At 40.4% G+C, this 123542-nt stretch overlaps 5 protein-coding genes across 15 annotated transcripts; 1 reads left to right on the top strand and 4 right to left on the bottom strand.

The window, feature by feature from the left end:
- Window positions 1-1103: 1103 nt before the first annotated feature.
- Window positions 1104-21954, bottom strand: gspt1l (G1 to S phase transition 1, like). Of its 2 annotated transcripts, XM_030408237.1 has the most exons (14): window positions 21497-21953; window positions 20442-20486; window positions 15337-15579; window positions 14255-14288; window positions 14062-14139; window positions 13746-13926; window positions 12942-13096; window positions 9149-9289; window positions 8947-9040; window positions 8130-8210; window positions 7199-7372; window positions 6948-7037; window positions 6563-6731; window positions 1104-1791 (listed from the first exon to the last, which is right to left on the bottom strand). In XM_030408237.1, the coding sequence occupies exons 1-14, from the start codon at window positions 21687-21689 to the stop codon at window positions 1739-1741; spliced, it is 1731 nt and encodes a 576-aa protein (XP_030264097.1). In that variant the 5' UTR covers window positions 21690-21953; the 3' UTR covers window positions 1104-1738. The 2 variants fall into 2 exon arrangements, with proteins under 2 accessions (XP_030264097.1, XP_030264098.1); XM_030408238.1 differs by lacking the exon at window positions 20442-20486 and having other exon boundaries at window positions 21497-21954.
- Window positions 21955-24067: 2113 nt separating this feature from the next.
- Window positions 24068-58178, bottom strand: pdxdc1 (pyridoxal-dependent decarboxylase domain containing 1). 8 transcript variants are annotated; one of them, XM_030408038.1, is made up of 25 exons: window positions 57924-58178; window positions 55370-55518; window positions 55060-55128; window positions 52700-52783; window positions 52028-52174; window positions 50473-50662; window positions 49879-49947; window positions 49714-49792; window positions 48571-48655; window positions 48139-48187; window positions 46777-46878; window positions 46405-46530; window positions 44411-44461; window positions 42637-42711; window positions 42419-42448; window positions 38025-38085; window positions 36201-36271; window positions 34856-34961; window positions 34547-34721; window positions 32582-32700; window positions 32359-32480; window positions 31582-31674; window positions 31136-31232; window positions 30321-30419; window positions 24068-29092 (listed from the first exon to the last, which is right to left on the bottom strand). In XM_030408038.1, exons 2-25 carry the CDS (start codon window positions 55441-55443, stop codon window positions 28806-28808), a joined length of 2460 nt encoding a protein of 819 aa, XP_030263898.1. In that variant the 5' UTR covers window positions 55444-55518; window positions 57924-58178; the 3' UTR covers window positions 24068-28805. The 8 variants fall into 8 exon arrangements, with proteins under 8 accessions (XP_030263898.1, XP_030263897.1, XP_030263896.1 ...); XM_030408037.1 differs by having other exon boundaries at window positions 52028-52177; window positions 55370-55510; window positions 57924-58175; XM_030408036.1 differs by having other exon boundaries at window positions 52028-52177; window positions 55370-55514; window positions 57924-58175.
- A 4753-nt stretch (window positions 58179-62931) lies between these two features.
- LOC115575771 (calcium-binding mitochondrial carrier protein SCaMC-3-like) lies at window positions 62932-82350 on the bottom strand. Of its 3 annotated transcripts, XM_030408066.1 has the most exons (11): window positions 81535-81657; window positions 74007-74025; window positions 73643-73766; window positions 73337-73424; window positions 71451-71562; window positions 70994-71152; window positions 69099-69251; window positions 68792-68905; window positions 67891-68058; window positions 65661-65811; window positions 62932-65554 (listed from the first exon to the last, which is right to left on the bottom strand). In XM_030408066.1, the coding sequence occupies exons 3-11, from the start codon at window positions 73671-73673 to the stop codon at window positions 65370-65372; spliced, it is 1161 nt and encodes a 386-aa protein (XP_030263926.1). In that variant the 5' UTR covers window positions 73674-73766; window positions 74007-74025; window positions 81535-81657; the 3' UTR covers window positions 62932-65369. The 3 variants fall into 3 exon arrangements, with proteins under 3 accessions (XP_030263926.1, XP_030263924.1, XP_030263925.1); XM_030408064.1 differs by lacking the exon at window positions 74007-74025 and having other exon boundaries at window positions 81535-82350; XM_030408065.1 differs by having other exon boundaries at window positions 73643-74025; window positions 81535-81658.
- Window positions 82351-85662: 3312 nt separating this feature from the next.
- gps1 (G protein pathway suppressor 1) lies at window positions 85663-97265 on the top strand. The gene is made up of 14 exons (XM_030407617.1): window positions 85663-85885; window positions 87785-87877; window positions 90578-90759; window positions 91633-91797; window positions 92025-92160; window positions 92841-92918; window positions 93087-93147; window positions 93433-93518; window positions 93760-93854; window positions 93947-94052; window positions 94211-94291; window positions 95596-95733; window positions 95846-95980; window positions 96822-97265. Exons 1-14 carry the CDS (start codon window positions 85853-85855, stop codon window positions 96894-96896), a joined length of 1464 nt encoding a protein of 487 aa, XP_030263477.1. The 5' UTR covers window positions 85663-85852; the 3' UTR covers window positions 96897-97265.
- A 1967-nt stretch (window positions 97266-99232) lies between these two features.
- On the bottom strand, window positions 99233-107857 carry LOC115575490 (fructose-bisphosphate aldolase A-like). Its single transcript, XM_030407618.1, has 8 exons — window positions 107706-107857; window positions 106029-106145; window positions 104309-104575; window positions 102476-102636; window positions 102082-102165; window positions 100237-100411; window positions 99946-100145; window positions 99233-99773 (listed from the first exon to the last, which is right to left on the bottom strand). Exons 2-8 carry the CDS (start codon window positions 106138-106140, stop codon window positions 99678-99680), a joined length of 1095 nt encoding a protein of 364 aa, XP_030263478.1. The 5' UTR covers window positions 106141-106145; window positions 107706-107857; the 3' UTR covers window positions 99233-99677.
- Window positions 107858-123542: the final 15685 nt, after the last annotated feature.

The raw sequence follows: 123542 nt of genomic DNA on the forward strand, positions 1-123542 counted from the left end.
AAGTTAAGTATACTGTTAAGTATGTATTTTTTCAGTATACTGTGGCACTTCTTTGACTTTCAGCATGCGTTGGAAAATTACTATACTGGAAAGCAGCTTGTGAATTAATTAAGCATGAGTTGAATTAATTGGGAATAACAAGAGTGATAGTAACCAGTGAAACATGTTCACCTTGTGACAGCAGCGTTCTGAAGCTGGGGCCTGTTTCAGAAAGCAGGTTTAACAGTCAAGAATAGATTAGACACAGTGATACAAAGTAGTCAGTAACACTACTGTTAGTGATTTGCAGGTTAAAATACAGTACATGTAACATTTCTAGACATCCATTTGGATCTTGGCTCAACAGCATTTTGTGCCTTTATGTCACCTTTCTTCAACAAATGTGGTAGATTTAAACAGTGAAGTTAGTCTATGTTGAATACCCACTTTCCAAAACTCTGCAGCTGCACCATGATCCTGCTCACAAACACTGATAGTCGCTTACAGGAATCATGTTGAATCAGTGCAATCACAGAATGTCTGAGAAATTATTAATTGATCCTATGCAACTAAACCATCTCTAGTTTTTACAATTCAAACTTAGATTACACTTTATATGCAATAAAATGTTCACAGAACTGTTCCAACAAACTGCCAGCTGTCTCGTGTGCACACACAAGCAAATATTTGAAAGAAGGCAAATGACAAAAATGAACAATGGTGCAACAAGAGCTGACTTCCTAAGTAATAAACAAAGATTCCGCCAGGTTTTTGTGCAGTAAACCTGCTCAAATGCTGCAATGTCTGCTTTGATTAAGTCTGCATCAATGAGGAAATACAGCGGTGTGTCTGGATGTGTGAGAGGGAGGAGACAGATGGAGAGAAACTGTTTTTGAAGAGAACCTTCCCGTTAGCAGGTTAGGGAGAGGTAACTTAAATTCAGAGTTTGTCATCTGGTCAAATTTTCGTCTGAGTGAACCCGCTTTCTAAAACAAGACGCTGTTCACCATGATTTCCCTTAACAATGTTTAAATGGAAAACTGCATTTAAAAGCAACCACTTGTCAGAGTTTCATGTAACCCACTGGGACTCTGAAATATCAAACCAGACAGAGGAATGTGCTCTGAAAATGAACACACTTGTTTTCCCAATTTATTATTTTATTGTCATAGTTGTTTGCTTTAATAACATTTGAACACGCTCAAGCACAATGCCAGAACGCCACATGAGAAACCAAAAAGTGGGTAAAAGCAAAGGGAGACATGAACACCCAAGAAAACATTTTGGTTTCAACTGGTTAAGTTCTTTCAAACAATTTCTTTTGCAATTTACTTGTGAAAATCATTTTCTATATCCCAAGCAAAACCCTGGTCCACATCTGTTTACAGATATAACTTCTGCCATTTGTCATTGTCATTTATGAAAGCAACAACAAAAAAATATCTGGAAGAAAAAAATCATGTAATGATGAGTAGACCAGAGTAGGGAGGAGGGAGAGGTGGAGGGAGGGAGGGCTAACCCAGGAATGGCATAGCTGAGCTCTCAATATGAGAAAGCTGACTCGTGTGGACTTCTTGGTTTGTCATTTGCTTAAAAACAGGTTTTCTTTTTCACATGAGTTTTTTCTGAAGCTGATCTTCGGCACGCAGAAGGGGGGCGTGACAGGGAGGTGCCGTCGCCGCTGACAACAGTGTGGGCGGGTTATGACTGAACTCCGCCCGCTCCTTCTCACCAGGACTCTCAGGCAGCTTTGTGGTCTTCAGTCCCGCTCAGCAACCAGCTTCAGCACCTTACCGATGGCAATGGTCTTACCTGAGACAGGTAAACAAAAGAACAACCATTACATTTCTGTCTCAACCTCAGAACAACTGATGCTCAACTAGGGACGGCTTATGCTAGAATTAAATGGAATTCTAATCCGTGTAAAATCCATGTTTCCGATGAAAGTCTTTCAATTCTCTTATCAAGTATTTAAAATATCATTCCAACTTGAACCTTCAGTTTTGTTGGACGGGGGTTGAAACAATAGTTTTTTAAAACAACCATTTGTTTGGGAGTTCAAACTTGAAAAAATATTTGAAAAGCTAATTTAATGTATCAGCTGTAGCCTCCTGCAATTCACCAGCTGCTGACTGCTAATACTGATAAGAATAATATGAGCAAGCTAAATCTTCAGTGGGAAATTGAATATACTCAGATCAGACAGAAATGCCATCAGGATTTTGTCTTTATCTTATCCATCTCATCAGCCCAGTTGTTTTTTTAAATACTCTTCCAAGTTCATTTTCATTATTCAAATCCCGGGTTTACTTTAAAATCATTTTAGGAAAGAAATGCATTCACAACAGGATTTGAATTAATTAATATATTTGGAAATTTTACTGTTTACAGCAGCAACTGTAAAGTTGACAGCACGCACACAAGAATATCTCAGTGTTCATTTAAATTCACCTTTAATTTAACAAGCTGTGTTTGTGTAAACCAATTGTGGACCAAAGCAGGTTGAAATATAGCTGTTCTACTTTGGGAGGGCTCATTCAAACACACATAGGAGAGGACAGAGAGAGTAGCACAACCCTAAATGACAGCAAAACTTGGTAGAGAACTCTCACCATAGTTTGGTTTTGTCTCTCACTCTGTTACGGTGCTGTACCTACATGTAATAATGGTAGGGACAACCCTGAATAGTGCATGGAGTGAGTGGGACTGCTTACAGACGAACTTCCTGCTCCCATCAACCACGGTACAGAAAGTTAACAGTCACGTAACCTGTAATGTGAGGTTTTTGCAATGTCCTGACTGAGTGGACTTTTTAACTCTATGTGCTTCACTCATGCGTCAGTAAATTCAGTGCAGGAATCATTAAAGGGATAGTTCGTGTTTTTTGAAGTGGGGTCATATAAAGTACATATCTATAGTCGGTCTGTTTCCGACCGTAATCAGCGATCAGCGCAGCCTCAGTTTGGAGACGTAGAGAGCCGCTCCAGCCCAGACGCTCAGCTTTGTACTGCAGGACTCCAGATGCAAAGCGAATTCTAACCACCTAAAACAAGGCTCACCTAAAAAAATCTATATCAGTTCAAGTGTACGTTGTATAGGTAAAATTCACAATGCTTTACATCACCGTCAGACCGCGCTTTCTTTTGGCGCTACATTTTCTCAACCGCAGAACCCCCGTATCCCTACGCATGAGTGCTAATGCAGAAGGATACGGAGAGTTAATTTTCATTTTTATCAAAAGTAAACCTCTCGTCCAGCCACCGCTCGCAGATCAGCTGTTGCCCAGTTACGCTGATGCGTAGGGATACGAAGGTTCTGTGGTTGAGAAAATGTAGCGCCAAAAGAAAGCGCCGTCTGACAGTGATGTAAAGCGCTGTGAATTTTACCTATACAACGTACACTTGAACTGATGTAAAACATTTTACGTGAGCCTTGTTTTAGGTGGTTAATTTTGCTTTTTTGCTGGACCCCGTTCACTGCAGTACAAAGCTGAGCGTCTGGGCTGGAGCGGCTCTCTACTTCTCCAAACTGAGGCTGCGCTGATCGGTGATTACGGTCGGAAACAGATCAACTATAGATATGTACTTTATATGACCCCACTTCAAAAAACCCGAACTATCCCTTTAAGGAGAGAGGAAAAAAAGGGATAAAGACAAATAAGTGGGTTGTTTGCATCCTGTTATGTTTGACAGACACCAGCTTCAGAGAGAACCAGAGACTAGGGCTGTAACTAACGATTATTTTGGTTGTCGACTAATCTATCGATTATTTTTTCGACTAGTCACGATTATTTTGGCAGCATCTGTTCCGACTTTGGTTTTACCTTCATATTCTCAGAGCAAATTAAAAAGCCATGAAACATGCATTTGAAAACATAATATTTTGAAACACAACTGGATTTTTAATATATCAATTGAATTAATTAATACTAATTATTTTATTTGATTACATATCTTACAAATGAATTATCATGTTATAAATCATTGCATTAAGTGGAGGTTTACTATTCAGTGTTTTATCCAATTTATATCATTATTGTTTGGTACAGATTTAATATCCCACACAAGAATTGTTACTGATATCACTGCTGTCAGACAGAAACCTCTTATTTGCAAATTTGACTTATTTTTTTATAATTCATTTTACTGGCCACCCTTCACGTCTGTACACATTATCAATCAATGAATGTATTCAAAGAGCTCGTCTCCAGCCGGCATCTTGGCTGATGATACATGGGGGAGCATGAGTTCACAACAACCACACTTGTTGTCATTCGAGATCTGTTGCATTTTTAATAACTATGAATTTTAATAAATCACTTTTTGGTTGCACACTAATGGATGAATATTTCTAACAAAAAATGCAAATCTGTTTCAGTTTGATTTGCTTGTAGGTTTGTAGGCTGTTACAGACTAGAGTTTAGATTTAGCCTGTTTTTTTATTTTATTCTTTTAATAACTCAAAATAATAACTGAATTTCCAGCTACAAAATGCGCATCTCTCTCCTCCCTCCATTGTTGTTTGTGTCGCTGCATGGTTTTAAATGTGAGTGAGTTGTCCTCATGCCGAAACCGTGACTTGTCGCACACGTGACATCACTCCCCGAGACGCAAAGAGAAAGCAAAAATACATATTTCTATTAAGGAAAATGACAAAAATAACAGTGACTTGAATAAGTAACTTTAATCTGATTACTGGTTTGGAAATATTAACACGGTAGATTACTCGTTACTGAGAAAAGTGGTAAGCTCATAATTACAGCTAATGTGTCTGGCCGGGCCGTGCCGGGCTAGGACTCAACGTGCACGGGTCGGGCTGGATTTTTTTTGGGCCCGATGTAAGCTCCACTACAGAGTCACACGCAAATTTAATATCATATATTGAAGACAGGAGGTTACCGCCCGAAAATGTTCCCACACTTTGGACGTGTTTTGTCTCGCTTTCCTGCTCTCCTCAACATGTTCCGTCATCATTCATATTCTTCTGCTGCTGCTGCTGCTTCTACGCCGCACTGTGGTGTGCATTCTAGTAAGTAAGTAAGTAAGTAAGTAAGCTTTATTTCTACAGCGCCTTTCACAGACCAGGGTCACAAAGCGCTTTAACATTCTAGTAGCGGTGCTAAAGCGATTTGCTCCTGCTCAAATCTTTTTTTAAAAAATGATGATGATAATAGGCGCGCAGGTGGTGGAGTGGTTAGAGCGCATGCCATAGACGCAGTCGACCCCGGTTCGATTCCGGCCGGATGTCCTTTGCTGCATGTCACATCCCCCTCTCTCTCCCATATTTCCTATCTGTCTACTGCTTAATAAAAGGTGTCTATGCCAAAAAAATCTTTAAAAAAAAAAATTATGATAATAACAATAATAAATACGACGCGTCGACACAAACATTTCATGCCGACACATTTTTATTGTCGACGTAATCGATTATGTCGACTAATGGTTGCAGCCCTACCAGAGACCAGACATTAGAGTTTTTATTATTACAGTTAACCTTAATTATCTGCAGCCGAATTAATCTGCCAGCCAGTTAGTTCTAGCAGCAGTGCTGACCGTTACTGAAATCCTACACTAATCCAAGTTTACCAGGAGAGAGAAGCTCTCAACAGGAGGACAAAATGCTTTAGCCTATAACCTATAATCAGTGTTTCCTCCAGTATTTTCTGAGACTGTGGTGCTGGGGGGGGGGGGTACAGTTTGGGTCATCATAATGTAATATTTTTACTTATGTCATAGGCTACTTAGGGATTTTAGGGAATGCTCTCACACAGCCATCATGAACTCCCCTGCATGGGCTTGGAATGAAGATTCATGTTGTAAAGAAATATCTTTATTATTTGTTTTAAGAGAGGAGTTATCCAAGTCAGAGTCCTGCATAGGTGAAAAATAATGTACTGTGTCGGACACAGGTGCGGATCGGGTCGGCCGCCTGAAGAGGCAGGTCGGGTTTTACGATTGCCATTTTCAAGGCGTCACTTATCATCAGTCATTATTAGCGACACAAATGATAAGCATTTATATTTCATATGAGCTCATTAATGCGTGCTTGCGCCCTCCCAGAACTCCCATTCCCCACGCTGGCTTACTTTCACTTTTAAAAATTGCGTCCAATTTTCCTTCGGACGTCGGTATTAATTTATACCGGGTCGGCTCGGGTACGAATGTAATTTGTGCTACTGTCGGAAAAACGGGTCGGATGCGGTGGTAAGTATGGCGGGTTCGGGTGGGTTTGCAAAATAAGACCCGTGCAGGACTCTGCTCTAAGTGACCATTTTAATCCTCTAGCTAATTATCAAGCTAAATATCCAACATGCTAGTTAACGTCAAATACTGCGGTGGAAGACGACAGTAAAATATTTCCTTTCTCTAACACTAGATTTATTAATGCCTGAATTTTTAAGGTGTGGCGGCTTTTATTTTGCCGTGGCGGTGCGCCACAGTCAATTACATGTAGAGGAAACCCTGCTAATATCACATAGTTTGAGATTCCCATCCAACCAGATGAACATGTTATTTTAGCAGTGGTTCAATTTAACTCCACTCACTACATCAATAACCCCCCCACTGCAGAAGCCCTAGTGTACCTTCGTCCCGTAAGGTAAACCGTCCCATCTGAGGAAAGTCTTTGAAGGTTTCGAGGCAAATGGTTCCTGCCGTGCGCAGACGGGCGATGCAGACCTGGTCCTGTTTGACAAATCGTGGTCGTGTCTTACTCTTCTCTCCTGACTTCTTGTCTACTAGACAGATTAAGGCCTGCAGGTGGAGCACAGAGTAACAGAATATCAGCACATAAGCAGGTATAAAATGATCATCCACAACATCCATCTACAATCACGCTACAATTGGTCAAATGTCTTCCAGCAAACTTTTCTATTCTTTAACAAGACATTATCCCTGAACAGTTTCAATCTGTGTCTCTGTTTGAAGAAGCTTCAACGTAACAGGTGAGCAATTAAGTTAGAGTTTTACCGTAATTTGCACTTCTTCAATGCAGGTGTGAATGTGAAGGACTGCGTTGTAACCTGGACAGATGATGGATTTGTGTTCAATGATGACAATCTGTGAGGGAAAGATTTTCAGTTACAGATTGTGAGAACATCTAAAATTCAGCAGACATTTTATAATTTTAGCACATCACCCCAATGCATCAGATGATTTCCACTCTATTGTGTTGACCACCGAATTGGCAAGCACAATTGTGCTGCGTGTATTATACTGACCTGGGCGTCGAAAGTGCGCCCCGAGTGGCACAGGTTCTCAGCATTACAAAGGATAAAGCCAGGCAGGATCTCCTCCTCCTCAATGCCCTTCAGACGCAGCTTGAGGTTCTCGCCTGGCCCAGCATCGTCCGTCTCCGCTTCATCTGATAGGAGACTCAACACCTCCACCGTATGCTGAATTGGGAGAGACAAGCAGAGAAAAATGGAACAATGCAAGGACGGGGGGGGGGAGGATTTCCCAATGACTGTGAGAAGACTTTTGGTTTGCTTGTGCTCAAAAAAGGTGCACCAAATAATTGATCAATTGCCAACTATTCTGATCAATTAAAATTTTTACTGGTTCCAGCTTCTTGAATGTGAGGATTTACCACTTTTCTTTGTCATTTAATACAGTATATGAAGAAGAGTTCTGGACTGTTGGTTGGACAAATGAAGCAATCTGAAGACATTATTTTGGTCTCAGGGAAATTGTAATGAGTAGGTTTCGCAATTGTTTACATTGACAAATCATTTAATCTGAACAAATAATCAGAAGATTAAATGTACAGTGTAAATGATCATTAGTTTCAGTTTTACTTGTGCTATTTAAAAACAATAGTAAAAGTGATTGTAGGACAACAGAAATGCATCTTGGTGACAATAGTTGTGTTATGTAATTTACAGTTGTATGTATGTATTTTTTCATAAGACTCCTGGCAATGACTGTTGTCACCTATCATTTCTCTCTGTTGTACATTGTATATGTGATGAAAATAAAGATTTTTATTTTTCTTGTATCTTTACTTCATTACACTGACCAAGAGAAATGATTTTGCAGATTGACTAAATAACACAATGATGACATGACAGAACTTACATATTCTAAATAGTTTGTTTTAATTTAATATAAGGTAGCCAGTGGCATAAGGTTCCAGCTGATGGGATATCTTACCCTGTTTGGCATCATGACCAGCTGCTGTGCTTTACTGATTGAGCCTGACTCCAGTTTGCCCAGAATCACAGTCCCCATGTCCTGATGAGACAGATTAACAGAGTGTTACAGAGCAGGTGAGAGAAGAACAATGTGATTGCATCGGCCAATCACAAACAGGATTCATCCATGGTTTACTGTAGAGGGCAGTCATCTGGGACACCCAATTTATGTTTTGAGTGTATACGAAGTATTTTATCTTTGTGTTTGTCATTACAAAAGGTGACTCGGGCAACAACCCATAAACAACTCAGAAGGTGTATGTCAAATAAATGGTCAGTTCAGAAAGATGACTGATTTTTCACAAACATGCATGATTAAAGTTCTGGATAACAGCATTTACCAGACGTTAAACTACAATCCCTCAACTTGGAACACAGTTCACAATGTAGCATTAAAACCCCAACAGGGAGTCATTCTTTAACAACAGGGCAGTCAGTTAGCTAATTTTAGAAGCTAACCGTGCCTACTGATAACAGTAATTTGTTTCTGTGCAGATTCCAACAATGACTGACACACCTGTGGGTGCATTCAGCCTGTCACCATTAAGAAGACATTCTAAATCAATTTGAACCAACAGCCTCTTAGAAGATAACCATAATAGTTATCCGCATTTACCGCTCTATACTTTTTTTTAAAAGGCAAACTACACGATACTGCACCTGCGTTAAGTTTTTAATCTGTTCAGAAATGCTTGGTTGCAGGCAGCTGAAACAAAATCTTTTTATGGGCTGTAATGTCATTATGAATCATGCTGGAGGAAATCACAGTTTCTTACCTTGTATTTATCTACAATGGGCAATCTGACTGGACCATCACTTGATCTGTTGAAATGTGGCAAACTGTCCAGGTGTGGAATGAAAGGTAAACCTCTGGAATACCGTCAAGAAGGACAGCAGTTAGCAAAGAGTGATGAAATATAAAAATCATGTCAATCTATGCAGTAACTATTCTGATGTAAAAGTTGGTGAAGCACTTACGTATACCAGGAGCACATGTCAGTGGGCTCCTTCAGGTTGGCTCCTGTCAGTCCGGAGCACGGCATGAAGTGAATGTCTTTCTTGGGATTGAAGCCCACCTTCTTCAAAAATGGCACTAGTTTCTCCTTACACTCTTCATACCTGAGGGTTTAAAAACAGGAGAAATGTCAACAACTTCAGAGAAGAATAAATACAAGCATGGCAGCAGACATTTGATATATAAAGTTCATGGACCAAGATGGTTGGCCTGCCGAGGCAGATTAAGACCCGCTCCCAGAGATCAAATAAACATTCCAATTACAAAAAAAAAATACTACCTTGAGTAGTTATTAATTTAGTAAGCAAGGTCACTAAGGGTTGAAATTGCCTTGGGCAAGCTAGACATCATACACTAGTTGGATGGTGCATGACAGTATATCGACAGGACCTGCCGCTGAAGGTCAAAATGGAACTCCAACAAAACAATTACAACACAACATGACGGTTGATAGAGCGGTAACAGCCTGTGCTTTGTTGTAAGCGCATAGAGGTGCATGTGTGTTGGCTGTGTCATATTTAAAAACATGTCTTTGACAGTAATGAATGAACCTGTTGCCCTTTATCGGGTTTGTTAAGTGTATGTCTAATACTGTGAAATTTAAACATTTACGGGCTATATCCTTAACATTACACTAAGCTCTTACTCCAACGCCTTGCTAAAATGTGTATTACAAAATTTCTCCTCGAGAACTGGGATCACAATTTACTCACACGATTCTTATTTTCAACTAAAATATCTATTGCACTCTTTGATATATGTATGCTATATACTTGAGTGTCAGAGTGCTGGCCTTAAACATAAAATAAAAAGGGCAGCTGGACTGGGAACCTGAAGGATATGGCGATGCACTATCATAGGGGTGGGACAAAATATCGATATGGCAGTATATCGCTACCTTCCTTGTGCGATACATAGTGTCATATTTAGTTTCGATATATACATTTAAAAAAAAATAATGCACTCTAAAACAGATTTCCTTGTCAATTTGACTGCCCAGTGTCACTACTTCATGGCTCCTCGTGTGGCACATGAAACTCGGACTGAAGTTAACTGGCTGAAGAAGAAGTTTCCAGACGGATATTGGCGGACAGCAATGTGAAGAAAGTTGTCCTAAGAAAGTTATGTTAAGAGATGCCCCTGCCACATTGAAGTCCCAAGTCTGGACCCATTTCGGCTTTTACAACATTGGACGAAGAAAAATTGATAAAGACCATACGATATGCAAAAACTGTCTGGTAGAAGTAAAGTACACGGGCAACACCATGCACATGCAAAGCCACTCGCAACGCAACCATCCTGATCCCTGCCTTGGGAAAGCGGCTATTGTTAACATTTTAAGTCAACCTGCAGCAGTGGATGCAATGTTTAAAGCAAAGCTTCCTTTCATGTCCCTGAGGGCTGCCAGGATCACGAAGTAGGACCTCTGTCCATACAATGTGGTCAAAAATTAAGGTTTCTGCCAAATGCTACAAACACAGGAACCAAGGTATGCAATACCAAGCAGAGTGTATTTCACCGAAAAAAGCTATTCTAGCTCTTTATGATGAGACGAGAGGAAAGGTGAAGGATTCAATCCAGTCTGCACGACCACCAGAGCCTCCTTAGTGTCGGCTACTCCCATAGCTGAAAAGGAGATCAGACAATATAAAAAAAAATAAAAAATACTCCTCCACTACCACTGACAGATGATCCACTGGTATGGTGGAAATCTCAGGCACCATGCTACTCACACATCTTGCTTGGCTGGTACAAAGTATCTGTGTGTCCCGAGAACTAGTCTATCTGGACTCTCACTCACCGCCAAGCATACTGATAAGTTGCTGTTCCTGAATGAGAACATGTATTTTTGAGGTTACCAACATGTTACTATGTCATAAAAGAGACCATTTAGTGTGTAACAAACCATTTGTCAAGGAACACAAGTTTTGTTGGGGAGCCATTACATTTTTCTGGGACCGTCTCAAATGCCCAACTGTGGTTCCCAGGGAACTCACTGTAAACCATATCAACATTCCTTTGTATAATAGTATTTTTCTTTCATACGTTTCACAACGACAAAAAAATTCTAAGAATATTTCCATTCTTTAAATTTTGTTTAAGTTTTTTTTTTTTATTCACTAGGCTAAAAAAGGCTAAGAGAGCTTGTTTTATGTGGAGAACTCACTGCTCACATACGTCTCCCAGCTGATATTACAGGGCCTGAATTATCAGACTTTTACCTCTTGAAGTACGAAGTTGTATTATGAGACTGGGAGGGTTGAGGCTAGCTGGTTAGCATGCTAACTTCAGGACATCTCAGCAACATGGCATATAAAAAACGCAACATAGACACTAATTTTTTTCAAACTCTTCATTTTGGCCCCATCTTTAGTTTGCTTCTTTAAAATGGGGACTTTCAAGCATTCTTGTAAACAAATAATGTGACTCTGCATCTTTGAGGTTCAACTAACCCCATACATTTTGCTACATATCTCTGTGCATTACTTCTACCTGTTGATCAGTGAAATAATTTAGTGGCATTGGCAGGAATATCTAGCACGTTACTTGTGCACACACAAGAGATTAACAAAACAGGACTCATAGAAAAACAGCTCCATAGCACTACAAGGTCTCCTATATTTTCAAACTTTGCCAGAGGCATCATGCTTGCATAATAAAAACATAATTCTGATTAGAGCAGAAAACTATCGCCAACTACCAGTTTGCTATTTGTATTTGATATTTAGGGTGTTCTATTAATGTGATCATCAAAACCACAGGTGTCAGTTAGGCTTCTTAGATTCCAGCCACATTCAATTCCTTCTCTTCTGTTGATCCAATTACACTGCCCCCTTAAATCAACTCACTGCCTAGTCTATTCCTAACCATACGTCCTGTATTCAAATCAGACATTACATACATTTTATGTCATGTTGCCCTATTTAGCGGTATTAGACTATATATTTTTTCCATGACTTTTATTTCGGTTAATGAAACTAAATACGCATAATTGATATTACTCTTACGCCAAAACAATAACGCTTTACGTACAAAGGAAAACAGGTTAGCGGCAGACTTCTGGTTAAGCAGGAAGACAGACATAATGTGTACATACACTGTGGTAACCTTTGTACGGAAAAAGCCATGTATACATGTAACAAGTCAGTAATCGGATATTCTTCTTTCGATTGCATTTCAGTGATATAATCTAAGAAATGCTGCGTAGACCAACAGCTCATTTCTATATTTGAAATTTTTCAGATGGTGCGGTTGCATGTTTAGTCAATGGAGAGATGGGATTAGGTAAAAAAAAAAAAAAAGGTTCCAATTGTTTCAATTTCTGAGGTGATTTCTCAGCCTCCTTTTCAACCCCTCATTTTATTTCATGACATCACAACTCAGGGCCACAAAGTAGTTGATACGAAGAACAGGATTATCACACCTGTACTTGTGATTGTGCCACTCAGGACAGATGTGCGTATCAACTGTATACAGCCTCACAGTGACACTTTTCCCTGTCTAAAGAGCTTAATAGGACCATTAAAAAAAACTTTTTGGAACACTGAATGGACATTTAAAAAAAAAAAAAAAAATTGGGAATCCAGGTTTTCTCTGATCACTGAACAAAGGAAACAGGTTTTGTAATCAAGTTGGAGTTGTCAGTTTTTTTTACTTATTGAAATGTGATCCATGGGCTTAGTGTTAAAGTGTGAGAAGATTTATGAATTGTGTGCTGTTAAGCACCTGTTTGATCATCATTATCCATCTACCCACCTCTCCAGGCTCCAGCTGACTGTAGGATCATCCATTTTATTCACCAGAACTATCAGGTGCTTGACCCCAGCTGTCTTGGCCAACATGGCGTGCTCCCGCGTCTGTCCACCCTTCTCAAACCCAGTTTCAAACTCGCCTTTCCTAGCAGAGATCACCTGAGGGACAACACATTCTTTTAATAAATGGTTTTGTCTTCAAGTGCTGTGAAAACATAACAGGTTTTATAAAAGTTGATTCTTTGCAGCAAACTCACGTGTAACAAAAAGGATGAGATCTGAATAAACCACAAAAACCTTAACCTATAAAAAATGTCCTGGTTACATAAAAGAAAGTGGTTTGTGGCCCTGTGTCTACGTGTTGAAGGGTCCTTGGGCAAGATACTGAACTGAACTACTGAACTAGTCTCCCAGATGTGAGATCCACAGTTGGACCCTGTGGTCTAATCAGCATTTTGATCAACCTTAGAGTTACAGCTCTAAGGCTGCAGTACTGGCTGTGGAAAGTCACTACTGCCAATGGTTTTCGTAGTGTGAATGAGGAGTTGGCCATACTGACTCTGGCTGACAACACAACCCATGCAGTATCATGTATGCAAACTGTATCAATATCAGGGGATTTACTCTGGTATGTTTGATGTTTATGCAACAGTAATGTTGCTCATTTCTCGATACGTAAACTGAAACCCGAATAAAAATCGATCTCATTTTGCTTTGGTCTTCATGGTTCTTCAGATGCTGGGCAGATGCAACTAGGGTTGTATTAAAGATGAACAGTTCAACAACACTGTTTATTTTCAAGACTCACCAGAACAGCTAAATCTGCCTGCGATGCACCTCCGATCATGTTGGGCACAAAGCTTTTGTGGCCGGGAGCATCTAGGATGGTAAAGTGCTTTTTCTCTGTCTCAAAGTATGCTCGGCCCACCTCCACAGTCTTGCCTTTGTCCCTCTCCTCTTGGTTGGTGTCTAAAGCCCAAGAAAGATACCTGGGAGACAGATAAGTGATCATTAATTTTTGTTTATTTATACATATACACCAATACCGACAGATCTATAATATGTACACTAATATTGGTTCAGTTACACACACTGACCATATTAACACATTTGTGTTAACTCACCAGGTTTCCCTGTTCTTTTCCTTGGCTTCTCGCTCATACTTCTCTAAGGTTCTCTTGTCTACCATACCTGTAAGATACCTGTGGGAGAGGAAGGGAACAACAAGAAAATGTATAACTTGCAAAAGGTTGATCGTGAATTAAGTTTCCACTCATATGCAGGCAGTCAAACAAAACAGGGGAGACTGTTACTCACATGATTTGTCCACCAATGGTCGACTTGCCAGCATCTAGAGAAGAAGCAACACAGCAGATTTAGATTAGACAGTACTGTGACATTACTTTACTTTTGTGTGACTACGTTTTCGGTTGCATGGCAAAAATAAAACAACAAAAAAGTCCCAACTAACAATTACAAACACTGGAGCCAAATGCATACTAAAGCTGGCTCATAGGCTCCCTCCAATATTCTCTCCCACTCCCTTTATGGCTTTAATTCAGAAAAGAAAGGAACCCATCGCAACAGTGCGTAGAACCCGGACGAAAGGTAACGTACATCACTCAGATTAAGACTTTATTTGTATTATGACTTTTCTAAAAGTTTATATCCAAGCATGGAAGCCAAGCATTATCTCATTAAATTTGGTGGATTAGTTCTTTTGAGCATCACAACCCCCACAAAATTACTTGTTCCACTGTGAAAATGTTACCCATTTGGTCCAATTACCCTTGGGAAGTCTAGAAGAGCTACACTATTAAATCTTTTTATCCCCATTCAAGTTAGCTGGGCACCAAACCGGAAGTAAGCCGGCTCGGTCACCGATCCAGGTATTTTCAGAGCGAGGAAGTCAGGCTTTTTTGGCTTCACAACACCACCGAGCAGCTTTCACAGGAATGAACTGGGGCTCTGCTCCAACACTGTGTCCAAATTCCTTAATTATTGACCTAACCACCATTGAACGATGTTGATAACATCATGTCGCATGGCCGAATTTAGCGAGTTCACTCTGGTCTTACCTGTGTCTACTGCAGAGTCAATGGACACGGGTATAAATGCAGAATTTACACATTCCTATTGCACACAAAAGCCAGATCTTAGCGGGTTTAAGTGGGATTTCTGGCCAGTGGAAAAGTATGAAAAAAAATTTTATTCTGGCATTTCATTCCACTAGTCTGAAAGATGACAATAGAAGATGTTATGGAAGCAAAACAGCCTGTATCAAAATGTCAAAATGAAACTGTGCATGAAAAGGGTAGTTCACTTCGCCTCCCCTAATTCATATATTTTTACTGTATCACCTAATAAATGACCTACAGTAGACAGGTGCATGCACTGACCTACGTGTCCGATGAACACAACATTGATGTGTTCCTTCCTGGGGGCATCTGGCTGTGTAGGTGGAACCTTGGGTACCGGTGCTTCCTCTTCCTCCTCCATCGTCTCCTGAGCCGTCTCCTCTGTTGTTGCTTGCACCTCTGGCCCCCGGTCGCCACCTCCTGGCTCCTCCTCGTTTGGCTCCGCCTCTTTCTGGTCCCAAGGCTCCTCTGTGCTCATCTCTGTGTCGCCATTCTCCACCGGAGCTGCGCAGCCACAAACACAGCACACAACATTCAGGGACAAGCTACTTGATACAAGCCAACTTCGTGAAAAATATACAGAGCTCATTAGTATATTAACATAGCAGCCAACCATCAACACACAGGTGGATATCAGTAAGTATTTTTTCCAATTTTTCTTTATTGCATTTTCTGAGCCATCTTTGTCACAAAAGACCTTGATTACTATAAACTGCCATGATCAGTTCAAATAAAAGTTGGGGTTATTTGCTGTGACAATCAGTAAACACTAAAACCTTTGTCCCTACATACACTTGAAGAATTAAGTACAAATGAAAAGACTGTTCCTGTGCAGAAGACCCATGTAAACTACTGCAGAATAAGCAATGCCTTCATGTTTTACCAAAACACAACATTTCAAGAAACACTTGGCAGATAATTACACATTTTGTTCTGACATGTTGTCCTGTGATTGAATTGACATTCAAATTGTCATTTTCTACCACTGTCAGCTGGCTGCCGCAGGACCAGCAGGATTGGTACCATGTTGTTGATGATCAAACCAAAAGCACAACAGCCAAAAGTGGCTTTTGAGTAGTCACAGTTCACATAAGAATTCATTAGCACACAACTGTCTGTTGACCAACTCACACTGTACTGTAGTTGAAACCTCTGCTAGTGGAGCTTTTCTGTTTATGCCTTTTTTATTCAATCAGGAACTCATTTATGAATTTTTGGGTAACTCCATTCTAGAGTTTGACAACGGCCTGATAAACAGTAAATCTTCACATGGCCAATATAGAATGAAAACAGCATGACCAGCAGCTACCATGGTGTGCCTTGTTTTATTAAATGACATGCCAGAAAGACATAAACAGGGAATCAGGAGAAAAGCTACCACAGTGTTGGAAAAAGTTGTTGATACATTGTCTCTATGAAGTGCGGTGTTACAACAGCACAGCAATGAACACTTGGCACCCAAGGAGCACCGCAGAAAACAGATTTTGGTTGAGTGTGTGTCCAGTTCCAGTTGTTTTAACCTGATTTTAAAATTACATTTATGCATTTAGATGTGCAAACATAACTCCAGTAAATAAAAGGTCTACATGACGGCCAACTTCTTCCTCCATTTGTTTTGCTTTATTTTGAAATAACAGTTATCTAAGAATATACTTCTGTCTCCTGTTTGAGTCCAGCACGTTACATATTCACTCCTGGGAAACACACTACTTGGGAAGTTGGCACACCTCACTAATGAATACAAAACAATAAAAGAGGGGTGAGTCTTCTTAATTGAGCATCTTTGACTTCATTTATGAATGTGTGTGCACATGGCTGAGATGCTAACTAGTCTTTTTCAAGTCTAAAGTCTTTGAACCCGAGTCCAACTCAAGTATCAGTATTTGTACTGTGTTAATATCACTTATTTAACTATTTGCATACAGTTTAAGCACTAGTTAGTGGTATTAGTATATAAACTGACCATACACCTACAATACAGAGAAAGTATTGGGGTCCTCCTTACCAGCAGAGCATGGACTCTCAAATTACCTGACAATTTCTACAGTCATGGCAAAGCCAGCACTATGTGAAAAAGTGTGGCCGGCAAACATTCATCTTTTCAAATTATTCAGCCAACACCAAACTTATCAAGCAGGCTGAAATTAAATAGCTTATTATGCCGAGCTAAACCTGTTTGCGAACACACACAACAGATGCCAACGTTAACTTTTACGACTGACTTATGGTGGTGTGTTTTTTAGATGCCTGATAAAGTTTGACGTGGGTGATCCAGTGTCCTTTATTTTAATTCCGCAGACATTGCATTTGGCTCGTCTTTTGTTTGGGCATTGTTTGAAAGTCTTTACAGCCAAAGGTGATGACAAATGGCACAGCAGCTGCCAGGGTGCACTCCATGGTTTTTGTTTGAGCTGTGTTAGTTGCTGCAGCATACATCATCATCTGTTTGTGAAATGAGAGGAGGGAATGATTGGTAAGCCTGACAGACTTAAAAACAAAGACTGACCACAAGTCCCCGGTCGTGAGTCCGGGTCCAGTCTCATGTCTCTGTGTGCGGAGACTTGATCATAAGAGCAACCTTTGAGATTCTTTTCAATCATTATAGCAAGTAAGGGTTCACCTGAACCACTTGGCTGCAATAGTTTGCTATAGCTCCTCTGCTAACTTCATATTAAAGACCACAAATCAACAATTCAGATTGTTTGAATGAACTGCTTCACATTAAAGACCTTAAGCTGATCTGTTCAAGAGGTGACCACAACATGTAGTATGGCATGTGTGCTGGTGACTTATCACCTTCAAGAAAACAGTTGTTGGACAACAAAGCTGACAGAGGACAAAGAAGCAACAAATTGTAAAACATTGATGCACATCCAAATTATATCCAGATCGGGCAAATTTAAATGTTTTCAAAGTTAGTCTTTTTTTCCCCATCCGCTGTACAGTAACAAAAAGGATAGTAGATTAGGCTAGACTGAAGTAAAGGGGGCTGTTGGGCCGTGTCGGAGGATTGCGCTCTGCTGAGTGCCATTCCAGTTGTATTTTTCTAACTATATATTTTACAGTCCCAACTTTTGTGTAGCCCCTAATTACATTGGCACAATTGATCTTTAGTAAAGCTACCAGAAGTGCCTTTACTCCATCAACAAGAATGGCACTCCGTAGGGTGCATACCTTCGCCAAGGCCCAACAGTCCCGTTTAATTCACTCAAGCCACAACTATAAATATTAAAACCACTCATAGTGGCTTAACCATAATTCACGATCACCAAATCCTGGAACATATCAAAATGTCTCCTATCTCGCCATTTTAAAAGAAAGTGATACATCTATTTTGTGCAATCCTCCTGATAAACTAACAACCAAATCAGGAGCTCAGATGTTTTTTTTTTAAACCTCCCACAGTCACTATGATGGAACATTCTACCCCTTTAAATATTTCCTGGTTTGAGTAGATTATGTTATTGTTTATACAGCAGGAGGTTGTGACAGTTTACAATCTACCATAAGAAGGTTAAAGAGAAATACTTGCATGAAACACTGCAGATCCTAACCTTGGGTTTGGAAAAAAACATTTAAATGCTTCGATGCATTTGCTCTAAATTTTTCATTTACAATTTCGAGAAGAAAAAAAAAGCCTGCTGTGTGCAGACGACCCGGTTATAATGGGTACGCCTAAACTGTTAATGTCCAACCACATTTCAGTGCTTCCTCTTCCTTCCAACTATGAAGTTGTTTCTAAATATGAATACCACAGGATACCCAACTACATGAAGCAAAAACATTTCACTAGTTCATAACTTAACTGATTGTGCGAGTGCTCGCTTTAAGTCTCTCTAAAATGTTCCTGTACACCCAGACATTATCACCCATTAAAACAAGGCCATGTCTGTTTAAAGAGATAATGAAAACAGTCCCAGTGAATGTGATGGAGCAGACAGCCCGAGACAAAACAAAAGATGAACTGATGCTAGTAATTCACTATTCAGTTGGTTTGCGGTCAAACACAGAAAAAAGGCGTCATGTGGCAGATGTAGATACAAAAAGAAGGTGGGTGATAAAGCCACACTCTGGTGGTTAATGTGCAGTTTTATTATGGTGCAATTGGTAAAATTGGTGGTTGTGTCCGAGGTTTGTTAATTGGTGGGAACATTTCCTGAACATGCCATCCCTACATACAAACAAAGAAATGCCTCATGTGACAATTAAAACATTAAAAATGGAAGATTTATGGTTCCAAAAGTATTACAAGTTTTATGGTTGACAGGTGCAAACAGATACCAGCATGACACCAGTCCAAAATTATATTTGACCAAGTATACTGTCAAAAATACCTGCTGCCCAAATCACAATACTTTGTGAGGCAGCTGATTTGCAAGATCATGTGAGAACCGAGACCTGATTTGCAACATAGCCTGCCGCTAATATAGAAGAATTATGGGATAGCTCCAATGGTGGAAACAGTATTGCCAAATCTCGAAAGGTGGATTGTCACCACCAAATTGTCATGGTGCCAAGACTTAAAGCTAATAATGCTAAAAGACTGAAGAAATATTTCCTGACTCACTCGCTGCTGTCCAGTGAAGTGCAAAAGGCTAAGGGGGCACTGTGGCTCCTAAAAAGGCATGATGGTACACTGTTTTTTTTCCCAAGGTGTTTCCCCAGGTATCCTCCTGTCAATCTAAACATGAACCTGCTGACTGTTTATAATCATATGGATGATGTTACAGTGTGTAGTGATTGGATCCTGACCCACCAAACAGTTAGTTAGGTTATGTTTTTCGCTCTAAATTACATAATCACCGTCAGTAAGCTGGATGCAGTCTGACTTGGTCCCTGGCAGGGATGGAGGCTGTTTTCTGGGCAAACTTCACTTAAGTTTTGGTCAGGATAGCTGACCTTCGCTGTGATTTTTTACGCAAAACACATGGTGAGTTAAAGTTTTTTGCTGGTGACAGATGCTGTTTTTAAGGCAAAATGTGACACAGGGTTGGACAGGCGGTGGGACAGACATTTCTCCATGTGTAGTGCCCTCGATACATGCCGCCAGCTTATCCTTTCACACTGGTTCGGTTCGCCAATACTGCGCCTCTGATACTACCTCTAGAGGCGTATCAGCACCAGAGCTAAATCTCACCCCTTGCCACTTCTGAAACTTTCACACAGAGGCGGAGAAATTACACAGTATCCCTGCATCCAAACGGCAGTGTGAATGGGGCTAGTGAGCCATAATGTAAGAGTTGCTATAGGCTTGGTAAATCCCATCTGGTCAGCATGCACATGTCAGGACAATGAGGTGAGCCGTAACAGCATGTATGTGACACATGGCACAGAGGGAATCTTGCTTATACAGTCTCTATACATACCGGCACTTTCTGACACCTCCGTGTTGGATATCTTTTCAACAGCAACTGGGAAAGAAACAATGGGTTTAGTTAATGTTCAAGTTCATTTGAAATGACTTAACCCGTTTCCCTAGCTACAGGCCGAATTCAGTTAGAGGAAGGGTATGGGACTTTCTAAACCGAGTGTGCGCAGATAGGAAACTCACTCTATGAACATATTTCATTATGCCTTCAAGGCTGGAGAAAGACACAGTTTTCCATGTCAAGCACCAACAGTTGTAAACTTACACTTGGGGTACATGGGGATATGTTTTAACATCGCATGCGGAATTTAAGTGTGTTTCAGTGTGTCAAACTATTTGTAAGGAGTTCTATTGATGTTGGACATGCTGATTAAAACATTATTTTTTCCTATGAGGACAGTTGTGTTCCTGCGGCTAACCCTAAGCCTGGTCTCTAGTCTGCTTCCATGCGGTTTCCAATGACACATTTTGCTCAACTCTTGACCAGCAGTGCGTCAGAACATCCACGTCATACCAAACACTCACGTTCCCACTAATTTCTTTCCAATGACGAGCTAAGCTTTTATCGTAAAAGGTGAAAATGCGCTATTGCAAATATGACAGGACGTTTGTCAGCAGTACTTCTTGCGACCTTTCACTTACTGTTTTTGATTAAGCCGTTACTTTGTTAAAACGCATTACCGAGCGACACAGGCGCTCACTTGTGAAACCACACAAGCTAACCGAAATGCTAGCTAGCTACTGCCGGTTCGTTGTAACAAGCTAATGCCGGCTGGATTGATGACTTCAAAGACAGTTTTGACAGTGTCCAACAACCTAAAGCACCACTTTATAGCCGACTTCCTGGTTAATGCTAACCGGATAGATGTGCTGTAATCAAAGTTACACAGTATAGGGCAAACCAACAGCACAGCAGCAAGCTAGCTTGTCGCGCTTCAAGGAACGCGTGTCTGTGAAGTGGCTAGTTAGCAAGCTAGCAACTACCCAGCCCAGACTCCTAGCAACTAGCATTATGCAAGCTAACGTAGCCCCCCAACGTGCCTGTGAACTTACCAACGGAATCGACATTTTCCGAGTTTGCTTTCACGGCAAAAGATGGAACAAATTCGGCGGCGTTTACATTGGGCACAAACGGTTTAGCATTCACATTTAGAGATGTGAATGCTGAATCAAGTTGTCCGTCGATTGTGGCCTCCACATCGTCCTCTTGTTCCCAGGAATCAGGGGCAGTGTCTCTCGGGTCCATCGTGGGTCTTTGGATTTCCACTACTGTGAAATTTGAGCTACGCAGTTCTGGGTCTACGTAAGTGTCCGCCCAAAACCCGATGTTAAGGTCACCCCTTGGAGTAATGGATAGCGTCCCAACTTGAAGTGTAATGTTTTATCTCCGATTCAGGTGAAATACAGCAACCGGTTTCTGTCGGTGAGACGCCAGAGAGGATATTCGACTCAGCACTCACTGAGACAGTCCGCGTGAGCTAATGCGTGCCGTCAGTCGACGTGCAACCCCCGTTGAACTCTGGGATATGAAGTCTTATTCAAAAGCAGAGGACGTTTGTCTTGAAAGACTCATGAGGGCCGGAAAACTACATTCCCCGTCGACTAATCAGGGCAGTGTACGTCAGGAGTTTCACGAGCCGCAGATTCAACATTTAGTTTTGTGTAGCAAATGGAGACTTTTATATGCCGAGTTATACAATTTAATTCACTCGGTGTAAAGCTCATTATCCTTAGATACAATATTCCATGTCTCACACTGAGTCTCCAACATATTCTAGGGATTTCAGGTATCAAATTACCATGGCCATTAGATTAAAAAGTTTGTATTTGACTTGTAACAGTAATTATACCATGATTAAACATTGGCCTGGTTACTCAAAGTAATAGGGAAAATGATGACAGTACAACATCATCTTACTGGCTTCATTAATTAGTATTTATGTTAAATATGTTTGGTCTTTAAACAGTCACCGTTTATTATCTCAAGTCATTCACTTTACTTTTCATTTTATCCATAAATGCATCTCAGCCACTGTTGGAATTGACAGTATAAAAGTGTACTGTGTTTAATATCCTCTGTCAAAACCATATATGATGTTCCTTTTCCTTTAAAGCTCCCGTGGAACAGTCGTGTCTAATGTAATGAATAGGAACACTTCTTTTTAAACACAACATGAATGGATGAATCATCTCACACTATTTTGTTGCTCTGAATATGTCCTCAGGCAAGTAAAGCATTCCAAACATTAAATAACCAACTCAACCAGAGGAAAACCTAGTCAGAAAAAGCATCGCCTACAGGTTTACACCTCAAATTCAAAGCAAGACAGCTCTGATTTTGGATAAGGCATATGTAAAGTGACACTTTTAATTATCCTTAGTAGTTATAGTTATATGATCATGTTTATATAATATTCTATATAATGCAAACCAGGAGTTCTTTCCTGTGCATAAAAGATGTGGACAATAACAAGAACACCTTACAGTGTAAACACACACATTACCTGTGTTGCAATAACTGTGTCCAACAATTTATATTTTAACAAAAGTTCATTAATCATTAAAGCCATTGACATTTGCAAAGTTAGGACAAATCAGTGTTTTGCAAGTCTGGAGTAATTTTCAAATCAAGTCTTCAAATTTGTGTTTCGACTCCCCAAACATGTTTTTTAGACCCTTCAACAAACTGAATACCAATTAAACTACATTTATTAATTTAATTTTGAATAAACATTCAAATAATTTAAAGAAAGGCGTGTCTTGGTGTGCGTGTGTGTGTGTGTGTGTGCACGTGTGTGTGCGTGTGTGTCTTGATTATGCTTTGCACATTGCACTGACAAACACACATTACCCTCCTGCGTGTTCAACCTGACGGGCTGCTGTTAAATTGGTCCAAAGTATATTTGTTGTCAGGAAAGCTAACAGTTTGTTTCGAGTCATTCTAAGTCAAAAGGATCAGGTCCGAGTGAAGCTGAAGAGTAGCAGTCGCCTCACAAATATGTTCTGATTTTGTTGAGTCCAAAGTTATGTGATTCAAAACTCAATTCAGCCGCAAGTCCAAGTCATGTGACTCAAGTCCAGACCTCTGCTTATCAAGACTAACTTTCAGTAATTACATTTCTATCAGTATGACAGCTGTTTTATCTCATTTTGTAGTCTTATTAACTTAAAATTGTGACTGCAGGTAGCTAACATACATGGATTCAGTTTCAGTTTCATTCCAAAACTGCTGTCTCAAACTGCTTGTCTTTTAGTTTTAAAGCAAATCAATGTTTTACACATTACTCATTTGGGTCGGTTTCTAGCTACATGTACTGTCATACGAACCTTTTACCTTCACTTGGGAAATTCTGTTCAAGGTCCTCAAATGCATCAATACACACAGCACTTTCTCTATTGTGATTTTCAATTTGTTTGTAAATTACTTTGAGTTATTAATGCCTGGCATTGTTTTGTTTTTTTCTCGTTGTCTTTAATTTATTGCTCTGTCAGACGTCTTCGGCTCATGTATAATTACAGATGTCTTTAAGAATGTATATCAGATAGCTGAACCACAAACATGTCAGAAGAACTGAACGACTAACTTCCAGTAATAACTGAACCACAGAAAGTCACAGCCTGACATGAAGACTAGAAAACTTGGAATTTAATCTGTTGAGTGACAGGATTAACACAACATGTCAGTGTTTCTGTGCTGTAAACTAATGGCAGAAAACATTCAAGAGACAAGATTCTGCATATTAAATACAATCAATCAATCATTCAGTCAGTGACAGAGGCAGGATGGTCCAGGACAATTCATTTTATCAAATCAAAGTTCTTCATTAAAGGTTATAAAGTTATTGATTTAACTTTACATTATAATCACATAACAGAAATAATCATTAAAAAGATTCTGCTTCATTTACACCATATAAGAACTTAAATAAAGAACAGTAGTAAAGAAATTATCTACAAAACAAGTGCAATAAAGCTGTAATAGATTATAATCGTCATTCTTCCTGTGTTAATTCCTCATCAAACCAATGTATTTAATCCACATTTCACAACCCATTACACTAAATGTTTAATCAGTGCCTCGTTCAAACTACTCAAAGAAAACTCCAGCAAAATTTGTGTTCTGGGCTTTTTTCTTTTTTTTTTGTTTTTACATTCAGGCACCTTGAATGGAGCAAAGTCTAAACCATTCTGCCAAACCTATCGAGGCTCATTCACTCCCATTCAATTTCAAAAGGCATACAGAACAATGACAGTCCTTCCATTATGTTGTTAAGTTGTATAACATTCTAAATATCAGGCAACAGATGTTTGCACAGTTTCAAATCAAGTGTGAAATCGTGACACACTTTCATTTCCTGCCTTTCTCATTTTCTTACCAGTTCTGACACTTCTAACTAGCCCTGGGCCAACAGTTGACCCTTGGATAATTAGCCCCTTTTCACACACAGATTGTTAACCCAGTGTTAACTTAAGCCCAGGGCCATACGATACATACTGAACTAGACTGAGACTCTACTGCTCCAGAGCAGGGCCAGCAAGCCCTAGGCTTAAAGTGGCGTAAGCCCACTTTGTAATGTACCAGCACTGTGTCAGTGTAGTGCTTTTTGAAACCACACTTTAACCAGTGTTTAAACCATTCTGAGAACCTTCTAAGAGAGCTGTTAGCCACTGACTGAGTGCTGACACCGGGATAATAATGGCACATTTCAAAGTGGGCTCAGCCCGACTTCAGCTGAGCTTGATGGCCCTGCTCTAGCCCTGAGTTGGTGGGGTTATCCCCTGAAAATTGACTTAACATAAAAGGGCTAAAAGGTGTGAGTATTTGAACTGGGCTATAGTTAACATAGAGCATTCTAGAAAGTTAACATTAGTTACACGTTCCAATGCACATTTTACCCTTGGCTAATAGACATGGCTAATCCAGTATGGATTTTATAGTCCTGGGTTTAGGTTAAAAATGTCTGTGCAACAAGGGGCTAAGCTATCCCAGGGTCTGCTCTTAGACAAGGAATATCCTTAGCCTCAGAATATGTAAGCCTTTGCTTTTGAAAGCTTTCTTACCCTGGGGCTAACATTGGGGTGTCATTTTTACGTTGTGGTCTGCTTGGTTGGTTTATAGATGTACGTGGTGGTAAAATTCTCCTGTCAGAATCTTGAAGCAGGCAGTCTTTGGTCTTCAACTTTCTAAATAAGTTGTTGGTGGACATGTCTCACAGTTTGGATGGATGACCACAGATTTTGTCACAATACTCTAAAGATCAACTGACTTTCATCTGGAATGACCAAAACTACAGTGTATAGGGGTCTTTAGGATCTACCCTAAGAATGTCTGTGACATTATGTGTGTAGATACACGGTTAGAACTTTGTGAACTTCTACAAAAAGAAATCCTCTAAAGAAATATATATGAAGTGCACACAACATGCTGATAACTATCAGTCCTTGCTAATGGTGATTACTGATACCAAAAGACTTCAAAGTGATAATAGCAAAAACGTTAGCAAGTAAGTAGTGAGTGGATGAATTTTCAAGCCTTGTAGAATCAACTCATGTTCCCAAAAAAGACAAAAGAAAAAGAACAAATAAGTAGAAAAAAAATCCCAATTCCCATTTGGCCGTCTAATATGGCACTATTAATGTTTAAAGGGTGATCTAGGACAGGAAGGACTTTGACCAGGACTGGCAGGATGTTTGAGTGAAAAGAAAAGAAATACTCCTCATATAATTAAAACCTGTGAAGCAACAATCCTCTGTGACAGCAGGCCACTTTTTGCTCAGGTTTCATTATCGATCAAAATAAAAATACATTTACAAAGAAATGAAAACTTACCATTACTCTGGCCCCAGCTACATGCACAGTTATAAAGGGAATTTGATTTTGATTCCCAAAGCTGTGGCAGGAGTTTACATTGTACAATGGAGTACCAGGATTACTGTTCTAAAAGAACTTTAATGAAGAATGAAGTCTTGACATTTTGGAAAAATTGTCCCAATATTCCAAAAAAAGTCTTTTTTTTGCGTCAGCTGCTTATGTGTCAAAATAAGGAATGTAGAGGTTTCAAGGTTTCACCATTAAGCACCTCATTACGCTGAAATGACACCAATTACATGTCTAACTACCGATGCCCTGAGCTGAATGCCGTCTGACTGGGACCTATGGTGACTTACACATACATTTTTACCTGTGTCCGTTTGTTGGTGGATTGGTTAACTAAACTCACTTGACAAATTTGGGATTGAGAATGGTCTCAACCCAGAAAAGACCCCATTAACTTCTGGTGGAGATCCAGATCAATAGACGGATCCAGGAAATGATTCTCACTTTCTTTAACATTGTGAGATGAGGCGTTCTTCAACATATTTAATAATTCCTCAGGGGTGCATGAATGACAGTGCATGAATTTGGATGAAAAAAGTCAGATGCATTTAGGTGGCTGGTATCTATGAGTGAGAACAATTTGATTCTGATCCGAGATCTGGTGAGCTTTAATTATGGTAGCAGTAATGGGTTATGGTTATGGTTTAAACCATAAAGTGTGTTTACAGGACTGTCAAGTTGATATTTGATTAAGCTTGGCTAGGATTGAATTAAAAAGGACCGTCTGGCCATGGCAGGGGTATGCACTCTACAATTGCCATTCTAGTTCCGCATGGAATTACAACTTGATCTCAAATTAGTTCTTCATGTAAAAATATGATTTAAAAAAAAAAGAAAATCGCTATCATATATTCATAACACTGTGACTTTTTTCTCAAAATCTTCAGACTTCATTCTTTATGAAGACTTCCTTTCTCTAGCAGTGATTGTAGGGCAGTGCAAACATGAAGGGAGTGTTTGAAGCTCGTAAGCAGGTGACTATTATCAGTAGTTTTTTTATTAAATAGATTATAATACTCTACTCCTTCTATACAGACTCATTTCATTATAAATAATTGTAGTTAGTAATTGGGTGGGTTACAGTAGATATATATCATCTGTGACTATTTACAGTGAGAAATCTAGGCTTTTTAATTGCAGCGACACTCATGGCTTTAACATTGAGCTGCTTTATTTCCAGCTGAGTGCCAAAGTGAATGGAGTATTAAAAGGAGATTCTGCCTTTGGAGCAATCATCATTTTTCTCTTTAAAGCTAAAGAAATTATGTGTGAAACACAGCTGCTCTTCTGCCCTCTAATCCAAAAGGACAGCTGAAATTCATCAGCTGTAAAATGCAACACTCAACCGGGTTGGATGTCTCTTCTCCATCCTACCTTTCAAGATAAATCCCCCCTTAAACACATTCTATCGTTTAGTGCATTCTCCTAGTTATCCCTGTGACTACATGGCCAATTAGAGATGACACAATCATACAGGAGGACATTCAGCACAGAAGAGACTGGAATACCCATTTCACTCCTTACAGTGGCCTTAACAGACCACAGAGCCCTTCCCTCTTGACTGCAAAGATCATACATACATACATACATACATACGTACATACAAACTTTCATACATACAAAGTTGTATGTATGCCAATACATCTTTGAAAAGAAGCAACTCTTTTGTGTCCGTTATTGGAGTGGTTAAAAGGCATTCTGAAATCTGAACTGTGGAAAAATCAACCCAGTCACCAGAATAAATGTTGGAAATAAATGTTTCTGCAAATCAGAGATATGTTGGAACTATACACTTCTTTAAGATCATTTCTAACTTACTCTGTGACAACACTGTGCTTTTGCCCTGGATAGGTTTAGGCACAAAAACCACTTGGGTAGGGTAAGGAAAAGATCATGCTTTGGCATAAAATACTTGGTTTGATCTCCAAAAACAAACCAAGAGATTCTTTCGTCGTCTCAAACAGGTCTCCTTTAAGTATCTAGTGGTTTCACACTTTGGTTACTATCTGTGGTCACCTAGCTTTATCTCCACCAACGTCCACGCCACCTCCCGATGTGAAAGTTAGGTCGTAAGCATATAATGGCAACGTTATAAGACATGTATTGGTATGTATGATAAGTACAAACATGAACATATCTGCGGTAGAAATGTTAACATCCAACATCCATCATGGCAACTGGGCTGGGGTTAACTCATTTCTCAGAATGCTGCAGCAACATTGGGATAAGTATCATACCAGAACACTAAATAAGAAGAGGACACTGAACCTATCACAGAAGAATAGTTTCCAAGGGTGGATTTCTTTTATATTAACTTTGAAATCCCTATGTCCTGAAACAGAGGGACAGAGACAAAGAGCCAACATAGCTCCATTGGTTTTCCCTTCAAAACTGGAAGAGTTAGATTTACAACATAATAACATCTGTTAGTTAGGCTGGTACCATTTAGAGGACGGCTGGTGGACACCTGTAAAAAGTGTCCTTCTATCTCCCGCTCTGCTCCACCTCTTGGCCTTCAGGCTGCCTCTCCTCTGAGGCCACTTCAGGCTCCTCCTGTTTGTGCATCTGCTCAGAGGACTCTGAGATTTTCTCTGGGAAGACGTTACTAGCAGATTGCAAGTCCTCCTCAGGTGCAGGTTGAGAGATGGGTGGGTGGATGCTACTGCTTGGAGTGGTTCTCCCATCCCTGGTTATCTCCTCAGCTTGTCCGATGGAACTAGTTTCACTAAAGGAGTCGGAGCCTGCCCCTGAGCGCCGGAACAACCTCTGACCTTTAAGAAAAACATAAAGACAGAGGGGATGTCATCTCCCAGAATTAACTGGAATTCTATGAGTGTAATTGTGAACAAAAAGAAAAAGAGGTCATATACTGCAGAGAGACATTACAAATGCTAGGTAAAATGAAGAGGGGAAAAATTCATTCAAGAAAAAACATTCTTGAAGACAGAAATGGACAAGAGAAAAAATAGGATTGCTGTGCCTGCTTTGAAAAAGACTTCCCTTATTCCCCTTCCTCCAGGAACTGCTGAAGCAATTGCTACATTTTGTTAATTTTAAGGTGTAAGGTGCAAAATCAATAATTCAGAGTCTATGTACCAATAGGTCTTTTGCATAACAGTGTAAACTTCTTGTCCTCTAAGTGACAGTTAGCTTGCTTTCTTAATGAAATTTAGCAAGTTTGGGGAGGGTTTTTCCCCATTTCATTAACTCTTTATACAGGGTTCGTACACTTTTTTCAAGGTCAAATTCAAGCACTTTTCAAGCACTTCTAAGGGTCATTTTTAAGATTTTCCAGTACCTTATTGCTGGGGTGAAATACGTATCTAAGGGAATATATATACTTGTGATTTTTTTTCTTCACTTTTTATCACAGTTATGTACATTGTATCATGCTGTAAACATCTAAAATTATATTTTATAATAGCAAAAACTTCAGAAATTAATTATCCAGTCTGATTCCAATTTTGTGAAAGACAGAGTTATAATGTCAAGCACTTTCAAGCACTTAAACTAAAATCCAAGCACTTTTCAGACCTTGAAAACACAACATTGAAATTCAAGCACTTTCAAGGATTTCAAGCACCCTTACGAACCCTGTTTATAAACTGAGTTGATGTGCAGTTTGTATTGCTACTGTTTGGACATGACCACGGCCCTTGTGTTATGTGTTCATGTTTTTTGAGTAGTATCAATAAGAGTACCGCCCAGCAGTAAGCAGTGCCAGTATCAATAAAATCTGATACGATACCCATCCCTAAGGGGTAAACTATAAACGCTCGCTTAACAGTCAAATGAAAAGTAATGGTAAACAAATTAAGAGGCGAGTTATCTCTATGCTGCATTAGAGAAGATGGAAAACCGCATTTACCTTCCACTACATCTTGACAGGTTCAACTGAACCTACTGAAAGGATGATCCAAATATATGCGATTGCTTAATCATTGCTTTTATCATTGTTTATTTGAGAACTGGCAGTAGTCCGTGAAAGTGAAACTCTACCTGGCAGTCTCTTAGATGAGGAGGAAGGAGTGTCTTGCAGGGACGGCCTGCCTGTCTGGGCCTTGGTGGAGTATGTCACTTCTGTGGAATCCAGGGAACCTACAGACACACCATAACCATTATCATACTTTGATATGTACATCTTATGCGAGCTAATCAGTCTAATACGCACCTGTGTAGGGGCTTGTTATTAACATGGCAATGCTTTGAGTACAACACAAAGTTTATTTGTTACTTTCCAGGTGTCAAACATTTATTTATAGTTTAAGTAGCTGAGGATGGAAGATGAAAAACAATAGTAAACAACTGTGTGACACACAGCACTTGGGCTGACATTACCTGCAAATGGCTTAAGTAATCTTTAGTCAAGGCTTAAGTAAAAAAAAAAAAGATGGAGAGAAAAGAAAAAAAAAAGGGCATCTGTTGAGTTTGGGGCAGGTTCTCTTACTACCCTTCTTGGATTGGGTTTGGGCATTCAAATTTTACACTTAATCTGAGTGTCCCATGATCAGATCGGAATTTTGCCCTGATTTATAAGCCTTGTGAGCCAATGCCTAACTTATTCTGGAACTCCACACTGGTAACACAGCAGTCCTTCAGTGGAAAACACCCACTGTTTATCATTCCTTTTTTGACAAAGCTGTAGTTTTTGCATACCAAGGATCACCTGCAGACCCAGGATACGGGATAAGAGACAGAGATGGAACATTATCCTGCTGTGCTGCTTACAAAGTAATTAGCAAAAACAAAAAGTTGCTAATGCTTCACACATACTGCCACAGCACGGGAAACTCCGTCAGCCCTACACACAGTACCTGCAGCCAGGTTGAAGGTCCTGCCCTTTACGGAGCTCTGAACTGGAGAGAACCAGTTTAACACGGAGCCGACAAGAGGAAGCTGTCTGATCACTCCCTATGACAAACACATACAGAGGAAGTCAAACATTTGCATGGGGGGATTTGTAAATTCACATGGAGACATTCACACAAGCCCAAAGCCACACTCACGATCAATGAAGCAAAGCAAGACAGCAAACAAACAGGTTAGCCATCCATTCATTACACCTGTTCTCTAACCACAACATAGAACTCCATCCCAAAAACACCTTTAATCCTGATACTAATTTACACACTGATCCTAAACTAATTTAAGGAGTGAAGATCAGACATGTGCAAACACACTCACACATGCACACACGCATGCAAGCACACATGCACATACACACGCACACACGCACACACACACACACACACACACACACCTCTTCCATGAGTTTCTCCTCGTTGGCCTTTTGCAGCTGAATCTCGGCCTCCAGGATGCCTTTCCTCACCACCTCCGTCATGTTTTCCAAAAGCTACACAAAACAGAATCACCATGGTTTAGAAGTGTAATATATGAACACCTATAAGGCCACATGTAGTCATTAGATGAATCCTTTATCAGAAATACACACAGCTATGGAGTTTGGACGTGCGCGTCCAGTGGATGTTATCTGATCGGCCAGGTGCTGTAATGTTTTGGCCATTATAGTTAAAATGACATGTTTTTGGAAGTGAATTGTGTTTATTACCATCACCGTTAGTCAAGCCTCATTCATAGAGCTATTGTTCAATAAACCTGCGCTAACTGCTCAGTGTTTAGGTTTAAATATTGCAATGAGGGTCAGGGTAAACTATTGTACGTTGCTGTGCTTCTTTGGAAGGTGTTAAAAATGCTTAGGTCTACTGTAGGATGTACAAACACTAACAACTTGTGATCCAAATATTCCACACTGAGATCTTATCATGTATGAGCACAAATAAACAAAATGCAAAGTTTCAGATCAACAAAATATTTTTAACCAATGTTTTTTTTCTTATTATTATTTTTCATTATATAACCAGGGCTATTATTACACACTGACCCACAAAGTCAACCACTGTCAGAGCTGGAGGAGAAGCTGCTGACTGAATGAAACCTTCTCCTTTCATCTTCGAAAACTCTTTCCATGACTATCTAACAGCCTTCCAGTGTCCTATAAAGTGAATATAGCAGTTACCCTTCCGCTCTCCTCGATGTCCCTCCCGAGGGCAGCTATTGTATCCACCAGCTCTGAAACATCAACGTCCTCAGTCACCATGCCAACAAAGATACAGTCCTCTTCTGTCCCAAACTCAGGGCCTGGGGAGAGAGGACGAGGTGGAAACAACAGAACAGTGTAGTAAGATAAATACTGAGCGTTGCATTTGTCACAGTCCTCTCAGATGTGAAGAGCTACTAACCAGTGGAGAAGATGATGTCAGTGTCAAGGTCCTGGAGTTTCTTCAGCAGCTCAGTGTTGATTTTCTCCAACTCCTGCTTCCTCCTGCTCTCATCCATTCCTTCAGCCTGAGGCTCGTACCTGAACATCAAAACATCCCTCACTGGCACATGTTCCAGTCCCACTGAGCACCAAGCAAATCCTTTCATGGCACCTCCCAACATTTCAGAGAGGAAAGCATCTCTGGTTTCATATGTCTGTTAAAGTGATGGATTTTTGTCATCCAGAGCATAAATGCTTCTCATGGTGTTATTCAAACTGGGCAGGGCAGCTACCTAATGATCCATAATTCTTGACATTGTGTTTCTGGTGTGTGGAGGGAGCTGTGTGCAGTATGGAAGAATCAAAGCGTGTTCTCAGTTCTCTTACAGGCTGTAACAGTGACAGGTTTTGACAAACTAATTATGCTGCTAAAGCCTTAATTAATGACTAATGTGAGATCGAGACAGGCAAAACACTTCTCACACTGAATCTGCTGATTCACTTGTCTGCTTGATATCGTCTGACAGAGCCATGTATACAGTGACAAACTCGAATCTGACAGCATTCAGTTCAGACTTGCGCTTGTTAAAGGTGTAACTGTCATGAGGACTGTGTGGTTTGTTTTGCCTGGCCTTGCTATCAGTCCCTTTCTCCAGGTCCTGCTAATACACTTTTGAACTGTGTCTGTCTGCTCTGACTGTTGACTGAGTTTGGATCATCCTCTGTTGGCACTCTCCCTCTCCCATGTGACATCAACAGAAATGTTCCAACGTTTGACCTTGGCCTCTTTTTAAGTGACATATCACTCTTTCTGTGGCTCGTTCCAGTTTCCATGTGCAAGGCAACTTAACTTGCTCAAAATTTTTTTTTTTTAAATCCAGAAATTTTATTTACAATTATTGTGGACCAAAGAGTATTTCTTAAAGGAGTCATCACCTGGTTTTTTACATATCCAGTCCCTCTTGGATCGCTTTGGATCAATTCTTAAAACTTATTATAAAAAAAAAAAAAAAAAAAAAAATCAAACAGAGAGCTTGTTCTGACACTTTTTCATACCGCGACTTTCTCACGCGAGATTATGCGCGAGGTTTTGACTGGTCTGGATTTGCATTGTATTAATATGTAATGAGGTGCGCGTTGATTGGCCGCAGGAAGGACAGAGCCGGAATGGGGGGCGAGCCTGCATGCACACACAGACTCCACAACATAAACAGCCCCCTGTCATGGCGCACACACTAAATGACGAACCTTACGGAATTCAGGCATTTATGTACGAGCCGGAGTCGGAAACCGAACGGGAGGGTGAAGAGGCAGAGACGGTGAAGAGACACGTTTACAGCAGGATGTCTCTGAATGGTAAATTCTTTTTTTTTCCTTCTTACTTTTCACACTCGTGTTTTACATGTAAGACCTGAGTTTTAATGCTGGCAGTGACGATGTATGGCGTGAAAATGACAGAGAAATAAGCAGATTCGGCGTGCTCACTCTGGCTGAGGACGGCTGTGAGCCGATGCTTAATATGCAAGTAGCCTCCTGTGGTAACGTCACCACAGGAGCAGAGTCAAAATCTCGTGTTTTGGGAACGCTCACTACTGTGGGCTATTCCTGTTCGGAAAAAGAGCCAAAGCGAAAAAAATAAGCCACTTTCAAACTCCAGCTTTTCAGGCAAGTTTCAACAGAGGTCCAACACCAATATGCATGATTTAACAAGAGAAATTGCGATTTCCGGGTGATGACTCCTTTAAGTATTTTCTTAGTTTGAAATTGCACATATACCCTGCTCTGATGTCAGTAAATGCTTTTTCATTTTCTGGGTCAACAAGTCTTTTGTGAATATTGTATTGAGAATATTAAGGAACATTTAACCAAATATCAAGTAAAAATGGGCTGGAAGCAGTCAATACTTTCTAAAAAACAGTACCTTTTTAAGCCTATTCACACCTACCGGACGGCACCTAGGCCAGGCCAACTGGGGTCCTCCATGTATATGAGTGAGGGTGAGTGTCGGTGGGTTTCCTCTCTGAAGTCCTGTCTGAGGCACATTGTGGAGCTCATCACAGGCACCAGCTCTGATAGCTTCTCCACCAGGGCCTCAACATCATCCTGCTGGGTCCCCAGAACTGGACAGGAGGGAGAAGGTCATCGTCATCATCGCACTGTTTCCTTGTGATGTTTTGGGCCTTGCTGCCAGTATTTTACATATACTAAAACAAAACAGCAGAATGTTGTTTTCGTGTGTCTTTGCTCATGTTACCTGCAGCAGTCAGGAGGGGACTGAAGCGAACACATGTACCCTCGTCTTCAAGCTCCACCACATCTACCCCACTGGTGGGAACAAGCTGGACCAGCTGTTCACCGAGCTGCACTCAGGAAAAAATGTAAAATGAATGCCTCAACTGTGTGGTCAGACAAGATAAGTGTTGAGAGCGCTTACAACAAAGCTGTCTGTTTTATTTAGTGAAAAGAGGTTCAATTATGATGCTCTAACTTATAGTTACACAACAGGTTCTGAAAGGGTTGAGATGCTGTGTAAAATGTAAACAGAACCAGGATGCAATCATCTGCAAACTATTCCTGAGCCCATGTAGTAATGTCCATTTAACAATCATGTGTTTGACAAAGTGGTGAACCTCACCTCATTTTTTCTTTTGAACCACTGAGCTTTTTGAGGATGAACCTTTCACACTAGAAAATTGTCACATTTGGATTTTAAAGTTTTACACAGCATCCCAACTCTTTAAAGTCTAGTTTATGATACAAAGTAGTTTTGCCGAATTACAATATATCTTGCTACTTTACTGTTTCTTTGAGACTGTATCCATATGCTTGAGAAAAATGACAACTTGTATCAAATTGTATACCTAAATCCAGAAATCGTAGTATCAGGTCATGTAAATATTTCTGACAGGAATATAAACCTATATATAAGCACCTGAGCACCATAGGAGCTACTATGTTCATCAATTTTCCTCTACATAGTGAGATTAACAGATGTTAAAGCCTGAGGTTTTGTGATTCAGACAAACCACAAATCATTTTGATATACTGTATATCAACCATAGAGATTTCCTCCTGGTGATATCTTAGAGTTTGCAACAAAATTAAATGTAACTGTATATACTAAACAGTAATAGTCCATATAAATAGCTTAACTCGGTGAACTGAACCCACAGAATTTGAAATATGGGTGTTGCAAATTAGTTGTTATATATCTGAATATATGTATTAGTTAAATTTGTGAGATAACTTTGTTATTAGGGAAGCACACTGCATATTTAATGGGTATCCACCAACTCCTTTGAAGAACTCTGGCTCTTGAGCTGTTAAATGCTCCACTATGTTCCCCAGCTGGTCTCTAAATGTCTAATATTTGGTGAGAAGCAGATGCTGTGTACAGAGTCCATCATGTACAGAGGTTGGAAACGATTTTGATCTGAGTTGTGAGATCTGAGTTTGCAGATCTGAAACTAAAATAATAAGCTAGAAAAGGCTGAAAGGAGGAGCTTTTACTCATATAATAATGTTAATTATTGCATTTTCAACTAGCATAGGCACAAACATACAGGGGAGAGTGCATTTAAAGGAGGGAAAATACTCACCCATCTGTTGAAGGCATCCAGCACCTCTTTCTCCCCTGCACAGTAACCGTCTACTGAACCCCCACTGGATGCTTCCAAACAAAGGAGAAAGGAAAATGGATACATAAGTAAGAATAAAGAACATATTTAGAAACAGTATGTGTCAAATAAAAATGGTAGCAGCCCAACGTCACGTTGCAGTGGCCAATCACTTAAGCTGGCGATCAGACTGGCAGTATAATGACTACCACCACTGTGGATCGTAATGTGCATCATGTGTAATCACTCAGTTTAGCATTGCGCACCAGTTAAAACACATCTGTGGATGCCAACCATCACTGTAGGTGAAGTTAAAGTTAAAGTTCAAAACACACACTCCTACACAACCCTGCAGCAAATTGTTGCAATGCCGGATTTGGTCTCAATCCAGCCTTAGGGACTCGTGGGCTTGGCTCTTAGCATACCACTTCATATCTCTACAACAGAAATGTCTCTGTGTCTCTGGGTAACTCTACTTCCTCAATGGGCAAGTTAAGATGGGGTGTTCCTCATGGCTCCCTTCTCTGCCCCTTCTATTTTTTCATATAAATGCTGCCTTTTGGACAGCATATCTGCATTCATGATCTACATTTCTATGCCGACATCCAGCTTTCCGTGCCTTTAAAACACACAGATCCTAGCAACCTCGCACATCTCACTTCCTACCTCTTCAATTTGATAACAATTTCTGCTTTGAAGAGGCAAGAGTTTTGTTCAATGTTGTTTCTTCTAGCGCAAGATCTCAAAAAAAAATCTCAAAATCATTAGGTCATTTTTATCGTTTGCCGAGCAACAGAAGTTTGTACATGCCTTTTATGTATTCTGGGCTTGATAATCGCAATCATTTATAATTGGGTGATGCCAGGGCTCCCTCCCACGTTTGCAATGGGTTCAAAACACTGCTGCTCAACTCAATACCGGGACAAAGACAAAGAGGTATGATGACATCACCTCTGTGCTTGCCTCCCTCTACTGGCTCCCTGTAAAATTTCAACTGATTTAACTCGCAAAGTCCCAAGCATCTTTTAAATTCCTTCTCAAAACCTCTCCCTTTTTAACCTCCCTTCTTAAAACCTCTCTAAAAGCTCCCGTTATTGGACAGCTATTGGACATGATTATTCTGTGTTATCATTTATATTTAATTATCATTCCTATTTTACCTGCCTTGTCTGGTTTTAGTTCTCCTTGTTAAGCACTTTATAACATTGTTAGGAATACAATATATCATACCACTTTTAAACCAAATTAGTATGTATATCAGAGTTTTTTTAAATACAAGTAAGTAAGACATTTGACCTTTTCACATTCCCAAATGATGAATTTGCCTTTCTTTTGCTTTTTCCCCTTACGTGTCAGGTTCAGGTTCACAGATACCCCCGGAAAAGCATGGAACAGTAGAGAGCAGCAGATCACATATCTCATCAGAATACACCCAGAGGCTATTAAAACTTGTTTAAAAAATCTTTATCATTTAAATTCTGACTTAAACACATCACCATTTCTCCGCAGCTCATAATGGAATTTGTCAAGGAGTGAGACATTTAACATCTGTCGAGAGTTGCATATGCGCAGTACTGACTGTGCAGCTGACAAGCAAGGAAGGTCATCTGATGATAACCAAGCTAATAAATGGACCTTAGATTTTTTTTTATTGATTTTTTAAACATTTTTAACAGCTAGCATGACATTGAGTTCACCACGGAGATCTTGTAGTTCATTATTGTTCCATTACTGATACTGATTGACGAAGACCTTTCAATAAATTGGCTCAGTCTGTTTGCAGGATCCAGGAAGTGTAACCCTTACCAGCACTCATTTCCTGGGAAAACTTGAATAGCACCACAGGGGAACTGAGCTCATCCTCCACCTGTTGGACACACAAAGACACAGCTCAGGCATCTGAGACTGAGGATCATTATTATCACACTTAACATCTGCTGTATGACATGCAAAACAATTATCAGTTGGAGGGGTGCAATGTAAACATGGATTTAAGATTTTGCTTTGTCTCTATGACTACTTAAGTTACTGAAACCACTGAAAATGTTATGTCTGTTCTAAATGAAACTGTTGTTGCATACAGTTTCTGTTTGATTTGTGGTGCTCTGAGTCCTTGCCTCTCAGTGGTATGGAGCAGCCCAAACCAAAGCTTTGGCTCCAGTTTAGAAGATTCAGCTTGGCAGAATAATTGGCTCCCAGTGACTGAGCCGCCACTGGAATAAATACATTCTTTGAACATACTTTTTAGTACAAACTGGTCAATATGTGGCACCTGAGGTTTTCACTACTCCATTATCACTGTAAAAGATTTCAAGAGCAAGTGCTATGAACCATGCAACCAGGTTATTGGTGTAGGCAGCACCTGGACACATCTGTTGTTCAGTGTATCACCCAGGGTTGGTGTCTCCTGTTTAGCAGTACCTTATTATTGTCAAATTGCATTATGCCATTTAACCAGAGAACAACTATTCTCAGTGAAGCAACATGTGGTACATTTCTTCATTTTCTGAACCACTAAGACAGGAAAGAACACCCAAAGTGAAGCCCATCAGTGATGACATCCAGGTGAAACGTTAAGACAAGCATCATGCCTGGATGGGACTGAGATGATGGCTAGTGTTTCTAGGCTGTTGATGTGAGGGTCATGAATAATTTGCAAGCATGTGTGCTGTTGTCAAGTTAGAATACCAGAAAAATAACTGTACTATGTTTATCCATAACAGGAGACATAACAGCTATTTTTTTATGTAATCATAGTCTAGTGTCAAATGTCCTTGTGGGAACAACACAAAACAAATTGTTGATGGTTTGAAAGGGAAATACCTAACCACTCTGGTTTGATGTATGAATTTGGTTGCTCAAAAGTCTGTGGTCTCTGCTGTCATATTTTACACATCATTATCATTCAAATTCTGTCACTTGTTATCAATTGGCAAGCCTTTGTTTCCCCTGTCACAACTTTTTACAACTGTGCTGCAGGCATCAAACTTAGACTGAATGTATTTTTACAAAAACAACAAAGTTTATCAGTTTGAACGTTAAGAATCTCATCTTTGTTGGGTATTTCATTGAATACTGGTCAGAAAGGCACATGCAGCACACTGAACGGACCTGCAGCATTGAAAGAAATTCTGTAAGGCTATAATATTTTGCTAGCTAAAGTGTATTTAATATTTGTATGATATTTCATATTTTTGTGAGTTAATTCCTGGCACTTAACACTATTTGCCAAATACTTTAAACAAATAATTGAGTGTCAGATATAACTATCCCTGCTAATATTCATGCTGCTTGTCCATGTTAATATCAGTACTATCAATAATCCATGCTAGTGATGTTGATCTTGCCAGTACAGCAGCCTGGCTGCGATGGTAATAACTACATATGACTTTTAGGCACCCCAGTAGCTCAAGTGGAAGAGCGCACATCCCATGTGCAGAGGATTAGTCTTTGCTCCCCTTTGCTGCATGTCATCTCCCCATCTCATCCCATTTCCATTTTTTACTAAATAAGACTATTAACAATGCCCCCCCTTCTTTGTTTGAGAAAGACCATTAGACAGGAAGAAATCCCAACTGGAGGGGGGATTTAACTGTTACTGCAACTTTTTCTTCTTCTTTTTCTGTTGTATGGCAGTTGGCAACCATTGTTCAGGTACATTACCAACACCTACCATAATTAAGCAAGAACAGAAGAAAGCAGATTTAAGAGGCGCTACTGTCATCTATTATTAACACGATATCAAAATGTTTATTTTTTGAATATCATGATTATTGTCAGTACTGGTGACACCCTTAGTTTTAATGTTTCTATTGTAGGAAGACTGATACTGGGCTGAGGCACATACACCAGCCCTAGGGTTTCTGCGCTCAGTGGTGACCAGGCCAGCAGGCAAAGGTTAGTGAAGAGGGGTAATGTTAGTTCACTATTGTCATCAAAAGTATCTAACAACACGAGGAACCCAGTAGTAGAAGAAACTCAAAGAGGACCCAAGAGTAAACAATTTGCAAATTTAAAACAGAAAAATGAAGGTTTAAGAAGTCCACACCAGGAGCAAAGATGTTTTGAACCAAGTAGATAGAATAGACAAGGAAAAGTAAAGATCACTGGATGAGTCTTAACAAACTCTAGAACTTGCTGTTTAGAGGAAAGTCAGTTTAGAACAAAACTGGTAAAAACGTATTCCTAACACAACAGAGGTTAGTCTGAGACTAGATAGTACACATACAGAGAGATACAGAAGTATTCCATCCATGCCATAGACTTGGTCTATTGGATCGCAAATAAATGCACACCTCATTAACTATACTGATAACAGAGAATAAGTGGCAGTTATAATAGCTGCATTTAACATTATTTCAAGTTACATGAAACACAATATGGGTTGCTTTGGACTAAAAGATGTGTGGGGATATTCCAAGCACCTGCAAGTGGAAAAAGACCCAGTTGCAGAACCAGAACATGCTGTAGGGAGAGAGTATTTGGAGAGTATATCCCAGTAGGCCTGGGAATGTCACAATGAGCTGAAGGACATGGTTTAACAAGCTGATGTTTAGCAGATATAATGTTTACCACGTTCACCATTTAGTTGTTATTAACATAATCCGTCAACAGACAGACATTGTTAGCGCCCCAGCATTATCTTATGCCTTATTTATGAATGCTTCAATGAAAAGTTCATTAGTCTGCATAACTAAATCAGTGTCATTACTTTTATTATTCAAACTGCAATAAATGGGGTTCACTTTTGTCTTTTTGTCTTTACAATGATAAAATTGTTTTTCATGATGTCAAAAATACTTTTTTGTCATTATTTGCAAGGTGCCCAAGCTCACAAAGCTCCAACAGGCTCAGTTGACTTCCCAATCTTGCAAGGCAGCTTGATTTGTGTGATCATTTGATCCCAAACCCATGTCGTAAGGCATCAAGCTATGCTTTTATGGCAGCATCCTATAGGAATCTACTGGGTTCTGGGATAGTTTATGGTGTGACAACCAGAAAAGAAGTGACTGCTTATTTGGAAAAACAATTGCAGCTCCTCAAGAGCTTAGCGTAGCTGCTATAACCCAGTCATTCTCAATGCAGGTGTCCCCCAGGGTTGTGTACTTAGGCCCCTGCTATAACCTTAGCACACAACTTTGTGGTCAGAAACAACTCAATTGTCATGTTTGCTGATTACAGGAGTGGCACAAACAGTGATGAGGCCTAGCTGGAAGAAGTGGGGGACGATTACTGTGATGCAAGGACAACAACAATCAGCCTCACTGAATGTCAGCAAAACCTTTATTAGTGGAGGTCCACCACAATTTCATCATTGGCTGCCACATATTGATTTTCTATTTTTGGCACTGTTTTTGGTGCTATTTTTGACTCAACACAACGCACCCATCGGTGATGTTCTGTTACACATGATGTTATATACTCTGATACAGTGGATGGCAGTGTGGTTTTTAGGCGGCCGGTAAAGCCAACGAAGAAGAGGAGGGGGAGTATCTAATGCAGTTGGCTTGACCGTAACTTCCTCTGCAAAGAAGACGGCTAGCTTCACCGTCACCATCAAGCCCCCACAAAGAGCGTCAGGCCTTGAGCCAGTTTTTGTTGTGGCCAAGCCGTGTAATTACATTGTCATGTGATGCACTGGGGACTTGTCCCAAAAGCTAACAATGTGAGAGACACGTCTGTAAAAACGGTAATAAGAGCCACACAACCACCGCAAAATGGCTCCTTCTACTGTCAGAATTTGGGCAACACAATTTGATCACAAAATAAAATGTAAGTTTGATGACTCGGTTGGCGGATGTCTTGAGTGCGAATGCTCTATGGCTCCCCAGCTGGACAGCCACCGCCACAATTAAAGTCTGATTCTGTGGGAAACACTGAACACCACTGAGAATTGATGGTACTCTTGTGGAGAGGATGAGCACCTTAAGGTACAGAGAAATTTACATCTACACACACAAAGACTTTTTGGCAACTAAGGCAATGCCTTTACCATCTCAAACTGTTTAAGAATTTCAGTCTCTCTGGGAAGCTGAAGGACGCACTAACACGGCATCACAAAATGGTACTTGGATTTTTTCTCTAAAATAAATAATGAAATGCAACAGCACATGACACATTAATTTATTATTCATGACCCTTGTAGTTCTTCCAAAGGCAAAACAAACATAATGAGTGTGGAGAGGCATTCCCTGAAGTACCTCAAAGAACATGCCTGAGTGGTCCACATCCTAAACAGTTAGGAAGAAGTGAACAGTCCATCAGCCAATGGAGACCCAAATATCGCTGAGCTGATGTTAGTGAAGGGAAATGGTCAGGAGTGACAGGAGGAAAGAAAAGGAAGAGAAGGGAGGAAATATCAGGGAAGTGGAAGGGGAAGGGGGCTAATGGCGACAGGCAGCGGCTTAGTCCCACCTACAATAGAGAGCATGAGAGAGCCCAGAACGTCCCGCAGTGAGGCACCGGAGATGGGCGGAATCGGCGACACCACGCCCTGGAACCAAGGCAACCCACACTAACTACAGCTATACACACATACAGAAGACTCACACATCGACCTGCAGCCTTATACACATTCATATCTGACTAACACAGTGGTACTCAAACTGCAGCAACCCCACAGTGAATATGGCCAACTGTGTTGAAGCTGAATTTCATCATTCTTTCACCTTTACTGTCAGTTTGAGTACCACTGTGTGACGATTCTGCTCCCCAACACTCTGATTGTTCACTGCATCTGGATTACAGTAGCGTAAATGTATAATGCATCTAACCCCAGCCACTTTCCTGAGGTGAATTTACATCACATCTCAGTGCATTTAGTGGATGCCAGTGAACAAGCCTTTAAACCTGTAAGTCTGTACCCCAGAGACAGTTCCAGTATCATCGCAAGTCTGGTTTTACCATGGTCAATGCCTCGATGAGAGATATCTCTGTCTCAAGCGCATCCTATAAACACAAGCAGGGTTTGTCTTTGAACAGCTGGAGGTCAATTCTACATGTGTTCACATATGCTACTCCTGAGTTCATGTCATTAGAAAAGGTCTAAACAGAAATAAAGGCATCTGGTTTCATGATTGGGATTAACGTGGGTTGTCTTTAGCAGTCATCTCAGCTACTCATAGCATGAACCTCATCATAGTTGAGGGAGAATATCTAGCCAATTTCTGTTCACCACTGATATCCTTCAGCCTTTAGGTGAACTAATATTTACCCCCAACTGTTGACAGACGACTAATGAGGATGAATGAATGGTAAATGTAAACGTTAACTTTAATTCTAAAGTTGCATCTGATGTTTATAATACTTTGTACATGGTTAATAAATACTGTGTAGTTCATCTATAAAAAGTTAGCTATTAATTCTGGTTGGAATCTGAAACATATCTGGTAGGTTTAATAAGTTCACAGTGAGCTAAACATTCTTCAAATCCCTTTATGTGTTTTCTATTATCAATATCTGTAAATATTTCTCTAGTAACTTATGTTTATCTGTACAGTATCAGTATTGTATTCCAACTTTACCTTAGCTTTGAATGTTTCACCCAATAACATATGTTCAGTTGTAGCTGAGTTGATATTATAAAATGCTACTGCACATGTTCACACTGTAGGCACCCATAGTAGGATCGACTCACCCAGCATTGCCATTACCACCACTTTACAAAAATGAAGCTAGGAGCCAGAGTCAGATATCAGAATGAATTTGAGAATGATGTTTTCTATTATTGCTGTTATTTCATGACATCCTTTCTTCCATATTCATCAAAAGTATGTAGTTGGCCTATTAAAAAAGTTCTCTGTAGTGGGCAGTGCTGTGAATAGTTGACTGCAGCACTATGAAATATAACAATGTTAATGTTTTGGCTGATCGGTGTATACAATAGGACTCCATTTTAACTCAGGTGTGAGGCAAAATCAAACATTCACATCATGGGAGTACGATATGTTTTGATATCTTGTGTTTAGTTGCAAACTGTATATGCACACAATATACTATCAAAGTGTCATTTGTCAATTACTTTCCTCACAGAGATACCCTTCTGTATCTTTGACTTGGTGCTGTCTTCCTGCTACTGTGTGTGTTCTCCCCAAAACTGACAATATCTGAAGCCTGACCTGAAAGCCTGTTAACATTTAATTATGGTATACATTGTGTTATATTTTATGGCAGAACATGAAGAGATCACCTACCGATGTTTTAATGGAGGCCAGAGTTTTTAGCTTCTGCAGGAGTTGCTGGCTCTGGAGTGGAGAGAGATAAAGGTGAAATTCTTTATTTTCCCAAAAATACCTGGCACCAAACCTTGCAACCTCCCTGTAATGGAAAGTTTCCAGAAGGCTGAGAACCTTCACTGTACTGCTCTGGTGAACTACTAAGAAAATAGTTCGAGCAGATAACACACTCTATCTAATCTAAGTCTGTACACTAACAGAAATGAAAAAAAGACAGTTTGTGGTTTAGGAGAAGCTCAAGAGGATCCTGCATTTTTAAACCTGGTCAAAACGTTAAGATATTTTGGTGTGTAAATGACTAATAGGTACAAACATTTTTGGTATTGGCCCAGTAGATCACCACAGCTGGTGGTCTGTGTTTTTGTTTTTCCACTGACAGGTAAAGATTGCTATTCTAAGTGTCTAACAGCATTGTGGAAAGGACGCCCACAGAGATGAACCTTTTTGCTGAAGAGTAAGACTCTTTTGCTCAACCTGAAACATCCACCAAGTTGCTCTCACCAAGAGCCAAGGTGAATTAAGGGTGTATTGCGACTGGGGATGTACCGATCAGGTTTTTTTTACCTCGATCCCGATCCAAGTCCTTTAATATTTTGTATCTGCCAATACTGAGTCCCGATCCAATACTTGATGCCTGAACTTATATTTTCCTAGATAATACAGCTGCATAAAGAAACAAAGTACCTGAATCCAAGCTGTTCCTTATTAGGTTTTTTCATTTTGTTGAAACAAAGTATATATTTTCATATGGCTCTTTCTTGTTCTGCATATGCTATTGCAACATTGGCTTCTTTGTGTTAGCAGGTGAGTGTGTGACGCTGCACTGTGACAGCAGACCCTCGTGTACAGCCAGCTGAAGTGTGTGAGACGCAGCTCACGCTTGGTACCTCCATATCATCCACTGCTTTTTTCATATTCCTTATGTTGTCACGTAAAACGATGTGGACATGTTACTTGTCTATTTCACATGCGTTCAGCATCTCCTCGATTGCCTGTTTCACGAAAGTAGTGTGCATACTGGCACGTTGTAACTCGAAAGTGAAAGAGTAAATGTAATGTAATACCGAGATGGTAGGGCATACAGGGGATTTAAAAACTCCAGGTGATGAAGAAAACCCTGATCCTCTATCACGGAGATGAGCTGGTTATCCAGAGCAATGAATTCAGTTATCTTCTCTGTAATATCTTTGGCCATGTTGCTGTCTCGCAGATATTTCTCTTTCCTTTTGAAAGTATCCGCGAATGTTTGCTGCTTCGGTGTCTTTGCCTGTATTGCTTGACTCAACTCATTGTATTCTTTGAGTGTTTGTTTTTTATTTGCCATATCAAATGAGTAGTATTAAATGCACCTATTTTGTTGCCCTCTAATGAAACGAAATGAAAATATATATATGTATGTGTATATATATATCCAATCCTTGAACAGGATGTAATGCCTGATTTCGATCAAGTCTGAAACCACGTGATCGGCCCCGATTTCTGATCACGTGATTGAATTGGGACATCCGTAATTGCGACCAAAGGTGAGTTGAGTGAGGTGAGTTTTATTTTGTTTCTGTCGAGTTTGAATTCTGGAGTGCGTTTTTTACAATGATAAAATTGCAGTTTCTGTAAATGGAGTCTGGCGGATTTGGCAAGGGCAACATAGCTGCCGTTTCTGGTTAAACAAAAAGAGTCTTACTCTTCAACAAAAAAGTTTATTTCTTTGGGGATCTTTTCCTTAATGTTATCCGTTATATGCGATAACAATCTGAGCCTGTCAGTGGCAAAAACAAGGTGAATACTGTACTTACATGGTTGAAGTTGCCTACGAGGAATATGTGGCAGATGGATCAAATAGAGCAATTTCAATACTGTTTGGACCTATTAATCAATTATACACAATACCACACCTAAATACGTAAAAAAAAATTACAAATTAAAAATTGAAATCTTTTTTCAGTGGTGCTCACCAGAGTGGCAGCATGTTTGATCTTTTGGACGATTCCATTGTGACCAAGGTACTGCAGGGAGAGCCAGAGGGGCAGCGCACGCAGCTTCGCCACCGGCTGGCTGGAAGTCAAACCCGCTGCCAGAGACTGAGGCACAAAGCACAGAGACACAGCGAGTAGAGCAGTGAGTCATTTAGAATAAGACAAAAAACACTGGCCTGGACAGAAAACAGCTTACCTTAATAAAATGAAGTAATGGCTGTTAAACTAAAGAGTAAATCAGTCTGACTATAAGCACAAATTAACATTTCCCTTAGCTATCACTAGTTGACCAAAAGGACCAACAGATGACAAGAACCAGCAACACGTATTGAATCAATCATATGAGCGTACCAGTGCTGGGTCTTCATGTCTATAGAGGGTGACAGCGGTTACAGCAGGCAGTCCCAGCCACTGACCTGGTGTCAGTGTCATACTGTCGCTTCTGTTGGCTGCCTAGAGGTAAGAGAACCATGTAGACAGATACACACACGTCACACGAGAAAGTCAACATGAGATGGCATCTCCTGAGTGTCTACCTTCCACGATGAAAGCGTTGACAGTTACACTGGGACAGATGGCTCAGAGGATGGCAGGGGTGGAAAAGCGGAGACTCACATGCTTTAACATCTAACGCTTTCATCTCACCAAAATCCACAATTTTTCCCGGTTCATGTAACGGATTTTCTTGAAAAAAATCATGTGGAAACTTCTATTAAATTGCAAATTTCCAGAACACAATGAAAAACCATCTCAACGGGTATATATACGTATACAGTTGTGCTGATAAGTTTACATACCCTGGAGGAATTTGTGATTTTTTTGGCCATTTTTCAGAGAATATTCACTTGTGGTTAGTGGTTGGGTGAAGCCATTTATTATCAAACATTTTTTTTCTCTTTTTAAATCATAATGACAACAGAAACTACCCAAATGACCCTGATCAAACGTTTACACAACCTAGTTCTTAATACTGTGTAGTGCCCCCTTTAACATCAATGACAGCTTGAAATCTTTTGTGGTAGTTGTGGATGAGGCACTTTTTTTCTCAGATGGTAAAGCTGTCAATTCTTCTTGACCTTCAGTTCCTGTAAATTCTTGGGCTGTCTTGCATGTACTGAATGACTGAGATCTCCCCAGAGTGGCTCAATGACATTGAGGTCAGCCACTCCAGAACCTTCACTTTTTTCTGCTGTAGCCAGTGACAGGTCGACTTGGCCTTGGCTGTGGCCAAAAAGTTAAATTTTGGTCTCATCTATCCAAATAACTTTGTTCCAGAAGTTTTTAGGCTTGTCTCTGTGCTGTTTGGCATATTGTAAGGGGGCTGCTTTGTGGCATTGGCATAGTTATGGCATTCTACAAAGAATGACAAAAATGCTGACGCTTTCGCTCCGAGGGCAAAACAATAAAATAACTTCATAACTTCAAATGATTTGGAGTACACCTTGGAGTACACCTACAGGATTTTGCAGGATCCCATTAATTTTTTTTCAAGAATATCCATAACATGAACTAAAAGGCCCTAGCTGAGTTGGTATGGAATGACCCATAAATGAACACTGTGGATTTTGTCCCTCCTTACTTATACTGAATCTGCTTTAAGAAGAGATCACTTTGTGGCTAGTACGGACAATTACAACAAATAACCCATTCAATGTACATCTAGGTAGGTCAGTATTATTTTAAGATACACTTCTAGCTTTAACATTAGATTACCATGATAGCAGAGGTGACCTGACCCAGTGCCAGGGTTGCCAGGTTGACCCTACAGAAAAAAGCATAACACCATAATACATGTTAATGTGACAGAAAGCTGTGAGAACTATACTGGAGTCATGCCTGATAACATGAGGGTAATAATTTCCATCCAATAATTACATAGAAAGGTGATGCTGCCTGTTTATCAGAAGTACCATATTCATGTTAAGGCATCTACTGTGTCCTGAACTTAACTTTCTTCTGTCTGCCGTGTGGTTACATTTGCACTGCTTTGGCGCAAAAACAAAAACTACAGCTGATACAACAGTATCAGGAAGCAAGGCACATAGAAAAATATGTTTATGGTGTGAGCATTTCTTCTTTTTTTTTTTTTTTACAGTTTCATAAACATTTGCAGTATTTCATTTAAATTGAAAGCAGTTGACCCACCCTTCCACATGGAACCACATGCTGTACTGATCACACAGGTCTTTCAGACGAGCCAATTTGTCTGTATGTCCTGCCCCAGGGGTACCTTGGGAAAACAAATGAAAAATAAAAAATAAAAACTTACTTAAAAAAAAACAAAAAACTTTTTATTTAAAAACAGCAGAAAAAGTCTCATTAATAAACTAATTTATTTCATTTTCAACTCTTGAATGTACCAGATATTTATACAGTCCCCTCCAAAACTATTGGAACAGCGAGGCCAATTCCTTTATTTTGGCTGTTCACTAATAACATTTGGGTTTAACACCAAATGATGAAAATGGGACAAGAGATCAGCATTTCAGCTTTCATTTCCAGGTATTTACATCTAGATCTGTTACAAAACTTAGAAGATAGCATCATTTGTAACATATCACCAAATCGTTAGGTGAGCAAATGTATAGGAATATGTAAGGTTGTTGGTGATGTCACTGACAGCTGTTTTAGGGTTTTTCTTTACAGCTCTCACAATGTTTTGTCCAGTTTGACATCTGTTGCTGAAATCACCAATGGTTACTGTCTTTTTCAGGAAATTTCAAATAGCTGTACTGGCTATGGCCAATGTTTGTGTAATGGCTCTGATTGATTTTCCATTTTCCCTCAGCTTCAAAATTGCTTCCCTTATTCCCATTGACAGCTCTTGGTTACACCTTTTTAACTATAAATGCAGTTGGCAAAGGCAAAACCCAAAGCTGAAACTAAGAGTGCATTCAGTGCTATTTATTGTTTGAATACTCAATATAATAAGACACAACTGGCCAGCAAAAAAGGGCCAGTCACATGTTCCAATAATTTTGTTCACTTGAAAAATGGTTGGGTTCAAACAGAAGGTGCCATCTTCTAAGTTTTGGAACAGATCGAGATGTAAATACCTGGAATACCTGGATACCTGGAGCTTCAGACAGTGAATGGGGACCTTTTTATCCTCTGAGAATAGCTTGTTTATTCACTTACGGGAAAGATCAATATTTCTGAGTTTGTATTATCACCTCATTAATATTGTAGATATTAAATTCTGAATTTCTTCTCCAAAACTGCATAGTGCCCCTTTGAACTAAAATGTGTTTCTGAAGTAGCAAACTCCAAGAATAACGGCTGTGTTACCTGCGTTGGCAATCAACAACAAAGGAAGCTTCCCAGCTTCTATGTCCTCTTTGATTAGTTTGTCCAGCAGTGCAACATCCTGACAATGACAAACAAAATATGACTCAAAATTAATCATTTTAAACAATCTGAAAGTATGTTTTCAAAATGTTTGGATTCTCCTACCATTTGGTGTTGGGATCCAAAGATGGTATTACATGGGACTGTGCACAGACTAGAGAGAGGCAGGCCAAGCTAATGAGACAGAAACTGACATTAAAATCACTTTCTATTCTGTTTGCAATTGGATAACTTACAATGAAACATCTCTAACTAAGTAATGCTGAATACCTATATCAATCACATTTTATGTGGCCATATGCAGTAAGTCTATTAATGTCACAGATTTGCCAATATTATTAGTACTCTTAATTGAATAATCTTAAATTTTCCCAAGCATATTATTCTCAGCTCATGATCTTTTGTAAAACTATGATACCATAGGCAAATATTGGCCAGTATTATCGGGCAACTGATAAATCATGTTGGGCTGAAATTCTGGAGTAACTAACTCCAGGTAAATATGGAGGCCATAGATTGCATCATTCATTTCATTGAAACCTCTTCATGTTGAACATTTCACAGAGGTACTATGGACTAGATTTGGGGTTTAGTCATATTATTTATTTATCTGGGAACATTCAGACGAAATACTTACAGAGGGGCTTAAATCTTCATTATTAATGTGGTATGTGAGTTTGTGTGTCACACCCTTCCTACCTGGCTGCACAGATGCTGTCCCAGTCCAGGTCTGCCGGAGGCGCTCTGGTAGATAACTGGCTGTTTGAAGTTGAGGACAGCATAGCCCTCAGAGGCATATTCTTCATATCGGGCATTAATGACCAGCCGACACACTTTCACTAGGCCGTCCCTGTCATCCTCATGGAAGTAAGCTGAACCATTCTCATATCTGAGCAGCAGATTGAAAGCACAAAGTTATATTTAAGTATTAAGTTACATTAAACAAAAAAGTGTTGACAAGTGTTGCTCAGAGATAACACAAAGACAGCAAACAACAAGAATCTGACTAAGTACATTTTTCACTCAAATGCAGCATTTATTACTGATGTCTTTTATCTAGATTTCACCCACATTTTAACATTAAATCCAACAGAAGAAATGACTTTAACATATCATGTGGTTGCTGCATGATTAAAATCAAAACAGGTTGGTACCAGAACTCATAGGTTTTACAGTAACGCTGTAAAAAATAAAATGTCATTTAAGTTCAATCTCTCAGACTGATTTTATTTATTTTTTAATGAAAAGCCCTCAAAAAACACCTTGATCATTCTTTACTCTTTGAACACAGCCCAATACTCTATATTAGGGGTGTGCCAAAATACCGATACTACGATATATCGCGATATTTCGTCTTGAGGTACGTTATCGATACACTGGTGCCAAATATCGATATTCAAAAATGTCGGAGGACAGCTTTATCTTTATTCAAACATAGGTATACAACCAAATAAAATTAAAAAAAATGGTTTAAGTAGCTCTGAAACCCACACATATATATATTTAATGATAGTTGTAGTTAGTGTGTGTGTTAAGAAGAGACACTGTGCAATATACTCTTTGTTTACTTGGCTGTCATTCATGTGAAATTGATTGACAATGTTTTGTAATTCCTGTGAAATGGATTCAGTGCAGTCAATAAATTCTGAATTTCTTCAGTGACACAGATATCGTGATGTATCGTGGATGAAATTCCTTGCAATATATCGATTATCGCAGAATCGCTGTATTGTGATATTATCGTTATCGTGGGCAAAATATCGTGATAGTATCATATCGCGAGGTACCTGGTGATACCCAGCCCTACTCTATATATATATATATATATATATATATATATATATTAATCTACCACACATGCATACTGTATGCATATATGTACTGCATACATACAGATTGTATTAATACAATATATTAACATCATTAACAAACTGAAAGAGATTGATCTTGTACCCGACATATGGTGGAACAACAAATAATAATTATAAGATTTTGAAATCATTCCGGAAACTGTTCCAAATATTCACCTCTTTATTTCATTTGTCGCAACCCTTCCTCCTTTAAACCTCCTTTCAGATAACAATTGTTTATATGTTGTCTAATATGCAAAGTAACTACAACGTCACGTGATCTACACTCGCCCAAAAAGACTTCTTCCAATAAGTTTACTTTGTCAAAGACACGACAGGGTGGATGCATTTGTTTTTAGTATCACAATGCCCGTGAAATAACTTGTTTTACTCGCCAGACCTACCTGAACAGTCTGCAGAGCCAGAGTGTGGTGTCAGAAAGAATCCGAGTGGTCAGCTTCCGCAGTCGCTCTCTGTCCAAAACTGAGATGTAGGCTGCAAGGCTGTGACCTAGCAAAGCCATGTGACCCTGTTCTCCCACGTTCTGCATCCTACTGGAGACAGCATACAGCAGTCTCATCACACACTTTATACTGAGTTATTTCCTTCATCATTTATTGACATGAAGGAGTATCTCTTCTCTAATCAGTAAAACTACATTAGCTTTGTTGTACTGTTATATTGTTGCTTTCCTTTCCTCTAGCATCATGCCAGTTTGGGAGTTGTTTTTAAATGATCTGCTTCTCTATAAGAGTCTAAACATAGACTAGCACCATGCAGGTACTGTAAATGAATGTGGTTTCATGATCAAGAACAGTAAATAGATGATACACCTGACTCAGCTTTTTCAATGTCATGACTTGACACCTAGAGGTACTCTCCACAAACATTAGAAATTGCATCATCTTATGCAAAGTTACAATTCATTCTTTATGTTGTGGATTTTGATTCAATGTGACGCAGAAAGGGATATTCAAATAGTCTTAACATGAAATGGTTCACTTGTGACAGTGAAGTTACAACATGCTGACAGTACTATGTTTATGTGATGTTTCACAGGGATTAGTCCGACTTACTGTTGGCTGGGCTTGTCCTCTTCCTCCTCCTCTTCGTGTATGAGGTTATGAACGAGGTGCAGTATAGCGGCAACATCCTGACCACTGTGCAGGAAACACAGAGAAACACATGATCAGCTTCAGCTCTTCAGGTTTTCTAAAAATAACTTCAAACTCTGGCCAGAATTTCCACAATTCATACAAAATATGAGCATCCAAACAGCTCATCCTCTCTTACTAAATACACCTATCCAAGTAACCAGACTTACATATTGCTCATTGAGATTGGAACTGACAAGAGACCCATTCAGTCCCCACTGACTCTAATGTCAAAAATGTCATGAGGAGAACATTAAACTTAAACATTTGAATTGCTTTATCTCCATTTGTGACAGTACAAACACATACTGCATAATGATTTGTTCAGCAAAGTCAGCTAACTATGTACACACTTAAAATAATAATGATCAGATTGAGTGCTGTGTCTAATGTTAACTTTATTGACCTACAAGGGACTTAGATAAAGGAGTTTATTTTGGAGTGTCATTCCCAACCAGACCTGAGGACCCAGCAGCAGAGACGGGAACGAGACTCAAAAGTTAACTTTTCTTACAAATGTAACTGTGGTGCATTCGGCTGCGGTAAGAAAATGAAATGCAATTAAAAGTTTAGGAGAAGCTAGTAAGTGGGCCTTACACGTTGCCTCAAATACTAAAGATACTGTTCTTTGCTGTCAGAGTATAATTCATCAATCACAGTAACACATTTGGACTTGGTTTAATTAGTTTCTATGAACAGCTCAGAGTGGTGTCAGTGATCTCTACACAGCACTTTGCTGTAAAGATGCTGGGAAAACGTATTTTATTGGCCAACTTGAGTAGACTTTAAAGGTTCTCTGTGGAGTTTGTGACATCTCATACAGAGCAACGTTTTCCTGCTTTGTTTTTATCCTGTGCATTTGCATAAGCACACAACTGCACACACATAAACACGGAAAATTCACACCCATTCCTGCCATTGACAGTGCCAGGACAGTTTCATGCTTTCTCGCTGCTCAGCTGTCTAATAAAAGATGCTGTTGTGTTGAATAATGGATATTTAAAGAATCCAGTGTCTTTTGAGCTCAAAGTCAAGGTATCACAGACTCTGCTGCTTTGATTTCAAACATTCTTTCTTAATTAGGTCACTCATAAGTGTGCCCAAATCCTGGAAACGCCACATTAAACACAAAATCAAAAAGCAAATGTACTAAATCTCAGACTTCACTAAAAACTGAAGATTTGCAGGGTGATTAAAGAGACATTTCACACATTTTTGTGGTTTAAATAAATGACTATAGTAATTAAGTAGGTGAAACAAATAAAGGTCTTGGTGAGGGTCCTTTATGATACTTCAGAGTTAAGTCTGAATCTAAAGTCACATAAAAATAATCATCTGCACTCTTTAAAGCAGGTGTTGATTAGTTTGAAAATTCTAATGCTTACTACTACTACTTCTCTTGTTAGTTAGTGAGCCAAAAACAAGAAAATCCTCAGTCAGTGAATATTTGAATATATTATCGATATATTATCAAATTGTAATATATGACACATATATATATGATATAATATATATATATATATATATATATATATATATATATATATATATATATATATATATATATATATATATATATATATATATATATATATATATATATATATATATATATTATATATATATATATATATCTATATATATATATATATATATAAATAAATATAAATATCTATATATATATATATAAAAACTAAAAACGGTCACTGAATTGTGAAAATATAATATCTGAATATCTGACAACCTGCCACACACTACAGCATTTATAGCCCAAGCTAATCAAGCTAATTTGCATTGCCCGTCCTGAGACAGCCTTTTTAAATACATTAAACTCAACAAATACAGTACATAAAATACAGTGGAAAAACAATCTGAGCAAAAAATACAAACAAGAATAGCTTTCCATTAGTCTTCGATCAAGCAGTGCTTGAGCATGATACAGTCTGCCTTGACTTTGAAAGAATGTATAAAAAAGGTAGCCATTGTCATATTGTCACTGGCCTCCATTCTGCTTTCTATGGCTTTGATCTCCAGTGTCTTAGTTACATAGAAAGTGATACACCAGAAAAAGACAAAAAGAAAAAAAAAACACAGAAAGGCAAACTCATCTACTGGCAATGGGAAAAGTGGTCGACCACATATTTCAACAGGATCACCTACTTTTAAAAACCTGCTTGTGTGCTAGACTTAAACTTTATATTCTAACCCAATCTGATTATGTATATGTCTGTGTATGTGCACGTGTATGTGTATGTGTACGTGTACGTGTGTGTGTCTCTTACTCCCCCTGCAGAGGTCCAGGGATGCTGCTTCTGCTGAAGCGTTGCCTCTCTGTTCCCACCTCCAGCTCTCTAACAGATGCACAGCACAAACAGAGATGTCAAGATGATCTAATGTGGTTTATCATACAAAGTTGACTTCATTTGCTCCTTGGTTAAAAAAATTCTACCTAAAATGGACTTAAAGATGCTTTATTTGTTTTGCTAGATTGCCCCCAATTTCCCTGACATCCCAGAACCATCAGAGAGTCATTGTATTTCCAGCTGTCACATGAGATGCTTGTTGAAAAGGTACAATAGTCTCTGTTCTTACCTCTGTCCATCTCCCAAGATTCTCATGGCTTCACTCAGATTCTTGCCCACTTGAGTCAGCGTGGTGTCCACCATCGTCTATGGTGTTTGTGTTGTATGTGTGTGTGTGAGAGAGAGGTGTGTGTGTGTGTGTGTGTGTGTGTGTGTGTGCTGGGAGACAGTTAAAGAGAATATTAGGAAAAACATTTCAAAATCAGTCATTACAAACACTGCAACACAGGTGAGTGTGTGTGGACGCAATACAAAATGTTATGACACACACATTTAGATGCAATTATATTGCATTCACAGCATACACTTACATATATAAACATATACAATGTGTGTCTATCAGGGTCAAATACAGTCTTCATTGTTTGCTGCATGAGGCAAATCTACATGCAGACACTAGGAGGGAAAACTGAGCCATAAAAAGACCAAAGTATAGCTAGTTAGAAAGTTATCTATAAAGGCCACAACCCAAGGGTCTGTCCTGTCTGAACAGGCTGCATAGATCAACACTTAGAGTAAACACACCAATCCTGTGATACACACCCATTAAAGCCTCCACTATTTCAAGGCCTGAAATGAACACATTAAATTGGACTTTTCCGTTTTTGAGAGCAGAAATACAGCAGCACACTCAATGTCCCAAAGAAAAACAGGCTGAATATAGCTTTTTATGTCAAGTATTATTCTGTTAGTACAATGGTAATTACAGATATATTAACAGTCTCATAGATTACCAAAAAGACTGCCACATCAGCTATCATCTGATGTCAATTTAGACTTTGGGGGCAACCCTAGATGTACAGTATAATAGAACTGGTACAGGATCCAAAGATGGTGCCTCTTCAGTCAAATGAGAGTTGCCTGTATGGCACATACAACACTTACAGGTTTCTAACCTCCAGGTTTACTTCCTGGTTATACAGCCTGCTGAATATGTGCAGGAGTTTCCCCTGCTGGTTCCACTCTGCCTGTAGTCTTTACACTGTGATGATATCACATATTTTAAAATCACTTTTATCAACTTGAGGGAAGTTCAACAATTAAATGAGCTCAAAAAGTCCAAATCGACCTTGTTTGCAGTTGGAAGTGTCCCCACAACAATTTTACAGACCTCTGCTTTTAAATTGAAAATGCTTTTTTTGGCTGCAGAGCAACATGAGTGAAAAACATCAGGCATCCTACAGGCCTCTAACCTCAATTTGAACAAATAAATAAATAAATAAATAAATCAAGTAAACGTGTGAAATCAAAAGAGGGATAGATTCTGATGTTATGATTATAGTCTTAGGAAACAATCCCTGCATGGTCTCACAATTATTAGGGATGCTTCATATGTATTTTTTTTTTTTTTCAGATAACTACCTGCTTCTCCTGACCGAAACTGATAGGATAACCAATAACTTTACATTTTTGTATAAAAAAACAACACCACACTCTTAACTTGTAGGTGAGAAAGACTAACATGTACTGAGTGAAGAGGGATGATTTCATATTTCACAGCTCTTATAACATTTGTTGTGTTAAAACATGTACAATTCTCCCTCCCTAGTGGAACATGTGCTGCAATTTACAATCAAGTTGTCCTGTTCTGAAATTGTAAAATTGGCTTTTGTTTTGAATAATTGCTGCCTTTCAAAAAGAGAAATAATACAGTAACCAGATAATGAATATAAGTCATAAAAAGTCAGGTCTTTGTTCATACAAAAATAGTCACATTGGTCACATTATCACCTTGGTGTACTAGAGCCTTCACCGTTAATAAATACAGGATGCTTAACACCATGGTTAAAAGTGAGATGAGTTAATCACTGCATCCTTAAATCCAAGATGGCTGACCTCCTGTTGGGCAAAATATTCCTAATATTTTCTTTATGAACGATCCCTCTAAATTTAATAAAAATCAATGCAACTCTATCCTGGCGGTGGTGTTCAGGGGCCCAGTCACTGCACAACTTTGCAATTGATGCCAGTTTGGAAGTCTGTGCTGGTTTATATTCATTTTGGAGCATCCTAAGAGCTCAAATGTTTCCACTGAAGAAACATAATAATATCTACAAAAACAACAGGTTCAACGCATCCTCTTGGTGTTTTATCCTATGTGTCAACATACTGGCATTCTGTATGGTCTGATTGTTTGAACTCTTTCTGCTGTGAAAATTAAGATTTGCATTACCATACGATTCTCATTATTACCACAGTTATTGCAGTGCCTCTAATACCCTGTCACAGTTATCAGTATATTTACATTTTACATGGAGTCAGATCAAGTACGTGGCACAGTTTTGGCAGGTGCACTGCTGATGTCATTAATAGGAGGATCAACTGACAGCCCCTCGGACTGCTGCCTCCTCCTCGACACCCGCAATGTCAGCGGCTGTCTCTCAGCGGACACACTGAAGGCGAGAGCAGCGGCAATGTTACTCTGAAAACGGACGTTTCGTATACGTGTTCTCGCAGCCAGCGGGTCACACAGCACCGCAAAGGAAGTGTGTGTTCGCTGCCTGTCACAGGGCTGACACACAGGGTTAGCAACCAACACACAGCACAGACCGAGCTCTCCTTACCGTCACTGCACACAGCCGACAGCCCGGCCGCCTCTGCCCTGGAGGGGGATGCAGAAGGTCTGTGGGGAGAAAACGTCGCGGGATGCCTTCACGGGTCTTCTCGAAGCGTGTTGACACAGTGAATTTGACACGTCTGTCCTGCTCCGGCTTCCTTCTGCACTCCTCTGGCTAAACCGGACAGTTTACTTCCTGGATTGGCGACGTGCCTTCCACGCTGGCAGCGCCGACGTCACGCTCTGGCAGACTACTGGTCAGTCAGGTGACGACGGCCGAGGTTTCTTTTTCTTTTTTTTCTTTTTCCTTTTTACCATTCATTTAAAGTGTTCATGAGAATGACCAGCAGCACCGGTATATATTTATATATTTATATATTTATTCTTTCTTTCTTTCTTTCTTTCTTTCTTTCTTTCTTTCTTTATTTATAGTGCGTTATGGCCTGTTCATGGCTAGCAAAGAAGACCAATAACAAGGCAAGGGCAAGGCAAGTTTATTTGTATAGCACAATTCAGACACAAGGCAACTCAAAGTGCTTTACAGGCACACACAAATTACATTAAAAGACATAAACATTTCATTTAAAAGACATTAAAATTTGCATAAAAATAATAATAATAATAAAAATAATAATAATAATAATAATAATAATAATAATGAAAAATAAATAAAAATAGCATTTTAAGACCAGTAAAAACATTAAGAGACAAACATCAAAACAAGTAGGCTAAAATAGAAAAGCTTTAAAAGAAACAAGACTGTAGAGTCAGAGTCATAATGCAGTTCAAAGACTTGAATTGCTTCAGTTAAAAGCAATGGCAAAAAGAAATGTTACAAGCAAAATAGTAAACAAAAGGAGAAATAAGAACTGAAACAGTGAGTGAATTGAGTTTGAGCTTTAAAACAGTACATGCTGATAATAACTCGAACCTCTGTCAGTGTGCAGCAGTGAGACAGGAGCTACACAGACTGAAGTTACTCCTGCTGTCATCAGGCAGTGTCTTACACATTAAAGCATCTGTCATAATAATCAAAGTAACAATCATCGGGGCCAATTTACTAACTACTCATAGTTCTGATATTTTACTTTTATACAGTTTTTTGTTTAATATGTACTTTTATTTTAGAAGCAATTTCAATGCAGTACTTGTACTTGTTATGGAGTATTTTTATATTACAGTATTTTTTACTATAATAGAGATTCTGTACTTCATTCATTTGTTTGCAACCTCCATTAAAAAGCATACCTGCATAGTTATGGATGACTTGTTCTTTTTAAATGAGTTGTCAAGAAGTCGTTAAATTGTGTGCACACGAGGAACCACATGCAAATTCCAAAGAAAGGGCACTATACAAACATTAATGTGCCTGCCCGGGATCTGGTCCTAACACAAAGACAAACTCATAAATGTGTTCACTGTTAGACAGGCCAGGTGTCCCAGCCCAGCTGGTGACTTAATAAACAATTCAGTTCATAGTTCATTTTAGATTTTAAGGGTTAGAATGAGTGTGAGGTGTGAGGAGGGTTTTACTACCATTATAACAGTGATACACAGCTGGCTGAACGTTCTGTTTTAAGTCCATAACATTTTTAGGTGATGTACAAATAATACATGTGTTTCATTAACCATTACATGAGGTAATGACCTGACTTTCAATAAAAAAATGTTTTGCTCTTTTTAGTCACCACAAATATGGCTACTAATGGTCTCCTTTAAAATATCCTGTGGTGTCATATTTACAGATGCTGGCTTGCCAGTCCTGATGTAATGTTTTAATGTGAATGTGATGAGACATGTTTTTTAGACATGTCAATATGGTAGATAGCCTATGACACACACATTACTGCATGGTCTGCAGAATCCTTAACTTCTAAAATCTTACCCTGTGACTGCACTCCCAGACATCAAGAGAACATCATTATGAAGTGTGCAGTGTTAGCATCTGCTGTGCTTTGTCACTTTCCCCTTGTTTCTCCTGTGTTTTCTCCTCCCTTCTAGTTGCATATTTGTCTCCCTCTGTTGCCTCGTCAGAAACCCAGCCCTGGATGGTCCACTGTGGACTTTGTGGGAGCTGCTGCCTCATTTTGAACCCTTTTGTTTTTCTTACAAACTGCAGAACATCACTGCTGGTACCCATCTCCGCATTACATCAGCAGCATTGAAATATATCTGAATAAGCTATTGACCACTTCACAGGGAATACAAACTTCAAAAGAATAGACTGTATGTGGACACTCACAGGTTCAGAGAGCATCTCCAGTGGCTACCTCTTCAGACCACTGATCACATGACTTCAGATAAGGGATTAATTCAGTGCAAGCCCCAAATGTAACGTATACTAAAAGAAGGAGACAATGATGGCCAGGAAAACATAGACTTAAACATATCATTATTTTATTTAAAGAGTCTTTAAAACCATCTTAAAATATACAGCTCACCTCAGTTACACATCTTCCTACAGATTAAATATATTGTTGTTTGGGAACAAAGTTCACCTTGTAAAAAACATTGTGTTAAAAATATAACACCATGTTACCATTTTGTTTTTGAACACTCCATTGTGGTGATTAGAGGACCTGATGTATTACACATTTCAGATGCACATATGGCATTGTTGTACATAATTTCCGAGTAATAAAGCTCTCCAATAAGTTGCACAGTTAGCCCCAAACTGCTTAAGGTGTTTGATGTCTGTTGGGCTCTTTATTTTTTATTCTACATTTTACAAATTCAATATATTCTGTAAGTACTTGAATTTCGACACCAAACATCATGTGGTTACCATTTCTTCATACCTGTTACCATTCAAAGTCTGGGACATAATCAACCGCTCAATTGTATTATCTCTACATATTTTTCCTCTTTACTTTGCATGTGTGCAACATTTTTTGAACTTATCTCTTTACAAAAGTAGGCTATATAATTGTGGACAACCATAGATAGTTAAGATCTGTTTCAAATGTGCTCCTTTACAAACACGTGAATATTTTTATTTTATTTCAGTAAAGTATCGCTTTAAGATCACTAGTCAGAACTCATAAAATTAGAACACATAATTTTGTAGTTAACAATAACTAAGAAACTAAGTATGGAAACAATTTGTATGTACAGTGCACAAGCTCATTTTCTAGACTTTACATAAACAATGTACAATAACAACAAAAAAATAATATTTATTCATTCTAAGTGCTGTAGCGTAGGCAACTGGAGGTCAGTTTCTTGAAGACGCTTCACCTCTCATCCAAGAGGCTTCTTCAGTTCTAACTAACTGGAAGGGAGTTGCAGGCTTTTAAACTCTGTGTGGGAGTGTCCTTACAGAGTCGTTAATGACACTTGTGAGCTCTGAGTTTAAGAGTCTTTAGGGCCACTTGTGGGTCATTGACCAAACTGGCCTTCACGTGGGTTGCTAGAACAAGGTGAGCCCAGGTGTAAATGGTTGTAAAGCTGTCTGGGGAGGAAACTCAGTACTGCATTGTAGGACGGTGATAAGTCATGTTGTAGTCCACCTCCTCTGTTCAAAGACGGTCATTCCAGTTTGAGGTAGATGGACTTTTTGGACTGTGCAGTACACACTGAAGAAGACAACTGAGGTGCACAAAAAATGTACAAAAACAGATCAATACTTGCTGTTGGACTCTCATCACCCACTGGAGCACAAGCTGGGGTCATCAGAAGCCTAAACCATCAGGCTGAGACCATAACTAAAGACAGAGGGGAAGGAGAAGGAACAGAAGCACATCAGGGGAGCAATTAAAACCTGTGGCTACCCAAACTGGACCTTTGTCAAAACAGCTTAATTATCCAGAGCAGACAGAGAGGAGGAGACATGAAAATGTAACAACATCGTCATTCCTTGTGTCAAAGGAATATCTGACATCATATCCTGGTTTAATTCAAACCTAGCAACTATCTGAGGCAGAACATTGTCCATCCCAAGGAAAAAACACCCAGGCTTAAACAGATTAATGTAGTTTATGCTGTTCAATACATAATGTCGTAGTCCACCTCTGTTCAAAGACGGTCGTTCCAGTTTGACATGGATGGATTATTTTACTCCTCTTTCAAACCATCTGTCTTCTCTGGCCAAGGTGTTTACATTGTTGTCCTCAAAGTTTTATTCTTCTTCTTCAGATGTAAGTGGACAGCAGTCTTGACCTGAGGAGTTGACCCTCCTGTGTTCGTTTATGGAGAGGTTGTTTTGTGTCAGTAATGTAAACATAGCACAATAAGTAAAGACATTTGTGTCCCACAAATGCATGATCCTTACAGATGTGGCACCATTTTAAAGGGAAATTAAAAGACTTTCCAACAGTATAAGATGTATTGCATTGTTACCACAAAGAAATAATCTGCCAAACACAAATTTCTATTTCTATGTTTACAAATCTGTGCAGTCCTGGCTGCACTGAATAGTTTCTGCCTCAGCATGTTGGTAGGTTTGAAGTCCGGGATATGATTTTTATTGAAGATCCTCCTGAGTTTCTCAGATATTCCTGCGACATATGAATGATGATGTTGTTACATTTTCATGTCTGCTCTGGATCTTTTAGAGGCTTCCATCTATCTATCTCAAACTGGAACAACCGTCTTTGAACACAGGAGGTGGACTACAGCATTCCTAATCTCCCACCTACAATGCAGTATTCCTTCCCAGACAGTTTAACAACCACTCACACCTGGGCTCACCTTGCCCTAGCAACCCACATGAAGGCCAGTTTGTTCAGCAGCCCACAAGTGGCCCTAAAGACTGAAACTCAGAGCTCACTTGCGTCCTTAACGACTCTGTAAGGACACTCCCACACAGAGTTTAAAAGTCTGCTACTCCCCTCCAGTTAGCTAGAACTGAAGAAGCCTCTTGGCTGGGAGGTGAAGCGTCTCAAAGAAACTTAATCACGTCCAGTTGCCTACGATACAGAACTTGGAATTACCATGACTTGGATAACTGAGAACCTTCATCAACATAACATTTCTTCAGCACAACCAACTGAATATGAAAGAAAAAACATGTCAGCTATGTTATATATGTTTAAATGTGTACATAAAGCTGCAGCAATCAATATTTGTTTTAGTTACAATAACTATAAACTATGTGGAAAGTGTGACTTTTAGTGACGAACCCACAAAAAATTATCACTCAGCAGTGTTAGCATCTGCCTCAGCTTTACAAAGGTTTTTTTTGCCTCTTTTCACGCTGTCTTAGATTTTGGACCCACTTCTCATCAAGGTTGTCACAGGCAGCAGTTTGTAGTAAAAAAAAAAAAAAAAAAAAAAGCTGTGATAAAGCCACTGTACAGTACCATCTCAGCACCAAACAGTACACAGATGCAGGTAGAGAATAGCTGGTGATCACAGTGGAGAATGTGTGCACTATTATGGAATACGTGTGCATATGTGTGTGAAAGGGAGACATAACTCCAAATCAGTGCTAATATTACTGCTTTATGATGTGTGGACTACGACAGCGTCATTGGTTGATAATATGTCTGTTTTGTATTTTTCTTATAATTCCACTGCCCCCAAGCGGTCAGAAATGAATGAGTGCAGCTTTAGAGATGAACATGTATAAATAAATGTTACATTAGGATGTTGCAGATATATAGATGGAAATAATTGCACGATGCTGACATATTTTACCAGTGAACAATTTGAGCCCTCTTCTTTGTACAATGTCACTGATTTGATTTCATCACTGCATGTGGTTTGCACTACACATTCAACTGATACAGATCATTTATCAAAACTAGAATGCTCTCTTTGCGGCATTTGTTATCAAATACTACAATAGCTCTCTCTTTTGGGTTGAAAATAGCTCATAGAAGAAAGGCATTACAGTCCTCACACAGTGAAGCTAGCTGGCTAAACTTTGACAAAAGGCTTGGAAACATGCACTCATGCTTTACAAATATTGTCTGTCATGCTTGCAAGGCCCCAGTGGCAACAAGCATTCATAGTTTCACTTGCAAGGGAGGAAAAAAAAATAAATATCTTAGGGGAATCAGCATTCATAAGCATAATTATACAGATAATACATGTCTTTGCCTAGGATGCAAATAATGACATTCAAAGTCTTTGGGAGTGTATCACCACTCCCTTGACATGCAGCTGCTTCAGAAGTAAACCAACAAACTACATAGGAACATTTTGTGCAGTTCATATTCAAGTTATACCTAAATATGATAAAATATCGTGCACACATACACACTCAATTATTTGTTCCCCATTTTCTCTCAAATTTGCAGTAGATTCCCTCTGTCATACTATGACTAAGGATGTAGCTAAGGTACAGGTTTTTGGCTGAAGCTCCAGTGCAGGGAACAATTAACATAACATTTTTTTTTAAAAATTAAATATGCTTTAAGTTTAGCAAATCAAAAACATGTCAGGAAAATCAGAAGGTTTGGTATGTTTGGGATGACTCATCATTTGTCACTGACCTCTAGTTTCCTGGCGGACACAGCAGATAACACTGCATCAGTATGTGCTCACACTGGCTTTAATCTCCTGTCTCCTGTGTGTTGATCCAGGTGTGGGTGACACGCCTACTCTGTACATCTTTCACTACTACATCAACTGTGGCATATAAATGTTTTTCTGAAGAGACTCTGGGCAGAATACACAGACTGATAACAATGTTTTCTGAACAAATGATACTAGTATTATATAGAATTCAACTATGCTAAGGTTTGCAGTGTTGAAGGCTTAAAGTTTACAACATTACATAACACAAAAGGGCCATGGAAGGACCCTTCCAAAGAAAGATGTTTCAGGCCAGAATGAACGGACTCTACCTGTAATACTGCCTTACTACACTGCCATGAAACTAGAGTCCACTGACACCTCATATTACCAGTAAGAATAATTCCAGTACCCTGAGACTCTTTAAGTATGTAGACAGCAATATTATAGTGGTAACATCCTAAATGCCATCAGTGCTTCTTCCACCTCACACTCATATATCATTTCTAAGTAGCACACAAACTAAACACCAGTGTATTGCTGTTCAAATACTTAAGTGCTCCCAGGCTGCTGGTATCACTTCACAGTACTCGTTTTGCCACAGTATGTGCTAGGATGCTGAGGAGTTAGACGTGAGCAGATAGTAGGTAGTAGGTGCACTTTTATTTATTTAATTTTAACACTTAGCAGCTAATGACTTTTTCCATATATTTCTATCACTCTGTAAAAGCACTTCCATGAATATGAATGAAAACATAAATGAACATGATCTACCTCCCAGAAAGCTACACAAGCTTGAATCTGACTGAGTCAACAGGAAGTACAGCATACAGCAGTGGAATGCTGGTCTGTTAAATGGCTCTCTCCTCCTCTCTTCTCATTCCAGACGTCCTCTCCTTTTCTTCAGAGGTCTGAGGAACTACATGATCCCCTCTCCTCTGATTCTTCTCACTCAAGTACAATAAAGTCCTTGCCTTAGTTCCTCTTCTTTGTTTCAGTAGAAACCCACCCCAAGGACTTTCTTCATGTGCTCGTACACCACATAGGAGATGCTGACAGCTGGAATTACTTTGAGGAAGTTGGGGGTGATGCCGCGATACAGGCCGGGTACACCTTCATGAGATATGATGTACTTGAACTGGCCCACCATGGTCAGCTTGGGTTTATCCTCAGTGGTGGCTGAAAGATGAGGATGATAGAGATTACTTGAGAGGCACATATAAGAAGCAGATCCACTGATGGATCATTACTGTTAGAATCTGTCTGAATCAACAGTATGTGTCACCTTGTGCCTGCATACGTGTCCGGATGAGAGCAAGGGGATAGGATGCTAGCTGGCCACAGGTGCTGGAGATGGTACCACAGCCCAGCAGAACTAAAACTCCTGGATCTGCTGAATCCACACAGTATCTCTGGAGCCAGGCATTCTTCAAAGTCTTAAAGTAGGAGCAGTTAGAAAGAGTTTAGACGATACAGGAAGCGTGGAGGAAAAGTCGGGTTACAAGAGGCAAGAAAAAATTAAGAGACCACTGCAAATTTTTCTGAAATCAGCATTTGTACATGTATGACAGCCATTCCATTCTAGTGTCTGTTGAATTCCAACACAAGCACACCTCATTCTACTGATTAGGTGATCACCTGAACCAAATCTTATTTAACGAGTAAAAGTATAAAAACCACTGTTGTGGTCATCACTATCCTCTTGCAACAGGACCAGCTGGATGGCAAAAATAGTGCAAGTAGTACCTCAAAAGTAACTGGAATCAAAAAAGAACAATTGACCATGCAAAAAGAGTTGAAAAGAAGAGTTTTGAGTGAGGAAAAGAAGGGTTCAATTCTGTCTTTACTGGCAGAGGGATAGAGTGAGCGTCAGGTTGCTTCTACCCTTAAAATTTCTAACGCCTGAAACACACAGGGCCAACTGTTGGCCGTCTGAAGCGTTTGGGGAGACTCGAACGAGTTCGGGAACAAATCTTTTCGGTGTGTTCAGCTGTGTTGGAAGCTTTTGGAACCACGCGGACAGCGTCTGCTCCGATTTAACATGCAAAGTCTGAGAAGGTTGGCTGTTGCCCGTCTGAGCCATTAGATTCCTTGATTGGTTGTGTGCTAGCTGTATGACCATTCTGATTGGCGGTGTGCTAGCGAATCAGCGTGGTGTGTGGGAAGGGTGGAATACTGTGTGCGCTTTGTTTTGCTATGCACTTCGTTCTGTCATTTCCTGTTTTCATGTTTTGGAGCAGTGACACAAGACTAGCGCTACCCGCTGTTAAGGAGGCTTATTGCATCTTGAAAAAACGAACGTACACGCTACTGTGGAGCTGGCAGCACGTCGAAGCGGTGTGTTCAATGCAACTTTTCTGCCGAACAGGTCAGACGAGAGGCAACAGAGTGGTCGGATAAAGGCGGTTGGCTGTTGGTTTGAGTCTGGGCAGTGTGTGGGGGCCTTAAGACAGCGGTTCATGAGAACAAGGTCAAGCAGCAGACATTTGGGACAACAAAGCTAAAGACTCAGTAACAGCAGGATGACATCAAGTGACCTACAAAAAGAATGGCACATGGCAGCTGGGGTGAAGTGCACGACGAGAATGGTTTGAAACAGGCTCCTAGAGGCAGGGCTCAAGTCCTGTAAAACTCGAAAAAAGCCCTTCATCAATGAGAAGCAAAGAAGAGCCAGGCTGAGGTTTGCAAAAGACCATAAGGATTGGACCATAGAGGACTTGAGTCAGGTCATCTCTCTGATGAGTCCAATTTTTCAGCTTTACCCAGCACCTGGTCATTTGGTGGTTAGACGGAGACCTGGAGAGGCCCACAAGCCACGGTGTCTCGCACCCATGGTGAAAATTTGGTGGGGGATCAGTGATGATCTGGGGGTGCTTCAGCAAGGCTGGTATCGGGCAGATTCATCTTTGCAAAGGACACATGAATCAACTCACCTACAAGGTTATCCTGGAAGAAAACTTGCTTCCTTCTGCTCGGACAATGTTCCCCAATTCTGAGGATTGTTTTTCCCAGCAGGACAATGCTCCATGCCACACAGCTAAGTCAATCAAGGTGTGGATTAAGGACCACCAGATCAAGACCCTGTCATGGCCAGCCTAATCTCCAGACCTGAACCCATTGAAAACCTCTGGAATGTGATCAAAAGGAAGATGGATGGTCACAAGCCATCAGAGCTACTTGAATTTTTGCACCAGGAGTGGCATAAAGTCACTCAACAGCAATGTGAAAGACTGGTGGAGAGCATGCCAAGACGCATGAGAGCTGTGATCGACAATCAGGGTTATTCCACCAAATATTGACTGCTGAACTCTTCAGTTAAAACATTAAAACATAATATCACACAACAACGACTTTAGCAAACCCCTGAAGAAAATCCAAATATGTTGCATTGCAATTACCAGACCTGTAAAAAGATGTGTTACTGGGTTTTCACTACAGTTCACCTATTTTGTAAGAGTGGCTTAACTATACACAACATTACATAAAAAAAATACTTTAGACACATGTACACACACCTCATACACAGCCAAGTCGATGCCAGCATAGGGGATTATGCCCAGTGTGTTCGGTAGGTAGCCCCTGTAGAAAGCCCGGACTCCCTCTTTCTTCAGGATCTGTCTGGCACAATCAGCCATACCTGAGTATTGTCCTGTCTTTCTTAATGTGAGACGAGTCTTTAGCACCTACCCAAAAGAGGTGGGACAGGAGGAGATTAAAGAAAGTAGAAGAATTCAAAAGAGAAAAGAGTGCAGGCTAGATGCATTTGTATTTTGTATCATTATGCTGCTACTTGCTTCACTTCAAACATAACAACAGTGCTTTTGTTTCATGTAAAACAGAATTCACGGTACTTTGCTACCACAGCTTCACCTTGCAGGATGTCAATGTCCTGATCATTCACACAGTCAAGACAGAGTTCACTACGGGTCCGTGCAAAGAACAGTATGGGTTGCACCAACTAAGATTAATTCATCTAATATTAGTTTGAATAGATTTAATTAGCTTTAAAATGAAAACGCCCAGATTTAAACCAAGCTGAGCCCTGTTGCACAATTAAGTATTAATCTGTTTATTAAATCCAAGTTTATTCTTGTCACTGAGAATTAAGCAGTATTTAATCAGTATGAAGATGCTTAAATAAATCAATAAATATATTAAAAATACATTTCAAGCTGTTTTGTGGACCTAGTAAGTCTAAAATAGGGGATGTAAAATTAATTTTGAAGACAGGAACTAAACTAACTAACACACCCTGCATAATAAGTAGGGAGTTTACTGGCTCCAATGCTACACTTAAAGCTCCTCAGAATATCCTTTGTCCAATGAGACATGGTGTTTGGAAAACTAGTATTACAGCTGAAGAATTAAACTCATGGTTATATTTTCACTTTGCAGTTACACAAAAGTTAAACTTACTTCCATGGGGTAGATGATGGTCTGGGCAATAGCTCCAGCAAGAGAGCCGGCAATGAACCTCTCCTGTACCCTTAAACTGCCCCCCTCTTTACTGCCACGGATCAGCCATTTGATCTAGAGTAAGAGAATTGACCAGTTGGAGGGGGGCGTGATAAAACATGTATGATGTTGAGAGGTGATATGACACAGCATGAGAGAAAGGAAGTGAAAAAGTATACACAGAATTAAAATTTGACACTCCAAGATGAGTTAAGCAAACACTAAGATGGGTTCTCCCTTTGTAATTGATTGACGGGAGTGCACTGACCTGTTCATAGGCCATAAACTTAATGGCAGATTCAGGCGCAATTTTGAGGACGTTGATGCCATTTCCCCTCCAGAGTGAGGAGACGCCTCCCTCCTGGACCATCCCCCTCAGCCCGGACCACAGATTAATCCCCCGAGATGTAGAGCCATGTACCTGGGCACACACCCCCAGGTCAGTCATTTTATTACAATCTGGCATAATCTGAAATGTTACTGTAGGCAAGGGTGCGCATCCAACCCCAGTCAGGAACAGGTGCAGTACAAAAAAAAGAATGTTGTCACCATAATTTTCAAGCGCCAAAATAATAATTAAATGACCTAATGGTGTAATTTCACGTTTGCCTGGATATTACATAACACTCGGCCTCTGTACATGGGGCACATGCTCTGCCACGTGAGGGCGCTTCATGTATGTTCAAACCCACTAAACCATATTTAATTAGTAATGTTTCATCAGCCCTTTGTAAAAATGACCATTATAAATCAGGAGGAGGTTTATGAGTGCTGCTGCTGACATTTCAGCATGCAGAGCCAATTTCACTCGGTGTTTTAGCTGGGAATACTCCAACCACCCACCTGAACTACCCACCATGTGCTTTGTTTCGTTTCTGTAAGTATAAGTGATTATCTGAGCAGGATTTGAGGAAAAGAGTGAGCCTCTGAAAGACAGCAGGTCCACAAGAATTGAAGACAATGATGACCTGCTAAAGACCATGTGCATAATACGATGTATATAATATACATTTTACATTACAATGTTAGAAAAGTTCCTTCATCACTGATCTTAAAGTTTGGGTATCAGTGGGGTGTTACCCAATGTTAGAAAAGTTCCTTCATCACTGATCTTAAAGTTTGGGTATCAGTGGGGTGTTACCCAATGTTAGAAAAGTTCCTTCATCACTGATCTTAAAGTTTGGGTATCAGTGGGGTGTTACCCAATGTAAGAAAAGTTCCTTCATCACTGATCTTAAAGTTTGGGTATCAGTGGGGTGTTACCCAATGTTAGAAAAGTTCCTTCATCACTGATCTTAAAGTTTGGGTATCAGTGGGGTGCAATAATGGAGTTCACTGGTTATCTTGTAAGACCCACCCCACCTCTGATTGGCTTGCATCTATCATTTGTGGTCCTGGAAGCAAAATGAGAAAAGCAGTCTAGGTGAAAGTAAAGTTCAACAGACCCTAACCCAAGACATTTTTGGTCCTTGTACTCCATTGAACAAGGAGGGACATGGATGGGACCCATGCCCAGGGCTGAGTTTTCTGTTTTAAGCTGTTTTCTTGCATCAATACACCCGTTGGTGCCCTGGCATACCACTGGACAACCAGAGGGAGGGAGGTGTGTGCCATGATGAATTTGCTGTTTAATCACACCACAAAAGAAGAATTGCCAAGCTAGTATGCAATTTCCTAACTTCATGTTCAGTGGCTGTCAGGTGTTTCTGTGTTTCTCTTGCAGATGGGTTGTTAGACAAACACCCATTGGCTTAGCTGGTGCAATGAATTGTCCTCTTCAGCTGTCGCAGCTGCAGTGGCTACTAACTGGACCAGCTGCAGGTCAGTGTGGCAGCAGCCTACCTTGTGGTCACCTGACCTGCTTGCTCTGCCTAGCCCAAAGACATTCCTGATGACTTACCCTTAAAAGGAGCAGCAACAGACTGGCAGAAAGTCTGAAGAGGTCAGTGTGTTTACTGGGAAAACTAGGCTCATAAAACACTGTATCAAACTACAAGAAAAAACAGCATAACCATGGGACAATATCTATTAACAGTTTGAGGTAAGAGTAAAGAATGCAACCACCGAAGTCAACCGATCAGAGGCTGAGTAGTATGGGACTTGCAAGTAAACCTGTGGGATCCATAATAATGCATCAGCAGGAGTGGCAGTCATATGACCCACCTGCAGGAAGACTTTCAGGCGGTCCAAAGGAGCAGTTCCTGTCCGGGACACAGCCCCTGCCATCGCTCCAGCAACCAGCTGCCTCCACACCAGACCTGACCGTCGCTCCCGCTCTGAGAACTCATCCGGCACCGTCAGATGTTCTCCAATGTCAAACATCTGTGATGACATTAGAAATCGAAGGAACTTTCAATTAGGGTTACCTTCAAGCATCCTTTTGTGAAAATTAAGATCCTTAGAACAAATTTACTATCATGGACACATCTGCTTAATTTTCTGCACCACCACTGACCCTATATGTTGAGTCTCTTCTGTCCTTTCTGTTTGGCATTGTTACACTACATGTGTCCTGCTCCTCTTCTCAGAAGTCTAAAGACACCTATCACTGTCAGGATGTTATTGCTGTCCCTATCATTAACGTCTGCAACATTACTGTCACTGGTTGCTGGAAACTCACATGGGAGTGTTTCCAGTGACGGACAATCTCCTCCATGTTGTGGAAAGGGTTGAACAGGAAGTGATCACGCCATTCAGTCCAGTCAACGGTCATGGTTCCATCTCTGTCCATACTGGGAGTGAGAGTTATACCAGAAAAGAGCACATATGGCTTCTGGCATCACAATTCAAATAACTGATGAACTTAATTTCTCACACAAATAAACAGAAGCTGCTAATCTGACAGTCAGTACGTTTACATGCACAGCTTAGTCTGGTTATAGCCATAGTTCGACTATGCTACTCAATCAGACAACTGCAATTGTCCGAGTATACATGCCGGTGAGAAAACCGGATTATTGGGCCGGAGCATGTCATACCCCGGTACACTAGGTGGCGCTGTACCCATTTCAACTAGTGGTGACAGGGCCACCTCCGGCTGACCTCTTTACGTCACCAGCTGCCTCGGCATTCAAGAAAGATGGCGTACAAAGAGCAAGATGAAGCTACATCTTTGTACTTTTCGTATATGGTGTACATGATAATTACACAAACTAGGTGCACAATGGCGCTCTTTCTTGCTGTGATTTCAGAGGAAAGACGCTGCCGCCACCGTCCATCTACTTCCGGCTCACGTCCCCGGGGAAAAAATCTCGTGCCTGCACAGAACGCAAAATCCAATCCGATCTGATGGAACGTATACATGCAGGAGTAATGCGACTATCAATCGAATAATCAGGGTTCTTTAATTCGACTATGAGAAATCCGATCCGGTCCGATTTTAGTCAGACTAAGGTGTATACATGCATCTTAAAAATCCGATCATAGTCGGACTAACGCAGTAATTCGGTTTTCTTGAGTGTCATGTAAACGCACTGACTATAATCATAATACCAGGTAATAGAAGGTATTATTTTGGATGGCGATGACAAAGTTGGTTGGTTGGTCAATTGCCTGTCCCACAGTAGTCAAAAGGAAGATATCTGTAACAGTTGTTGAACAGCTTGTCATGACATTTGGTATGGACTAGAGAGCAGTATCAGCAGGCTCTCCACTAAACCCCTATTAGCTAATAGCTGATTCTCCTATTTTGACTCACTTTTTTCTCATTGTTTGGGGTCCCACAGACCTAACTGCTGTAAAATCAACCCTTTTTTTCTTTAAATGTGTGTAGTTTTCTTCTTGCTTTAATTTTATTGTAGCAAAACACTGAATTGGTACCCCTCTGTTTAAAACAATGCCTTAAAAAGGATTTATGATATCGTGTATATGTTATGTAGGTCCATTAAGTCTGTCTGCAGAGTGACATTATCTATGTTTGGCATCAGTTAGATCCCAGATAGGTCAAACCTTCTGTTAGACCTCTTCTGAATTCTTCAAATTATTATGAGTAACTATCATTGTTATTTTGGATCAGGGAGGAAGAATGTGGTGCTGTAAACTGGTGTAAAAAACATCTTGTCAAATCAATTTGGGATCTTGGACTACAACAGGCACACTATATGAAGCCATTATGTATTTTGAGTTTTTTCTTTCTATTCAAAACAAGTCCCCATCTACTTCAGTGGTTTAGGAGAATGCTGCAACACTCTTGTGCTGTGAAGCTCCAGAAGTATCTTGTGGACTACGAAACTTCACTTTTCATTGGCATGCGAGTGAGTAGATAATGCCTGTCAGAACTTTGTCTTTAAAAAGTTTAAGAGGTAGTTGTTTTTTTTAATTGTTGTTGTTAAAGATGAGCCGTGTCTTCATTAATGTTAAAGTGAAGTTCTTGCCAGGACACCTGAAACATTCTTTTTATTTTATTTCCTTTTGCAGGTCTCTCTCTTTCTCTCTCTCTCTCTCTCTCTCTCTCTCTCTCACACACACACACACACACACACACACACACACACACACACACTGTACCTCTGCAGTATTCTGGAGGCCTGCTCCATGGTGACCTCCGTGCCAAGCTTCTGCAGTAAGTGCTGGATCTCTCCCACATCAATTCGCCCTACAAAAAAGAACAAACAGCGCCTGTTTGTAAACAGTATTCTGCATTCTTTGTAAAAAAAAAAAAAAGGAAGGTGATAATTAATGTCACTATAAAGGTGATATCTAATGTTTATATAAAGGTGATATTTAATGTTGATATGAAGGCAACATTGAATTTCTGTATAAAGCTGATATTTAATGTATCTGAATATGTACACCACTGTGGTGTGCCCACACCATCATTGTTGCGGTCCACACTGTGGAACATGACCCAAAGCCTCTTCTCATGCGCCCACAGATACTGGGAGAACTCCTGGAAGTCCAGCAAACCATCATGGTTGATGTCACTCTCGAGGACTATCTGTGGGGACGGAGGCAGGCTGTCAGTCATTAAGCAGGGACAACAGACTGGTTAGGATGGGATGAGTGGGTAGAGAGGGTAGATGTAGGGCTGTGCAGATGAGGGTATGTTGGTAATGTAGGTGGCATGGAAGTGACAGTGGTCATAGAGAGTGCGACACATACACAAGTGAGGAGAGCAGAAGACAGGATGTAAAGCACTGTGCTCCCTGTGAAAGTCAAGAAGTAAACCACATCTTACCTGGCTGCAAACAAAATCTCTAGGACACAGAGAGAAAGAGAGACATAGAATACTAGTTCCTGTGCACAGAAGGGTGGAAAAACATTCTCATGTACTGTTTACTTTTCTACACCTTCACTGTAGTAGAAGTACACATACCAGTGTAGCAACATTTAAATTAAAACTAAAAACCTGCATGTCACATTTTTGGCCTACAGCAGCAACAACTATTCAAAGAATGTAACATGACATCAGTAAACACATAGGTTTCATTTACACTGGGGACGCTGGGTACATGTCCCCACCACTTTTTGAAAGCATAATTTGTTAAAAATGAAAAATAGCTTGTACCAGAAAAAGTGAATAAGAACCCTTGGCTCTCCTTCAGCACTTGCATTTGAAACTGGCTGCTGCTGATTCTTGTATGAAAATGAACAGTTATGCACAGTTTTGGTTCGTCAAAAAAATGAGGCAACTGTACTTTTTTTTTAAATTATGCTACTGCACTTTTTAAAGATCTTTTTAGATCCAGTGTGGCATTAGACCTACTGGAGGAGACTGACAGGCTGTATTGAGTTGAACTGCATGAAATGTGTGAATAACTGTGTGAAAATGTAATAGAATGAATTCAAACAATCAAATCAATGATCTGAGTTTGAATTAATATGTATTAAAAAAACCTGAAATAATCTAATCCCTGCTCCTGTTAAACACATTTTGTCACATACAGATTTGACACCTTACTGTATGTTCAGAATGAGTCATGATTGGTTGAACTTGAATCATGAACTCTTATGGTCTCTGTTAATCTACCAATAAAGTAGGGCTGGGTAATATATTGATATTTTAGAATTATCATGATATGAGACTATATACGGTTGATTTTGGATATTGTTATATTACGATATGACATATGCATTGTCATTTCCTGGTGCCTTTACCCACTTATTCATTATATCCACATTACTAGTTATTATTCATCAAAAATCTCATTGTATATATTTTATGAAAGTACCAGTAGTCGTATTGTCACAATCCACTATAATGTCACATATAGCCTAAATATTTAGCGGATCAAGATGCAGAGAATTTTCTTTCATAAATATCTACTCTGGCTTTATTTGATCTTGCCATTGCATTGCCTAAAATGGAATAAATTGACGACAGTTAATTTGTTTAATTTATAAAATACAAATTGCCCTTTTAATCTTTAATTTTTGTTTTATATATCATATTATGTATCTTTGTAGCTGTCATTTGACATTTGTTGTAAAACGTTACACTCCCAATAGAATTACTTAAGTGAATCCTATTATTATTATTATTATTATTATCATTATTATTTTTTTTTAAAAGATTCAAAATTTACACAAGATGGATCATGCCATCTGGGTTAGCAAGTAACTTGAATTATTAGCTGGGAATATAGCAACTGAGCACTGTCTAAAGTGTTTATAATTAGTATCAACTGACAATGTTTTTGAATTTATGTCAATGTCTTGGAAATATTAGGAAATCAATTCAATAAAGATAATATGACAAAAAGGTGCATTTTGAACTATATCACAATAAATGAACATTCCTATGTAAAGCAAGGACATAACAAAATAGTACAAAAATCTTTTTCTACTTTTTGTTAGCATTCGTCTTCTGCTTAAGACTAGAGACTGTCAACAGCTGATGACACAGGCTCTGTTTTTAATGAGGTTGAGTTTCAGTACCATTTGTTTATCTATTTGTTACTAGGATACCTAAAACTTGGGGGGATGGGCTGCACAGTGAAGAATAATGGGTTAGTTGTTAGTGGTTTTCCAAAGAATTTATTTTCTTCCTTCTTCTTCCTTCACCCTTAATATGACTGCTCAGAAACTATATATTTAGCAAAACGGCACATTTGCTTCAATTGAATAGAAATATTTTAAATTGCCTCTCGAGCCTCCCAGCCCTCAGTTGTATAAAAACATCAAGTTTAATTGTACTTCATGTACTTAGCTTGCTGGGAACACATCAGCAACTGGGCACCTTTCAACATAAGAGCCCTCAAAAGTCATAGAGGTGCTTTCAGCTAATTACGCTATGCCAGAGTAGATTGTTGTTCTAAATTTGAGAGAATGACTTAGCTTTTTATACTTGGGAAATAAGGACTCTTCAGTGAACTGAAATAAGTCTCGCTGACCCTTATTTTTTCAAGGGGTTCATGTTTAAGTAGCCCTAATGACATTCATCCACACCGTTTCAGACCGTTTTGTGTGTGTCTGTAAACCCTACTGGTATCTCTCTAAAGACTTGTATGTTGCCTTTCCTGTGAAGACAGGCAACAATGCCTGCTTTCATCTATGTGTTGGTGGCATATCAGTGCAAATGCCTACACTGCAGTAAATGAATCATTTTGGAAGCCACTGACAGTGAAACATTTTGGAAGATTTGTTGAATATAAAGCCCGGTTGGAAGCAAGTGGCATTACTATTTTGATCTTTTGAAATAATGTTCACAATATTTTCACTGCCCGCCGTTTTACATCACCTTTTGTGTGCAAGTGAAATAATTGCATACACAAATCTGAATGTGGAAATTTGTAAAAAAAAAAAAAAAAAAAAAAAAACAACAACAACAAAAACTTAATGAGTAATACAGGCCTGCAACTGTAGAAATTGTTTTTTTGCCTGAGTTGACCAGCCTATCATCATGTCGCCACATTGCCCTCTGACCATTTAATAAGAGGAGGTAATTTAGAATGTACTTGTTAACATAAGCTTCAAAGCTCCTGGGAGCTACCTTTAATTCTGCATTAGCAAGAAGAACAGGTTAATTTCTTAAGTTTGTGAGAAGGAGTAAAAGTGATGGATTTTGTGATCTATCTTTCCCTGTAAGCGATTTGATAAAGATGGGCCATGGTCTTGTTTTTATTAGCAGATGTTTCCACAGTTCAAACAACCAGTCAACATTATAGGTGGGATACAGATATGGGATGCTATCTTGTGCCAAAACCTGAAAAATTGTGACAGAAAGATTGCCACATAAAGGCAAGAAACTCAGTTACCTACCAGGCAGGATGTAAAGGTGACATAGCTGCTCTTATTGTCACTGTTTAAATGATGTATCTTTGAACCATTTTGTTTTGTTAATCACGGTGGAAATACAAATAGAATCGCCACGGAAGGCTTTCACATTTCGGTGAAGATAAGTCACCCGGTTTAGAAGTTGTGAAGTTTCTGCAGTAAAAAAAGTTCAAGAGTCTTGGTTGTACACATACTGGTCTGGATGGCCTGGATGATGTATACAAGTTTGTGGTAAAAGGACTCGTGCAGCCATATTCACAACTATTCAAATGACTGTCTGCTCTAGACACAAATAAAATAGTGTCTAGAAATAGAGCAGGACTGACAAATCAGTTGTTAGCCAAGGTCAGCAGTGTAGCAGGTTTGTTTTGCAGCTAGGCTGTTAAAATATTCATCCACTAAGGGTTGGATTCCTTTACAAACTGGGACAGGTTGTCTTTATATGGTGTTATAACCAGGCCACACAAATGAGTGATTGACCTGCTAGAGGTTGATTAATGACAGTCTCACCCAAGAGACACAGCTGTACTGTTTCAGCATACTAATACTATTCAAAGGCAGAACAAATAGTGTAAAATACTCTGAACTACATACTGACGGTATAAAATACCATCAATGTGTAGTTCTTTGACTCCATAAAGTTCCTTGACTCTATAAGCAGGTAAGCTTGTTGACATGACTACAGATCAGACCCCCAGGAACAGTGCCAGGCTTTGAGCCAATTTCACATAGTGGCCACACCATGTAATTACAAGATCGCATGATTCACAGGGGCCCACAAGGACTTTTTCCTAAGCTTAAATTGTAAAAGAAGTGGCCCCAAAACAATGGATGAATTTTTTGAGTGTTACACCCCCCAAGAAAGGAATGGTGTTTGACTATCAGAATTTGATCCATTCAGTCAAGGAACATCAGTAAAGTCTAGAAGTGCTGCACCATTCAATTCTATATTCCCATTGAAGTTCTTGAAGGGCTAAACTGGAAGTTAGCTGCTCAGCTGGTGGAAGACCCAAGTGTGACTGCTCTATGGGCCCAACAATGTGGAAACTCTGCTGAAGATCCAGGTACATTAAATAGGAATATGAATTTCTTTGGCTTCGTGCATCACTAAGCAGCTTTCATAGGAACGAAAAAGGCTATGCCTCTGACCACATCCAGATTTCTCTTATTAAATCAATACTACTGATACCTACTCTGACTCTGTTTGGCTTAGCCCTGATATCCTTATCCTAACCCTAACCAATCATTACTCCTCATGCCTAAACCCAACCAACCTAACCCACAGGTACCAGCCAATCAGAAGCAGAGTGGGGTGGGTCATTCCTTCACCATCTGTGGAATAAACTGGGTGGAGCAAATGAAGCATAAGGTTGCAGATTAATCTGGTTCCAGCTATAAGTTCTATAAGATATATGTTCTACTCTTACTTAAAGCAACAATATGTAGAAATCTATAGTTTGGTGACATTACTTAAATATTACTCAATTACAAGTAAGAGTACTGGTACACCTCTCCGAACCTGCGCCTACTGCACAGTTTTGGCTTTTATGTTTGTATGTCAGGGTTTTCACTGGCCTGTTTGTGATTGGATATCCTTATTGGCTACAAAAATGAAGATGAAAGGTATGGATATTAATTCGGCTTTACTCCATGCTCAGTCGTGAAGTAACTGAGTACACTACATGGTGTAATGCATACTAGGACAAGATGAAAACTTTGAATGGCTTTGAAGCTGTTACTTTAAGGTAAAGAAGTTACATAACGTTGCTTTTAGTGTTGTCATGATTGGCCAACTGGAATTTCTAACTGTGTGACAATACCTTTAAAAAATGGTGATATTCAATAGCATATTCTATACCACTGTGAAAAAACTGCTACAACACCAGAGTCATAAAATTTCAGATTTTTATGAAAAGATATAACAAGGTTTGTGTACTGTGTGGTAAGCACAACAGCATCTAAGTTAATTAACTTCTGGAGGAGGTGGGTTATGTGGGCACTACAGCTGTGCATGTGTCAACCTGCTGTCTGAGAGGAAAGCAAAAGACACAGCTGGCACTGGAGTATTGATACTGCAGAAAATGAGTACTGAAACAATTTCAAATAATCATAATCTATGTATCAATATTTAAATACTTTGACAACACCAGTTGCTTTAAGATCCTAGATCCTTTTCTAGAAATGTGCTTCCATGCATGCACTGGGACAACATCTCAGCAACTGTGTGCAGATAGACTGCTTCAATCTGAGAATTTGTTCTGAAAAAAACACTATACTGTTGTATTTTTGTTGTTTGCTGTACAAACGTCCTGTAGTGTTGACACTAGAGTGGCTGCCTTGGTTGTAATGGAGAGAACGAGACAGTAACCTCACACACTGCCCTCAGTGCTCTCATACTTTATTGAGCAGTGTTTTAGATGGAGTACTGGAAACGTCTCAGTGTTACCAGGGAGGTTACTAGTGAACTGGCTCAGAACAACATGGATTTCTGACACAACAGTTGGAGATCGTGTGTGGTCTCCCGCTTGTGATATAACCCTCCTCCACTGGTGCGCTCCCTTTAATATGGTTTTACACTTGTTATCACAAAGACTCAGTAGGCCTCCTAAAATAACCCACATAGTGAATACATGTTAGCAAAAAAACTATGTCACATGTCAACAGGCGTGGAATAGAGTAGGTCCTACAAGGTCTGCAAGATATTCATGCAATATTACACCATGTCTTAATCAAGACTAAATTCTATGATTAAACCGGCCGATTCCATGCCCATTATCACCGATCACAGCTTTTAAAGACCAAGCAAAGACCAGGTGTCAACCCTGCCTCCTCACTATGATGAAAGTTTCAGTCCCTTCCTCTCTCAGAGTTGCCCTAAGAAGTTTCATAAGTCACTTTTAAGCTCGGACTCTTTGCTAGAACTTTTGAGGCTAAGTTAGGAGCTGTTTGTGATTAAGGGCCCAGGTACTGATTTAAAGTGTAATCCTACTGATAGGCCACCTGCATTAGCACACAAATATCAACGTTTGTCACCAGGGATATATGAGTAATGAACATGTAGAAGGGAAGTCATACATGGTGCTATGCTCGGCTTCTTAATCAGGTTGGATTGAAGTGAGCCGATTAAAGGAGCACTCTGTGGTTTTTGGGAAGAAATTCTAATCAGAAGAGAATGTTCTTCATTGACTGATTTTTTTCATGCCTAAACAAACTAATACCCCTTTTCCACTGGTCAAAAGTTCCCACTTAAACCCGCTAATATCAGGCATTTGTGTGCAATCAGAATGTGTAAACTGAGCATTTATACCTGGGTCAATTGACTCTGCAGGAGACACAGGTTTTTATCACCTCAGCTCGGCTCTGATCTAAACATAAGACCCAGGTGAACATGTTAAATTTCACTGTGCGAAGTGATGACGCGTTATCAACATCCAGTGTAGGAGGAATTTGGGATGTGGTCTTTTCAAGGATGTTTTACTATTGGACACAGTGCTGGAGGTGGAGCCCCATTCATTCCTTTGAAAGCTGCTCAGTGGTGTTTTGAAGCCAAAAAAAGCTCAACTTCCCAGCTATGAAAACACCTTACTCACCAACCAAGCGGACTAATTTCTAGTTTTAGCGCCCAGCTAACTTGATGAAATGGGGATGAAATAATTTAGGCTTTCCAAATGTTATTGGACCAAATGGCTCAAATTATGACACTGAAACAAATCATTTGGTTGTGACGCTCAAAATAATCGATCCACCATTTTACAGATGCTTCTTTCACAATGGGTCTATTGTTGCCTTCTCTTCTGTTACAACTTCCGGCGCATTTGTGACGTGAAATGTGATGTCAGTGACGTACACTGTAACGCTTCAGATAAAGTCACAGATGGGCTGTCTTGCCTGCGGGAAGTGGGAATGGGGTCAATAGGCGTTTTTTTTTTGCGGGTTGACCTGCGTTTAAAAAAACTGCTTACTTCCTTGGAAAAGCGGTATCACTAAAAAGCTCTCTTTGATTTCATGACTGAATTAACAAAGTGACCTTGAAGGACAACACAATTTGTACTGTTTTACTGCTTACATGTGGCGGACCCTGCCACCTTTTCAGTTTCAAACGGTGTTCTGGGACCTTACTTCCCTCTGAGAACAGCTTCTTTATTCACTTATGGAAAACTTAATATGTCAGAGTTTGTATTGTTACCTCATTGGTATTGTATATAGCTATAACAATGAGTTTGAATTGAACTACATAGTGCCCCTTTAAGATGTAAACATGTTGTGGCTAGCCTATATCCTCTGCCAGCTTTTATAATTTGCTATAGGCTAGTCCAGTACCTATCACTTTATCACTGCGTGTCTCCCTCCATCATAATAAATAAAGCAGATGGGGATGCGACAGAGTTAGCTGGAGGTTTAGCCCGCGTGTTGGAGCTGAAGTGTGGGTGCACCTGTCCGAGCATCAGCCTGCCTCCCTGCCTGGAGCAGGCTAATAACAGCGGCCTCACCTCCTCTGCCTCTCCCTGGTGCAGACCGCGAGCAGCCAGTCCGATCCTCAGTTCATTGATGTCAACCCTGCCATCTTTATTCAGGTCTAGCTGCGTGAACAGCTCCGCATATTTCCTCTCTCTGGCCGGGTCAAGAGATGCTCCGCTATCTCCGTTTGCTTCGTGTCCTCCGTTGCGAGTCTGGGCGCACAACCGCTCCTCGTCTTCGCCCATGTGAAAGAGGGGAAGCCGGTTTTCTGTACTGGTGGACTGCTAATTTCAGAGCCGAGCATAACACTGCGAAAACCCGACAGGAGTTCGAGGTTTGTCCTTGTTTCCAGAGAGACCAGACCGCTACATCACACCTAACGGGAGCAGTGATGGCTGAATGGAGGAGAGCTGCGCTGTTCGTCCGCTTCTTCTGCTCACGAACTTCACTCCCGGGTGGAGGATGGATGGATGGATGGACGGATGCGGCTTAGACGAGCTCTCGTGAGATTAATCGCCGTGTTCGGTTACACACTCCGTCACACGGCACGCGCAAATCTCTAAACTCATTCAGATTTAAAGTTTCCGTCACAGGAGGAGCTCGCGACAGACAGCCGGTTTTACCGCAGTCTCGCGGCCAGTGCTGACACATGTGTGCGCGCGCTGAGAGCCTATTACGAATTCGGTCGGGTTGGACAGGTGTGTTATCTGTAGTTTACAACGAACACGCTCACATATCGCCAACAGAAACAACAGGGACATTTACAAAAATGCACCTCCACTCCTGAACCCGGTCAGTCTCTGCCTCTGCTGCAGCGCGCGACACACACGGAGTCTTCAGCGCGCACCCACAGGGTGGGGGCGGGGGGTGCGTGGGGTGGGGGCACTGAGTTCATTACAGCCGTGCAACCGTTCTTCACCGGGGCCAAACGAGGACGACAAGTGTTCTGTTGTCTCAGCCACGTATTGACTCGAGCTTGTCTGGAGGGATGATGAAGCTAGTATTTTAAATGAAGCATCATCACTTTCCCTTCAATAATCAATTTCAGTTTATTTTTGTGAACCTCCACTCGAGTGAAGGATCTGAACACTTAAGTCCACTACTCGAGTTGTGGCACTCCTGCGGGAGTAAAATGAACCACTGGTAGCTTATTGGCTATTTATAGCATTAATAATAGGGATTGTAAACTGTGACGTGCAGCAAAGTATAGTGAAGTGCCTGGTCAGCACTGGCAGGATAGGAGTCAGGGAGGGAGATTAGAATGGTGTCAGTGTTTCATACACACCTTTAATGATGTCATGTGGACTTGACAATAGACTTTGACAGTTCTGAGGGATCACTTAACCAACAGTGGTCCAGTGTAGAGCATGAGTCAGACTCACTGTTCCCCCATGATAATTCCAAATGTTAACGACTTCCTGGCCAAATCTCTCCATTTTCATACAGAGAATAAAAACAAAATGCTGTCTAACTTTATTCCAAGGCATTTCTAAGCTGCCTAAGAATGGAGATACATGTCAGATATACACTTATGTGATGAATATGCACTTCTTATGCATGCCACACTTTTATTTAATTCCCTGCCCACGATGTGAGGACAAAAACACTCTTGAGATTGTTATTTGACACCAGACGAGAAAATGTGAAATCCTTCAGCAGCCACTGCATTTTAACGAACACCATCTCTCCATTTGTTGCTGTTAGGGTTCATCAGGAGGAGAAGAGATGTGGACAGACACCAGCTACACGCTGTGGGAGATTTTTTATTACGCTGGTGAACATGCTTCAAATACAAATGGAGGGAGTGTTACGAAGGAGCCTCATTAAACAAAAGCTGAATGATACAAAAACCAAGAGATCTAGAAAAAAGAAAAATGACAAAGATTGCAAAAAAAGCTCAACTAAAGTGCAATAAAAGCAAAGTACAAATGAATGAAAACTCAAGGAACAAAAATCTGAAACATACCAATGGGGAGACAGAACAAACTGACAAAGATATGAGGGAGAACAAGGACTATATACACACACACACTAACAAGGAGATCAGGTGCAGCTGGAGAGAGGCAGGAAAAGGACAGGTGAGGGAAGGAACAGTAACAGATCAAAAATAAAACAGGAAACAAGAGAACAGAAAAAACTGGGATCGTAACAGAAAAGCACCGTGTCCCCGACCTCTGTGGCTGAAACTGTCAGTCTCAGAAGCACGGCACCCTTCCAGCTGACTGAGGAGAAGCTCATTTGTAGAGAGTGCGTCTCTATTTGCATATATGGATTACAGTCAAACTCCTCTGGTTTAGTGGCTGCGTGTCTCATGGCTCCTGGGGGAATTTACATCTGACTGTGACGTAAGCCTCCGTACCCATGTGATCACTGCCACCCAGGAAGAATAAATGAATGAAGAAATACAAACGGGTGAATGTTATGAACTACAAATAAACAAACGTATACATATAAAAACAACAATAAATAAAATGCATCAAAATGTCTATTGTGAGATACTGAGCAACATTTCTGGCTCAGGTCGAAATTATGAACACTTCAGAGCATTCAAGGCAAGGAGAAGATGGAAGGGATGCTAGATGAAGGACACCCTCTGTTTAAGCCACATTGAATTGGCATTTGGTGTATTTTGGCGCCCCCCGCAGTGTCAGAGTGCAACACCTCTGCTGTAAATACAAGTCTCAGGTCTCTGACAATTTGTCAGAGGTAGTGTAGGTGCTTACTACTAACAGTATGCCTCATGTCATGACATTGTTGTGTCTTGAAAACTTGTAATGTAACAGTGATCCCACCCTCTTACTGAAGTTTCACAGAGCAGAGACAAGTGCTAGCGGGCAGAGGTGCTGTGACAACGACACCGATCATCCTGTCACAAGACACTGTACCATCAAAATGGTTTTAAAGCTGTTATTTTAAGATTTAAAAAAGTGCTACAAAATGTTGCTTTATGATTTCTTTTGCTTTTTAGAAACGGGCTCCCACGCACTGCTGGCACGATCGAGTAAAATCCGGCCTGCTTTTCTCTGAAAAGTCATCTGACTGAAATAAGTGTTCTGTGACTCAGGATCACCCGTCAGTGGGCTTTAAATGCTTCGTGGCATCCTTAGCTCACTGAGTTGCACAGTGTGTGATGTAGGCGACAGGTTTTGGAAAGCAGTCTTGCATTTCACTCCTTTATCCGTGTTATGGACAGTTTAAAAAGAAAATTATCCAAATTGACAAAGCAGAACCAGCGATATCACCTGTTTTTATTCCACACGTTCTGCTACCTAGTCAAAATCAGGCAGCTACATTACCCACAATGCATCTTGGGTTAGGGTTTGGGTTAGGGGTTAGGAAATGTATCAGATTACATGTGCCGCAAGTAGGCAGTAGGCCTTGTACATCCCAAGACTTTTAGACAAACCTTAATGTCCGTTTTGTGCTCTGCGCATATGTTGCATATTCTGAAATGATTATGTTTATTGTTATACTGCAAATCCGGAAGATGACTCTTGACACCCTGTTCTGAATGTGTGTGTGCTGGTTGGCTCCGGGTTGTAATGGAGGCTCAGCAGCTCACGTCCCAGTGCACGTACCAAACTCCACTGAGGATACAGGAGGAAGTGGAAGGTGGAGTGATTGACTTGGCAGGTGACCACAAACCACTGTACCATGAGTGCAACAATCATGACGTGTGGAAAAGATGATTTATGTTTTTTTTTTTCGGCTGTTATTTCTGATGCTTTAAAACAAGTCCCCAGCTACTTCAATTGTTTAGGAAAATGCAGCACTTCTGTTTTTGCTTGAAAGATCTAGAAAGGTTTTGTGGATAATAATAAATAATAAAATACACACATTTTCATTGACATTCACAAATTCTTCCTTTACAGCTGAACTGAACAGAGGCAAAGTTTGTTGCGTGGTGTACTTCTGTTGAGGGGAATAGAACCATGGAAGGTTATGCTGCGTCTCTTCACAGTTAGAATACCTTGTGTCAGTTCTGTGCTGCTTTAACAGTGCAAAAGAAAATAAAGATTTGCAGTGAAGAAAAAAAATGTGGAAAACTGATGGAAGTGAGGAGGTTTCTTTCAGTAAACTAGCCTTTGGATTCAGGTCTAATTGCCAGACAGTCTTATTAAGACACGGCACTGCACACTCCGGTGCAGCAGGTGACTTCGTGCAACTTCCTGCTTTCGTGCTTGTTTGGGACGCAGAAGAAGAAGAAGAAGAAGAATATGTCAAACTGCGCCTTCCCGCGAGCCGTAGCAACGCTCCTGCTCCTATCACTGTAACTAGATAGCGGTGGAACCAGCCCACTCAGAGGCTGACAACCTAACTACAAGGACACCGAAATCAGAAATAAATAAGATGCCTTTGCCCGTGCAAGTCTTTAACTTTCAGGTAAGTGTTATTCGCCGCAGTTGCACATATTCAACCAGCAAAGACAGCTGGAAACTGAACACGATGTGTCTTCATTCCACCGGTGTAACCTTACCGATTGTTAGCTAGGTTAGCTATAGAAACGCTTCAGTACGCCGTTAAAGATCACAACGACATTGCAATAATCATTAGTAACTTAGCTTGTGTTGAGCGTATAAATTATTTACAAAGCAATGTGCTGTTGGATTTAAACACAGCTACATTTGAAAGAATTCGACCTTAAAATTGGCCGGCATGTCTGCTAACGATAACGCTAACGTTACTACAACCCCCTTACGTTACAGTGTATCTTAGTAAATAAACGAAGGGATAGCTCATACATCACGAATCTATCGAAGTAATTACTGCTTGGAATGACTCTCAGCATCTCTTTAACGTTTTTAGTGAGTATAAATATCAGTAAGACAAGCAATGTGGAAATTGTATTGTTTTAATGGAGTTTGGAGATGAAGGCTAACAACTGACTAAAGGCCTCCGTTGGCTAACAACATTAACATTGACGATAACAGCCCTGTCGTTAGCGATACACTAACAAAACAACACATGACACAGGGGAGCTAGCTTTTACTCGTGTACACGCATCTCAAGTTTGATTCTTCAATAAAGTAAACCATAACAGAGACCGCAGAGTCATTTGTTGTTATCATTGTAGGCTATAGCTAACGAAAGCTAGCATTACCAAGCCAACTTCCTGTTATTAGCAGTGTCACGTTAGCTCTGAACAGCAGCGAGGATGGTATGTCTCGCCGTGTACATATTGTATACAGAAACGCATGCAATATTAACGCATGCTAGTATACCATTAAACAATTGCAAGAAGTTTCTCTTCCCAGAGGTCCAACCTCAATAACCAGCATCATCAGTGTGTTTGTTTGTTAAAGGCTGATAAAGCTAATGTTAGCATAATGATTGTTGCATCAGTGGCAACGCCAGACTACCTTCCTGCTGAGAAAAAAAAACAGGATAGACCAGCACCAAAACACAACATATGCTGGTCTTGCTGGTCTATGCTGTTTTTTGTTTTCCCCAGCAGGGCTTTCAGAATAAAACCTGGTCATTTTGCCTTGCTTGTTGCCAACCATACATGAAAACGAGGCTTAATAGCTGTTGTGAGTGATTGTTGTCCACTCTTTGAATCAGCAAACATTCACCGTTGTGCACGCCATCATTGTCAATACAATCGGTTCTCACATAGCCATTCACAAATGCATTTACAACTACCATTAGCAATGTAAACCATCCCTTGATGATGTTTATATTGCAGTCAGGGCTCTTAATCAATAACAGCATACCACAGTCCATTGCATTACAATTCATTTGTGTTTGCTGTACCCCAGTGACATTATAAATTTAGCGTCTAATGATTTAAAAACCCCTGTGTGGACAACATACTGATATGTTGTTTTTTTTTGCCTGCCATCTAACAAAAAAAGGAGGAGATCTGTCTGTCCCTCAGTTTTCTCGACAACTGTCCATTCCATCAACTTCACACACGGTAGATGTACTGCTGAGGGCCCAGGGAAGTGCAGGGTTGAGTGCGAAGTTGTTGGATGAGTGGTTCTCAGGAACTCTGCAGTTGTGATACATTATCCCGCAGAGCTGCAGAGACCCTGCAGTTATAGACGTAGTAGTTTTAGATGTGGGTCATACATGGAGCTAAGCAGAGAGACGGTTCACAGTTCCCAAACAGGTTTCACACTGATTCTAACGAATTGTACTCTTATAAATGCCTTTTGTATGCACCGACAAAGCCTCGTAATATGGGACCCATATTTTTTTTTTACGTTATTTATCTTAAATGTGGATCATGTCTCAGCCTGTTACCTCTGCTGACTTCTGCTCCTGCTTTGTTTCTCTCAGGGGTCTGTGGAGCCCATGCAGATTGATGCAGACCCACAGGAAGACCAGCAGAATGCCCCAGACACCAACTACATAGTGGAGAACCCAACACTGGTATTGTCTAGTCACGCTTGCTTATTATACACTCACTCACCCTAACACTAACCCAATGGTGGCACACAATCTGTCGGTCCCATGACAGTAATTATCTGCGTGACGCCTTCGTGGCAGCGATGGAAATCTCTGTCATCAGGTTCTAGTGCTGCCCTTTTAAAGGTTGGCGATTCGAATCATCAGTTGAGACGCCCCCCCCCCTGTGTCGACTTGCTTTTTGAGAGTTGAATCAATGAACAGTTTCATCAGCTGCATCAATATACACTCAATAAACTTTGGATGAAAGCCTGGCAGACTGTCAGCTGTCTCAAACTTCCCCAACTGCACAACTAACTGTGGTGAAACACAGAGCCTGGTGATGCAGAGCAGCATGATACAAAGCAGCCTGTCTCATTTCTCTTCACTGCTCCCACACTCTCAGTTCCAGCGCTGACTGGTATTGAAGTGGCTGTGCTACTTTTGAGCCAGATGATGGTACAGCCTTTCCTACTGCTGTCCACTTCAGCTGAAAGATGCTCCACAGCGCGCTTGGATTTTATAACTGAACCATGACAGGACGCTCTTTTCGTTCTTCTGTGTGTTAATCTGATGTTTTCACATCACAGATGCTGAGCAAAGGTATTAAAGGGGACATATTATGTTCATTTTCAGGTTCATATTTTTATTTTGGGTTACTGGTAGAATGGGTGTACATGCTAGTTTTGTCATACTGTCCAGTGAAGCAGCACTGTATTGCCTCTCTGTCTGAAATACTCCCATTTCTTGAAGCGGCCTCCTTCTGAATACCCAGTCTCTGCTGATGCAACACAATCCTAACACAACGTTTATGACTAGAGCTCAGAGTTCTTATTTCATTAATGTAGCTCATTTCCAAATACAGGAAAACTGACTTGTTAATGTCAAGCCCAATTTAGTCAGTCACTAACCTTTGTCAGTTGCTCAACAGCCACCTGTAAGGGCCAATCACACTGCCAGCATCTGACATGTGAGTTTTGAGGTACACACATCGTTTTGAATAGCTGAATCTGAATCAGAAGCATTATGAGCCAAACTGCCTTGACGGTCATACTCCCACCTGCTTTCTGTTTTGGAGTTTAAGTGAGGACTCTTTACTGCAGCCACATTACACATTTGTAGAGTGCTGTTATAATAATGATAATAATAATAATGATGATGATGTTAATAATAATAATAATAATAATAATAATAATAATAATAATAATAATAATAATAATAATGTTTTTTTACAGAACTTTTTAAAAACACAGTTTACAAAGTGCTTTGACAAAACAAAGCATGAGGAATTAGAACAAATTACACATTAGTATAAAAAGGGCAAACACAATAAATGATATTTATAGCTAAACAATTAGAAACAAATAATTGAAGAACAGAAATAATGAGAAAAATAAATGGATAAGCAAAATAAAGAAATGTAATAAATCAAAACAGATGAATTAACATAATGACAAGGTGGGAGCAAAAGCAAAATGATGACATCACATAAAGGGAAGTCTATAAAAATGAGTTTGAAGAAGGGATTTGGAAAGAAAAACTAAAATTGTGGGAGAGAGAGAAGTAACTACTTATGAGACTTCACAGCAGTGTGTCCACACAGGGATCCACTGTCTCTTAATTCAGCTCTTGTGAGGCAGGAGGATGCAACGACGGGTAGTGTTTTTTGTTTTGGGTTTATGTATTTGCGTGTGTGTTGAGGAATCCCTGGGCACAACTGCAGTCACTATAGATGAATGTGAGTTTCACATATTGCAAGTTTTTCCCAAAGTACTGCTGATTCTGTGGAGTTCAGGCGCTTTCAGTGCACGTGGGCCTTCAGCGCTCTGGAACTTTTTCACCAAGGAAGTCTTCTCTGCAGTGTTGTCCATAAGCTTGCGTGTGTTCATCCAACCTGACTCCACTGTACACATGCTACATTGGAACATTGCAGAACTGCTGATCTCTCCTTCTGCTGGTATAAGAGTTTTGTGCCCTGTGACTCTTCCTGGTGTCATTTAAATGTGACCTGGTGGCAGGTTGTAGCATTCAATGTACCAATAGAGTATCAAGAATAGGGATGTATTGATAAACCATTGTCACTACTAACCCTGTTAAAAATGTCCAAGTGTTTCTGTTCTCACGAAAAAGGACATTATGGTACATTATGTATCATTACTTTATAAGTCGCAGTGAGTTTTGATTGATGGTGTTGTTCTCATCTGCATGAACCCTCCTGACCCTGAACGCTGACAGGTCAGATCTTTCTCTGTAGAAAACGTTCCTTTCCATCATAGAGCTGCATTTCTCTTTCTTGCCTGGTCCCACAGTAGAGGTACACTAAATTCTGGTCATATTTATTCTTGAACACACTTTCCGTGCTTCAGTATTTGTTTCTGTGCAGTAGATGAAGTTTTTTAGTTTAGTGTGTTTATTTCGGTCTTGTAAGAAAAAAACAAATACAATAGACAAAACAAAACATAACAAAAACAAAATAAATCAAAAACAAAAACAAATCATATCAAGTAATACGTTTGTCTGCATCGAATCAACCAAAACTTACCAAAAGTACACCTAACCCAAATGTTACCCAACAGAGGGACAACTACTGTGACATCACTCCACATGATGTCACACTTACACTTCAGATGAGCAGTTTTGATGTTTTTTCCATAAGACCTCTCTCCTGTGCCTCTCTGTGTGCAGGACCTGGAGCAGTATGCCACCAGCTACAGTGGATTAATGCGAATTGAGAGGCTTCAGTTCATTGCTGAGCACTGCCCTCAGCTCCGAGTGGAAGCCCTGAAGATGGCCCTCACCTTCGTCCAGAGGACTTTCAACGTCGACACTTACGAAGAGATCCACCGCAAACTCACAGAGGCCACACGGTAATATAGTTGATGACGTGGCATAATAACTGAGAGCTTGTTCTGAGAGAGGCAGTTCTGGATTGAAAACGGTGTGTTAGCAAGCTTTGCTTTGCACGTTTACCAAAGAGGTTTGTGGTTGTTCTGCATTTGTCTGTGTAAACTAGGTTGTGTGCCTGGCGGAAAGTGAGTCGTGAGCCTTTTTTGTGGGGCAGTGCCATCAAACACAAAATTGCTGATATTCATATTGACATTTTTTTAACAAAATCTGCATTTCTTGGTTTGAAAGTGGTTTATCACGCCATCAGCCAGTTCATCCAGAACCTTTGAGTGCCACTGCTGACAGAATCCACCGTTTAGGACATCTCTATGCCATGACGTATATGTAAAAAAAAGAAAAAAAGAAAAAAAGAATTTAATACTCTCTAGGCTGATGGCCCTCCTCCGCAGCCCCATCCTTGAGTCCATGAAACCACGCTCATTTTCAAATATAAGTACCACACAGGACCGTATAAACTTAAACACAGGGACATTGGGATAAACGGGTTCAGTGGTAAGATGTGATATCATGATTGGGTATAAATGGGACATCCTTGAAAGGCTCAGTCTTTCACAAAGCAAGGCTGGGGTGACGTTTACCACCCTGTGAAACACATGCTTATATAAAGGATATTACTACTTGGGCTCAGGAACACTTGGTAAAACTGTAGTCAGTAAACAGTTCATCTGGAAAGGACTGCATTTTGATTTTATTGTGTTGTTTTGGAGTGGGGGTTGTACATATGTTATATGAGTCTAGACAAGCATAGATGTAAACTTCAACTTGACTGGTTGGCAGAGGCATTCATCTGACACATGGTAATTCTAGTTTGTTTATTAATGTTGTACCAATAGGGAGGTGCAGGGCGTGCCGGATACAGTACCTGAAGGTGGGGCTGTTCCTCCTCCTCTGGACTCAGCCTGGGCCGAGTCCACCAGGAAAAAGGCTCTGCTCAAACTGGAGAAACTGGACACTGATCTCAAGAACTACAAAGGAAACTCCATTAAAGAGAGCATCAGGTATGATATCACAAGGTCATGGAGATTATCCACATCAATGTTTTTCAGAAAACCCAAAGAATCAAAGTCTCCACTTTTCATGAATGTTATGTTTAAGTAATGAACACTTTGTTAAAAACGATAAGAAATAAATGTAATACACTTAGCAGCTTTCAAGTTGTGCTGTACAATTTACTTTGCCTTATCTACCTCTTCACACCCTCCTCTGTTCTACTCCCTCTCTACAGGAGAGGCCATGATGACTTGGGGGACCATTACCTAGACTGTGGTGATCTTAGTAATGCTCTCAAGTGCTACTCCCGAGCCAGAGACTACTGCACCAGTGCTAAGCACGTCATCAACATGTGTCTGAACGTCATCAAGGTACACAATCTTCTACTTCTGCAGTCGTGTCATGGCAGCAGCCATAGTGCTGAACTGACTTAACTTTTATATGAATACATATTCCTTACACGTGTCTGTAAGTAATTACTTCATATGGATTTAATAGCACTAAGCACCCTTAAGCTGAGATACAGTTATGCCCTCAAATAGTGTTAAAGTCTTTATTTATCTCAATTACAGAATATACCAGGCCTCTTTATGAAGCAGACTTGAATTAGGGATTCAGTTCTAATTCCCCGGCCTGCGTATTCACGTCAGAGCAGAATACTTTGATAAATGATTAAACGATGAGGTTGTAATCCATCAGTTTTCACAAATTGGCTTCAGTGACGGACCAGATTAAATCAAACTGCACTGTTGTCCACTACAATGAATTAACCCTCTAAATTTAGAATGAAATGTTTGCTGGTGAATAGTTGAAGTGAGAGAGAGTTGAGTCGCTTACTGAGAAGTTAATCCCTGCGCTTAAAAAAAAAAAAAAAAAAAATCATGGAACTTGATAAGGTTTTTCCATCATTGAGTGACAGTAAAGCACAAAGTGCCTCACAGCTTTATCTCCTGATTTCTTTCCCCCTTAAACTGGTACTAAAAATCTCTCTTTGAATTTGATATGTTGAAGACGTATATGAAGACGCACGACCTCTTCTCTGTGCACACAGGTTAGCGTTTACCTCCAGAACTGGTCCCACGTATTGAGCTACGTCAACAAAGCAGAATCCACGCCAGAAATAGCAGAGGTGAGTACCGACCACGTGTTCTCCACTGTCTCGACTGTTAAGTGTCAAGCTCTAAACAGCTAAACCACAGAAACAATCATTTTGAGGTGTAGGTGTCATTGCAATACAATTTTCAAAGCTTGTAATGGAGATAACAAACTGATGCTGTTTTTGTCTCTTTTCTTTTAGCAAAGAGGAGAGCGAGATAGCCAAAATCAAGCAGTCCTCACCAAATTAAAATGTGCTGCAGGTAAGACCGTATTATGCTCTGTGATGGTGATGATGTCACTCGGTATGACCTGAAGTTGGGTTTGAACATGAACTGGAAATTAGCTGTCTGGTAACCATGTCTAAAAAACTGAAGTAAATCCTTTTACTGTTATATTTGAACAAACTGAAAGCCATCAGTAAGCTTCCTTAATGAAAACAATATGACACGTGATTGCTTAGTCTGCAGAGAGTAATTATGTGTCCCTTTTTTGGAATAATCTAGTTTGGTACAATGTGAGCCTGAACTTGTTCGTTGGTGTTTCAGGCCTGGCAGAGTTGGCCTCACGCAAATATAAACCAGCTGCAAAGTGCTTCCTGCAGGCTTCTTTTGACCACTGTGACTGTCCAGAGGTGAGTGACGTCACAAACAAACCTTTTTCATGTCAATCTAAAAACATAGTTTACGTTGATGGTGGCAGCAAAGAAATCTGCTATATGAAACCACTGGGTTGTCAAGCATGACAGGAGAAAGTATTATGGTGAACTATCAATCCATGTACATCACGTCCATATGGGAATGTGAGTATTGTTTATAATAAACCTGATCAGTAATGTGTGTGTGTGTGTGTGTGTGTGTGTGTGTTCCCTGCAGCTCCTGTCACCCAGTAACGTAGCGGTGTACGGAGGCTTGTGTGCTTTGGCCACGTTTGACCGTCAGGAGCTCCAACGTAACGTCATCTCCAGCAGGTAGGTGGCGGTGGTTCAGTAAATACTAAGTGAAAAATGTCTCGGTACATGTGAGTAAGAGTGTTGTATTAATCCTTTTTTTCTGTCCTCAGCTCCTTCAAGTTATTTCTAGAGTTGGAGCCTCAGATCCGTGACATCATCTTCAAGTTCTATGAGTCCAAGTATGCGTCCTGTCTCAAGCTGCTGGATGAAATGAAGGTCAGAGCAGAAAACCTTTGTCAGGCTACAGTCAGTGTAGTTGTGATCGAACAACGGTCACTTTTAGTTTATGACATGACATGGCAGTGTATAATGTATTTTCTAATGATCATTTTGAGTGTATGATTGAGGCTGAGTGACTGTGATGTTTCCTGCAGGATAACCTCCTGTTGGACATGTACCTGGCCCCACATGTCAAAACTCTGTACAGCCAGATCAGGAACAGAGCCCTCATTCAGGTGAGACATGTAGTGAACTTAGTGGAACTGTAGTGGATTGTAAAAATGAAACATGACGGTGTTCAGTGGAAACTGACCTGATTAATAAATTGCGAATAAATGATTACATTCTGTTTATGTACGTTTTAGACACAGGGTTCGTACGGGTGCTTGAAATCCTTGAAAGTGCTTGAATTTCAATGTTGTGTTTTCAAGGTCTGAAAAGTGCTTGGATTTTAGTTTAAGTGCTTGAAAGTGCTTGACATCATAACTCTGTGTCTTGGCAACATTGGGATCAGACTGGATAGTTTTCTTATTACAAGGAGAAATAAAATAAGTATGTGTGTGTGTGTGTGTGTGTGTGTATCATCACACATGCAGCCTGGTAGCAATAGAGAAGGATGGCTGAGGAGAAGGTGAATTTGATGCAATTTGGACTGATGACACGTTCAATATTAATAAACTTTGATGAATAAGCGAAAATCTTATAAAGTTTATGTCAAAAAAGAAAATTACAGGGTGATCTCAGGTCTCTCTTTGTCCCGGGGCAAGTGTACCTGAAGAACACCAAGTGGCTTCCTTTTTTTTTGGATAAAACTTTGTGTTCTCTAATTTCTAAAGTTTTTGCTATCATGAAACATCATTTTAGAAGTTTACAGCATAATACAATGTACATAATTGTGATAAAAAGTAAAAAAAAAAGATTATCATGAGTATATATATTCCTGTAGATATGTATTTTACCCCAGCGATAAGGTGCTGGAAAATTTTGTAAATGACCCTTAAAAGTGCTTGAAAAGTGCTTGAATTTGACCTTGAAAAATGTGTACGAACCCTGTAGACAGCATCCCCACTATTTTTTGGAATCTGGGTTATACATGAAGCATTTGGCTAAAATATCCATTAAAGCTTTGAAGATCTAGAAAAGTCTGATATGAATGTAGACTTATCAGTGAACACAGAAATGTCATATTTCCATTTCCTCCAGACTGAGCTATTAGTGCCACCTGCTGTACATATCCATGAACCTCCTAATATCTACGATACAGTAGTAGGTGGAAACACGTTAATTTATATTCTTCGTGCCCAATTTCTGGGAATTCTGTTTAAATGAGCGCTAGATCTGGATGGAAACCTTGCTGCTGCTTTCCACTGCTTCTGTTCAGAACACAAGTCAATCACTCACTACTCAAGGGTTAAATAAGTGTGTTCTTTGAGTCATGTCAGTAAAAAGGAAGTATGCTTTGAAGAACAAGAGGGCATCTGTGTATTAGCAGCATGATAGACACATGACAGTTTGTGTGTGTGTGTGTGTGTGTGTTCAGTATTTCAGCCCATATGTGTCAGCAGACATGACTAAGATGGCGCAGGCCTTCAACACCACAGTAGCAGCTCTGGAAGATGAGCTCACCCAACTCATACTGGAGGGCCTCATCAATGCGCGGATCGACTCCCATAGCAAGGTGAGATGCACTCGCTCTCACAAACACACACACACACACACACACACACTCACACTGTTGAAACAAGTCCGTTTTCATTTACAAACAAGTACTCATACTGCCATGTTGATAGATTCTCTATGCGAGGGATGTGGATCAGAGGAGCACCACGTTTGAGAAGTCACTCCATATGGGCAAAGAGTTCCAGAGACGAGCCAAAGCCATGATCCTCCGAGCCGCTGTGCTGCGCAACCAGATCCATGTCAAGGTAGAGAAAGTGTTTTTTACTCTTCGTCATGGCTCATACAGAGGTTCGTGCAGTTAAATAGGAGACTGGTAGAAAAGCACCTTTTATTACCGCTCATTATTATACTGCACACACCTATGTCAGGGTTTGTACGGGTGCTTGAAATCCTTGAAAGTGCTTGAATTTCAATGTTGTGTTTTCAAGGTCTGAAAAGCGCTTGGATTTTAGTTTAAGTACTTGAAAGTGCTTGACATTATAACTCTGTGTCTTTCACAAAATTGGGATCAGACTGGATAATTAATTTCTGAAGTTTTTGCTATTATAAAATATAATTTTAGATGTTTACAGCATGATACAATGTACATAACTGTGATAAAAAGCGAAGAAAAAAATCACAAGTATATATATTCCTTTAGATACGTATTTTACCCCAGCAATAAGGTGCTGGAAAATCTTAAAAATGAGCCTTAAAAGTGCTTGAAAAGTGCTTGAATTTGACCTTGAAAAATGTGTACGAACCCTGCTATGTCAGCACTTCCTGGATAGCCTATGCTAATAATTATACTGTGTTAATGTAAAAGACTACACTCACATGTATTTAGTCTTTAGTTACACATGACTACATTTCACAGGTGGACTGCATTCAAATTGAGATTTTTCATGAACCTATAAACTGTAGCAAACATCACAACAAGGGTTGGGTTATAGTGTGTTTTCATATCATCCAACTGTGGTGACTCGAGATGGGCAATTTGTTTTTTGATATGTATTTGAAATTAAGCCATTTTTGACGAATGACAGCCGCACAAAACTGAACACATTGCATTTTCTGTGAGTCTAAACATGTGTCGTGTCTTCCCAGTCTCCACCGAGAGAAGGCAGCCAGGGTGAACTGACACCAGCCAACAGCCAGACCAGGATGAGCACCAACATGTGAGGAGGACGTCCTCTTCAAAGTCTGCATGCTGACTCTGCGGGCACCAGTCGCAGACTCGAGGGGAAGGATCACTCAAAGGATCACTCGATTGATCACCAACACCAACTCCATAACCCCTGCTCAAGACGGAAGTGACACAAAATGTAAAGACTTTAATGTTTTGAAATGATCTCTGTTGTTCCACTGAGACGACGCAGGCAAAAATTCTTTTGTTAGTCTGTACATCTGGAGATCTGAAGTGTTTTGATGAAAACTCAAGCCGCACTTAAGCTGCACGTTATTGGTAGGAGATGCACTTTGCTCTGCTTACACGATGGAGGCCTCGTTAACCGAAACAATGTTTTAAAATAAAAATGCCTACAAAAAGTACACTACAGTGGTTGTTTTTATGCACCAGTTCTGTTGTCAATGGAATTTTCAACTACCTTTTAATAGGGCTGGGCGGTATGACCATAAAATAATATTGTAATATCTTTAGGCTATATTACAATGTATACCTCGATATTTTAAAACCGCCTCAAAACTATTTATTTTCACTATTTTTGATGAAATTCCTCTTCTATAGTAGAAATGTGGACATAATGACTAAGTGGATAGAGACAATTATTAGAAACGAGTAGAACAGCCTGGTAAGATCAGAAAATCACTTTACTGTAACTCAGCCTTTAAAACCAGGAAAAGACAACACTTATGTCATATCACCATATAACAACATCCAATATCTTGACCTATGTACAGTATAGTCTCGCATCACAACAGTGGTATAGTATCAAATCCTTGCCCAGCCCTAACCTAACTAACAGCCAGTGTGTCCACCGTGTGCATGTATGTGTTCTAATACTAAAAGGAGCTGCTGCTGCTGCTGCTGCTGCTGCTGCTCACATTTTAGCTGCAGTTTTAGGTTTGAGCCTGCTTTATATCTGTAATACAATCATGTGGTCTGCTAAACCCCACTGCAGTGCTCCACATCTGCACCTGTGGTTGTAGAAATCATCTAAATGTCAATAGAGCTCACTGTGTTTGATATTTGACTTAATGCTGTTGCAGACCTGGGGCTGTATGTCTTTTGCAGAAAACCACATATTTAACTGGTTAATAATAAAATCCCTCCTTATGTTAAAAATAAGATCATTTCCACGTCAAAGACTACACTGGAATAAAAGGATTTTCTTGCTCGCTGTGGGGTATTGCAGTTCAGGACGCGTATGTATCAAAGTCTGTTGTGAACTTTGCATCAGTTTTATGAACAGTGTGAATCAGAAATGCGTGGCCTGGCTTCAATCTCCTTTTTTACTGTCACTGATGGTCACATTTTCAGAAGTTAAATGTTCTCTTACAGTCCATGAATATTCCTGACTAAACTCTCATCTGTGCTGCATTATGTAAGGGGGAATCAGGAGGCAGGTGCAGTCAGTTTTAAGTTGATTTGAGATTTACAGACCACATGTAGGTAAGTTACAATTCGTTTCTTAGACCGTGCTAAAGCAAAGTTGTGCTCAGCATCTTTTGTGAATCAGACATAAAGCAGACAGTTGGATGCTGAGTCTCAACCCAGGTCATCAAATACTATTCGACAACCAACCTGTTGCAATTTGTGATTAGATTCACATGTGAAATACAAAAGGATACATAGTTGCTATAGAAACTCACTGCTATTTGATATGTTGTCTTTATACACCAACACAAAACCTGCAATGAGAATATTGTTTGAAAGTGATGTTAGCAGGTGTTGCATGTGGTCGTATAATTGTTTGTAGACGAGTTATTGTATGTGCAAAACACTGATTAGGTAAGAAATTATGGATGTTTGTGATAATCTTAAATATAAGTAGTCACACACTGCTAGGGCTGTCATGATGTCAGACTTCCATCACTCTGTCACTGTGGCTCTTGGAATTCATGATAACAGCATCTCTGATCTATGGAAACTGGCGAGATAACTTCTGTCAGGTGTGGGTATAGTGTCTCGCTCTTGTCTGTCATCTCTGACATGGTTTTGCTGGTAGCCACAAAATGTGCTAGTAGCTGTTTCAATATTTAGTTTGTTAATATGGTTATCGCCAGAACTGGTATATTGCTACACCTCCACACTGTATATCCCAGTGGTATCTCAGCAGTTAGTGATATGGATGCTGAACTGTAAAATCAGAAAGCTGAATCCACTTTCCAACAAACAAGGGACAGGACAGAGCTGCTCCCTCTCTGTTAGATCTGGATATACTGTATATGCACTAGAGTATTACAGTACAGCACAACACCACTGCTCTTTGGTATAAAATCAATTACTGAATTTAATGAATGTACACAAAGCGATCAAAAGAACACAGGACATCATCAGTCGTGGAATCTTTTAATTTGAATCTCTTTCCAGTGCATACACTTTGTTAACACTGTGTGTTCAGTTTAACGTCCTCTACAAAGTGTCCCTGAAAGCACGTGTACTTTAGAATCATTAAGACAATGTTGGAAGCCACAGATGGCAGTATAAATCAGGGGCAGCTCAGTAGGGGAACTCTTTCTATCTGTGGGGTTTAAGTGTGCAAACGAAAAATAAAGTGACGCATCACACTGAGTGGTCGTACAGTAACACTGACTTTGTAGGTCCAAAGTCAAACTTTAAGGCAGAATAGGGCAGGAACTCTTATCCCTACTAACATAATGTTGAATGATTGGTTAGCACGTGTGACTCAGACTATTACAGCCTGTCACTGGTGGGTGTGATAGGAAGGCGTGGAGTGACTGGGTGGAATGGGGATGAAGTGCATTGAGGAGAAGCAGGCTTCAGTAAGCGTGGTCAGCCACAAACAGACTGTCCTGAGCTGCTGCTCCACCCGCTCCTGAGGACACATACTTCCCCAGAGCTGCCTTGCTGTTACTCTGTGGAGAAACAAAAGAAAACAATGACTCAACACAACTAAACATGTGTTTTATTACCTCCGCTGAGGAAGTTATGTTTTCACCCGTCCCGTTTGATGATTGGTTGGTTTGTCAGCTGTATTACTACTACAGAAACTACTGAACCACATCTCTCCCCCTCCTCCCTCCTTACCAGGGCTCTCTTGATGTACTGGTCCTGGCAGGCCTTGCCATTCTCTTTCTTGCCTCCCCAGGCCTTCAGGGCCGAGGCCTGCAGAGCCCGGCCGAAGGAGAAGGTGAGAGCCCAGGGCCGGTGCAGGGGACACTGGTTGATGGCATTCAGGTTGATGGTGGCCTCCTCCTCACTCTGACCACCTGACAGGAAGGTAACACCTGGGGGAGGAGGATGGACAGAAGGAAGGTCAGGTAGAAATATGGTACTGTATACTAGTGATAACCATCCAGTTCAGTGTGTCCAGCTCACCTGGCACAGCAGGGGGCACGGCACGGCGCAGGGCAGTGACAGTTGCCATAGCAATCTCTTGAGGGCTGTACTTTTTGGGGCAGGAGTGTCCAGCAGTCACCATGTTGGGTTTGAGCAGTGTGCCTTCCAAATAGACGTGGTGATCAGACAAGGCCTTGTAGACAGCTGCCAACACCTGGAAGAGAGAGAGAGAGAGAGAGAGAGAGAGAGAGAGAGAGAGAGAGAGAGAGAGAGAGAGAGAGAGAGAGAGAGAGAGGAGAGAGAGAGAGAGAGAGAGAGAGAGAGAGAGGAGAGATAGAGAGAGAGAGAGAGAGAGAGAAAAGTGATTTAATTCCCCTGAAGCCAATTTCATATTGACTTTGTTTCACACCAAACCCACAAGTTTAAGCAGCAGCAGAAGGAGTTAGTTGCCCTTCTCCATGGCCCCAGGGCACAGCACCCCAGGCTACAGGAGCAGCAGCTTTGATGTCTGTCCACTCACACACACACACAGGCACTTCTGTCATTACTTAATCAGGCTTTCACCATCTGAGGGGACACAAACACACATGTGCACCTGTACAGCCAATAGGAACGCTCTCTCACTCAAATGTCCTGAGATTGGGCAAAGTCTCCAATTATGGGCTAGATATCCTAAGACCAAGTCTAGTTTCCTCTCAGAGAGACTGGAAAAGTAAGGCGCGGTGAACACAGGGGTTGTATCTAGACTTTGAATTAATCATAGGTGTGTTTTCAGTGTAACATAAAGCCATCCTGGGGGTCATCTCCCATTCCCTTTAAAAGCCAGACGTAGTACACTTTCTACAGTACAGCTTTTTGTTGGTCTATGGCAAAAACTTTTTCTGCTGCCTAAAGATAGCAACTTGCCAACAGTGCGCATGAACACACTTCATTTCAAGACCTACACGCCCATGGGTGCACAGGTGGCTTCAAGTGCATTTGCAACGGGTGTAGGTACCAAATGGGTGCTGGGTTGTGAAAAATGCAGTAAAACTAGTGGAAATGAGCAGTTAGGCCTGCGCTGTGAGAACATGTCGAGTGTAAGAGAGAGCCCAACAGCTTTCACCAGGAGTCTCATAACTCTCTCATTAAAGAACCATCACGGGACATCACAGTGACTTAAAAAGCTGCTATAATCACATAAATATGACTCATAGCGGTTTTAAAGGCTGATATATTGTTTCATTACTGATACTAGCAGCAGTGTTGACCAGGGAGATTAATGGCTGATGAAGAAAGTGAGTGGATGTAGTATCATCTGATATCCGACTTACAGGTGAGAGGACAGAGGACTCCAAAGAACACCCATGTACCTCTATGTTTGTTAATTGACATGTATTTTAAGTCTCATTGCTGCCTTTGGAGAGTGTAGACTTTAGCTAATATGTTATGGCAAACAAAATTAATCCAGTGCTTCCTCACAAACGTGTGTTCTGAGATAGCTTTGTCACGCTCGGAGTGTATTGAATTTGTTGTGCTTTTAATGGAAAGCCTGCTGTGAAACAACCACCAGCCAATTCCCTGTTAACTCCAGCTGTTACCTAGATACCGTCTGCATGCCTTTGCTGACAACGCACATCAGCAGACGAAGCAGGCACAACATGATCAGACATGACCCCTTTCAACAAAAGTGAAAATATGCATCACACTATAATAAACAGCAGGCCAGCACACAGACTGTTGCTGAGAGCATGCCACCTTCATGGTGACGGTGATGTTTTCCTGCATGAGCAAGAGTCACAGTTGCGTTCCTATCCATCATATCAGGTGTGAACCGCAATGACGGGCTGATACCTGTTATTATTTCAGTCAGTTCATCTCTTGGTTACAGTATCCATCACTTACCTTCTCAGTCACATACTGGCAGCGCTGCAGGTCGTGGTCCCCGTCTGGGAGAATCTCAGGCTCCACGATGGGCACAATGCCATGCTGGGGGTGGGAAGACAGCAAGGGAGGAAGGTAAGTAATGGCTGGAAGCGAACATAGCTACCAGCTACCACAACAGACAATAGCGCTTCCTCTATTGGGGGTTGTGACTTGTTTACCAACTTTTGCACAGTTACTTGTTGGGCCAACTGTGTGCTGAATGGTGTAACTGCTGTTTGTGTCACATCACTGCATTAACAAAACAGGGTTCTTTGACTGGAATGTAAATTTGTGTGGTTGTTGAGTGTTTGTGTATGTGTGTATGTGTGTGTGTGTGTGTGTGTGTGTGTGTGTGTGTGTGTGTGTGTCTAACCATCTGGCAGATGCTGGCGTAGCGGGCCAGCACATTGGCGTTCTCCATGATGGCCAGCTGGGACGGGGTGGTGGAGGTGATTTTTAACACACATCGCCACTTGGCAAAGTCAGCACCGTCCTTCTTGTACTGAGCACAGCGCTCATAGAGCCCATCCAGACCTGACAGAGACACAGCACAGACAGTAAGTTTGAGTGCTGAGAGAAGGCGTGGACAACCTGAAAACATTAAAGGTGTAACCTTTAAAATATGGCTAGAATTGGAGCTCCAATGAAAATAGAGGGGAGCATGTAAGTACAGTAGCTGACAACAAGCTATCCGTGGCTGAAGCTAGCTACCGTAAGCAAATTAGCTCATAGCTCAGTTAGCTGTGAAACCAGTGGCCCTAGAGCTTGCCTGGATTGGGTTCATAGGGGGAGTCACCACAGGCAGCTGGGCTCAGCAGCCTCCCAATGAACACGGATCAACACCGAAATGAGATTGAACACTGTTTCTGAGACCAACAGATGCCAGTCTGAAGACAGGGGATACAGTTTGCAGGTGATCTGCCGCTACTCTGACCAGGACTATGATTCCAGGAATGAGAAGATATGGCAGATGGGGAGAGGGGAGGAGTGAAACAGCAGTGGAGAGGGAGTCAGACATCAGCAGTTGGTGAAAATGGCATGAAAATTACCACATTTCACTGAATTGAGGAGTTATTTTGACCAAACCAGAGCTGTAAGGCCAGCCAATCTTTGGAGAAGTATGTATATTTCATCACTTTTCATAATATCTGTAAAACACATACACAAAGTATGTGTGCTAAGATAGGCTAATCAGACATGTCAATATGCTGTCTACACTGCATGCACAGGTATAATAACTATCCATTACTTTGTCTGACTATGGGAAGTTTTGCAATGACAGTGGAGTAATAGGCTGAAAGGTGAAATATGAAGATGCATCTGCCCTGTAGTCAGAAGCTTCAGTCAAAGGTAGAGCTAAACACTACATTTGTTTTAGAGAGTGAGATGAACATGTTGATAAAATAGCAGACACCTAACTTCCCCAAAAAAAGTGTCCATGCTCAAGTTTGTACACAAACATATAGCATATGAATCAGTGAGGTTGATTAGCACCACATGTAGGTGTATGTTGTCTCACTATGGACAGAGCCCAGCTAGTTTCCTCCTGCTTCCAGTCTCAGTGCCAAGATAACCAAGTCCTGACTCCAGCTCCATACTGTGTTTAAAACTGTACCTTGTGAGGTTACAAGCTACCTTTCAGTGGAGGTCAGACTGTAACTTTGGCTGCCAGTCCCATTCTCTGTCTCTCTGCTCAGCACTTGCTATGTTGGTTCTGTCTTGAATCAGAAGATGGTGCCAGTTGAAGGTGCAAATTCTGCAGGGTGGCGGAGCGTTTAAATAATCTGAGTTTTTTAATCCTCTAATGTAAAATGCAGTGACAGAGCATTTGGTTACCATGCTCCTGATGGAAATGTTATGTGGTTCTTAAAATAGCTCTGCTACTGTAGAATGTAATTAAATTGAATTAAGCACGAGCGCTACTTACCAAAACCGCCTGTACTTAGTACACATTCTGATGAGCTAGACTATTCCTTACATTTTGTGGCAAAAAAAACAAGAACAATGTTGTCTATACAGTACACATGTTTATGTTCAAGATTTTATAAACTAAAAGCCTTTCTGTGCCATGGTACCCTCCATCATACACCCTAATGATAGTAAAACCCATCAATAATCAGTCATTTTGTCAATATTGGCAACTTATGCATCTCAGGCCGTAACAATAGTAGTTTTCCTGCTATCACTGTAGTACACATCACTGCACCTTGAGTAGTGGTCTCTCCATTGGTGCCAGCCAGAGGGACCACACCCTTGTCCACCTTGATGCCGACCACCATGCCCTTCTCTTTGACCAGCTGGGGGAAGAGCTTGCCGTCATCCGTCTTCTGGTAGAGTGTCTCGTGGAAAAATATCACACCGCCGATGCAGGGGTTGACCTGTTTGTCGGCAGTGAAGAGGAGCTGGCGGTAAAGCCTCCTGTTCTCCTCCGTGTTCTCGGTGTTGATGTTCTGGAAGCGCTTGGCCATGCTGCCTAGAGGTGCATGGAGACAGGAAAGATGAGTGGAGTGAGAGAGACTACAAGGTTTCAAAGGAGACCGTGCAGTACAAACTGGAGTGTAAAGGACGCGGGTATTCACCAGAATCGTATGAAAAGAATATTAAGTTGCATTTTAATAAGTGTGGAATCCAGTGGTTTTTTAACTTTAACACTTCTGGCTCCCTTGGATGCTCAAACTTTTAGTATAGTGATTATTGAGTTATCAATGATTCTAGCTTTATGAATGTGGATTCTTTTTTAATACCTCAAGAGGTAAAAATTGTCTTTCTTAAACTCTAAACCTTTACAGCATTTATTTCAAAATGGCTAGTGAAAATGTTAGGTTAATATGATAATTAGAAAAGGTGTCATGAGAGAGAAGTTGAGACCGTAATTGCTGCATCTTATTTAGAATAACTCAGAGGAGACATGAAAGTGGTGACTGCTGTTTGTCTTTTAAAGCTCAGTGTAATCATTGGTGTTGTGTACAGAGAAAGGATGTGTTCTTCAAAGATGACAAAACTATATCACAGATGTCTTTGCCTCTGTATCTTTAAACCCTTCAGGTTTTTTGGTGGTGTTTCTTTATTTCTGTGGAGTTTCAGTTGTTTGGCCTACAACCCTTCTGCATCCGGCAAATAATGTTGCTGTCCCAGCATTTTGGCCGCTGTGTTTGACAGTAGATGACAGATTTGAAGGTTTCAAAGTGACGCTTTATATAATCGTCAGTAATAAATGGTAAATTTATGGTTAATTAAATGTTAGTTAATAGTTACTTCACTGTTGACATACAATGCAATGCTTTATAAACCATATATTAAGCAATTCCAAACGTTTTAAGACATCAGTTGTAACTTTACATTAAACAACTGTTTAATAAATGGTTTATAAAGCATTTCATTGTTTGTTAACAGTCAAATAACTTTTAAATAATGGTGATTGTAAGTGTTACCCAAACATGTTTGAGAGGGAGCTTTAATGAGGTTGTTAATGAATTGTGGCTCCTGGTGTCTGGTACATTTTATGGTGTAAGGAGAAAGTGGTCAGTGCTCTCTGGTGAGCAAACCTCAAACTCTGTATATTCTGTGCGTTCCTTTTATGACTTTCTCGATTTCTGCATCAATAGTTCTATTTGAGATGAGTTCAGCTCAGCCAGTAATACCAGTCTTGCTCATGTATCAGTCAGGGTCTACTAAAATGTGTAGCATGTATAAAAATAGAAGATGTGCAAGTGCTTTTGTATTTGATATACATCCTTGTTCTTTAAATATAAAATCAGCCAACAGATGTTCTAACTGTCTTCATGTGATTACTGTGAGGCTGGAGTGGACTGTGGCTGGTCATTGTGGTTAACAGGATATGTGTGATCCTGTTGCATGTCACTCATTACTGCCCCCTGCTCGTGTGCTGGTCGGGGTCACTCAGTCTGTGCCTCCCGCAGTCTTACCTGTGGATTCATCTGCTGCCAGGATGCCTTTTCCAGCAGCTACAATCCTCTGAGCGATATCACTGAGCTCCTTCTTCTGCTCAGTACTCAGGAAGGGATACGCATGAGTCATGGTGACTGTGATGGAGACAAGACGAGAAAAACACAGAGAGAGAGAGAGAGAGAGAGAGGAATATTGACTTATTTCTTTGTCACAGAAACAGTGGGAGATTGCACAGCCTTACTCAATCAAACCACACAATGGCTGCACCTGAAAAGGAAACTTGAAGAAAGACACTAGAACTTAGAATGTTCACGTCCCCGACTTTGTCAAGAAAGTTGACAAGAGCATTCAAACACACACACACACGCACACGCACACATACATATCTTTATCTTTTTGTTCCATCAAATTCATACGTTAAACAAATAGGGGGCAGCATACCACTAGAGCAACCGCTGTAGTTGCCATTTGCTATTTTTTTGACCTCCAAAGAGGGAGGTTTTCAGGGCCCAGTGGGTACGGCTGATGGGGAGTGGCGCTGGTGCCGATATGTCAAAACTTAAAACTAAAATTCTCACAGATTGAGGCTTTAAATGGAGGGCACACACATGTCTATCAGAACTATGATTTGTCTTCTTTCCTCTCCCACTCAGTATCTCATTATCTATCTGGTGAGCCGGGTAGGCTAAACTACCTAGAAGTTAGTGTTCTGGCCACTTTTGTTAATAATACCGCAAAACTTTGACAAGTAGGATTGTGAATGAAGGACCTTTACTTGATATTGAGTGTTTTGTTGTTTTGTTGCACTGCAAAAAAAACAGTTTAAAGAGCACTCTGTAGTTTTAAAGAAGACATCAATCACAGTTTCAGAACAACACTTTTTGCCTAAACAAAATAAATAATCAAACTGCCTCTGTTTCCATGACTGAATAAAAAACTGACCTCAAAGGACACCACATTTTATACCGTTTTATATGTGGCGGACCCTGCCATCTTTCTAGCTTCAAACAGTGTTCTGGGACCTTATTTTCATACAAGAACAGCTTGTTTATGCACTTGTCGAAAAAACAAACAAACAAACAACATATTTCTGAGTTTGTATAATTAGTCACTCCAAATTCTGAGCTGGAATTTCCTTTTCCTGAACTACACAGTGCCCCTCTGGGTATCTCAACACTTGGCCGCGGGACGATAACTTCAGCCGGTAATAACGAACTGGTGAAAACTGCGTCACGGTCAACGAGTGTCTTGAGTACCAGGAAGTTGGAGCCTGTCCCTTCAGGAAATACTAGTTTTGCCAGCAGCATTTCCCTGCCTGTACTCCACAGAAGTGTCCGAATGAATACTGTAGTAGTAATACACGGGAGCTTCTCATGGCGGAACTTCCGCGTCCTTGCCGAGCACATCAGAATGACTTTGAGTTGCACTGGGAGTTCCCAGCTAGCAACAAACGGACTTGAACAAGAAAAGTGACTCCACCTTCATTCAGACACTTTACTGTGGCAAAGTCGTATGTTATTGAGGTTATTAAGTATTGTTATTTTAATAAGTAACGTTAGTTACTATAATAATAATGTTACTTGGATAAATGCAAGACTAAAGACGCGACGCTAGACTTGTAGAGTCAACATAAGCAAAAGTGTCATTTTCTGGGCTAATGTTTGAAATTCTTGGATGGAGAAAAGGAAACTCACCGGATTGTTGCTACGTGCAGAGAGAGACAGACGGAGGCTGACAGAAGCTGCTGTCGTAAAATGAGAGCGATGGAGAGAGGAGGGCGAGAGACGAGCAGAGGAACAGCAGAGCCAAGGGCGTGACCTCAGCGGGGATTGTCCAATTAGAGTTCAGCTCTCAACAGGACGGACGCGCAGAGTCATCCAGTAGGAGGATGTGGTAATTGTGTCGTCGGGCTCTGACGGTTTGAGGGATGATGCTGAAAGACCACGTTTATATTCCCTCATTCTTGTCTCACAGGCGATTACTTCACGAGTTCGTCAACAGTTCTGCCCAACAACTCTGTAGGGGTCTTCTGGATGCCTCATAAATATCCTGAAGAGCCTAAACAAATTGACCTCGGTCTACTAGGTCTAAGAATATAGACAATGTGATTAAAGCCCAGCTCAGCCACCACAGAAATGATAGATTTTTTTAAGAAGACAGAGTGACCGAACTGAGCTAAAAGTTCAAGGTCAAGTCCATAGATGGTTGAAGAACTGATTTAAATAACTGCAAATAAATAAATAAATAATGTCTTCCTACATGACTGGGGAGGTTGTGTTACATGACCTCAAACACCTAAGTCTTGTCAATTTCACAGAAGCCTGAAAAAAAATCAAGCACAAAGGACGAGCAGAGGGCCGTCATTACACTCCAACCACAGAACACACAACACACACAACCATCAGCCTGTTGCTCACAGACATCCCCACATTAACCACGTCCCATTGAGCTTGTATCCTTGGACACATTGCTCTGGGCAGCCGTCTAAAGGCACACATGTGTACACATGGTATGACACAGGAAACACATTTTTTAACAAGCCAATGATCTTTACCAGACTTAACTGTCTCTTTAAGAGATGTGTGTGTTCATCAGCTCCATTATAAGCTACACTGGAAAGTTCTTGCTGTCTGTAAGACACAGCTGAGGGCTTACATATCACCTAACACCATGCAGTTCTAGGCATACGTGAGGATTCTCACATGCACAATGTGTGTGTGTGGTACGTGCTCACAGCGTCGTTACTTTGAGGAAACCTCTCTGGTGCAGAGCCAGTCATCCACAGTACTGACTTACAGCTCTGAGTCAGTCCTCTGATGTGCTTCCACCCTGTACACTTGTACTTACTCTGACCGTTCTGTAGCTAATCTGATATGTTTACTTCCGAGTCCTGACTGTACAATGTAAAACTGAAGCTATCCCACAGATATGTGATACAGGTGATCTTTCCATGTCCATCATAGATTGCTGTTCTGTTCTCAACTATGAATAATAACTGTTTTAACTGGGTCAGTCTTTGCCATGCTGCTGATGTATACAGTTGCAAGAAAAAGTATGTGAACCCTTTGGAATTACCAGGATTACCGTATAAATTGGTCATAAAATGTGTATGTTTTCATGTTTTTATTGAACACAACATGTAGACATTCACAGTGCAGGGTGGAAAAAGTATGTGAACCCCTAGGCTAATGACTTCTCCAACAGCTAATTGGAGTCAGGAGTCAGCCAACCTGGAGTACGATCAATGAGACGAGGTTGGAGGTGTTGGTTAAAGCTGCCCTGCCCTATAAAAGGGGCCACAAAAGTATCTCTAAAATCCTTGATGTTCATCAGTGCATGGTATGACAAATTGTCTTTAAATGGAGAAAGTTCAGCGCTGATGCTACTCTCCCTAGAAGTGGCCGTCCTGTAAAGATGACTGCAAGAGCACAGCGCAGAATGCTCAGTGAGGTGAAGAAGAATCCGATCTGATCCAGCATTACTGGCAAAACATCCTGTTGTAACAGTTGGAGTTATTGAATGTAACACTAGGTGGTGCCTCCTTTTGTTTAGCGGGTAATGTAACCTGTACCTAGAAGAAGAGCAGGTGTACTTCTGCTCCACCATGCGTGAAGACGCTCAAGTGAAGACCCCCTTTTTATTTCATTTTATTTTGTAATATGCTGCTGTAGGATCCTCGGCCTGTGTGCGCCAGTGCATGTATGCATGTAATAAATAGTGCCGTAGAGAGCTGGCATGGTATGGTCTGTAAAATGCAATAAAAAAAATATAAAAGCGGACCATAACCGTCCCCTTCACCACCTACGTTACACTGTGGACAGATGAAACCAAAGTTGAGTTGTTTGGAAGGAACACACAACAATTTGTGCGGACAAAAATAGGCACAGCACACCAACATCAAAACCTCATCCCGAATGGGAATTATGGTGGAGGAGGCATCATGGTTTAGGGCTGCTTTGCTGCCTCAGGGCCTGGACAGATTGCTCTCATCGATGGAAAAATGAATTCTCAGATTCATCAAGACGTTTTGCAGGAAAACTTAAGGCCATCTATCCACCAATTGAAGCTCAACAGAAGATGGGTGACGTGACAGGACAACGACCCAAAGCACAGAAGTAAACCAACAACAGAATGGCTTCAACAGATGCAGAAGCAGAACAGAAGCTTCAGCCTCAACCTGATTGAGATGCTGTGGCATGACCTCAAGAGAGCGATTCACACCAGACATCCCAAGAATACCGCTGAACTCAAAGAGTTTTGGAAAGAGGAATGGTCCAAAATTCCTCCTGACTGTTGTGCGGGTCTGATCTGCAACTACAGGAAACATTTGGTTGAGGTTATTGCTGCCAAAGGAGGGTCAACCAGTTATCAAATCCAAGGGTTCACACACTTTTTCCACCCTGCACTGTGAACGTTTACATGTTGTGTTCAAGAATAAACATGAAAACATATAATTGTTTGTGTGATATTAGTTTAAGCAGACTGTGTTTGTCTATTGTTGTGACTTAGATGAAGATCAGAACACATTTTATGACCAATTTATGCAGAAATCCAGGTAATTCCAAAGGATTCACATACTTTTTCTTGCAACTGTATATTCAGCTAATGAAATCTGACACAATCATTTTGCATTGCCGTATAATAAAGAATCACTGGTTCAATAAGGAGTCAGTTACACTCTTTGGCCCTCATTCAGACAGTGTTACGTAAAACAACCTAAGTGCTGCTCCACGATACATCTGATGTTTTTTCCATTGCAGTGAAAAGATTCAGACCATAAACTCACTAACACTCTACATAAATGATGAATCTAAAAGCTGGCTCAGAGGTTTGTCTATAAGAGTACTGCAGCAATTTAGTATTGCACCACCATAAAGTGTGAATTAGAGCTGACAGGATATCAGATTTTCACTACATGAATGTCATGTCCAAAAGAATTCACAGTAGCAACATTATTGTGCTGCTACTTGGTGTAGACTCGCTAATTTTGGTGGGAAAGTGGTAAAAGTAATACGCCTGGAGATCCTCTGATCGACCAACTAGTGGTTAAAAGAAGATGCCACACTGTTAAAATGTTTTTGTCCAAATTATTTTTTAACAAGCATGGCACTCAGTATTGCACATACTCATAAGGCCCAACACTCCCCTTCAATTCAATCAAGCCTTATCTAACTTCAAACACAACAGTCCAGTATCACTCTAAGTTTTTAACTACCCATACCTGCTGACCATAAATTAAGATTACCAGATCTAGGATCTGCAGCAAGCATTTTCCATCAAGATTCCATGTGTTATGCACGAGGTACGACATCTGGGAAACACTGTCCATCAACACTGTCCATCAACTCGAGGGGAGGGGGGGTAGCATTGATGTTTTAAATACAGAGTCCACCATTCCTCATCCTTACCCAGCTCTGTCCACTCAGAACACGGTCCGCCCATTGAGTGCAACAGCTTGATGTGAGATGCTGTGGTAGGGACAGGTCTCTGTAGACACAACAGTCACTGATTTCATGTCCTGCTACCAGGCATTAGCCAGAAGCAGCCTCAAACCAAGCTGGATTAGTTTGGCTCGTATTCTAACTCTCTGCCTCCCTGGGGTGGTCCAGCCATGATTCTGACAGTATTTCTGCCATAGGCACTACGGGTTTCAGCAGTGAAGCCAAATAAAATGACGGTTAAAAAAAAAAGAGAGTATGGCACAATTTTCGAGGAGCTACGGGTGGCAGCATTATCATGTGCCACTGTTTTCAACTAGATCTTCATCAGATGCTAGCACGGTTTATAGTGGGCTGAGACCCATCCAGCCAACATAGTGCTACACTTCTGCTGGAAAATTTTAAACACCCATGCACCATTAAGTGACTTTCACCCTCATCCACCCATGCCCCTCTTCTCTCATAGAAACACACACAGACAAGCGCACACACACAGACAAGCGCACGCACACACACACACACACACACACACACACACACACACACACACACACACACACACACACACACACACACACACACTTCTTCACCTGTGGCTGCAAGCTTTGTGCCCTACATTAGTTTTGGCAGCCTCACAGCTTAACATGGTATGCAGGACAGGCACTCACAGGAGGCTGTTTCCTTGTTCCTGCCTTCAGTAGTTCAATTCTACTCTTCTCATACAGCACTAAGACTTAGCAAATGACTGGATGGAAGTTGAAAGAGTAGTAGAGTGTAGTTGTCAGAAAAAAGCCATTTGTTTTGAGTTTAAATCAGATATTTTATATAAAAAATGGATCACTGTATGCTGGTATGTGAAAGGGCTCACTTGTAGATTGAGAATTCTCTTGACTCTCCACTTCCCCTCAGCTCTACAGAGCTTTTGCCAGGCAGCTGTTTTGGGTGAAAAAGCTCTGATAAACCCACTGTACGTTACCCATTAGACACTGTTAGCTGATGAAGATAATGGAGCATTTAGCAGCTGAAGAAGCAGGAAGCAAACCAGAGCCATAAGGAGAGTGAATGCTGAGGGCAGGTAAGCAGATGGGTGTGGAGGTGAGGTGAAGAGGCAAGGTGAAAACACTGTACAGACAACCGGTGGACATGGAGTGAACAGCAGGTTCTGAATTAACAGGAGATCTTGTGACAAATAACAGTGGTAAAGGTGAGCAAAGGTGTGAACTGGATGTCACCATGACGTGGAGTTCTATGGTGTTAACTATTCATCTGTATCTGATATTAATAATACTGTATTCTGGGATTACAGTCCTGGAGCTTGTTGTTGAAGGCTCTGGAGCTGGTCACATATGAGTAATAAGGTGAAGCCACCTCTAGGACACCCTAACATTGCATAAGGATTTTAGCCAAATCAAAATACATTTATTTACCTCCACATCCGCTTAATATTGCATTCAGCATCATCACAACAAGCAATTCATACCAAGATACTATATTCAGCAGCATTCTGCATACCATAGAATTAAGCAATAACTTGTGTGAAACACGCTATTAACAAAAATATAAAGAATAGGACCATGACAATGTTTTTTTCTTGTTTCACCCATGATGTACAAAATAGGTCACCAGCAGGCGGACCGCGGTCCGGACCCAGGCGGTCCTATACGGACCTAGACCTGTACTAAATTTTGAATTTGGACGGGGCGCTTCTATTTTGACCGGTGCCGCTTTTCTAGACTTTACGGTACTGGTTTAGCAGATCGGGAAATCCACTGACCAATTGCATGCCAGTTAAGCCATCCCACGTGATGCACTCAGCCAATAAAATCTGTGCATTGCATGCGATGAACATTGCGACTTTGAGTGGTGAAAGAGGTAAAAAGCGAGTGACAGACGGGAAGACGAGTGAGCGATACAGAACATTAATGTTAATTCATCACACTGGAAGCTCAAAACCAGTCTGTCTCATACGCTCAGAGACTGTGGCACTCAGAACAAGTGTCAATGTGAAACGACACTATGGCAAGGCAAGGCAAGTTTATTTGTATAGCACAATTCGGACACAAGGCAACTCAAAGTCCTTTACAGGCACACACAAATTACATTAAAAGACATACAAATTTCATTTAAAAGACATTAAAAATTGCATAAAAAATTTAAAAATAGCATTTTAAGGCCAGTAAAAACATTAAGAAACAAACATCAAAACAAGTAGGCTAAAAAAGAGAAGCTTTAAAAGAAACAAGACTGTAGAGTCAGAGTAATAATGCAGTTCAAAGACTTGAATTGCTTCAGTTAAAAGCAGTGGCAAAAAGAAAAAATGTTTTAAGTCTTGATTTAAAAGAGGTGAGTGTTGGAGCAGACCTGCAATTTTCAGGGAGTTTGTTCCAAATATGTGGCGCATAGTAACTGAAAGCTGCTTCTCCATGTTTACTTCTGACTCTGGGGACTGAAAGCAGACCGGTACCTGACGATCTCAGAGGTCTGGATGGTTCATAACGCGGCAGCAGATCAGAAATGTATTTTGGTCCCCGAAACCATTCAATGCTTTATAAACCAACAACAGGACTTTGAAATCTATTCTGTGATAGACAGGAAGCCAGTGTAAAGATGTAAGAACTGGAGTGATGTGATCTACTTTTTTGGTTCTTGTTAGGACTCGAGCAGCTGCGTTCTGAATCAGCTGCAACTGTCTGATGGAGTTTTTAGGGAGTCCTATAAGGACACCATTACAGTAGTCGAGTCTGCTGAAGATAAATGCGTGAACAAGTTTCTCCAAATCCTGCCGAGACATAAGCCCTCTTATCCTGGATATATTCTTAAGGTGACAGTAGGCTGACTTTGTAACTGTCTTAATATGGCTGCTGAAATTCATGTCTGAGTCCATAGTCACACCAAGGTTTCTGGCTTGGTCTGTAGTTTTCAACATTACAGACTGAAGCTGAGCAGAGACTTTAAGTCGTTCTTCCTTGGATCCAAAAACAATTATTTCAGTCTTATCTTTGTTTAACTGAAGAAAACTCTGACACATCCAATCATTGATTTGTTCAATGCATCTACTCAGGGTATGTATGGGATTATAGTCCCCTGGTGATATGGTTATGTAAATTTGTGTGTCACCTGCATAACTATGGTAGCAAATTTCATTGTTTTCCATTATCTGAGCTAGAGGGAGCATGTAAATGTTGAATAGTAGAGGCCCCAGAATGGAACCCTGGGGTACTCCGCTTGTCATTTTCATCCGTTCAGATGTGTAGTCACCAATAGACACAAAGTAATCTCTCTCATTTAGATAAGATTTAAACCACTTTAGTGTCGTACCAGAGAGTCCAGCCCAGTTTTCCAGTCGGTCCAGTAGTATATTATGGTCGACTGTGTCAAACGCAGCACTGAGATCCAGTAATACTAAGACTGAGATTTTTCCGCTGTCTGTGTTTGAATGAATGTCGCTGAGGACCTTAACAAGAGCCGTCTCAGTGCTGTGATGTGGTCAAAATCCTGATTGGAAAACATCAAAACAGCCATTTATTATTAAGTAATTGTTCAGCTGTTGACAGCTTTTTCAATTATTTTACTTAAAATTGGGAGGTTTGAAATGGGCCTATAGTTATCCATTACTGATGTGTCTAGAGTTATCTTCTTCAGGAGTGGTTTAATGACTGCAGTCTTAATGGCTTGGGGGAAGACACCTGAGAGAAGAGACATGTTAACAATCTGTAGCAGGTCTGGAATCATGCAGTCTGAAACTTTTTTGAAGAACCCTGCTAGTAAAATATCCAGGCTGCAGGAGGAAGACTTCAAATGCTGTATAATGTCTTGCAGTTTTTTGTCATTAATTGGATCAGACAAAGCACAAAGTTTTTGACCAAATATAGCCACTCAAGTCTGAACTGAGAAAAGAAGCAGTCTGAGAGCCCAATATGAACAACAGAAGGTGGAGGAGTGGGATTACGAGTCAGAGAAAGAGATACTGTAAAACTGTTCAATTTTGAAGATGTGTCGAGATCTATCTGTTGTAAGATTGTCTGAGACTGTTAAGATGTGAAAAATTAACAAAGAAAAAGGGAAACAAGCTGCCGCTACGCTTAATTTTTCAGATGTACTTTAAGGTGCACAATTTTTAAAAAAGCTATTTTATTTATCTTCACTATGTTATTTTAAATGCAGCCCTTCTTTTCCTGAAAGAGAGAAGAAAATAATACATATTTACAGTATATCTGTATCTATATCATCTATATAAATGTTAAGTGACAATGAATATCGTCAAAATGCTTTTGAATTGTTCTTTATTTGATTTGACAGTTGTTGATTACATGCAGACATTGATACAACTACTAGGCTGCTTCAGTATACTGTATAACACAATTGAATCACAGCGCATGTTAAACATCATGATGTTCTGGACCTTTGCTTAAGGACATTTCCTCTAACTAGACCTATGCAAATCTTAGTTGGATACCCCTGCACTTTTAAGATGAAAAGAATGACCAGGTCAGAAAAATATCAAGTATTAATGCTGATTCATTTTTACTTAAACACGCTCAACATTAATAATCATTACTGATCACATTCATTGTTCCACCATTCATTTTTTAATCTATTTTCTACATGACTATTTTATTTTGTTTATTACTAGACTCTCGTATTTCATTGATAATATAAGGATTGAACTTTACGTTATAGCCTACTGTATATGATTGAGTATGTGACGATTACATAACTAACCAGTTGATAAGCCGTTACATACGTCAGATTTGTTCGTATTTTCGTGTCTGTCATCACAGTACTTCAATCAATACAACTTGACCAGTATGTTTTTATGTAAGAGGATTTCATCAGTGCTGTGCAACACCCATACAGATGTGTACATTTTGACTCACCTGGTGATAGTTTAACATGTGACCATGCTTAACATGTAACCTGCTGCTTCAACAGCCTCCACTCTTCTGGTTTCATTTTTTCAACCATTTGAACCTGCTGCATGGATTAACTCCACTTTCAAATGCCAGAAAGAACAAGAAAGTGTTGCAGTCACCCAAAGCTTGACTTTAATTAGTCATAAGCAAAACACAACAACACTGGGAACCAACCATGAGTCTAAAATATCATTGCATGCTTAAGCAGTATGAAGAAGAAAAATCGTGGATTATAAAAAGAGTCCCAGGTCATCCAAAATTGGCACAGTCCTGAAAAACATCATGAGATTACCTTCATCGTTGTGTCTAACAAATATTTACAACTACCACTCCCTTCCTTGAGTCTCACTGCATCTCTCATGCATTCACAATGTATCTCTTGACATCTGCATCCTGCCACATCACACTTAATTGCACACCAAAAAGCAATCCCACCATCTGTTGGACTCCTCCATAACTGTTGACAAGACAACACTGACTCCTGCTGAGAACTGACAGGACTCTCGGGGTGACTCAACACAACTTGCTGCTGATCTGCAATCCCTCAGGTTTGACCTGTAAATGTGAAAGCCTTTCTCACGTGGGACTCAGCCCAGTTTCTCTTTGGACTTTTGGCCATTTATCATCTGGACAAAAACATCTTCCTTTTGGTCCCCCTCCTGTATCACTCCCTGAAGAAGACTGCAGCCTTCCTCACTGTTAACATCCATGAATTGTCATGTGCTGCTCTACACTCTTGAAGGCATTGAAACTCTGGTGCTGGTGTATGAGCTTTGCAGGAACCAGGGGACGGCATCAAACCCATTATCTACCAAAGTGAACCAAGTGCTGGTTCAGGCCTGGTGCTAGTGCTGATTCAAAGTCGGTTCAACATGTGAACCTTTTATGTACCGGTTTCCTTTTCCACAGAGATGAGAGCCACTGCAGAGTCACATCATTCGGTCACTGGATGTGTCTCCAGTTTCCCAGTATTGCTAGAAAACAATCTACACTGACTATGTGATTGTTGATCCTGGCTTTGCGTGCCTACAGTAACATCTAAACATGACTGGTCCTCGGGTGACTGCAGCTTTGATAGGTGAAAGTAGTGAAAACTTTTGTTTATTCTCAGAAGATGTTAGATTGGCTTTTAAAATGGCAATCATAAGCTGTTTTATGTAGTCCCTGGTCATGATAACCCTGCCCCCAGCCCCTGATGTAAATTGTTCTAGACCGGAAAAGTGTTGATGCCACTCTGGAACCAGTCTACCTGGCCTAGAGCCAGTTCTTTGGCTCTCAAAACACAAAGAACTAGTTCCAGAGAAAGTACTGGCTCCGAACCAGCATCTGAACCACCTTGGTTGAAAATGGATAAGGAGGTTGGACCAGATGATGCTGACGACTACTAGTTGCTGCCATTTACAGTTAGCTTGTAGATTTGGCTCACCTATTAAAACAATGCATCGCCCATTCGTGTTTTTTTGGCAGCAGCAGCTAGTGGTGCCACAATTGGCGAGAACAAATAGTGATTTAGTCTGTATTTTGTATTTGCTGTTAACATCATCCTAAAAAAATTGTCAAAAACAATACTGCATCGGGAAGAATTGGTTATCTATACTGGAAACTTCAATAATTTTAAGTATGGTGACAATGCATATATACAGTTTGAATAGCATTTAAATGAAATGGCATTATATAAAGCACAATAGCCAGCAGTTTGTTATGTGCTTGTCCGACCTGGATAAGTCAGAATCCAACCAGGTGACAGGCATTAAAAATAACAATGGCCAGTCTTCACACTTGTGGTCTTGTTTGCTTAAGTAGGTCATAGAGGCATCAGTTCAAAGTTCTTTGTAGTACATTTAACTGGTATGTGTTATTTATTTATATTGGCACTCTCAAGGCCCACAACCCTGAACAGGGTAATATATGTATGTGTGTATTGATGGATGGATACTATATGTGATACTAAAGTGCTGTACCACTTGGTGGCAGTGTTAAAGAATCTTTCCTTCACTGACACTGTGGGGCATAACTTGAAGAAGGATGGGACGTTGTTAGCAGTTTTAAATGAAAGCTGAAGTAGATGGAGTATCTTTTTATATATTTTCTACCTTTTCATATCAACGAGTTTGATGATCACAACTGAAAGCTTATTTTGATCGATTCTGTATTCGGAATCTAAATTGTGACCTAATCAGAGATAAAATAACAGAGTTAAGGAGGACTCAGCAGTAAATGACAGACAGCTGCTCTGCTCATCATCACCTCAGCATGACTCTGAGCTGGAAACTGCTGCACCAAAATAGATGAGCATTCTCATTCAAACATCAAACTCTGAAGTCTTCATGGTCACATCAATCAACATCACCTGGAGTCCTTTCAAGATTAGATCTCGCTCTCAAAAAAAAGTGACATCTACACCCTACACAAATGATTGATAACCTAATTGAAACACATAATTGTTCACTTTCAAGGACTGAAAGAGATTCTCAGACAGTGATAACACTTTCTCACAAGCTTTGACAATTTTAGAGACACTGAATGATGAACTACGGTGAGCATATCCTTTCTCAAATGGATATGTGACATTATTCAAACTCGTACTCTCCATGGACAACCTTTTAATGCACATCAGGGGTGAGGGATGGGGTTGGGTGCTCCTGACCAGATTTAAACGCTGGGAAAGATGAGATAAGGAGCTCTTTTTTAAATTGTCTTTCAGAGGCCAAGAGGCTCATTGCTGATCTTCAAATCATCCACTGGCCAGCTTTGTTTCAGAAAGTATTTCTGGTAATGACTTCAGAGCATTCTTTCTCATATTATTCAGAGACTGGCATGGACAGATTGATAACTGCTTCTGACATTATATGGGGCACACTCTGAGAGACAGATTGATAACTGCCGCACATCACTCTGAAGGCATGACTAGAGAGAGATAACAATTTCAAAAACAAGAGACAAGAGCAGGAGAGACAGGGTCCAGGGATGGTCCCAGCTTTTCAAGGACCCTATGAGGAAAATTAAGAATATGCACTCAACAAAAATATAAACACACCACCTTCTTTTACTCTCATGTTTCACTAGTTGAAGTGAAAGATTTAAGTCCCATTTCATGCACAGAAAAGTATTATTTCTCACAGATTTTGAGCACATAATAATAGCATGATTAATGCACAGGTGTGCTTTGGAATGGTCACAATAAGAGGCCACTCTAAAACGTGCAGTTTCGTCACACAGCACAGTGCCACTGATGTCACAAGGTTTGACGGAGCGTGCAGTTGGCACGCTGGCTGCAGGAGTGTTCACCAGAGCTGCTGCTGTGGATCGAGCGTTCATTTCACTACAATGTGAGTTCTCTCTAACGTCGAAAAACCACGTCACAAACTACCTTCACGATTACACATTATTTCACCTGCATAAAAACATCTTAAATTCTTTTTTAAGCAAAATGGAAGCAAAACCAAAAGTGTTGTGTTTATATTTTTGTTGGATGTACATACATACAAATTTAACGTTTTAACTACATGCAAGTGCAAATGTTAAACAGGAAAACAGTCGTGCAAGAAGTGTTCATATACTTAAAGAGGCACTTTGTTATTCTATAGAAACTCAAACTCGGAATTTTAATCTGTATAATACTAATAAGGAAACGATACAAACCCAGAAATATGTATTCTTTCCACAAGTGAATAAACAAGCTGTTCTCAGAGGAAAATAAGGTCCCAGAACACTGTTTGAAGCTAGAGAGGTGGCAGGGTCCGCCACATATAAACAAAGTAAAACAGTACAGATCGTGTTGTCCTTTAAGGTCAGTTTGTTTATTCACTTCATTCAGTCATGGAAACAAATAGGGTTTGTTTATTTCTCTTATTATAAAAAAGTATTCCCAAAACTACATAGTGTGCACTAGTGATGACAGAAAGTGAAAAGTGAAACTATTAATCTATTCAGTTTATTTCTCAGGGACAGTGCATATTGTTGAACAATGATGGGACTCCTGGTGGTTGTTGGGAGATCAAAGGAGAGAGAGAGAGAAAAATGAATTGAGAGAGGACATAGAATAAAAAAAACAGTGGAGAAGAAACAGTAAATAAATAAGTAACAACTTTTTCTCCATTATTAAAAAGGAGACAAGGTTAAAGACAGAGAACTCGACTAAAGGAACGACATGACAAGAAATAAATGGGAAGGAAAGGAAGGAGAAAAATTGCCCTGCAAAAAGGCAATGTTGTGTGTTTGTGGGGGTGTGTTGTTCAGGTACAAATGAGAGGACAAATGTGATCCAGGAAGTTCAAAACGATGTGAGCGTGGCCGGCCCAACCTACAATTCCAATACGTCACTATATGACAGGCTGGGAATGAGACTCAGAAATCAACTTTCCTTACAAATAGGATCTTAAATACTATGAGAAAGTCAATACAGACATTTAATAGAACTCTAGGAAGTTATCACACCGGCAATTATTTTATCTTTTGATGGAGTGTGTGAAGCAAACAGTAGACATACGGCATTTATGTCACAAAGAAACTGACCATGAATAAGTGAATGCACCCATTTGACTGTCCACTGTAGCATCTTGCTGCATTACATCATGTTGTGGTCAAGTAAAAGTTAAGCCTGCTTTAGTGTTGCATTATTTTGCTCTGTGTTGGCAGCCTTTTCAGCAGTGAGGAGGCTGTGTTTTTCACAGGGCTATTATTGTCTGAACATGGCTTTGATCACACAGTAAGGCTAGGTCGAGTTTCCCAAGTGTCTTTCTTCCCGGCCATTCCCTCAAGATCCTCCTCAGCACTTCCCAGGTCTCTATTGTTAAACCGTCCTGCGGCTCACACACCAGAACTCCAAAAAACACTTTAAGGGGGCATTCCAAGGCTAACTCTGCAAAAACAATCTAGATCGATATATAGCGCTACAGTTAAGAAGGAAAGCTATTTATTTTTGATTATGGGTTGAACTGTCCTTTTAATGGGGGAAAAAAATGAGGAAACCTCATGGACATCAGCCGAGGAGGGATCTCTCTTCTAGGATGACATACAGTTGATGTTGTGTGTCGAAAGTCCAAATTACAACATGGCCCAAGACAATTTTCCACACAGGACCAGAGCCAGGTCCATCCTGGCTTCAGTGTACAGGGCCTCAGGATACATGATGGCAAAAAAAGGACATGGAGGGAATGTATTTTATCTGGATTGTTTTAATAACTTTAATTTTCTAAAATGATGATGGCCAATTTCTTAAACTACTTAGTTGTATATGGTGCTGGTTTGGAACAAAGGTGGGTATCATCTCGCCTGCAGAGCTAAACAGCTCTTCATAATGTAACTCTTTACACTGTGTGACAGACAGAACGCATGACCTAGTATGGCCCTGTCCCTCACTCCTCTACCAGCCAGTACGAGCGACAAGTGATCCACAACCGCTTCAGTTTGGACTCTAGTTTCTACTGGCGACACTATAACCAACAGAATAATGTTGGCTCTACCAAGTACTGAACTGAGGCCAGTTGGTGCCACATTTTGGTACACTGAGACCAGGTTGTGTTGTGAAGACTTTTGTCTTTTTTGCAATATTTGCCATTTTACAACATGCGTTACAACATAGCAAAAGGCACTTATGGCAATTGGCTAGCCTAAAACCAGCGATTACCAAGTCTGCTGCAGGTCACATTTTGGCCTGTTCATGGGTCATTTACACTCTACTGAGTGCACTCTTCTAGTTCACTCAGCATATAACAGTGACCAAAAATGGGTGACAGGCAGTTATACAGTTCAGATGAAGGTCAGATAGTGCACATCTTAAGCATGAAACAAAAAAAAAAGTCATTCATCTTCTTATTTCAGTTTTAGTCACTTTGGATCAATCCTGTTTTTTCCTGTGCAGTATTGAGATTCTGTATGCTAAATAAATGGTCTAGCTCAGGTATTTGGGATGACCATCATATAGACAACACCTCTGCCTGGGCTCTTGTAGAATCTGCCAAAACAAGCCTTCAAAACGAGTTCAAAAGAGTTCAAATGTATCAGAGAGGAGTAATATTATCTCAACTTGTTGACTTAGCATTCAGATCCTTGTTACTGATTACCATTAAAATGATACAGCCCTCAAATGTACAGTGTTTGCTGTCAGAGATGACACAAACTGAGTGTGGTTGTGAAAAGACAGATAAGAGACAAACAGTGGGAAACAGGGGGCTTGCCAGCTTCTGTCAAATGCTTTCAGTGTCAGACTGGTAGATAAAGACTGACTGACAACAGATAAGGAGGAAAATGAAAACAGAAAGAAAGAGACTGAAAGAGGACAAATAAAAGAGAGAGACAAGTAACAAGGACTACAATAATGTCACACCACAGACTGAAATGTCCAACAATGTCAGTCAAAGTGCGTCAGACGGCTGATTCTCCATCTTTAGTGGGGCTGGAGTGACTCACGTGTCTTACGTTTAGCTTTTGCAATAAGTCGATGCAGCATGGGGCAGCCTGATTCTAAAACATGGTCTGACTCAAATCCATAAACAAACACAAGGTTTTAACCCTTGTGTGTCTCAAGATATGTCACAGCTACTGTGCTGTAGCCTTTCTCCTTTTGAGCTCTCCTCTAGCACTACCCTCGGGCAGAATGGCAGTTCTGCTTACATAATTTATCAGCCCCTTTGCCCTGGACAAAAAACCCACTAACACCCGCTGACATCTGGCTTTTGTCTACAGTGAGAAAATCAGGGTAAAATCAGCATCACTTATCATGTAAAAGGACTCTGTAGTGGTGTAGACACAGGTTTTTATCAGCTCCAGCTCCAGTTAGCTGTGATGGAAACATACCCTCTAGGTAAAAATCCATTTTCTGGCTTGATGCATTAACATGTGTTAAACTTATGGACGTCGGCTTGTTAACACCTTTCCATCCGGCTCTGTTGAGGCAGTTTGAAAAAAGTTTTAAATTGAGACAATTAAGACAAAATGACATCATGTAGCAGGGTTCTGCTTTAAACTCTTCAAAAACACAAAAAAACGATTGGCCACACAATCACCCTGAAAATAATGATTATGATAATGAAGCATTTTTATTCATGGTCACATGACCCTAGAGATGCCCGTCTCACGGTTTCGCCCTTATTTTGCCTGCGTGGCCCGAGGACAAGGTGAGTGTGAACAGATTGTGTGAGTATGTATGTATCCGGGAAACAGCAGGACGAACAAGTGT

The sequence above is a fragment of the Sparus aurata genome, chromosome 23 (genome assembly GCF_900880675.1).
Source record: "Sparus aurata chromosome 23, fSpaAur1.1, whole genome shotgun sequence".
NCBI lineage: Eukaryota > Metazoa > Chordata > Actinopteri > Spariformes > Sparidae > Sparus > Sparus aurata.

Excerpts from the sequence above, each read along its gene's own strand:
- LOC115575490 (XM_030407618.1), bottom strand. The coding sequence starts at position 106,140 with ATGACTCATGCGTATCCCTTCCTGAGTACTGAGCAGAAGAAGGAGCTC. Across the intron at positions 102,637-104,308 it reads TGGAGAGACCACTACTCAAG|GTCTGGATGGGCTCTATGAG; the intron begins GTGCAGTGATGT and ends TGTCTCTGTCAG. Across the intron at positions 100,146-100,236 it reads CGTGCCCCCTGCTGTGCCAG|GTGTTACCTTCCTGTCAGGT; the intron begins GTGAGCTGGACA and ends CTCCTCCCCCAG.
- pdxdc1 (XM_030408037.1), bottom strand. The coding sequence starts at position 55,443 with ATGGTGGACACCACGCTGACTCAAGTGGGCAAGAATCTGAGTGAAGCC. Across the intron at positions 50,663-52,027 it reads TGGCTCTGCAGACTGTTCAG|ATATGAGAATGGTTCAGCTT; the intron begins GTAGGTCTGGCG and ends TCTGCTGCTCAG. Across the intron at positions 48,656-49,713 it reads GTTGTTGATTGCCAACGCAG|GTACCCCTGGGGCAGGACAT; the intron begins GTAACACAGCCG and ends TGTTTTCCCAAG.
- LOC115575771 (XM_030408064.1), bottom strand. The coding sequence starts at position 81,747 with ATGGGCGAAGACGAGGAGCGGTTGTGCGCCCAGACTCGCAACGGAGGA. Across the intron at positions 69,252-70,993 it reads GCCTGAAAGTCTTCCTGCAG|GTACATGGCTCTACATCTCG; the intron begins GTGGGTCATATG and ends GTGTGTGCCCAG. Across the intron at positions 65,812-67,890 it reads TCGACTTGGCTGTGTATGAG|ACTTTGAAGAATGCCTGGCT; the intron begins GTGTGTGTACAT and ends TCCTACTTTAAG.
- gps1 (XM_030407617.1), top strand. The coding sequence starts at position 85,853 with ATGCCTTTGCCCGTGCAAGTCTTTAACTTTCAG. Across the intron at positions 87,878-90,577 it reads TAGTGGAGAACCCAACACTG|GACCTGGAGCAGTATGCCAC; the intron begins GTATTGTCTAGT and ends CTCTGTGTGCAG. Across the intron at positions 94,053-94,210 it reads AGCTGCTGGATGAAATGAAG|GATAACCTCCTGTTGGACAT; the intron begins GTCAGAGCAGAA and ends TGTTTCCTGCAG.
- gspt1l (XM_030408237.1), bottom strand. The coding sequence starts at position 21,689 with ATGGACCCGAGAGACACTGCCCCTGATTCCTGGGAACAAGAGGACGAT. Across the intron at positions 14,289-15,336 it reads TGTGTTCATCGGACACGTAG|ATGCTGGCAAGTCGACCATT; the intron begins GTCAGTGCATGC and ends CTTCTTCTCTAG. Across the intron at positions 7,038-7,198 it reads GGCGCACTTTCGACGCCCAG|ATTGTCATCATTGAACACAA; the intron begins GTCAGTATAATA and ends TTTCCCTCACAG.